The sequence below is a fragment of the Eleutherodactylus coqui genome, chromosome 9, assembly GCF_035609145.1.
Source record: "Eleutherodactylus coqui strain aEleCoq1 chromosome 9, aEleCoq1.hap1, whole genome shotgun sequence".
Lineage (NCBI taxonomy): Eukaryota > Metazoa > Chordata > Amphibia > Anura > Eleutherodactylidae > Eleutherodactylus > Eleutherodactylus coqui.
The window spans coordinates 101,914,680-102,058,858 of NC_089845.1; the positions used below are offsets into that span (position 1 = coordinate 101,914,680).

A 144,179-nucleotide genomic window follows, 5' to 3' on the forward strand; every position below is an offset into this window, starting at 1 on the left:
CCCCTACTCGGAAAGTATTGAATTATATTTTATGCATTAGTGTTGTGTGCATAGTAAAAAGTATGTGTACAAAAGACACATACTGTAATTTTACTAACAGGGTCTCCGACGCTGAGCATGCAGCTTTGTCATAATCAACCTTTGTAATGTTTTACAAAGAGAGAAGTATCACACATGCTGTAGACTTTGAATTGCCGACTTGTTGATTTTGTGGGGGATCCCAGACTATATAACATTTGCATTGTAACAATAAAACAGAAGAGCTTGTAAACATCACTTGAGTGTTTCTCATTTTCTTCTCTGATGCATCATCTATGTATAATTAGGCATACCTGATTGAAAAGTCTATGATACCCATTGAGTATCACCTAAATTAGGTGATTACTTTAACAATTTGGGGGGAGAAGCGGGCATGTGAAATGTTTTAAGTTCTGTCAAGGTCTCTGAACTGTAGACACCAGACAAACACAAAACATTGATGAGTAGGACTTTTGCTCTTACAGTGTTTTTTCTTCTGTCTGCTGTTTTGAGAAAAGGTCCTCTGTTTTTATTTCACTTGCTGAATTATCAATCGGTGTACTTTTGTGTGAATGACTAGGCAATGTCTGGATTAATAAATAATCTTTATTTGTATAGCACCAACTTATTCTGCAGTGCTTTATGTTTGTAGTGTTTGTTATACAAGCGGATCAAAAGATTTTTAAAGTTGTGTATATATAACAGTTCGGTATTTCCCAATGGTGATGTCCTTACAGAATTTGGAAACACAAATTTAAATTCGTGTGTTGTGCCTCTCCTGGCTGCATTAAATTGTGATCTAACATATATCATTCAAGTGGATTATGCACCTTGTTGAAAAGATAGAATAGGTTGCATAAGGAATGTGTTCCCCACCTTCATGAGTTTTGTTGCAGAGATAAGGAAAGTACAGTCTGTTCTCAGTTAACCCTCTGAGTCCTGACATATAGCTCCTAGACAAAAGAATGTAACATGTTGTGAGATTGATCTGTACTGGGCAGATGTACATTGAAACCTTTTGCACAGGCATGAGAATGGCATTTATTCAGTCTAATGGCTACATGATTGTTATGTTAATTGGTAGGTGGAGTCTGGGACTCCACTAATGGGTTAAAACTTCAGGGAAGCACTCCTTAGTGATTCTGGGAATGACAGTTACAGCAGGTCCTGGCTGCAGGACAGAGATGATTCAGTGTAGGTCGTACTTGATAATCTTACCAATTATGGACAGTATAAGAGTGCCAAAAGAGCAAAAAGTAAAAATTAAGCAAATTTGAGAGAGAATGTGGAGACTGGATAGCAAACCACAGAAAGTGTGTCCTGGAGGTTACAAAGAATTTTAATTGAAAAGATATTTTATGTACGATGGCTTGAATTTGTCTGAGACAAGGAGAACGGGTCAGCTTCAGTGGGTATGACCTTGACTCCGCCTCTGTCTTCCACTAATTCCTTCCCAAAATGTGATGAGGCAGCAGAGCTGAACATGTACTAGAGCCGTATTGAGCTAAATGTGGTGTAGGGAAACCAGAGAATGAATTGCTTTGTATAAAAGTCCCTGCTGGGAAAAATGTGACATTATGGTCAGAGGATGTAGAAGTCAGAAAAAAAACCTGTGAATTAAGCTTTTTTTTTGCATGGCATTTCAGAGGAGGGGTTGCCTGTGTGAGATGTGAGATGGCAATCACTGCATTAATTGGTGCATGAGGGAATTATGATGTAATTTTTGTTAAATCAGATCTTGTTATTTTATCATAAATTATGTAGATCTGTTATTTTTGACAATTTGTGTGGGTGAGTGTGAAGGGCTCATGTATCAGTTATATGGTATGTGTATCATTGGACATGGAATGAGAGAGACACAGCCAAACAGCCAGACCACAAGATGTGAAGCTAGGTGATGTTAAAGGGAGGCAGGGAAGATTGAGTACCTGATAGTTTTCCCCCTCTTTAATACAGACCAACCTAGCAGAAAAGAAGTGTATCTCCATTTGAGTGGAATGTATGTGTGTACTGTATATACAATTTGTTGATTGCATAACACAAGTACATGGTATATTCAATATATTGGGTTTTATGTATTTGGATACTATTGAATTATGATGCAAAAACAGTCATGAGACAATTCTGTACTCGACAAGCCTGATAAGTATGTTACACACAGAATCAAACTAATGACAAGAGTTTACTTAAAGTGTATTATATTTTCAATGTGGGTAAATTTTTGGTGACAGAGACCTGCCCAACCAACTTATTAGAGGCAAAAATGTTTACAGCGATACAAGCAACAATTGAGTATACCCAAAATGGTATTAATGTGAATAGCCTCCTAATTAACCACCAGCTAACTACCATTGTTGTTACATATTCTCATAAAAATGTATCTATCTACATGCAACAAGTTCTTCATCGGAACCAAATACTGTGGGCCAAAGACAAAATGAATGTTAGATGATTGCCTGTCACTGTAGTAGATGTTAAAGAGGTTTTGTCATTTAAAAAAAAAAAATCTATATTCACCCATTTCTCCCCAGGCAGACTTCTTACCATATCTTATCCTCACTGATCTCCTCCAGTCCCCTGGGTCTCCTCACCATCCGGATCCTCTTCTTCTTGTTCATTGCATTCTTCTTCCTGCCTGGCAATGTACGCTATGTCCCTGTGATGTAGCGTTCCCTGGCTAGGATGGAATGTTGATCTATTGCGGAGACAGTGCACATGCACAGTCTCAGCAATAGCTCAGCACTCCCTGCTAGCCAGTGAACTATTGATGTAGCATACATTGCTGGGCAGGAAGAAGAATACCTGTGAATGTACGGTTCGTCACAGGAAGCAGAAGAATCTGCCAGTTGGAGGTAAGCTGATCTGGGCGGACTGCAGGAACCAAGAGAAGATTGGCGAGGAGAAGATGAGGTAAGTAGACTGCCTGGGAAGGAATAGGGGAGTATAGATTTTTTTTTTTTATGACAGAACCCCTTTAAAGTCAAACCTGGCATACAGCCTCCCAACATCAGGCAATACCCTTTGAGTGCTGCTCAGGAAGCCAGCATTCATGAGCAGGTCCAGCCCTACCTTACAAAATGAGATCATACGGGGATGTCATTCCCCTTATGACAGTTCATTGTTTCCAGTCAAGACAAACCTTGCCAAGGGCATTCTCAAATCTTTCTTATGGTCCACAATTTACAAGCAGTTGATACTGTCACAATTGGTGCCAAATCTCTATACATTGTTGTCACAGGTACCAGCCAACTCAACCTTCTTCACAGTGGTGGATCTCACAAACACTTTCTCCAGTGCACCCTTACAAGAAGGCTCTCAGTTCTTATTTTACTTCAATGCATTGTTGTCATAATCAACCTTTGTAATGTATTACTTGGAGAGAAGTATCACACGTGCTGTAGACTTTGAATTGTTGACTTATTAATTTTGTGGGGGATGCCAAACTATATAGCATAAAACAACTTAGAAACATCATTTGACTGTTTCCCATTTTCTTCTCCGATGCATTGTCTATATATAATTAGGCATTCCTGATGCTATGATACCCCTTAAATATACCCTAAATTAAGTGATTACTTTAACACCTACACTAATGATCTGTTATTAGAACTGAGGTGAACCACTGTTTCCCTTGAAATGATGGCTTAATAACTGACATCCGATGATCCAGTTGAACTATTCACATCTCAAGAACTTTTAGCTGGTCCAGGAAATGAGTGACAGAGCATTGTTTTCAATAAACTTTGAGAGGACCAAATCGTTAAAATAACTTCTGTTTTAAACAATGAACTCAGAACAGGAGAAATTAACTTGAAAGGATGTTGACTGAAGTTGATTGTAACATGACATTGTCTTGTTTTACTTTAATAGTACCACTTAGAACAATATATGCATGTTTAAATATACATTTTTCTAAGAAGTGATGACACCAAGGCTTCAGAGAGGACCGTCTTTAGTTAAATTCAACTATCTGTCTCTCCTGAAGACCATCCACTTGTTTGTGAGTCAGGTGGAGGAGATCTTCTCTGAAAAGAGGGTTCCATGGATGTACCCCTGCAGTTTGAGCACCACTCCTTAAAGAGTCAATTACTCTGACGTAATTTCACCAGAGATTACTTTGGAGTGATCCTAATGTTAGGATGCAACTCTGAATGCTGTTGGTCATCTTATTAGACAGAGAGGAATATGCGTTTTGTTTAATTTTACATATAATAAAAATATACATAATAGTTAGTGGAAGCGGTGGCAGGAAGATGGGTAGGGATGGCAGATTGCCCATAATCTTTATGGGTCTAGCTCTATAGGTTGTGATATACTACTTTATCTTAGTTGATTTTTCCAAGTGAGGCAAATAGGATGTTTAGTTAGTGAGAGAACACAATTGTATAGATTTATCAAAAGGGCTAAAAATGTGAAAGAATAGGCTGCCATGTTGTCATCAGCAGCCATATTGTCTCTTGTTCTAAGACTACATACTATATATGTCTTTTGCCTGCCTCAGAGTTATATAATTAAATTCCAAAGGTTGAGGTCATTGCCCACTTCTCAGTCTCACATTTCCCGCTTTTTATTACCTGCAGATGTGTAATATAAACATCCGAGGGTCAAAGAAACTAAAATCCTTTGTCTTGAACAGAGCAGAGGTCAAATAGGCCCAAAATTATTCAGATTCTGTGCAAATCTGAACTTTAAAGGGGTTGTCTCGAGGAAGCAGTGAAATTTTTTTTTGCCCAGTCCCCCTAATTAAGCATACATTTCTAAGCCCCCCTGTAAATGACTTTTCTAGCTGGTTTGTACTTACAGTTCCAGCGTTTCAGCAACTTATAAAAAGTTTCCCCAAGATGGCCGCCGGCTCTTTTCCCGTCGCTTGCTGTAGCCCGACGTGCGCGCTCCCGAGACGCTACCAGCTGTCTCCCTGACAACCAGATGCCCCGCAGCTGCCGACCGGACCCCGGGATTGAACGCGGCCGACCAGTCACCCACCGCCAGGCAGCAGGTAACCGGCGCTACGCCCCGGCTTCCCCGCGCTACGCCCCGGCTCCCCCAGCGTTACGCCCCGGCTCCCCCAGCGTTACGCCCCGGCTCCCCCAGCGTTACGCCCCGGCTCCCCCAGCGTTACGCCCCGGCTCCCCCAGCGGTAGGCCCCGGCTCCCCCAGCGGTAGGCCCCGGCTCCCCCAGCGGTAGGCCCCGGCTCCCCAGCGGTAGGCCCCGGGGCCACAGCGGCAGTCAGTCACGCGTCACCCCCGTCAGTCCGTCACCCATCACTTACCTGGGCTGGGCGGCTCCTCGGCACGGCTGGGCGGCTCTGCACCTTCCTCTGAGAGGATGGTAGCAGAATGGCCGCTCCAGCGCGCTCCCGAGAAGATACAGCTTGTCTGCGCATGCACAGAAGAGCTGTAGCGGCGAGCACACTGAAGCGGCTCGTGCTCAGAGCAGAAGACCGGACTGCGCAAGCGCGTCTAAAAAAGCAAGCCGCCAGCGAATTCAGACGGAACCATGCAGACGATGACGCTAGCAACGGAGCAGGTAAGTGAATGACTTCTGTATGGCTCATATTTAATGCACGATGTACATTACAAAGTGCATTAATATGGCCATACAGAAGTGTATAACCCCACTTGATTTCGCGAGACAACCCCTTTAAGTAGAAAGTGGAAAATCAATATGAAGTTAAAATTATTGGTTAAGTTCTAATTATACTATGAAATATTGGGAGGGCATATGCTGAGATCCAGAAGATTTAAAAATGCATGCTTCCTTTTGTCGGATATGAAAAAAAAAGTTTGGTACGGTGTTAGCCAGTAGACTAAAGTGTGATTGCTCACAGTAAGAGAAATCTAGTAATTTGGTGGATATGATACCTTTTTAATGACTGACAAAAATACATGCTGTTAAAACAAGCTTTCGGGTTCTTATCGACCCCTCATCAGGCTAATGAAATGCCATCCAAACTAGTTTCAAACCTGATGAAGGGTCTATAAGAACCCGAGAGCTCGCTATAACATCATGTATTTTTGTTAGCCATTGAAAGGTATCATATTTACATGATCACTTGGTTTGTCCTTTTGTCTGAAACGCGTTTGAGCAATTTTCTCTCTGTGTTGCATAATTAAATGATAAGAGCCAATGTCCTTTGTATCCTGTATATTGCTTTAGCACATTAGATATGATTATTAATTTGAAACAACGACTTCACTGTTATTTATCCACGACAATGTGTATAAGTATATTTCCCAGCCGTTATCAGTTGTAATAAAAATCTCCTTGTTCGTATGTCCGGTGTCTGCTTCATAGCCTGAACTCTGTGTCACACCACCACCCGTGACATAGTCCCAATGCAAAAGAAATGATGGCCATTTATCCTCTTAACATTAAGTATCCAATAGTCAGACTTGGCACATCACTTCACACACCATCAAACCACACAGCGTGCGACTCCTACACTGTTGTACACTGCAGTTTCCACTGGACTTTTTGCGTAGCCTGTCTCTCTCTCCAGGTTTAGCAGACTGGGAGCCACAACTGAGAGACTAATACCTCTTTCTAAAGAGCCTTCTCATTTGAACTATAGCCAACTCCAGTTTAGAAAAAAACCCTTCTCTACCAACCATTCTTCTAAAATCTGGCCCCCTAATGCCTCAAACATACAACTACAGTAGTTTTACTGCCATATATCCTCCCCCTCTGATAAAGGAGACTTCACCACTTGTATCAACCCTCCCTCTGGGGTTGAGACTCCTATCATGGGGTATATCTAGGCTAAGGGTCACCTATATAGTACATATCTCTTTCATAGGCTCTTCAGCCAGATCCTACCTGGTCACCTTCTAGCCACTTGGTATGTGAAGCTCACCCACTGCAGACTCCTCTTCTTCAGGACTTACATCTTCCATACTTTCCTTTCAACATCTAGTTGCACCGTCATAACCAACTTAACTTCGCTGTTAACATCACTGGTCATTTGTGTCAATTTGGCTGTGTGCCATAATACAACTATCTTCATGTGCACCACTCTCTTTTGGGCTCTGACCAATGTTCCTTGTTTTCACCACTTGCATTATGCTCTTTACAATGACTATAATACGTTTACCCTTCGCTAGAGCAACAGCAATATTCTGTTTTGGCTGATTGGCTTTTCTTACCATCTCACTACTGCATTTATTAGAAGGAGGGGCTAGCGGCTTTTGTGGTTCACGCCCATGCTCCGCCTTCATCTCTACTGAAAGCTTATTCTCCTTCAGCATATAGATCATCTCTGTTTCTAGTCTTTTCTGTGTCTTTCAATTTTTCTTTAGATAGACTTAAAATGTCATCCCTGAATACTCTTGTGTCTTCCAATGCTCAATCCTTCATCTGCACCTGCAATTTGCACAGTTTTGTGGATTTTCAATTTAGGCTTCTGTCCTTTTAAACTGCATCACAACAAACTTTGTGTGCCATTTTATGCTAGCATCCAAAAGACCATAATGTGATAACGGGGGATTAGTCACTCACAGGAACAGTTGACACATGGAGTGAATTCACTTCCACATTGAGGTTTCCTTCTGCCAGCTTTATTATGATTCTTTACAGCAAGATTTCACACAGTCACAGTGCAAAACAAATCCTGACCATCTTACTAGACATTAAGAATAACTCTATGCACTAGTCAAGCGTTGTGCCCAAAAATTCACAGACCATCAAACACAAAGAGTGCGTCTCTTACCCTGTGATGCATCTGTCTCTCTCTTTCTTTCTCTCTGTCTTGAGACTGACATCATTTTAATGAGCCCTCTGAGATGAAACGTAATCGGACAGAATGTAGCCTTGAGAATCCGCGTGGAATGCACATTGTAAAGTGTGTGATCAACTGTAATGGAAAACTGAAAACCTAATTTCAAATCCACACTGCAGAGAAAAAGAAGTGTTATTGTGACTTTATCGCAGCGCGATAGCCACAACATGGAAGCGGGTCCAAACTGACATCACGTCCATTTAGCTCATGTGACTGAGGCTTTGGCACATGCACCCTGTTATTTGGCTCTTACTTGTTAACATTCATCTGCTGTTGTAGGGTTTGATTGGTCGGCGGGAATTGTAGTATATATAGTCTGGCCCCTCCTCTCAAGGGCCAGTTATTCCTCGGCATGGTGTTATTCTGGTCCGGCCACATCCTCCTGCTGCCTTCTCAGGCAGATAAGTCCCTGGTGTTTTTACTTGTTTGTTGGTGTTGCATATCTGCTCCCTAGTGCTGTTGTGACTGTAATTATTTACATCTGTCACTTGTCATCCCCTTTTCCATCTATGGACAGTCCAGGTAAACTCCAGAGTCCAGATAGGGGGTCGCCCTTATCAGTGCGATCGTCCCCTTTTTAGGCAGGGTTTTCCTGTATCAGGGTGATAGGGTGAGATTTCCCTTTCCCCATTGTTTAGTTTAGTTATTTAATAGTTTTTTTATTTGAGTTATCAAATACTGTCATTTTATTTTTTTTTAAATTCTTTATTTTAATTTTTACAGATTATATTTGGTTACAGTTTACAAAGTGTGTTCATTGTGTACCGTCATGCAAACATTGTGAATATAACAGTATTAAAGAGTTCGAACGGTTTTTCTTTGTTGTAAGTAAGGAAAAAGCTTAACATATTGCAACATTCCAGGCTTAGTTTTCTTCTGTTCGTCAACTGTGCTTCTTTTCTTTCTATACAGTAGAAACTAGCATATCCCGTTAAACGGACATGACACAAAGGGGGTTGACCGGGGGGACACCTTCGGGGGGTGTGGGGGGGAAATAAGACTCGGTCGTTACGTTGCGCAGGATAAGGCTGTGTAGTCGGGTTTCGCTTCTATCTGCTAGTGGTCCATTAACGAGCGCAAATACTGTCATTTTAGACAACTATTATATCAAGTTGTTTTTGAACAACTGTTACATCAAGGTGTTTTATGTTGTCCAGCTTCACAACACAGGATCCATGTTGGGAAATCTGCACACATATTTGTCCCGTTGAATTGACCTAAATCCGCATGCAGATCTGCGGTTGCTATAAATGCAAATCAGTGGAATAAATCCATGTTAAAGAGGTTGTTCAGTTGTAAACTACTGATGGCCTATCCTATCCTGCAGGGACCCCTATCTATCAGCTCTTCTCTGGGTTGTTGTGCTCGTATACTAAGCTGGTATCTTAACCCTTCAAGGAACAAGCGCTGTATATTTATGGGGCTTGGTCCTGAGCCCTTACAATATAAGTCATGTGGATGAGATTTTAACAAACCTCAGCAATATTGTGTGGGATAAACTTGCAAGGAACAAGACACGCGTTGTGGATTTTAAATCTGCAGCAAGTCAATCAACAACTTCGATTTTATCTCTTCAAATGAGGGGTTAAAATCTGTGTTAACATGCACGATTAACACATATAGTTTAATGTGGACTTTGAAGTAGATCAACTTCAGTATTGCTGCGGAAAATCCACTAAATGTGTATGTCACCCGAGGAGTTCTCCTTCTTCTCTGCAGTTATGCACTAATTTAGTCACATTCGGAGGTTTTCCTGCATGAACTGCGCGTTTCAGGTCCGGCTGTAGCTTTTCTATTGTGTTCAAGCCAGGACTGCGACTGCACGACCTTCATATTGTGTCTCCTCCACCGGTCACCAGAGTTTTGTCATAATTTTACCATTTAATATCCCTACAGGTACCCCTCTGCTTGCAGAAAATGCATCATGGTCCTGATTCTCGAGCCACCTGGCGCTGGGTGATGCCAGGATCAGAGCGTTTTGGTCTGGCTGGTGGCCCGCCATCACCACTTCCCTTCTCTTTTTAACTTTTCATCTTATAAGTTAAATCTCTGCAGCTTCATTCATTTCTCTGCCGTCAGCCCATCCCCCGGGGTCTATATATCAGCGGCATCCGCTGCAATCTCTTCCCTCTCAGCCACTGCTGGAGTGCGATAGGGGCCTCAAGCAAATGATCTTTGGAATATTTGATGTTTGCCGGCAGCCGGAGAGATTTGTTCCTGGATGACGGACGCAATTGCTTATTTATATCCTGATGCAAAAAAAGGAAGCAAAAATGTGAATAAAATGTTTGATACAACAGACTGAGAGGAAGACGTTCATCATGAGGAACTGTGAAGCTTCCACTATGACGAGGGCCTATAAACCACTGCAGATTCTGTGGTCATCATCTGATACCATCCCTCATTTGTTACTGAACCACATTTTATCACATTGTTCATATATGAGAATGTGCCTAAGGCTGCCTGTCCGCCGCGGGATTCTGCCACTCGGGAGCAGTAGCCGGCAGATGGATCTCCGCTGTCAGCCTATCTGACAGATAGGCTGACTGCTGAGAATCGTTCCAAATCGCAGCATGCTGCGATTTGCCGGCCGCAAGCGGGGAATCGTAATGATTCTCCACTCGTGGACAGGGGGGAAGCGCTCTCCATACCAACGCGTGGAACGCAATTGAAACCCGCCCGTGGACAGGCAGCCTAATACAGCCGGTATAGTAACAACTGCCAATAATGGATGAGAAAGAGAGTGACATAGTTTATTCACATCGAGTATACCAACTCTACTAGTTTCCCATTTATGCAAGGATATAACTGCTATAATACTGCTCCTAAGTACAAGAATATAACAACTATAATACTGCCCCCTATGTACAAGAAAATAATTACTATAATACTTCCCCCTATGTGCAAGAATATAACTACTATAATACTGCCTCCTATGTGCAAGAATATAGCTACTATAATATTGCCTCCTATGTACAAAAATACAACTACTATAGAACTGCCAGCTATGCACAAAAATATAACTACTATAATACTGCCCCCTATGTACAAGAATATAACTACTATAATACTGCCCCCTATGTACAAGAATATAACTACTATAATACTTCCCCCTTTGTGCAAGAATGTAACTACTATAATACTGCCCCCCAGTGTACAAGAATATAACCACTATAATACTGCCTCCTATGTGCAAGAATATAGCTACTATAATATTGCCTCCTATGTGCAAGAATATAACTACTATAGAACTGCCCCCTATGTACAAACATATAACTACTATAATACTGCCCCCTATGTACAATAATATAACTTCTATAATACTGCTCCCTATGTACAAGAATATAACTACTATAATACTGCCCCCCAGTGTACAAGAATATAACTACTATAATACTGCCCTTTGTGCAAGAATGTAACTACTATAATACTGCCCTCTATGTACAAGAATATAACTACTATAATACTGCCCTCTATGTACAAGAATATATCTACTATAATACTGCCCCCTATGTGCACGAATATAGCTACTATAACATTGCCTCCTATGTACAAGAATACAACTACTATAGAACTGCCCCCTATGCACAAAAATATAAGTACTATAATACTGCCCCCTATGTACAAGAATGTAACTACTATAATACTGCCCCCTTTGTGCAAGAATGTAACTACTATAATACTGCCCTCTATGTGCAAGAATATAACCACTATAATACTGCCCCCTATGTGCAAGAATATAGCTACTATAATATTGCCTCCTATGTACAAAAATACAACTACTATAGAACTGCCCCATATGCACAAAAATATAACTACTATAATACTGCCCCCTATGTACAAGAATATAACTACTATAATACTGCCCCCTATGTACAAGAATATAACTACTATAATACTGCCCCCTTTGTGCAAGAATGTAACTACTATAATACTGCCCCCCAGTGTACAAGAATATAACCACTATAATACTGCCCCCTATGTGCAAGAATATAGCTACTATAATATTGCCTCCTATGTACAAGAATATAACTACTATAGAACTGCCCCCTATGTACAAACATATAACTACTATAATACTGCCCCCTATGTACAATAATATAACTTCTATAATACTGCTCCCTATGTACAAGAATATAACTACTATAATACTGCCCCCTTTGTGCAAGAATGTAACTACTATAATACTGCCCCCTATGTACAAGAATATAACTACTATAATACTGCCCTCTATGTACAAGAATATATCTACTATAATACTGCCCCCTATGTGCACGAATATAGCTACTATAACATTGCCTCCTATGTACAAGAATACAACTACTATAGAACTGCCCCCTATGCACAAAAATATAAGTACTATAATACTGCCCCCTATGTACAAGAATGTAACTACTATAATACTGCCCCCTTTGTGCAAGAATGTAACTACTATAATACTGCCCTCCATGTGCAAGAATATAACCACTATAATACTGCCCCCTATGTGCAAGAATATAGCTACTATAATATTGCCTCCTATGTACAAGAATATAACTACTATAGAACTGCCCCCTATGTACAAAAATATAACTACTATAATACTGCCCCCTATGTACAATAATATAACTTCTATAATACTGCTCCCTATATACAGGAATAGTACTACTATAATACTGCCTCCTATGTACAAGAATATAACTACTATAATACTGCCCCCTATGTACAAGAATATAACTACTATAATACTGCCCTCTATGTACAAGAATATAGCTACTATAATATTGCCTCCTATGTACAAGAATACAACTACTATAGAACTGCCCCCTATGCACAAAAATATAACTACTATAATACTGCCCCCTATGTACAAGAATATAACTACTATAATACTGCCTTCTATGTACAAGAATATAACTACTATAATACTGCCCCCATGTACATGAATATAACTACTATAACACTGCCTCCTATGTACAAGAATATAACTACTATAATACTGCTCCCTATGTACTGGAATATATCTACTATAATAATGCCCCCTATGTACAAGAATATTACTTTTATAATACTGCCTCCTATGTACAAGAATATAACTACTATATTGCTGCCCCCAATGTACAAGAATATAACTACTATAAGGCCTTAGTCAGACGGGCGTTTTTTCGCGCGATTTGTGGATCGCATGACGGATGCGCATCCGCAAATCGCGTGACCGGTGCCCGAAAATCGCCCGAAAATCTGCTCCTAGCCGCGTTTCATTAGAAATGGGCCGGAGCTGTCCAGCGCATTGCATTCAATGGAGCCGGCAATACAGCCGGCTCCATTGAAAGCAATGCGCTGTGGGCGAGTGTGGGATGAATTGTCGGGAAGGGCTTAAATATATAAGCCCTTCCCTGCAACTCATCCAGAAAAGTGTTAAAATAAAAAAAATATATATACTCACCTGCTCCCGGCAGCCGGAGTTCCGCGCGGCCGGCCTGCAGTGGGTGTGAAGGGGGTGTGAGTCAGACCTGCCCCCTGATTCGCTCAGCGCTGAGCCAATCAGAGGCAGGTCTGACTCACACCCATTCATGAATTCATTCATGAGCCAATCAGAGGCAGGTCTGACTCATACCCATTCATGAATTCAATACAGCCGGCTCCATTGAATTCAATGGGCAAACATCGTTCTTCTCTGCCACAGCTGTTACAGCTGTGGCAGAGAAAAATGATTTGTCTTCTATATGTTCTCAATGGGGTCGGCGCTGCTGCCGCCGGCCCCATTGAGCGCATACAGAGAAGAGAACAGGAATCGCAGATCACAGATAGGTGCGATCTGCGATTTCTGTTCTATAATTTATCGGACGAGCGCATAAAAAGCGCTCATGTGTCCGATACCATTGCAAAGCAATGGTTTTTTTAAAAAAAAAAATCGCCGGACGCATGCGCAAATTGGGCGAAAAAACGCCCGTCTGACTAAGGCCTAATACTGCCCTCTATGTACAAGAATATAACTACTATAATAGTGCCCCCTATGTGCAAGAATACAACTACTGAAATACTGCCCCCTATGTGCAAGAATATAATTATTATAATACTGCCCCCTATGTGCAAGAATATCGCTACTATAATATTGCCTCCTATGTACAAGAATATAACTACTATAATACTGCTCCAATGTACAAGAATATAACTACTATAATACTGTCCCCTATGTACAAGAATGTAACTACTATAATACTGCCCCCTATATGCAAGAATATAACTACTATAATATTGCCTCCTATGTACAAAAATTAACTACTATAATACTACTCCATATGTACAAGCATATAACTACTATAATGCTGCCTTCTATGCACAATAATTTAATTACTTTAATACTGCCTCCTATGTACAAGAATATAACTACTATAATACTGCTCATATGTACTGGAATATATCTACTATAATACTACCTCCTATGTACAAGAATATAACTGCTATAATACTGCTCATATGTACTGGAATATATCTACTATAATAATGCCTCCTATGTACAAAAATATAACTACTATAATACTGCTCATATGTACTGGAATATATCTACTATAATAATGCCTCCTATGTACAAGAATATAACTACTATAATACTGCCCACATGTACACTAATATAACTACTATAATACTGCCCCCAATGTTTAAGAATATAACTACTATAATACTGCTCCTATGTACAAGAATATAACTACTATAATACTGCCCCTTATGTACAAGAATGTACAAGAATATAACTACTATAACACTGCCTCCTATGTACAAGAATATAACTACTATAATACTGCCCTCTATGTACTGGAATATATCTACTATAATAATGCCCCCTATGTACAAGAATATTACTACTATAATACTGCCTGCTATGTACAAGAATATAACTACTATAATACTGCTTCCTATGTACAAGAATATAACTACTATAATACTGCTCCTATGTACAAGAATATAACTACTATAATACTGCCTCCTATGTACAAGAATATAACTACTATAATACTGCCTCCTATGTACAAGAATATAACTACTATAATACTGCTCCTATGTACAAGAATATAACTACTATAATACTGCCTCCTATGTACAAGAATATAACTACTATAATACTGCCTCCTATGTACAAGAATATAACTACTATAATACTGCCCCCTATGTACAAGAATATAACTACTATAATACTGCTCCTATGTACAAGAATATAACTACTATAATACTGCCTCCTATGTACAAGAATATAACTACTATAATATTGCCCCCTATGTACAAGAATATATCTACTATAATATTGCCCCCTATGTACAAGAATATAGCTACTGTAATACTGCCCCCTACGTACAAGAATATTACTGCTATAATACTGCCCCCATGTACAAGAATATTACTACTATAATACTGCCAACCTATGTAAAATGACTTTGTATTTAACCACCAGGGTGATACCATGTATTTTATCCTCATCTTCCGTGGAGATTTGCAGCTCTATTTTTCTTGTCATTATGGTACAATGAAGAGTTAATTCTGAGTATTGCTGGTGATTAGTGACAGGCATCCCTCTGGCAGTGCTGGCTTGTTCCTTGATGCCCTGACATGATCGGTGTCCGGGCCCCCAGCTGATCCTCCTCTTATCAGCAGAGATTGGGCTGTGACAGTTGCATGCTGCCTGTCTCCTTGAGGACTGTCAGGAGCCAACAGAATGAGAAATGAAACTTGTTCATGGCACAAATCAGTCAGCATTGACATCTCGGCGGGCGGCTGAGGGGGTCCGGTCTTATCTGCTGTGTCAGTCCTTTGTCTGATATGAGAATGAATCAATGTGTGTGACATGGCCTGCATGCAGCATCAAGAGACATCCGATGATACCATGTCACCATCATTATCCGGTGACAAGGGCGTAGGATTATATTCTCCCGGCGTTCATGTAAGAACTGTGGTCTCCTCACTGTGTATCAGCTAATGCGCTGTAAATTTTGTAGTGGTGGTGCCTGGTATTGCAGGTCATTCCCATTCACTTCAATAGGATTGAGCTGCAGTTAGGCCATGTTTGAAACAGACCTAAATAAGAGGTTGAACTGATGGCCCATGTGCCATGGTCTCTTCAATCAGCTTATCGGTGGGAGGAATGATGGTCCTGGGGGATTGGTCAGTATCCAAGTCCAGGAAATCCCCTTTAATACTCCACTAATGGGTTTAATAGCGCATGGACCCTAGAAATGAGTACAGTAGGGGCCCACATTCTGTATTTTTAGGTAGATATCTTGTCATTTCAAATGATATAACTATATGCACAAAGTGTGCACACATATACACTTATACTTGATTGTTTATACCAAAAAACTGCCATACAATGCCAGATAATAAGATACTCGCAGAATACTGCCATTCAGTGCAGAAAAATACTGCCACGAAATGCCAAATAAAACTTTAATACGATACCCCAACAATGCCCAACATTCATCCTGTCTAAATGGAGCTTAAGCATCAACCTCTTCCTCCCCTCTCACAGCATCCAGTCTCACATCTCACACACAGGATGAAACCTAGAGACTGTAGCATCACTTTCTTCCTCCCTCACAGCATGGTATCTCCCATACAGGATGAAATTTAGGGTACTATTACATATTTATAAGGACAAGTGCACTTTAAGAAATGTCGCTTTCTTCCATTGATTGCAGAGTGTGACAGGTGACATAGGGCGGCTTCCATCATCTATTCCGAGCCACCTGTAATGTTGGCCTCACGTGATGTGAGTGTGTTAAGCAAAACTTACTTCACCTTTAGTCACCCTTCGGCAGAAATGACGGGCAAATCATTGTGGAACTTCGGTGCCAACTTGATTATGAGCCAATATGATGGTGCACATCATAAGGGCCTATTACATTCCTATGGGGGCGCCGCTTTTCACCAAGGTGCATTCTTCTTAGTACAAGGCTGTGGCTCATCTGAAGTCACCATCCAGCTGTCACCCTGGGAGACAGCATAACAGTCACAAAAATGGAAAAAAAACCTCATGTATAGACATTTCTCTAAACCAGAACTAAACCCAGGGACGCAGCGCCTCCCCTGACACTGGTGCTAGGAGGGATGATGCCAGTCCTGTCGCTCTGGCAGACTGTCATGTAAAGCCTCATTATAATCCCTATCAGGTCCTCCAGGATGAGGGGACTGATGGGTATCGCAGGAAAAGCTATTCTCTGGATACCGGCCAAGGAACAGGCTGATTAATGTCATACTTCTGTCCTGCCTTTAACCCTTTCACTGCCTGTAACCCTCCCACTGCCTGTAATCTTCTCACCACCTGTAACCCTCTCACTGCCTTTAACCCTCTCACTGCCAGTAATCTTTTCACTAGCTGTAATCTCACTGCCTTTAACACTCTCACTGCCTGCAAACTTCTAACAGCATGTAACCCTCTCACTGCCTGTAATCCTCTCACTGCCTGTAATCCTCTCACCGCTTGTAATCCTCTCACTGCCTGTAACCCTCTCACCGCCTGTAACCTTCTCACTGCCTGCAATCCTCTTACTGCCTGTAACCCTCTCACTGCCTGTAACCCCCTCACCGCCTGTAACCCCCTCACCGCCTGTAACCCCCTCACCGCCTGTAATCCCCTCACCGCCTGTAATCCTCTCACCGCCTGTAATCCTCTCACTGCCTGTAACCCTCTTACTGCCTGTAATCCTCTCACCGCCTGTAATCCTCTCACCGCTTGTAATCTACTCACCGCCTGTAATCCTCTCACCGCCTGTAATCCTCTCACCGCCTGTAATCCTCTTGCTGCCTGTAACCCTCTCACCGCCTGTAGTCCTCTCACCGCCTGTAACCCTCTCACCGCCTGTAACCCTCTCACCGCCTGTAACCCTCTCATGCCTGTAATCCTGTCACTGCCTGTAACTCTCTTTCTGCCAGTAATCTTCTCACCTCATGTAACTCTCTCACTGCCAGTAATCTTCTCACCACTTGTAATCTTCTCACTGTCTGTAATCTCCTCACTGCTTTTAACCCTCTCACCACCTGCAAATTTCTCACAGCCTGTAATCATTTTACCACCTGTAACCCGTTCACTGTCTGTAATCCTTTTACAGCCTGTAATCTCACCACCTATAACATCTCACTGCCTTTAACCCTCTCACCATCTGTAAACCTCTCACTGCTTGTAATCTTTTTTCTGCCTGTATTTTCACTGCCTTTAACCATCTCACCGCCTGTTTACACAAGGCGGATTTGCCACAGAAATTCCATGCGGAATTACGCCGCAGCAAATCTGCCTGTGGCTGCTAATCCCTGGATTAGCCAACCACGTGGACGAGATTTGGGATTCCCCAGCCGCAGGATGTCTTTTTTTTCCGTTGTGGCCTCGCTCCTCTCTATGGGAGCGCCAGCTGCAACGGAAAGGCTTGCGGCCAAGCCTCTCCAAAACACGCGGCTAAGTGCCGTGGGTTTTGAAGCTGCGCTTTCCCAGCGGAAATTTCGTGGTTTTTTTTCGCTGCAGCAAAACCGCAAGATTTCTCCCGGGAATACGACGCGTGTGACCCCAGCTGCAATCTTCTCACCGCATGTAACCCTCTCATTGCCAGTAATGTCACTGCTTGTAATCCTCTCACTGCTTGTAATCTCACCGCCTGTAATCCTTTTATCTCCTGTAACTCTCTTACCGTCTGTAACTCTCCACCACCTGTAATCTTCTCACTGCCAGTAAGCCTCTCACTGCCTGTAACCCTCTCACTGCTTGTAATCTCACCTCCTATAACTCTCTCACAGTCTGTAACTCTCACCGTCTGTAACCCTCTCACTGCCTGCAATCTCCTTCACTGCCTGTAACTCTCTCACCACCTGTAATCTTCTCACCACCTGTAACCCTCTCACTGCCTACAAACCTGTTACTGCCTGCAATCTACTCAACGCATTAACCCTCCCACTGCCAGAAATCTTCTCACTGCTTGTAATTTTCTCAACACCTATAACCCTCTCATTGGTAGTAATCTCACTGCTTGTTATTTTTTCACTGCCTGTAACCCTCTCACCACTTGTAATCTTTTCACTGCCTGTAATCGTCTCACCACCTGTAATCTCACTGCCAGTAACCCTCTCACTGCCAGTAATCTTCTCACTGCCTGTAATCCTTTCACTGCCTGTAATCCTTTCACCGCCTGTAATCCTTTCACCACCTGTAATCTCACTGTCTGCAATCTTCTCACTTCCTTTAACGCTCTCACCACCTGTAATCTTCTCATAGCCTGTAACCCTCTCACCGCCATTAACCCTCTTACCGCCTGTAATCCTCTCACCGCCTGAACCCTCTCACCACCTGTAATCCTTTCCCTGCAAGCTTCTTACTGCCTGTAACCTTCTCACTGCTGGTAACCCTCTCACTACCTGTAATCCTTTAACTGCCTGTAATCCTCTCTCTGCTTGTAACTTTCTCATGGTCACCCTTTCAGCTGTAACTTTTCACTGTCTGCCACCCTCTCACTGTCTGTCACCATCTCACCTCACGTTACCCTTTCATTGCCTGTCATTCTTTCACTAACTATACAATCCCACCTCTCTCGCCTGTAGCCTTTGCAGTATCTGTCACTCTCTCACTGCCCATCACCCTATCAACACCTATAATCTTCTTGCTGCCTGTTACCTACTCACTGCCAGTTGGCCACTGCAGATCAGCACTAAACTGGATAACACATAAAACAGGGGAGCTGTGACGTTACGGGTCCATTAGTGCTAGGCCATGACTTGTAGCCAGCATCCCACGGATGGACTGTAGGTGGCTTCCAGTATTGTTACCAAGCAGAACATTGGACAGAGTCCCAGTGTTTAGTGCCCATGTGGCCTGTGGTTCAGTGTCCTAATCCCTGGTGCTTTAAGGTTTATCATCTCAGTCCTCACAACTGGGGGTTCAGTGTTCAAGGCCCTAACCCCAATCCCTGGCAAATCGTGGTTAAGTGTTTTATCGCTGGTGGCCAATGGTTCAGTGTCTTGTTCCTGGTGACTGGTAGTTTGGTGACTGCTTTTGTCCCTGATGGCCTCCATCTCACTGTCACTGAGAAGTTATCAGCTAAGGGGTGGTAGTTACAGAGGTGATCAATATAGGGGTAGTATTTATTGGGGTGATCAGTTTAGGGGTGCTAGTTATGCAATGATCAGTGTACAGGGTGTACTTATTGGGGTTATCACTATCTGGGTTGGAGTAATTGTGGTGATCAGTTTGGGGGTGGTAGCTATCAGTTTAGGGGTGGTATTTATTGGGATGATCAGTTTAGGGGTGGTAGTTATGGAGTTATCAGTGCAAGAGTATAGTTATTGGCATGATCACTATCTGGGTTGTAGTAATTGCGGTGATTCATTTAGGAGTGGTATTTATTGGTGTGATGAGTTTAGGGCTAGTAGAAAGGAAGGTTTTCAGTTTGGAAGTGGTAGTTATAGGGTGATTACTGTCTGGCTTGTAATAATTAGGGTGATCAGTTTAAAGGTGGTAGTTCTTGGGGTGATCAGTGTAATGTTGGTATAGTTCTGGGGGTGAACAGTGTCAGGGGTGATAGTTCTGGGGGTGATCATTGTCAGGCTGATAATTCTTGGGGTGATCAGTGTAATGTTGGTAAATTTCTGGGGTGCTCAGTGTTGGTATAGTTCTGGGGGTGATCAGTGTCATGGTGATAGTTCTTTCGGTGATCAGTGAAATGTTGGTATAGTTCTGGGGGTGATCAGTGTCAGGGTTATAGTTCTGGGGGTGATCAGTGTCAGGGGTGATTAGTTCTGGGAGTGATTCGTGTCAGGGTTATAGTTCTGGGGGTGATTAGCTCTGGGGTGATAGTTCTGGAGGTGATTCACTCTGGGGTTATAGGTCTGGGGGTGATTCGTTCTGGGGTTATAATTCTGGGGGTGATCAGTGTCAGGGTGATAGTTCTAGGGGATGATCAGTGTCAGGGTTATAGTTCTAGGGGTGATCCGTGTCAGGGACTGATAGTTTGGGGAGTGATCAGAGTCAGGGTTATAGTTCTGGGGATGATCAGTGTCAGGGGTGATAGTTCTGGGGGTGATTAGCTCTGGGGTGATAGTTCTGGAGGTGATTCATTCTGGGGTTATAGGTCTGGGGGTGATTCGTTCTGGGGTTATAATTCTGAGGGTGATCAGTGTCAGGGTGATAGTTCTAGGGGATGATCAGTGTCAGGGTTATAGTTCTAGGGGTGATCAGTGTCAGGGACTGATAGTTTGGGGAGTAATCAGAGTCAGGGTTATAGTTCTGGGGATGATCAGTGTCAGGGGTGATAGTTCTGGGGGTGATTAGCTCTGGGGTGATAGTTCTGGAGGTGATTCATTCTGGGGTTATAGGTCTGGGGGTGATTCGTTCTGGGGTTATAATTCTGGGGGTGATCAGTGTCAGGGTGATAGTTCTAGGGGATGATCAGTGTCAGGGTTATAGTTCTAGGGGTGATCAGTGTCAGGGACTGATAGTTTGGGGAGTGATCAGAGTCAGGGTTATAGTTCTGGGGATGATCAGTGTCAGGGGTGATAGTTCTAGGAGTGATCAGTGTTAGGCCTCATGTCCACTAGGAAATTCGGGCCCACGCGGATTCTCCATGCAGAATCCCGTAGCGGGTCCCTCCTTTCCTGCGGACATGAGGCCTGAAAATTGATTTTTCTTACCTGTCCGGACGCAGCGGATCTTCCCTCCGTCGCGGCCGGATCTTCTTTCCTTGGCCCGGCGGATGTTCTCGGCACGCCGGAATTGTGCCGAGTGCATGTGCCATGCACTCTATTTTTTTTGAACTCCTACTCTCCTGCACTCCCACGCCGGAGAGCAGACATTCAGCTGCGGGTGTGCCGCGGATACGGACGGCTTCCATGGAAGCCTGCGAGAGCCGTCTGCGCGGGAGACCCGCAGAAAATGGAGCATGCTACGGGGTGTTTTTCCGCACGTGCAATCCGCACGGCAGGGAAAATTGACATCCGCAGGTATTTACTTACCTGCGGGTGTCCAATGCATCCCTATGGCTGCGGAAAACGCGTGCGGGACACCCACACGGATTTTCTAATTCTATTTGTCCAGTGGACATGAGGCCTAAGGGTTATAGTTCTGGGGGTGATCAGTGTCAGGGTTATAATTCTGGGGGTGATTAGCTCTGGGGTGATTAGTTCTGAGGTGATTAGTGTAAGTGTATAGTTCTAGGGGTGATCAGTGTCAGGGTGATAGTTCTGAGGTGATCAGTGTCAGGGTGATAGTTCTGAGGTGATCAGTGTCAGGGTGATAGTTCTGGGGGTGATTAACTCAGGGGTGATCAGTGTCAGGGTTATAGTTCTGGGGGTGATTAACTCAGGGTTATAGTTCTGGGGGTGATTAGCTCTGGGGTTATAGTTTTGGGGGTGATTAGCTCTGGGGTGATAGTTCTGGGGGTGAATTTCTCTGGGGTTATAGTGCTGAGGTGATCAGTCTCAGGGTGATAGTTCTAGGGGTGATCAGTGTAATGTTGATATATTTCTGGGGTGATCAGTGTCAGGGTAATAGTTCTGGGGGTGATTAACTCAGGGGTGATAGTTCTGGGGGTGACCATTGTCCGATCGGTGGCTCAAGGTGCAGTAGATCACTGTTATGTTCGGCAGGTCTCGGGGTCACCCGGTGTCGGTCCGGGGAGAGCTGAGCCGCAGGTCCCGGAGATGGGTTGTCGGTGAGGCGGCGGCTCCGGTTGGCCGGGCTCCTGTGATGTCACCGCTGTCTCCAGCCGGAGGAGGCGGCTGCGGGCTGAGCTCAGTGCTGGTCCGGGCATGGACGAGGGAGATGCAGGCAGCGGGCGACGACAGCAGACGGTGAGTACCGAGTGGGGACCTCGGTCACCTACTACTCCGCCACGTAACCTGTCCTTACTGCCGGCAGTCACCTCGACAGAGATCCCACTGCACCCCAAAGAGAGAGCCCGGTACCCCCCGCAGTCACCCCGACAGAGAGCCCGATGCACCCTGACAAAGAGCCCGACACACCCGGCAGTCACCTCAACACCCGAAAAAGAGCCCAATACAACCCGACAGTCTCACGGACACTGCAGAGACACCTATTACCTCTTATTACCTACCCCTTATCGGCTTCATATACAATATGTCACTTGTCCCCCTCCCCTTCTCTGCTAGATGTACATACTCCAGTCCCCCCTTTTCTGGTAGATGGACATACTCTTGTCCCCAGTTATCTGATGTACACACACCTGCCCCCCCTTGTCTAGTAGATGTACACACACCTGTCCATTCCTTCTCTGGTAGATGTATGCACCCCCTGTCCCCCCTTCTCTGGTAGATGTATGCACCCCTGTCCCCCCTTCTCTGGTAGATGTACACACTCCTGTCCCCCTCTTCTGGTAGATGTACATATTCTTGTCCCTAGTTCTCTGATAGATAGACACACACTTGTCCTCCGTTCTCTGGTAGATGGACACACTCCAGTCCCCCTTTCTCTGGTAGATGGACACACTCCAGTCCCCCTTTCTCTGGTAGATGGACACACTCCAGTCCCCCTTTCTCTGGTAGATGGACACACTCCAGTCCCCCTTTCTCTGGTAGATGGACACACTCCAGTCCCCCTTTCTCTGGTAGATGGACACACTCCAGACCCCCTTTCTCTGGTAGATGGACACACTCCAGTCCCCCCTTTCTCTGGTCGACGGACACACTCCAGTCCCCCCTTCTCTGGTCGACGGACACACTCCAGTCCCCGCCTTCTCTGGTCGACGGACACACTCCAGTCCCCCTTCTCTGGTCGACGGACACACTCCAGTCCCCCTTCTCTGGTCGACGGACACACTCCAGTCCCCCTTCTCTGGTCGACGGACACACTCCAGTCCCCCTTCTCTGGTCGACGGACACACTCCAGTCCCCCCTTCTCTGGTCGACGGACACACTCCAGTCCCCCTTCTCTGGTCGACGGACACACTCCAGTCCCCCTTCTCTGGTCGACGGACACACTCCAGTCCCCCTTCTCTGGTCGACGGACACACTCCAGTCCCCCTTCTCTGGTCGACGGACACACTCCAGTCCCCCTTCTCTGGTCGACGGACACACTCCAGTCCCCCTTCTCTGGTCGACGGACACACTCCAGTCCCCCTTCTCTGGTCGACGGACACACTCCTGTCCCCCTTTCTCTGGTCGACGGACACACTCCTGTCCCCCCTTCTCTGGTCGATGTACATACCCTTGTACCAATCTGGTAGATGGACACATTTCTGTCCCTTTTTTCTCTGGAACTTGTACACACTCCTGTCTCCTCCTCTGCTAGATGTTCACACTCCTGTCCGCCCTTCTCTGGAACATGTTCAGACTCCTGTCCCCCCTCCCTTTCTGGAACATGTACATACTACTGTCCCCCCTTCTCTGGTATATGTACACATATCTGTCCCCCTTCTTTGGTAGATGTACACACTCCTGCCACCCTTCTCCCCCCATTCTCTGTTAGATGTAGAATCATAGACTGGTAGAGTTGAAATGGACCTCCAGGGTCATCGGGTCCAACCCCCTGCTCAGTGCAGGATTCACTAAATCATCCCAGACAGATATTTTTCTAGTCTCTGCTTGAACCCTTCCATTGAAGATGAAATCTCCACCTCCCGTGGCAACCTGTTCCACTCATTGATCACCCTCACAGTCAGAAAGTATTTTCTAATATCTAATCTGTGTCTCCTCCCTTTCAGTTTCATCCCATTGCTTCTAGTCCTTCCTTGTGCAAATGAGAATAGGGCTGATCCCTCTGCACTGTCACAGCCCTTCAGATATTTGTAGACCGCTATTAAGTCTCCCCTCAGCCTTCTTTTTTGCAAGCTGAACATTCCCAGATCCTTTAACGAACTGTTTCTCATAGGACATGATTTGCAGACCGCTAACCATCTTGGTAACTCTTCTCTGAACTTGCTCCAGTTTGTTGATGTCTTTTTTAGTGGGGTGCCCAGAACTGAACACAGTATTCCAGATGAGGTCAGATTTAGGGCTCCTGTCTAGGGGTGATAGTGCATTGCGTTACTCGCGGCGATAATCCGGCCGCAAGTAACACAGTGCATGCTTTCCATAGAGTTGCTATGGAAAGCGCAGCCCCCTGTCCACGAGTGGAGAATCATAGCGATTCTCCGCTCGCAGGACTCAAATCACGGCATGTCAGTTCTCTCCCCTGCTTCCCGGCGGCGGAATATCACTAGCGATATTCTGCCACGCTCATGGACAGGGGGATCTAAGGAAAAGTAAAGGGGCATAATTACCTCACGTGATCTAGACTCTATGTTTCTCTTAACCCTTTCCAATCCAATTTGTATCCTGGTTTTCCTAGGGGGCTTACTCTTTTTCTGCCGTTATACAACAGTGCTATATGCTGGCTAAAGCCAGTACTGCATGAGGTGACACGTTGGATAGGCTCTGACAGCAGAGAGGCTGGCAATTTACAGTAAGAGAACCCTGACAGACATCTTCCAACATCGGAGCTGTACAGCCTTAAATCATAAAGTCTTCAGATGTCAGATAGTGGACTGGAAAGGGTTAATACATCCCAGAATTGTGTTTGCCTTTTTGGCTGCTGCATCACATTGTTGACTCATGTTCAGTCTATGATCTATTAGTATATCCAAGTCTTTTTCACATGTGCTGCTTAGCCCAATTCCTCCCATTCTGTGGGTGCTTTCTTCATTTTTCTTGCTCAGATGTAGGACTTTGCATTTCTCCTTGTTAAATACCATTCTATCAGTCTCTGCCCACTGTGCAAGCTTTTCTAGATCTTTTTGAATACTCTCTCTCTCTTCCCTAGTGTTAGCTATCCCTCCTAGCTTTGTGTCGTCGGCATATTTGATCAGTTTCCCATCATTTCCCTCCTCCAGATAATTTATAAAAATGTTGAACAACACTGGGCCTAGGACAGAGCCTTGTGGTACCCCATTTGATACATTCTTCCACTTGGATATGCAGCCATTTATGACCACTCTTTGAGTACGATCACTCAGCCAGTTGTGAATCCACGTAATAGTTGCCTTGTCAATCCCATATTTTATCATTTTTTTCAATAAGTATAGTATGAGATACTTTGTCAAATGCTTTACTAAGGTCAAGAAAAACTATATCCACTGCATTTCCCTGATCAACCCAGTCGGTGATTGCGGTTTGTTACAAACTCATGCTGGGTCTAGTTAATTACTCCATTTTCATCCAAGTACTTGCATACATGCTGTTTAATAATTTGTTCAAAGATCTTTCCTGATATAGAAGTCAGGCTCACAGGCCTGTAGTTTCCTGGATTCACCTTCTTCCCTTTTTTGAAGATAGGGACAACATTTGCCCTTTTTCAATCTTTAAGGACTTCTGTTTTCCAGGAATTTTCAAAAATTATGGTGAGTGATTCAGCATTTGGACTTGAGACTTGAATTCATATAAGTTAGTTAAGTGTTCCCTCACCATCTCTCTGCTTACAGATAGCCTGCATTCTTTTATTTACCCAATAGCACAGGAAAGATCAGCTGATGTTCCATCTACTTTCTGAGATAAAACATATACAAAATAGGAATTTAAAAGTTCGGCCTTCTCAATATCATTCTTAACCAATTCACCATTTTCATCTTGTAAGCATCCAATAGCACACTCCTGTCCCCTCCTTCTCTGTTAGATGTGCACACTCCTGTCCCCTCCTTCTCTGTTAGATGTGCACACTCCTGTCCCCTCCTTCTCTATTAGATGTGCACACTCCTGCCCCCTCCTTCTCTGTTAGATGTGCACACTCCTGCCCCCTCCTTCTCTGTTAGATGTGCACACTCCTGCCCCCTCCTTCTCTGTTAGATGTGCACACTCCTGCCCCCTCCTTCTCTGTTAGATATGCACACTCCTGCCCCCTCCTTCTCTGTTAGATGTGCACACTCCTGCCCCCTCCTTCTCTGTTAGATGTGCACACTCCTGCCCCCTCCTTGTCTGTTAGATGTGCACACTCCTGCCCCCTCCTTCTCTGTTAGATGTGCACACTCCTGCCCCCTCCTTCTCTGTTAGATGTGCACACTCCTGCCCCCTCCTTCTCTGTTAGATGTGCACACTCCTGCCCCCTCCTTCTCTGTTAGATGTGCACACTCCTGTCCCCTCCTTCTCTGTTAGATGTACATATTGCTGTCACCCCCTTCCCTGGTGGATTTACAGAAAGGAAGGCGACACCAGTGTGTACATCTACCTCCTCCACACATCCATCGTATATGTACATATTGCTGTCCCCTTTCCTTTCCTGGTAGATGTACATACTGCCGCAACCCCTTCCCTGGTAGATTTACATATTGCTGTCACCCAATTCCCTGGTGGATTTACACACTCTTGTCCCCCCCTTCTCTGGTAGATGGGCGTACTCCTGTCCCTTTTGCTAGTTGATGTATACACTCTTGTTTCCCCCCAACCCCACCGTCCCTGGTAGACGTACATATTCCTGTCCCCCCATCACTGGTAGACTTACATATTACAGTCCGCCCCCTCCCCTTTTCTCTGGTAGGTGTGTACACTCCTGTCCTCCCCTGCTGTTAGATGTATACAGTCCTGTCCCACCCCTTCTCTGATAGATGTATACACTCCTCCTCCCCCTGATAGATGTATGCACTCCTACCCCCCACGTTCTCTGGTAGATGTAAATACTCCTGTCCCCCTTCTCTGGTAGCTGTATACACTCCTGTCTCCCCGATTTCTGGTAGACATATATATTCCTGTCAACCCCTTTTCTCTGGTAGATGTATACACTCCTGTCCCTCCTTCTCTGGTAGATGTATAACTCCTGCACCAACTTTCTATCTCGTAGATGGACAAACCCCTGTTGCCTATTTGTCTCTGGTAGATGAACGCACTCCTATCGCCGCTATGTTTTTGGTAGATGGACGCACTCCTGTCCCCCCTTTTTCTCTGGTAGATGGACGCACTCCTGTCCCCCCTTTTGTCTCTGGTAGATGGACGCACTCCTGTCCCCCCTTTTGTCTCTGGTAGATGGACGCACTCCTGTCCCCCCTTTTGTCTCTGGTAGATGGACGCACTCCTGTCCCCCCTTTTGTCTCTGGTAGATGGACGCACTCCTGTCCCCCCTTTTGTCTCTGGTAGATGGACGCACTCCTGTCCCCCCTTTTGTCTCTGGTAGATGGACGCACTCCTGTCCCCCCTTTTGTCTCTGGTAGATGGACGCACTCCTGTCCCCCCTTTTGTCTCTGGTAGATGGACGCACTCCTGTCCCCCCTTTTGTCTCTGGTAGATGGACGCACTCCTGTCCCCCCTTTTGTCTCTGGTAGATGGACGCACTCCTGTCCCCCCTTTTGTCTCTGGTAGATGGACGCACTCCTGTCCCCCCTTTTGTCTCTGGTAGATGGACGCACTCCTGTCCCCCCTTTTGTCTCTGGTAGATGGACGCACTCCTGTCCCCTTTTTTGTCTCTGGTAGATGGACGCACTCCTGTCCCCCCTTTTGTCTCTGGTAGATGGACGCACTCCTGTCCCCCCTTTTGTCTCTGGTAGATGGACGCACTCCTGTCCCCCCTTGTCTCTGGTAGATGGACGCACTCCTGTCCCCCCTTTGTCTCTGGTAGATGGACGCACTCCTGTCCCCCCTTTGTCTCTGGTAGATGGACTCACTCCAGTTCCCCCCTCCCTTCTGGTAGATGGGCGTACTCCTGTCCCCCCTTCTTTCTGGTAGATGGGCGCACTCATGTCCCCCCCCCCCACCACCACCACCACACACACACTTTTTGGTAGTTGGACACACTGCTGTCCCCTCTTTCTTCTAGATGTCCCCCCTTTCTTCCTGGTAGATGGACACACACCTGTCTCTCTTTATCTATGATGGATGTACACATTCCTGTCTCCCCCCTTTCTCTCCGGTAGATGTACACTCTCCTGTCCCCTCTTTCTTGTACATGTACACTCTGCTGCCCCCCCCCCCCTTCTCTTTGGTATATGTACACACTCCTGTCCCTCCCTTCTCTCTGATAAATGTACATACTTCTGCTCAGGTTCTGTATAAATGGGGTGTGTATACCATTTTCCATCCTTCTTATTTTCTTGCTGCCCTAGTGGTTGGGGTCTTTGCCCCTGTTCTTCCTCTCTGTTCACCATTGCTCTGTCACCTGATCTCCCGATCTGACTTGCGATGGACATTCCTTGGGGTCAGGGGGCTTCCTCAGAGTCCCCGCACAGTTATTAGGGGGTGCCGGCACGCCGGTGTACCCCTGCTCTGTCTTCTGTTGTGGCTAGATGTGTTCACGCTCGGCTGTATGCAGCTTTCCTCCCCAGTGATGTGGTGATTCATCAAACTCCATTAATGCTGCTGCTGTTGTGGCTGTTTGTGCGGAAATTCTGTAAACGTTCTCAGCAATTGTATTAACCCCCGGGGTGCTGGAGAGCTGGCGGAGAAGAGATGTGATCCAAGTATCCATGAGTGTAAACTTCACTCCTGTGTCCTGGATGTGTCATACATAGACCTGGCCAAAATCCAACTAAAGGAACCGGCAGTAAACACTCGTAGTGATAACGTATGTGGCAACACAACGGTCCTAGACGATAGAAATCGGATCCATTGAATGGAACGTTTATCGGATGTGTGACGGGCTTTTGTTACCTATCCTTCCCCAAGGCCATTGCTAAAACCTGTCCTGAACAAGTTGTGTTCGCACAGCTGCTGGAGATGTTACAGTGTGTCAGTGCAGGTAAGTGGTATGAGCCTGAAGTCCAGGCTTTTTACTGCTAATGTATTTAACTTATACACTGTAACAAACCCTCAGCTATATGGGAGGAACTAGGTTAGGACAAGAAAGGGAACACAAAGCCTTTCAGAAAGTTGCAGAACTTTTTGATATACCGTGTTTCCCTAAAAATAAGACCCTTATTTTGGGGGGAGGTCTTATTATACTTAACTAGCAGGCTCGGTCCAGGTCCATCCCACTGCTCTTCGGAGCTCCGATGTGCTTCTTGCAGTCCTCTGCTGCCCACAGAAGATAACTTCCTGGTTTAGGGATTCATAAATCCCGCCTCCAGGAATCGATGGTTCTGATTGGTTTTCAAGTGCTGCTCAGCCAATCAATGCAGCGCTCGATGAACCAATGTGATGGCTGTGACTGTTTTCTTGAATGCTGCATTGATTGGCTGAGCAGTGGTCAAAGAACCAATCAAAGCCATAGAATTGTGGAGGTGGGATTTATGAATTGGCTGAGCCGAGGCACTGATTGGCCAATTCGTTAATCCTACCTCTGGAGAGCAGCGGGAAGGACCTGAATCAAGCCTGCTAGGTAACATATTCCTTTTTTAATGTAATGCAACAAGGGCTTATATTTCAAGCCTCCCTGAAAATCCTGAATAGGGCTTATTTTCAGGTAAAGTCTTATTTTTCTGGGAAACAGGGTAAGATACACTTTTAAGGAGCGTTGTATCAGAGCGCTCTGAGCAGCAGCCGTACATTCATTTTGAGCACTCACGGTCTTCCGGCTTCCTCTCCAATACAGACATCCCCTTTAAGAAGTCTTGCCTATGAGATATGGAAATGATATGGAGGGACCTCACTTCAGAGATCACAATTTTTGGGCTCCTTTAACTGCCTAGGTGGCACTAGCGGTCGTAAGTGCAACATTACTGATTGTTGATGTTTTGCAGCTCCTTCAGGAGTCAGCTGTGACCTTTTTTTTACATATGAAATAATTGCAGTTCCATCAAGATCTCGATTTTCAGTCCTTATGTAATTGAACAACAAGTGTGACATGAAGTGCTGGTGGATCATTGTATATTACTGCTCAGATGAGGAGCTGCATCATTGGGCCCGGTGTCGTTATTCAGCAGAATTAGGACAGATTATTAACAAGTTCTCCTATTACTGCTTTATGTAACGGCGCTGAAAGTGACAAAAACATCAATCGTCAACTTCACCGCTAATTACAGGCAGGAAAGAGTTGTGTAACCAAGAAGGATCTTAAAGGGCAACTCCACTAACTATTTGCAATAACAGGAGGATTGCCAGATTTTGTACCTGCGAAAAATCACAACACTGCATTGCAAGATTGCATCCAGTGATTATCAATGGAGTCACAATACAATGTAAAATGATGAAAACACGACCCTCAAAAAATGTAAAAGTGTTGGATGTGACTTTCTCATCATGGACTACAGGGTAAGTTGCGTAGAAATGTGACTGACCTGTAACCTGCCTATGATTTGGCTACTTTTTAACATCCAAATCACAGCTCTAAAACTCTTGTGCGTAAGCAAAACGTGCAAATGTTCAATTCAGATTTAATAATATTGCATCAAATACTACAACTATTCTAATACTGCTCTCTATGTACAAGAATATTACTTCAATAATACTGCCTTCTATTTACAAGAATATAACTTCTATAATACTGTCCCCTATGTACAAGAATATAACTACTATAATACTGTCCCCTATGTACAAGAATATAACTACTATAATACTGCCCCCTATGTACAAGAATATAACTGCTATAATACTGCCCCCTATGTACAAGAATATAACTGCTATAATACTGCCCCCTATGTACAAGAATATAACTACTATAATACTGCCCCCCTATTACAGGAATATAGCTACTATAATAGTGCCCCCTATGGACAAGATTATAACTACTATAATACTGCCCCCTATGGACAGGAATATACTATAATACTGCCCCCTATGGACAAGAATATAACTACTATAATACTTCCTCCTATGTACAAGAACATAACTACTATAATACTGCCCGCTATGGACAAGAATAAAACTACTATAATACTGCCCGCTATGGACAAGAATAAAACTACTATAATACTGCCCCCTATGGACAAGAATAAAACTACTATAATACTGCTCCCTATGGACAAGAATATAACTACTATAATACTGCCCCCTATGTACAAGAATATAACTACTATAATACTGCCTCCTATGTACAAGAATATAACTACTATAATACTGCCCCCTATGTACAAGAATATAACTACTATAATAATGCCTCCTATGTACAAGAATATAACTACAATAATACTGCCTCCTATGTATAAGAATATAACTACAGTACTATAATACTGCCTCCTATGGAGAAGAATGTAACTATTTTAATACTGCCCCTATGTACAAGAATATAACTACTATCCATAATACTGCCCTCTATGTACAAGAATTTAACTACTATTTATAATGCTGCCCCCTATGTACAAGAATTTAACTACTGTAATACTGCCCCCTATGTACAAGAATATAACTACTTTAATACTGCCCTCTATGTACAAAAATATAATTACTATAATACTGCCCTTTATGTACAAGAATATAACTACTATGTATAATACTGCCCTCATTGTACAAGAATATAACTACTATAATTTTGCCATCTATGTACAAGAATATAACTACTATCTATAATACTGTCCCCTATGGATAAGAATATGACTACTATAATACTGCCTCCTATGTATAAGAATATAACTATAATACTGTCCCCTATGTATAAGAATATAACTACTATCTATAATACTGCCTCCTATGTACAAGAATATAATTACAGTACTATAATACTGCCCCCTATGTACAAGAGTATAACTACTATAATACTATTTCCTATGTACAATATTATAACTACTGTAATACTGCTCCCTATGTACAAAAATATAACTGCTGTCCATAATACTGCCCTCTATGTACAAGAATTAACTACTATCTATAATAGTGCCCCCTCTGTACACAAATTTAACTACTGTAAAACTGCCCCCTATATACAAGAATATAACTACTATAATACTGCCTCCTATGTATCATAATATAACTACAGTACTATAATACTGTCCTCTATGTCCAAAAATATAATTACTAGAATACTGCCCTTTATGTAGAAGAATATAACTACTACGTATAATACCCACCCCATTGAACAAGAATATAACTACTATAATATTGCCCTCTGTACAAGAATATAACTACTATCTATAATACTGCTCTCTATGTACAAGAATGTAACTACTATCTATAATACTGTCCCCTATGGACAAGAATATAACTACTATAATACTGCCCCCTATGGAGAAGAATATAACTAATATAATACTGCCCCCTATGGAAAAGAATTTAACTACTATATTACTGCCCCCCTATGGACAAGAATATAACTACTATAATAATGCCCCCTATGGACAATAATATAACTACTATAATACTGCCCCCTATGGACAATAATATAACTACTATAATACTGCCCCCTATGGACAAGAATATAACTACTATAATACTGCTCCCTATGGACAAGAATATAACTACTATAATACTGCTCCCTATGGACAAGAATATAACTACTATAATACTGCTCCCTATGGACAAGAATATAACTACTATAATACTGCTCCCTATGGACTAGAATATAACTACTATAATACTGCTCCCTATGGACAAGAATATAACTACTATAATACTGCTCCCTATGGACAAGAATATAACTACTATAATACTGCTCCCTATGGACAAGAATATAACTACTATAATACTGCTCCCTATGGACAAGAATATAACTACTATAATACTGCTCCCTATGGACAAGAATATAACTACTATAATACTGCTCCCTATGGACAAGAATATAACTACTATAATACTGCTCCCTATGGACAAGAATATAACTACTATAATACTGCTCCCTATGGACAAGAATATAACTACTGTAATACTGCTCCCTATGGACAAGAATATAACTACTATAATACTGCTCCCTATGGACAAGAATATAACTACTATAATACTGCTCCCTATGGACAAGAATATGACTACTATAATACTGCTCCCTATGGACAAGAATATAACTACTAAAATACTGCCTCCCTATGGACAAGAATATTACTACTATAATACTGCCCCCCCCTATGGACAAGAATATAACTACTATAATACTGGCTCCTATGGACAAGACTATAACTACTACAATACTGCCCCCTATGTACAAGAATATAACTACTATAATACTGCCTCCTATGTACAAGAATATAACTACTATAATACTGCTCCCTATGGACAAGAATATAACTACTAAAATACTGCCTCCCTATGGACAAGAATATAACTACTATAATACTGCCCCCCTATGGACAAGAATATAACTACTATAATACTGCCCCCCTATGGACAAGAATATAACTACTATAATACTGGCTCCTATGGACAAGACTATAACTACTATAATACTGCTCCCTATGGACAAGAATATAACTACTATAATACTGCCCCCTATGTACAAGAATATAACTACTATAATACTGCCTCCTATGTACAAGAATATAACTACTATAATACTGCTCCTATGTACAAGAATATAACTACTATTATACTGCCTCCTATGTACCAGAATATAACTATTATAATACTGTTCTATGTTCATGTATATTACTGCTTCACTGACCTCTTGCTATTTTGCCTCCTCAGGTGGGTGTTTCTCGTCCTAAGAGCTTGCGGTCTGTGTACTGGATGGTGAGAAGTCGCTTCTTCGGTTGTGTCTTGGCTCTGGGCCATCCTGTCTGCGGGGATATAAAGGTCCCATACAACGCTGGTGGGAGGTGAATAATCAGGTTACTCTCCTCCCTGCAGTTGGGATGTGGAACGTCCTGGAATGTTTTTGAGTAGCTGGATAGCTCTGGCAGTGAAACGCATGGTGAGGTGGAGGCGGTGACCATGATTGCACCCTCGTCGTCTCTAGTCTTCACCAGCACTCAAGAAATGGAGAGTAGTCTGAAAAACTATTTGTACAGCCTGCTTGGCTCTGAGGATCTGCTGGGCTGAGGTTCCTACAGGATCAGCGTCTCACAGGAGGTAGGTGGCACAAGACGCCTCACGCCAGATGTCTGCTCTGTATGTTTCTGTGCGGTGTCTCAAAGGCTCTCCCTTGTTGTCTCCATTCATGTCTGTACGTTGTAGTGAATACCCAAGTAACGCTGGTATTAATTAGCGCAGTTCTGTCCTTGCTCCATCTTCTACTGATGGCAACAATGACTGACAGAGAATCATCACTGAGGACCAGCAGCCGATGGAGGAAAGTACAGTTTATTAGATCCGATTGTCCTACCAGAGATACACTGATGTTGTAACTAAATTTCTTTAGCTTCAGAGCTGAAATCAGCAGAACCGTGAGTGCAGCTCTGCAGTATTATATAGGATGTAACTGAGGATCAGTACAGGATAAGTAATATATGTACACAGTGACTCCACCAGCAGAATAGTGAGTGCAGCTCTGGGTTACAATAGAGAATGTAACTGAGGATCAGTACAGGAGACCTGGCAGAGTAGGTAAGTTATTAGGTGAGTATCGCTCCCCTTGCTGCCCTGCCCCTGTGACAGGGGCCCCCTCCTGTGTTACGCTGCCTGCCAGGCTGGTTACTTTGTGCATGCGGCGTGTGTATTTCGGTATGCAGCGTGTGGATTTGCCGCCATGCGGCGTGTGTCTTTGCCACCATGAGGCTGCTTTGCTATGCTAGCCGCCATGCGATGTTTCCTTGACACCATGTAGCGTGTGTATTTTCCGCCATGTGGCGTATCTTTGCTTCTCTCCTCGCCATCCGGCTGCCTTGCTACACTGGCATGTGGCTGCTGCTCATTGCTGCCGCGCAGTTGTTTCTCTGCAGCTGCCACACAGCATTTCTGTGTAGCCCCTATCCAGCAGTTCTGTGTAGCTATTTATGTGTAACCATGCGTGTAATTCATGGGGTCACACGGCTTAGTATATGCCGACATGCAGCATGTATGTTTTTTTGCCGTCCTATAGCCACGATGCAAGCTGTGTTTGCTGCCGGCCGGACCACTTGACTATCCTGGCCGCTGTGCCGAGGCGGCAGGTGTTTTGTGCGTGTAGGTTCCTGTATGGCAGGGGCTTTCAGTGAAAGACGGGGGGCCTGCTGTCCACTCCATGCACAGCTCGTGCTCCCCCCGCCCCCAATGGCTATGTGCCCTATTCCTAGGTGCCACTGCCTTGCATCCTCCCTGTCCAATCAACTTTTTTTCTAGGCTTGCTGACACCTGTAGTACCTCCCATGCTGGAAAGAGCACTTGCAGAGGGATTCTCTGGACTCATTGCTCCCCATGTCTGCTCCGGACCAGGTTGAGCCTACCCTATCGGTAGCTCCCCTGTTGCGCCTCCTACAGTTCCCTGCAGCCAGCCTTAGTGCAGTGTCCTGGTCCAGGATGTCACACGGATGGGGGTCGGCCAAAGCCACATACTGTGTGCGCTCCTACTACAGTACCAGATTACTTCTGGCAGAGAATATCTCGTCTTATGAACAACAATGTTCGAACTAATTGTCAGCATAACTCCGGGCTTACTGAGACCTGTGGTGCCTTCCATATGGAAAGAGTACTTGGCACAGGAATTCTTTGGCTACTCATCTCCCTTTTGAGCTGAAGGCGCTATCGGACGGAATCGGTCACAAGTGGGCTTGGTCTGAATTTGCAAGATTACCTCTCAATTTTTCAGTCGCCCTGGCTCTCTACTGCTACTCCTGACAACACAAGCCACGTTCTTGGGTTTCCAAGGTGGGCTCCTCGCGCTGGTTTTACTTCGCAGCAGTACAGAGTCAGAGTGCCAAGGACATCATATTTTCATGCCTTGTTACGCCACATACTACTCGGACATGGGTGCCTCGTTGGACGCTCCTCGTCGGGAGTTTTTTCTCCCACATTGGTTGGATGGGACTGTTACTCTGGCCCCTTTATGCTCCGTCTCTGAGCATGCTGGATGCCTTGGCATCCAGTAATGCTAGTCGCGTGTAAAGAGCTGATTACGCTGCTTTACACATGCGGCTTCTTATATTTTCCTACCCCCTTGGGTACTGCTCTGGAACGTTCAAAGGTCTTACTCTGTCCACCAATGATATAGATGGAAAACTAGATTTTTGTAGGAGCTTACCGTAAAACCTCTTTCTCGTCTTGTTCATTGGGGGGACACAGCACTCACCCAGTCTGTTATGAGGACTGTAACGTATACTCTTGTTTGGAGGGTCCTCAGTCCAGTCGCACATGGGCTTAGAATGAGTTACAGCTCTTATGTATTGTTATTTATTATTCCATTTAAAAAATCTGAGCTGAATTCAATATGGTGGAGTTCAAAGTGGCCACCCAAAAATGTCTACTCCATCAAAATATGCCACCTCCCTGCCGGCTAATACTTTTACACATTGGAAGTCAATTTTGTCATTATTATACCAGTTAGATCAGTGTGTGCAGACTTTTGCCTCGCCCTGTATTTTGGGGGGATTAACGGGTAGAGATGCAGATCACCTTGTGTCTGGAGTATAGAAAGTTTTTAATGGGGTCATTATGAGTAAGAAAAACATGGCTGCTTTTATTCCAAAAGCAGTGCCACACTTGTCCACAGGCTGTTAATGATATGACGGCTCAGCCATATTCATTTCAGTGGAGCAGAGCTGCAATACCAGATACAACCACTAGCCAGATGTTATTGGAAGGAGGTAGTCATGTTTTTCTCACCCTGTATAACCCCTTTAAGTGATGGTGTTTGTCCACCTGCCAGGGATGAGCTGGAGTAGAATAGATTGCAGCTGATAAGGGGCACCCCCAGTTAGTGTATCGTTTGGTGTGAAGTATTTGAGGATATGACTGGCGCTGCGTGCACTGGTTGTGTCTGCAGGAAGCAGATGACATTTTTCCGCTGCTCGTGGCCTTGCTTCAGCTCGTCATATGAAACAGTAATGCGGCGACATCTGTACTCGCTGAGCTGTGCGATGAGTCGTGCAGGAAAAAAAGATAGTTCATTAGTATCTGAGGAGTCGGTGTCAGACGTAGTGCAAAGTCCTGCTGCAGACATGTCGTCTATGTACCTGAGCAGCAGGGGGTGCTGATTACTGATAGCAGCTATTGGATTAAAACTCACTCATATTCTACCATCTGCCTATTATATGTGTTTCCAGTTATCGGGCTCAGACTGGCCTATAGGGGCACAGGTGAATCCTCTGGTGGTCCCCAGCCCCCATTTACTGCACAAATGGTGCACTGCACTGTATATGGATAGGCAGTATACAGCATCTCAGACAGGTTTTATTTGCATGTACCTGTTCAGTGGGCCACTTGAATGAATTTTACTGATAGACCCTAGGCACCCCAGTCTGACAGTGTGTGCCTGTGCGGAAATCCTTACAAAATATGTTGAATCAGCACTCCAGGGGTTAATTATGAATAAAACAGCACTTTATTCCTCAATGGTAAAAACATAGCTGCAACGTTTCGATCCTACACACACAGGATCTTTGTCAAGCATAAAGCAGCATACCAACCCCCCTAGTTAAAGACCCCCCACATATAACACACAAAACCAATCAAAATTCCAGGGTAGGTTCACACCCATCGCACAAAGGTAGTCATAGGGCCAGGATCATGCAGTGCAGCTGGAGAATAAACATCAACAAACGAGCAGCAAAGACAAAAGATAAAGTTTAAAAAAAAATATATATATATTGTTACTGGGAAACTGACCATAACCCAAACGGACTCAAAAGCGCTACTGCGCATGCGTTAATGACGCAGCTCGGCGGCCATATTGTAGGGAATTAAGCATTGGCCCAAACGAACTCAAAAGGATCACTGAGCATGTGCTTACAGCGCAGCCCAGCGGCCATACTCTGAGAGATTTATATTTGCCCTTACGGGCTCAAAAAAAAACTACTGCGCATGCGCCGATGCCGTAGTGCAGCGGTCATATAGTGGGGAAGTTTACATCCACTCTAATGGGCTAATAGATTAGCATGTCTGGATCGCTCATAACATCTTCTATGCACGCATTACCAGCGAACACAGAATTCATTCAAGCTGAAGCATGGTTGCAACAATGTGTGACTCATTGTATTTTATAATGTACACGTCCAATATGAAATTGAGGCCCATAATGGACAATACTAAGACAAATACATGCATGATTGTATTTGTATATGTCCCCATGCGTATACATCCATAAGATATACATACGCATGTACATATATTGTGTAGTCATCCCAAGGGACATAATCCATTACATTACACACTAGAGATGAGCGAGCACCAAAATGCTCGGGTGCTCGTTACTCGGGACGAAATTTTCGCGATGCTCGAGGGTTCGTTTCGAGTAACGAACCCCATTGAAGTCAATGGGCGACTCGAGCATTTTTGTATATCGCCGATCCTCGCTAAGGTTTCCATTTGTGAAAATCTGGGCAATTCAAGAAAGTGATGGGAACGACACAGAAACGGATAGGGCAGGCGAGGGGCTACATGTTGGGCTGCATCTCAAGTTCCCAGGTCCCACTATTAAGCCACAATAGCGGCAAGAGTGCCCCCCCCCCCCCCTCCCAACAACTTTTACTTCTGAAAAGCCCTCATTAGCATGGCATACCTTAGCTAAGCACCACACTACCTCCAACAAAGCACAATCACTGCCTGCATGACACTCCGCTGCCACTTCTCCTGGGTTACATGCTGCCCAACCCCCCCCCCCCCCCCGCACGACGCAGTGTCCACAGCGCACACCAAAGTGTCCCTGCGCAGCCTTCAGCTGCACTCATGCCACACCACCCTCATGTCTATTTATAAGTGCGTCTGCCATGAGGAGGAACCGCAGGCACACACTGCAGAGGGTTGGCACGGCTAGGCAGCGACCCTCTCTAAAAGGGGCGGGGCGATAGCCCACAATGCTGTACAGAAGCAATGAGAAATATAATCCTGTGCCACCGCCATCAGGAGCTGCACACGTGGGCATAGCAATGGGGAACCTATGTGCCACACACTATTCATTCTGTCAAGGTGTCTGCATGCCCCAGTCAGACCGCGTTTTTTAATAAATAGTCACAGGCAGGTACAACTCCGCAATGGGAATTCCGTGTGCACCCACAGCATGGGTGGCTCCCTGGAACCCACCCGCTGTACATAAATGTATCCCATTGCAGTGCCCTGGACAGCAGAGCTAACGTCAGATGAAATGCAGGTGGGCTTCGGCCCACACTGCATGACCCAGTCAGACTGGGGTTCTTTAGAAGTGGAAACAGATGCATTTACAACTCCCTGTGGACCCACAGCATGGGTGGCTCCCTGGAACCCACCGGCGGTACATAAATATATCCCATTGCAGTGCCCAGCACAGCTGATGTAACGTCAGCTTTAATGCAGGTGGGCAAAAAATTAATTGGATTACACTGTAGGCGAGGGCCCCAAAAAATTGGTGTACCAACAGTACTAATGTACGTCAGAAAAATTGCCCATGCCCAACCAAGAGGGCAGGTGAAACCCATTAATCGCTTTGGTTAATGTGGCTTAATTGGTAACTAGGCCTGGAGGCAGCCCAGTTAAAATAAAAATTGGTTGAGGTGAAAGTTTCAACGCTTTAATGAGCATTGAAACGTATAAAAATTGTTTACAAAAATTATATGACTGAGCCTTGTGGGCCTAAGAAAAATTGCCCGTTCGGCGTGATTTACGTGAGGTTTCAGGAGGAGGAGCAGGAGGAGGAGGATGAATATTATACACAGATTGATGAAGCTAAAAGGTCCCCGTTTTTGATGGGGATAGAGAACGATGCTTCCATCCGCGGGTGCAGCCTACGTATTGCTTAGGTATCGCTGCTGTCCGCTGGTGGAGAAGAGAAGTCTGGGGAAATCCAGGCTTTGTTCATCTTGATGAGTGTAAGCCTGTCGGCACTGTCGGTTGACAGGCGGGTACGCTTATCCGTGATGATTCCTCCAGCCGTACTAAACACCCTCTCTGACAAGACGCTAGCCGCAGGACAAGCAAGCACCTCCAGGGCATACAGCACGAGTTCAGGCCACGTGTCCAGCTTCGACACCCAGTAGTTGTTGGGAGCAGAGGCGTCACGGAGGACGGTCGTGCGATCGGCTACGTACTCCCTCACCATCCTTTTACAGTGCTCCCGCTGACTCAGCCTTGACTGGGGAGCGGTGACACAGTCTTGCTGGGAAGCCAGAAAGCTGTCAAACGCCTTAGAGAGTGTTCCCCTGCCTGTGCTGTACATGCTGCCTGATCTCCGCGCCTCCCCTGCTACCTGGCCCTCGGAACTGCGCCTTCGGCCACTAGCGCTGTCGGATGGGAATTTTACCATCAGTTTGTCCGCCAGGGTCCTGTGGTATAGCATCACTCTCGAACCCCTTTCCTCTTCGGGTATGAAAGTGGAAAGGTTCTCCTTATACCGTGGGTCGAGCAGTGTGTACACCCAGTAATCCCTAGTGGCCAGAATGCGTGTAACGCGAGGGTCACGAGAAAGGCATCCTAACATGAAGTCAGCCATGTGTGCCAGGGTACCTGTACGCAACACATGGCTGTCCTCACTAGGAAGATCACTTTCAGGATCCTCCTCCTCCTCAGGCCATACACGCTGAAAGGATGACAGGTAAGCAGCATGGGTACCCTCAGCAGTGGGCCAAGCTGTCTCTTCCCCCTCCTCCTCATGCTCCTCCACCTCCTCCTCCTCAACACGCTGAGATATAGACAGGAGGGTGCTCTGACTATCCAGCGACATACTGTCTTCCCCCGCCTCCGTTTCTGAGCGCAAAGCGTCTGCCTTTATGCTTTGCAGGGAACTTCTCAAGAGGCATAGCAGAGGAATGGTGACGCTAATGATTGCAGCATCGCCGCTCACCATCTGGGTAGACTCCTCAAAGTTTCCAAGGACCTGGCAGATGTCTGCCAACCAGGCCCACTCTTCTGTAAAGAATTGAGGAGGCTGACTCCCACTGCGCCGCCCATGTTGGAGTTGGTATTCCACTATAGCTCTACGCTGCTCATAGAGCCTGGCCAACATGTGGAGCGTAGAGTTCCACCGTGTGGGCACGTCGCACAGCAGTCGGTGCACTGGCAGATGAAACTGATGTTGCAGGGTGGCAGCGTCTGTGTGGGACTTGCGGAAATGTGCGCAGAGCTGGCGCACCTTTCCGAGCAGGTCTGACAAGCATGGGTAGCTTTTCAGAAAGCGCTGAACCACCAAATTAAAGACGTGGACCAGGCATGGCACGTGCGTGAGGCTGCCGAGCTGCAGAGCCGCCACCAGGTTACGGCCGTTGTCACACACGACCATGCCCGTTTGGAGGCTCAGCGGCGCAAGCCAGCGGTCGGTCTGCTCTGTCAGACCCTGCAGCAGTTCGTGGGCCGTGTGCCTCTTCTCTCCTAAGCTGAGTAGTTTCAGCACGGCCTGCTGACGCTTGCCCACCGCTGTGCTGCCACGACGCGCGACACCGACTGCTGGCGACCTGCTGCTGCTGACACATCTTGATTGCGAGACAGAGGTTGCGTAGGAGGAGGAGTAGGAGTAGGAGGGTAGTTGAGTGGAGGAAGCATACACCGCCGCAGATACCACCACCGAGCTGGGGCCCGCAATTCTGGGGGTGGGTAGGACGTCAGCGGTCCCAGGCTCTGACTCTGTCCCAGCCTCCACTAAATTCACCCAATGTGCCGTCGGGGAGATATAGTGGCCCTGCCCGCCTGTGCTTGTCCACGTGTCCGTTGTTAAGTGGACCTTGCCAGTAACCGCGTTGGTGAGGGCGCGTACAATGTTGCGGGAGACGTGGTCGTGCAGGGCTGGGACGCCACATCGGGAAAAGTAGTGCCGACTGGGAACTGAGTAGGGCGGGGCCGCCGCTGCCATCATACCTTTGAAAGCCTCCGTTTCCACAACCCTATATGGCAGCATCTCCAGGCTGATAAATTTGGCTATGTGCACGTTTAACGCTTGAGCGTGCGGGTGTGTGGCGGCGTACTTGCGCTTGCGCTCCAACACTTGCGCTAGCGACGGCTGGACGGTGCGCTGAGAGACATTGGTGGATGGGGCCGAGCACAGCGGAGGTGAGGGTGTGGGTGCAGGCCAGGAGACGGTAGTGCCTGTGTCCTGAGAGGGGGGTTGGATCTCAGTGGCAGGTTGGGGCACAGGGGGAGAGGCAGCGGTGCAAACCGGAGGTGGTGAACGGCCTTCGTCCCACCTTGTGGGGTGCTTGGCCATCATATGTCTGCGCATGCTGGTGGTGGTGAGGCTGGTGGTGGTGGCTCCCCGGCTGATCTTGGCACGACAAAGGTTGCACACCACTGTTCGTCGGTCGTCTGCACTCTCAGTGAAAAACTGCCAGACCTTTGAGCACCTCGGCCTCTGCAGGGTGGCATGGCGCGAGGGGGCGCTTTGGGAAACAGTTGGTGGATTATTCGGTCTGGCCCTGCCTCTACCCCTGGCCACCGCACTGCCTCTTCCAACCTGCCCTGCTGCTGCACTTGCCTCCCCCTCTGAAGACCTGTCCTCAGTAGGCGTAGCAAACCAGGTGGGGTCAGTCACCTCATCGTCCTGCTGCTTTTCCTCCGAATCCTCTGTGCGCTCCTCTCTCGGACTTACTCCAATTACTACTACCTGAGTGATAGACAACTGTGTCTCATCGTCATCGTCCTCCTCACCCACTGAAAGGTCTTGAGACAGTTGCCGGAAGTACCCAGCATCATCCCCCGGACCCCGGGAACTTTCCAAAGGTTGGGCATCGGTCACGACAAACTCCTCCGGTGGGAGAGGAACCATTGCTGCCCAATCTTGGCAGGGGCCTGAGAACAGTTCCTGGGAGTCTGCCTGCTCCTCAGAAAGTGTCATAGTAATGGAGTGAGGAGGCTGGGAGGAAGGAGGAGCAGCAGCCAGAGGATTCAGAGTTGCAGCAGTGGACGGCGCAGAATTCTGGGTGGTCGATAGATTGCTGGATGCACTTTCTGCCATCCACGACAGGACCTGCTCACACTGCTCATTTTCTAATAAAGGTCTACCGCGTGGACCCATTAATTGTGAGATGTATGTGGGGACGCCAGAAACGTGCCTCTCTCCTAATCCCGCAGCAGTCGGCTGCGATACACCTGGATCAGGAGCTCGGCCTGTGCCCACACCCTGACTTGGGCCTCCGCGTCCTCGCCCGCGTTCACGTCCTCTAGGCCTACCCCTACCCCTCAGCATGCTGTATTACCAGTAATGCAGAAACAGAACGCTGTAATTAAATGTGCTGCTTATTGGCCTGTGGTTGGAGGCTGACTTCGCTTACTTAACGCCGATCATGTAACAGAGACAGCAGATCCAGGAAACAATTTTGCGCAAGCCTGCTGTAACGCTTAGCTGCGTATTAACTAGGACTACTACCCCCAGCAGATAGATACTGTAGGCAGCGTATAATATTATGTATACTCTTTCCCTCTAGCGGGATGACGGCGCTGATGTAACAGAGACAGCAGATCCAGGAAACAATTTTGCGCAAGCCTGCTGTAACGCTTAGCTGCGTATTAATTGGGACTACTACCCCCAGCAGACACGCAGTAAACTGAAGACGGTCACAGGCAGCCCAAATATAGTATTTTTCCCCAATTTTTTGGAAAAAGCCCACTGCCTATATAGCCTGAATATCTCTTTCCCTGCCTCACCAGTACTGGCCCTATATTCTGTACAATGACTGCAGACTGCGGACGCAATGCTCTGCACGCCCGATATACAAAAAAAAAAATTGTGCAACACTGCTAAAAGCAGCCTCAACAGTACTGCACACGGTCAGATGTGGCCCTAAGAAGGACCGTTGGGGTTCTTGAAGCCTAAAATCAATCCTAACACTCTCCCTATAGCAGCTCCGGCACCAGCAGCACTTTCCCTGATCTATGTCAGAATGCATCTGTGGCGAGCCGCGGGAGGGGCCGATTTATATACTCGGGTGACACCTGATCTCGCCAGCCACTCACTGCAGGGGGGTGGTATAGGGCTTGAACGTCGCAGGGGGAAGTTGTAATGCCTTCCCTGTCTTTCTATTGGCCAGAAAAGCGCGCTAACGTCTCAGAGATGAAAGTGAAAGTAACTCGAACATTGCGTGGTACTCGCCTCTAGTAACGAGCATCTCGAACACGCTAATACTCGAACGAGTATCAAGCTCGGACGAGTACGTTCGCTCATCTCTATTACACGCCAAGTTGGTCCTATTGTAATCCCCATAAAAAAAGGGGGGAGAGGGGCACCCAACTTAGATTGCCCAAAAACAGAAGTGTTACACCATAGATGCTGCTCCAAAAGATTTTTTATTGACAATTTTTTGCTCAAAACATGAACTATTTTATTTAAAAGAATAACCAAAATTAGTATAGAAATTATCCAAAGATAGAAAAAAGGTAATCAGCCCGCTGCATGGTACTGGTTCCCTATCACCACCTGTAAGTAAACAAAGACACAAATTGTTAAAATATAAAAACACAAGATTTCATAGTGATCAAATTGACATCCCTTTTTGTTTATCAATATTCTATATACTATATTGTACACGTAGCAAGATGCGTATGTATACGGGAATGATTAGAATCTATATACTATATTATACACGTAATAAGATGCATGTATATATACAGGTATGATTAGAATCGCTATAACATACATAGATTCAAGATGGTTATCAAAAAATAACGGATGGAAACAAATGAGCTAGACTGGACAAGTTATCAGTGGGGAATTGATCAGATCTTATATATACGGTGTGATATTGAATTCCAAATTCAGGCCCTCAGGCGACAAGGAGTTTAATTCATAGATCCATTTAAGTTCGAGGAGTTTTAACTTCCCCTCTCGATCACCCCCCCTAGGGGAATCACGAACTTCGTCTATGATCCGATAGCGGAGCTGACTCACATTATGTCCAGCTTCTTCAAAATGTTTCGATACCGGAGCATCCTTGTTTTTTGTGCGGACCGTGCTTTTATGTTTGGAGATACGCTGGCGTATCTCCATCGTTGTCTCCCCAACGTAAATCAACCCACACGGGCACACAATCATGTAGATTACATGCGTTGAACGACACGAAAAAGAACCCTTAATACGATATCTTCGTCCCGTTCTGGGATGTGTGAACACATCTCCTTTAATCATATTCCCACATGAGGCGCAGCCCATACAGGGGAAGCACCCCCGACTATGGGCATACTGAACATCAGATGTATTGTGAGAAATCACTCTGTTAGTACAGACTATTTTGTCTCGTATGTTAGGTCCTCTTCGGTATGACATGAGGGGAGGCGCCTGGAACTCCTGAATAGTAGGATGACTAATCTTCAGGAGATGCCAGTGTCTTCTCAGAATGTTTGAGATAGATGGACTTACCATGGAGAAGGTAGTGACAAAAGGCATACGGCAACAACCCCTCTTAGATTCCTTAATGGATAATAAATCCCCTCTCGATTTATCTTATACCCTATCTTTATATTCCTGTACCAGCTCGCAAGGGTATCCCCGATTCAGAAATCTGGCCGCATCTCCTCAAGTCTGGTTTCAAAAAATTCATCGTTTGTGATTCTCCTTACACAGAGCATTTGGCTCCATGGAAGGGACCTTATAGTGCCTGGAGGATGGAAACTAGAATATTGTAAGACATTGTTTTTGTCTGTCGGTTTTCGATAGATGTCAGTAATTAGTGTATTATTCTGCCTCAGCCAGGCGGAGGCACACTCCCCTGGCTGTGCGGAGGCACACTCCCCTGGCTGTGCGGAGGCACACTCCCCGGGCTGTGCGGAGGCACACTCCCCTGGCTGTGCGGAGGCACACTCCCCTGGCTGTGCGGAGGCACACTCCGCTGGCTGTGCAAAGAGAAACCTCTCTAAATATGGAGTGTGTGATAGGAAACAACCTCTATGTATATGGAGGGACAGTAACTCCTCACATTGCAGATTGCTTCTATAATCATCTCGTCATGTAGCTTACCATGATTTACTGTTGTACAGGATCCCCCGTAGTACATACAAGGAGATCAGATCTAAATGCTGTCATCACTACAATAGGAGGCTGGACGTTGCATTATACACGACAGTGGAGATTCTCTGATAATGGAAATATGATCCTCATTAATTGCCCTGCACAGCAGAATGACAGCTGTATGTGATTGTGTACATACTGTATAGTCCTACGCCAGGTTCTGGCACCAGCACGTCTTCTCCTCTGGTCATTCGGTGCCCTTCATGGGCGCGTATCTACATTGAACAAGGCAGATTGTGGAATAGGAGAGGCAATCGCAGTTAAGTGGACCAGCCTGGCACGGGGCCACTAGCTCAATACCATATGTCCCTCCGAGGAGAAGACCTGACGTGAGAACTGTTGGCTGAACACCAGAAGACAATAGACTCCTTAACTAGGCCCCACTTCACTAAGTACACGGCTATATTTCCTCACGTCTTAAAAGCCGCCATCCAGGAAACATTAACTTGTACCTGTTAACTGCTCTTAATTACACTGCTGTGCTGGAGGCTGAAGACTTTCACTGCCTGATCCAATAAGGGGTTTGCATGTGATTAGGAGGACAAGGACACATCTGAAATGCGTTCCAAATTCCTCTGTCCTTCTGGATAAGTTATAAGAGTTCAGCCCTAAGGTACAGCTGCTTTTGAAGACATCCAAACTGCTGCTATCGTGCCTTTATCTATATAAACTATGTTGACCAAACTATTGGGACCCCCATCAATCTTGTGCTGTCAGGCGAAGGGGATATGCACATTGGATGTGTGAGATTAGGTATAAAGGAAAGTATCACATAGTTGTATCCCAGTACAGAAACCATCAGGATGCCACCAGGTGTAGAGCTGACAACAGGGTCTGGTGGTGGGATGTCACCTGACTACCAAGCAGTACGGGACATTGCAGAGCTTTTGGACCTTTCAAAACCCACTGTTGCCAATGTTATTCGGAAGTGGAAACCATCTGGTGTGTGTGGTGCAGCCACGTTCAGGAAGACCCCATAAACTGACAGAATGTGGACAATAAAGCCTTATACGAGCTGTGAAGGCATCACACACAAGGTCTGCCAAAGCACTTGCTCAGCAGAACTCAGAGGCCATTGGAACATCCATCAACACTAGAACTATCCATAGGGATTTGCATCTGAAGGGTTACCACGGACGAGCAGCTGCACACAAGCCCAACATCACAGCATTGAATGCACAGAGTCGCCTGCAATGGTGTGCACAATGTCCTACAACACGCAGTGTTGAGGCTTGGTTTGAGGAGCAAAATATCTGCAAAATTCATTGGCCAGCCCAAAATCCAGATCTCAATCCCATCGAGCATCTTTTGGATGAAATAGTAAGCCGTATCCGTGCATGTGCAACATGCCCATCATTCCCCGCATCAAATCTAAAGTTCTTCTCGAGGAATGGAGGTAAATCTCTCCATACATCTATTGGAATTTGATGAAAAGCGGCCTAGGAGGATTAGTGCAGTCATTGAGGCCAAAGGCGGCCCAACACCATAGTGAAAAATGTGAAAAAAATGTAATTTCACCACCTTTTATGTGTGTCCAATACTTTTGTCAATATAGTATATGTGCTGGCGTGATCACCATTTTGACCTTTGACATGCTTGCTTGGTGGAACTGGGTCTGTGCCCTTGACGGATGAGGACATGTATGAGGGTCAGTTGATGGGATTGATCTATAGGGATCTCCTTCCTTATACCTCCCTGGTTCATCTTCTTTTTGTTTGGTGGTACTGGTGCAATATTCACAGGGCACAGATGTGAGGAGGGTGGGGTTGGTTGATCCTTGGTGCTAACCATAACAAGGGGTTGATATGGGGCCCTACTTTCCTGCATCTACTACTTCAGACTGCTGTTTACTTGGTGGTACTTTACTGTGGCCATGTCCTTTGAGGCTGAGGACACATTTAGAGGGTGGGTGCACATCACTGGGGTAGATTTGGATATAGGGCCCTCCTTTCTTTGTGTCCATCGCATTTGGCTTTTTGATTGCTAGTCCTTGGGCAAAGTCCTTGTAGGCTGGAAGCATGTGAGGAGGGTGGGTTGATGTGGCTGCACATCAGTAGGGAAATATGTGCCTCAATTTCCTCATTGTACATGTGTGCTGCAGTCTGCGGTGTGCTTGTTAGTTTTGAGACATTGTCCTTGGAGGCCAGGGATATGTGTGAAGGGTGCATGGACGGTGTCAGTAATGGGTGCACATCGGCGGCGGGATATGCTGTTCTCTCCCCTTAGTGTACATCCCTGCTGCAGTCGGCTTTTTACATGCTAGTCCTGGAGCAGTGTCCTTGAGATCACATTTGACGGGTTTATGGTTAATTGTGGGTGCACATCAGTGTGGGGGTTATGTGGCTGTCATTCCCCAATGTACACACTAAACCACCAAAAGTAATTAGACTTCTGAGCAAGAATTAAAAGTAGTATTTATGTAAATATGTTACTAGTTACTAAGTGCTGTGGAATAAGTTGGCACTATACAAATAAAGATTATTATTATTAGTTAGTGGGGTTCCCTTTGGCCCCTATTGATATTGGATACTCTCTGTGACATTCTTTCTACTAATTTCTGATCTACTTCAGTTGGTATTTCCCTCCATCCACCCTGCAAACATTTGTTGAGTTTTCTCAAAGATGATGGACACTGTTCATATTTTCTCACCTGATATTCCAGTTTGCCCCAAAGATATTCAGTAGGTTTCAAGTCAGGACTTTGTGCAGCCAGTCCAATTGTGGAACATCCATATCCTTCAACCAAGGCGCGTTGTCTTGTTGGAAGTATGGTCGAACATTCCCAGAGTATTACCACATTGTCTGCATCACATTATTGTCTACAATGTCAGGGTACACCTCAATGTTTATGGTTCTTGTCACTACAACCAACAAACCGAGACCATGCCATGTAAAACATCCACAGACCATAACAGAACATCAACCGTACTTAACTGCTGTCCTCCACACCCAGGTACTTCCATCTGATGTGAAGATGGAGTAGTGTGATTCATGACTCTGTAGAATGTTCTTCCATTGCTCAATTGTCCAATGATGATGCTGCTTGCTCCATTGTAGACAGGCCAATGCATTGTGCTTCATGATGGATGACTTATGTTGCGGCATATTCTGTATATTCAATAGCTTGCAGTTCCCATCACAAACTATGGCGGACACCTCCAAGGGTCTGCATCTTATGTAGCATGGTTTAGGACATGTGACACACTAATTAAACTTTTAGTGATAAGGGGGAGAAAATACTTTTGGTAGGATAGTGTTTTGTCTTCTTTTGGCTTCCTTGTAGACGGCCATTGTCCTTGGGGGCACATGTGAAGGATGGATGGGTTGATCTGGTTGCTTGTGGGTGCACATCACTGGCGGGGATATGTGATTCCCCTCCCTTAGTGTACATGCCTGCTGCAGTCTGCTGTAAGATGTCATGCATCGAGGAGACAGAGATCATAGTATGTCTTACAAGACCCATCTTATACCTGCAGATGATGATGATGCTTGATGCCTTCCTGCCTCTTCTCAGCCACAGATAACATCCTGATACTTGACTTGAACCGGAGGCTGAGGTGCGATTTAATTTTACAGCTTTCTGGGCTGAATGTATTGGGTGGACACTGGCACCAGACAAAACGTGGAGATAGAGAAGTAAAAGGGTGATGAAGGCTGTGAAGAAGTAGAATTTGACCTTCAGACACTGGAGAAATCACCCTATTGCATATGCAGCATCTAATCAAATTAGCAGCGCTCCCCAATGTCTCCAATCTGCGCTAAACACCTGCCGCAGTGTCTGAATGGGGCATTTCATCATCAACGCCCTCTCTCCATTATTCCTAGGAGGCACACAGCGCAGTATCTGTGGATGGTCTCTAGTAGGCCTGGAAATGTTGGGGAAGGTGGTGGTGGTGGTGGGGGCTTAAAGCCATTGTGATATGTGTGTAGGTATTGGACTTCAGAGAAGTATTATATTAATATGGGGGTCCAGAGTTTAAGTCATATGGGATTAGGAAGGAGAAAATTGGGTGCATGATTCTGGAGCCTGCTCCCCATAATGAGAGGGGGAGTCCACATAGGTTGTCCACAGACACCATAGGCCCTAAGGTGCTGACATATGTTATGTAATGTATGTCTCCATAGTCCTGGTCAGTCCCAGTAATGTCAGCCATTCCACTAGAGCTTCTATATGTGGCTACAGGCTGGATATATCTTCCAGTATTTTCATTCCAGTTCCTTGTGCTTTATCCTCTCAGCTTCGAAAAACTCGGGGGAACGGAGTTTATATAAAAGACAATGAAGGATTTCTGTGTCCTGCTGCCAGCCGAGATTCACGGCGGGGCGGGTGGAGAAGCATTGTGCGTTTGTGCTTGGCAGGAGCAGCCGGGTGGTTTACGGGCCCCTATATCTTCTCCTGGCAGTTATATCTCACAGATGCAGGAGCCTCTCCGCTCGGCGCTGAAGCTTTACCGCACTTTTATGTAAAACAATATAAGCGCAATCTAATTCTTGCCCAAAGCCAGTTGATTAAGGATCCGTCGGCGTTCGGAGGCAGGAGATAAAACACACGACTGCTTCTCTGTTGTGGAGTCTGAATGGGACACAAAAGAGAACTAGTTATTGAGCGGTGTCTGATTTATCGTAGATGGAAAGAGACCACGTGGGAAATGGGGCGTCCTTAATTCTTGTCACTCCTCCCCCTGGTCTGAAACTTGTCTTTCCGCAAACAACTTTCTATCCCCTGGGAAAGATGGTGGCTGCACCCCTAGACTTGCTTCACATGCCCTGTTAGATACCAGTGGAGAAGAGGAGCTCTTTATAGGACCAGCCTGATCTAGGCTCCTCTCTGTGGCCCCTTACTCCATGGTCACATGATCAGCCTTTGGAATAAAGAATTCACCTTCTTGTAAGATTTACTGCTTGTATCTTTTACCATTTTAGACTCTGTGATTGTGTCTTCCTGCAGACGCTCCACAGGGAAGATCATTACTTATTAGTGACATTGACAGAAGCTGTAATCAGTGGCTTAGCCTGCAACAAATGAGTCTATTAGGAGGGGATGAGATAGGAAGCAGATAAGCGTCGCACCTTGTATAACACTCCATGAACATTAACTCTTCTTACGCTCTGGCATCTTCTGTAGATCACACTAAGTTCTAGTTCTTACTTTGGACAGGTCAGTAACTTGCTGTACTTCTTCATACTATATCTTGGCCATTCATCTTTGACTTTTCCACCATATCTCCACTCCACCTACCGTGAATATATACCCGGCCTTCTGCTCCATATCTGTCTTCTGCTGCACCAAGTCCACCTCCTGTAACATGCCTGATCCTCCATCTCCCCTTTCTACTGACCATGACTTTATAGGACTATAACAGTCTTCTACTGCACTTAGGGTCTTGCATTTCCACTGCCGATTCTTCATGCATCTCATCTCTTGCACCCAAGCCACCCCCTGTACCATGCTTGATCCTTCATATCTCCTCTTTGCTGACTGTCTCCTCATTATGGGTGGCTAGGAACCCGACCTCGTTCCTACTGGGAAAGATCACAATTAGTAACCGGGGTTACCTTAAGTCCTGTTTGTGACCATAATGCCCACATTCCTTCTTCACCGGCGGATAACCTAGATAGAATAAAGTAGTCTACACACAGACGTTCAGTCCTTTCTGTTTACTTAAACTCTTGATGAGTCAACAGAAGAACAATTCTTGTACGGAAACAACTTATACATTATTGAAGAATAATAATATTATTACTGTGGGGTTAATATTGTGACTGTGGGCTACTGTGGGGAAAATACTACTGGGGCTACTGTTGGGGTTAATATTATTACTGAGGGGGTTAATATTACTGTGGCTACTGTTGGGTTAATATTACTGAGGGAGTTAATATTCTTTCTGTGGCTACTCTGGGGTTAATATTACTACTGGGGCCACTGTGGGGTTAATATTATTACTGGGGCCACTGTGGGGTTAATATTACTACTGGGGCTACTACAGGGGATATTATTATTATTATTACTGGGGACACTGCGGGGTCACTATTACTACTAGGGCCACTGTGAGGGTCACTAATACTACTGAGGCCACTGTGAGGGACCTTATTACTACTGAGACCACTGTGGTGGACACTATTACCACTGGAGCCGATATAGAGAACACTATTACTACTGAGGCCACTGTGGGTGACACTATTACCACTGGAGCCGATATAGAAAACACTATTACTACTGAGGCCACTGTGGGTGACACTTACTACTGAGGCTACTTTAGGAGTCACTATTACTACTAAGGCCACTGTGGGAGACATTATTACTACTCAGGCCACTGTGGGAGGTCACTTTTACTACTGAGGCTACTGTGGGGGGTCGCTATTACTAGTGTGGCAACTGAGGTGGGCACTTTTACTACTGAGGCTACTGTGGGGGGGTCACTATTACTACTAAGGCTACTGTGGGGGGGGGGGTCGCTGTTACTACTGAGGCCACTGGGGGGGGGGCACTATTACTACTGAAGCCACTGTGGGGGGTGTCACTATTACTACTGAGGCCACTGGGGGGGGGGTTACTATTATTACTGAGGCCACTGTGAGTGTTACTATAACTATTGAGGCCACTGTGGGGGGTGTCACTATTACTACTGAGGCCACTGTGAGGGTCCCTATTACTAGTGTGGCCACTGAGGTGGGCACTATTACTACTGAGGCCACTGTGGGAGGTCACTATTACTACTGAGGCTACTGTGTGGGGGGTGGGGCATCGCTGTTACTACTGAGGCCACCGGGGGGTCACTATTATTACTGAGGCCACTGTGAGGGGTCACTATTACTAGTGAGGTCACTGTGGGGGTCTCTATTACTAGTGAGGCCACTGTGGGGGTCTCTATTACTAGTGAGGCCACTGTGGGGGTCTCTATTACTAGTTGGGCCACTGTGGGGGACACTATTACTAGTTGGGCCACTGTGGGGGTCATTATTACTAGTGAGGCCACTGGGGGGGGGGTCACTATTACTCGTGAGGCCACTGTGGGGGGGGGGGGATCACTATTACTAGTGAGGCCACTGTGGGGGGGGGGGGGGATCACTATTACTAGTGAGGCCACTGTGTGTGTGTGTGGGTCACTATTACTGGTGTGGCCACTGTGGGGGGGGGCACTCTTACTGGTGTGGCCACTGTGGGGGTCACTATTACTAGTGGGGCCACTGTGGGGGTCACTATTACTAGTGGGGCCACTGTAGGGGTCACTATCACTAGTGAGGCCACTCTGCACATGGCAGCATACCTCAAGGTGACTTAAGGTATGCTTACATGGGGAAAAATACTGCAGAATGTTCACAGCAGAAATTTCTGTGACAAATTCAAAAAACAGTCAAAGTCCGTACTATTTGTACGAATTTTTATTGGAAATCAACCGTGTACCTGCAGCTGATTTCATACTATGCGGCGTTCTCCTCATCTCCTCACCTGCTACGAAGGCTTCCAGCCATCAGCGCTCCCTGGCTTCTGGTTTCCAGCGGCCTAGTTAGGTGTGGTGCTGCTGGTCTGGTGAGGCCACTACAGGCTGCTGGGAACCAGAAGCCGAGGAGTGCTGACAGCGGGAAGCCTTTGGAGGAGCTGAGGGGGAGCGCTGCATAGTATGAAATCAGCTGCGGGTATGCAGCTGATTTCTAGTCAAAATCAGCACCAATGGAACTCCAGTAGGAAAAAAAAACACACAGCTTTCCTCCCTGTCTATTTTGAAGTGGCCCTGTCCTTTTTATAATGATGGAGGTAAAAATCATATGTTGTGATAAGCCCCGCCCCCTGACATGTTGGCACTTTGCTATAAATAAGTGGGTTTTGGGTTGCAGTTTGGGCACTCGGTCTCTAAAAGGTTCGCCATCACTGCCCTATACCATGCTTTACCCTCTATATCTCTTCTCTACTGACCATGACTATATAGTATGCCTCCTCATCCATACCCTCTTCTATTGCATCCACACACCTCCATGTACCTTGGTTGATTCTTCAAACATATTTCATCTCTTGCATCCTGACTATATAGGATCGTCTGCTACCCCAGGCCTTTCCATTTTCAATGGCCAATTCTTCATATATCTCATCTCATGCACACAGGCCATCCCATGTATCATGTCTGAACTGCCATATCTCCACTCTTCTGATCATGACTATATACCTGGTCACCTGCTCCATGCCCCCTCTTTTATGTACCCAGACCACTCCTTGTACCATGCCCGATTCTCCAGATCTCCTCTCTTCTGATTATATACAATAGGATGCCTACTCCTCCATAACTACTATCTGCTGCCTCCAGGCTCCTTAATGGGCCATATCTGATCCTTCATACATATTCATCTCTTGCACCATGACCACCCATGTACCATTCCTTATCTTCTGTATCTCAAATTTCCTCACTATACCTCCTTACTATTTCATATCTGATCCTTCATATATCTCATCTCTTGCATCATGGCCACTCCCTGTACCATGCTTCATCCTCCACATCTCTCTCCTGCTCCTGGTTTATGTCCCTCTTCTGCTGCATCCAGGCTTCTTCATGTACCATGCCTAGTACTCCACGTCTCCTTTTCAATTACCTTGACTATTTATGATGCCAACTCCTCCATATCCCTCTTCTGCTGCATCTAGTGCACCTCCTGTACCATGCCTGATCCTTCACATGTGTTGTTTCTATTCCCCATGTCCATATACCAGTACTATGTCCGATCCTCAATGACTCCCCTCTTCTGACTGTTACATAGACATCCTACTACATACAGCCGCCTGCTCCAGGCCCCTCTTCTACGGTACCCAGACCACCTCCTGTACCATGCCTCATTCTCCATATCTCCTTGCATCTGACTGTATACAGTAGGATGCCTACTCCTCCATAACCACTTTCTGCTGCCCCCAAGCATCTTCATGTGCCATGTCCAATCCTTCATACATCTCATCTCTTGAACCAAGCCCCTCCCTATACCATTCCTGATCCTCAGTATCACCTCTCTTCTCACTATACCGCCTTACTATTTCAGTCCATTTTTGTCTTCTCTCTTTCACCAGATGCCTTCTGTACTAGGCTTCATCTTCTATGTTTTTTGTTTATTACCCTCTGATTCCTTCAGTTCCCCACCCGATCCTCCGCACCTCCATAAGATGCCTCTGTGCACTGATCCTTTTTGTCTCTCTCATCCCTTTTACCGTGTCTACCCCTGTACCATTCGTGATCCTTCATATCTCCTCCATAAGATCTCTGTTTACACCTCAGCTGGTCCTCCATATATCGCATCTCTTGCACCATGTCTACCCTTGTACCCCACCTGATCTTCCATACTTCCATAAGACATCATTGTGCACCTCAGCTGATCCTTCATGTATTTCATCTCTTGCACCATGACCACCGCTGCACCACACCTGATCCTCCATACGATATCTCTGTACACCTCAGCGGATCCTTCATCTACCTCATCTCTTGGTCCTTCTGCTGCTTCATGTATCAGCCCCGACCCTCCAACCTCACCTGTAGCTCCCTGATTCCTTCATGTACCACGTCTAAACCTACACATACCTCCTAACCCCTTCACATCTGCTCCTCCACCATTCCCATACCTGCAGCTTCTCTCCCCTGGCTTTGTCTTCCCTTCCTCATGGTAAGACCCTTCTTTTCCTTCTGGTAGATAATTCTGCTGCTTGTGTAATGTGAAGTTCTGCAACTCTCTAATACCTTGTATTTCATTTCCTGACCATTTTCAAGTTCTCTGCTTGCTGTTAGTAAGTGGAACCATTTACACTGTTGTGGTCCTGATCACACAGCTGAGGGTTTGTTGCAATGTAGAGAGCTAAAGCTATTAGCAGTGCAAATCTCTCTCCTGTTTGGACTCTGATAGCTTTTAGGGCCTGTTCATGTCGCTCTGCGGCTGTCCGTTTCACATACATGGCAGAGAACGCTCCTGATGCACCCTCTGATGGAAGGCTGCAGCGTATCCTACTGTATAGCCATATTATGGGATACATCACTCATAGAGTCTCATTTTATATACGTTTTTTAAAATTTTGTACTGAAAATTGTATTGAATAGCATGGTCTGCCTCTTATGACAGCCTCCACAGACACAGTCTCTGTTCTGGTATCTGACGTTGGTAAAAGATGAGGGCCTTGTCTTAAGAGCTGACACTCTGCCTTGTATTCGCCCTGTAGGGTTAACTGAGAACATTCCTTTCCGTATGATGGCGTCCGGCCTCCTGCTGGTACCGTTGTTTAAGATAACAGCAACACAAGTAAAAGTAATGATATTAGTGTTCCTTGGAATTAAAGGAATCGGCCTAATTTGTGTGTAATTTCCCCCCCGTCGGGGCGGTCGCGGTCATTAAACCAATTTTGCAGATGTGAGGCTTTCATATAGCGGGATAATAATGGCTGCGATTAGAGTGAGAGGCTCTTGTCAAGCAAGATGACGGCGGCAAGCGAGCGTGGAATAAAGCCGTTCTCTGGAGAGGTCTCCTCCGCTGTCAGGAAACATTTACTCCTTGCTCGGGGAACATTACGCTCCGCATCCCTTTAATCCTGTCTCGCCAGCAGCTGTAATTGTATCGTGGCAGCCGGGGGACTGCAGGGAGATGAGACGATATCACAGTGACTGGTGAGCCGGCCATGAGGGTAAGCGAATTCTTACCGCTGGAATTAACCCCCCACCACCACCAACTCCAGCTTATTTATGGAGGTTGTGGGGGCACTTGGTGGGGTCTCCGCTGGTCCACTCCTCTATAAGCCATATTACACTTTGACCTTTCCATGTAGAAGCTTCTGTAGTAAATCACCCCTCTGAACCGCCATAGAGACTGTTTTATCCTATATCCTGCTCACACAGCTGATGGACTCGTTACAATGTATCTCTACTGTCTTGGATGCCAAACTGATTGCTCTTACCTATACTGATATATTGCACCAAGCCCAGCAGCAGGATGAAACCTGGAAGGGTTTCTAGCTTCTAAATGTAAGTCTGGATATTTGTATTCACTGACAGCAAGCAGAGATCATGATAAAGTAAGGAAGAAAAATAGAACATTTGTTAGAAAGTTGCAGAACTTTTCATTTTACAATATTTAAAGTGATATTACCCAGCATACTTCCTTTGTGCTGTTGTTCCCCGGATCCACCAGTTCGTGTGGCCCCCTTTATATTCCAAGATGGTGGCTGGGCTCCTGCCACTACATTGGTAGTCTCAGGCAGTTCATGCTGCTTTAATTGGCCATGTAAACATCAATGGCCAATCAGAGCAGTGTGCAGTGTTTCATGGTATTTTAATATAGCGGAATTTGGCGCAGAGGTTTCTGCACAGATTATGCCTCTAAAACCGCGGCAGAAGCCCGCAGCATATTCGAATGCAGATTTAGTCATGTTGATGGGCATTGACAGGAGGAAATATAAGTGCAGATCCATGGCAAAAAAGCTGCAGAATTCTGTTGCCGTTTTAGAGGCGGAATCCGTGCTGAAAATTCCACCTCTGATTCTGCCGTGTGAACGTACCCGTAGATGGTGGTTTTTGGTAGCAGTATTTGACAAAGAATTCACGCCAATTCCGTGTTAAATTCCACGGCAGATCCGCATCCCATTACTATCGATAGAAATTCGTGCCATCATCTATATTGCGCCATCTTTTCAGCATGCAGATTTGTGTGACATTTCACTTCTTGACTTGGATTTTGTGCGATTTTCTCTCAGTATCTGCATTAGGATTTGCCCACTGAAACGGGCTAAAACCGCCCGGCCATATGTTCGTATAGTCTTGGCAGAAATCCATAGATTTCTGCGGCAGTTTTCAGAGGAGGAATCCACGTTGAGACATCTGTGTCGGATTCCACTGTCTGAACATACCCTTAGACCACGGACGCACTACTGGTTTTCAGTGCACACTGGGTATTCTAAGAATTTGGTGGCCATCTTGGAAGATGGAGGAGGGGTACTGGAACTACTGGGTAAAGTTAGACATATAGCTGATATTACCTTCCTTCTCCGGGACGGGACTGGTCATGAGGGTCAGTTATTGTGCGTCATCGGGGTGGTCAGATACAATCCTCTACGGCCTAGAGGCTCAGGACCATGATGCTTTGCAATAGGCGTCTCTGCCATTGCAGTGGATCTATAGTTGGGGAGGGGAAGTGACTGGTCCCCGGTCATCCGGCTCCTACAGCCCATATGAGGTATTGGTGGAGATGATGGATCTGTCCCTGGTGCTGACATCACATGTTCAGCACCGCGGATAGCTCCCCTCATCCTCTGTGACCACCACAATAGACATGTTCAGCACCGCGGATAGCTCCCCTCATCCTCTGTGACCACCACAATAGACATGTTCAGCACCGCGGATAGCTCCCCTCATCCTCTGTGACCACCACAATAGACATGTTCAGCACCGCGGATAGCTCCCCTCATCCTCTGTGACCACCACAATAGACTTTCTGCGGTTGTCACTTCTCTTTCATCCCCGATACCTGCTAAAGGGAGAGCAGAAGTAATATACTGGCCTAATCCTTCTCACAGCTGAGGGTTTGTTACAATGTATCCAGTGTAGACAATCCTCTGTGAGCTGAACATCCTGGACCACAGATTCAACTTGTAGAGGATTGTCTGCACAGGTACGTAGTAATCCTTCCCACAGATTTCCCTGTCACCAGTGTGTATCCATATGGCCACCATTGCAGGTTCTCTGGGGCGGTCACCCAGCTTTCTTTCTCCTGTTATGTAGCAATGTGCCGATGAACGCAGCAGATTTCACGTTTAGGACTCTGGCAGCGTTGATGGCTGGCATTGATGACGCTTCTGTACATGGCCGCAATGTTCTGCCCCAGTGTCTGTGAGGAGTATATTAATACTATGTATGTGTAATTAATGACATGAGGTCATCCAGTAGGCGGTGACCGCCGCAGCATGCTGAGTAATAATCTGACTTCTATAGGTGACCTCCGCCCTCATCTGGACTTAATGGCGTCTGGCAGCAGCTGCGGGCACCTCCTTACTCATCTGTGATCCCCCTGTATGTTAGCAGTATAGCAGGAGAGGTTGTACTGCATCCCTTATATATTAGTATCATTGTCACTCCAATCACATCCAGAGCTGCAATCACAATTCTGTTGTTACATCATGTCTTATACAGCAGTCACATCCAGAGCTGCAGGGAATATGTGATTTAAATGAATGTTAAGTGCCAGTCAGCCTCCCAGCTTTTATCAGTACAGAGCATTATAAGAGGAGCAGCTGATATTGGTCTCTATAGAAGGGTTTCAGCATTGGAGATATATGTGTAAAGTAGTGATCATGGCGATCTGGGGGATCTTTACACTTCATGTCCACTCATCCGATTGTATAATTACAGTCAGCCTCTGCCTGGACTGAAATTGCTCATAACATGGAGCAATAGATTGTAGTCACTTGCCCTACATTCAGCCTGCACATGGCCTGAAATGGCTGATAACAGTGAGAAGTAGCTTGTGAGGACAGTAATGTTCTTGTTCCTGCAAGAATAGAATTATATGTGGGGGGCAGTGCTGCTGCGTTCAAGAGAGGAGGGATGGCTTTCGGTGCTCAGCAGGGAAGGGAGAGTGCTGCTGCACTTAGGAGAGAAGTGAAGGTGCTGCAGTACATGGTGTTCCATGCCCAGGAGAGAAGGGAGGATGCTGCTGCTGCACTCAGGAGAGGAGGGAGGGTGCTGCAGGTAAGGGACGAATGGTGCTCTATGCTCAAGGGAGCTGGAAGAATGCTGATGGGCTCAAAAGAGAGAGGAGAGGCTATCTGGTTCAGGAGAGGTGTTACTGCACTAAGGAAATGAGAGAGGGGGGTTGCACGCGACAAGGGATGGTGTTCTGTGCTCAGGAGAAGAGGAAATGTGTTATCACACTGAGAAGAGGGTTCTGTAGAATAAGAGGGAGGGTGCTGCTGCACTCAGGAGACAGAGAGGGTGCTGCAGGTGAGGAGGGATGGTGTTCTGTGTGCAGAAGAGGAGTGAACGTGTATTGCAGGTAGGGGTAAGGATGGTTCCATATGCACAGGAGAGGAGGGAGGGTGCCGCCATGCTCAGAAGTGTGGGGGAGGGTGCTGCTGCACTCAGGACAGGAGAGAGGGTGCTGCAGGTGAGGAGGGTTGGTGTTCTCTGTGCTGGAGAGGAGTGAAGGTACTGCAGGTAGAGGAAGGATGATTCTCTATGCACAGGAGAGGAGGGAGGGTGCTGCCGAGCTCAGAAGTGTGGGGAGGACGCTGCATCTATGATGCTTTTACCCGGACACAGAATTAAAAGCCAAGCCTTTTTCTTAGTTCTCTCTGTTCCAGGAAAAGCTGGGTGACAGCCAATGCAGCCACCAGTACTGCTTCCAGTGCAGTTGTCACCCAGCTTTCCCAGTCTTGGAAGTGTAGTTATGCAGTAGACGTCCCCCTTTGCCTTACAAGACTCCAGGGGAGCGGGCTGACAATCCTCTGTGAGCTAACACAGCAGCAGCACAGATTCAGTGTCCAGGCTGATATGCCTTCCCTACATTGATACATTGTAACATCTCCAGCTACTGTATGAGCCGGACAGGACGAGGTTACAGCAAGCAGAGATCTTGAAAATTATGAGAAAATAAAACATCAGCAGCACTTTCCATTCTTTTATTGATAGTCACATTAATAAGTCCCGTCCTCATTATGGGGGTCAGCATGACCCCTGACTGGCGGTGATGGCTGCGTGTGGGGTCAGGATCTGCGTGACACTCTTTCCCTTAATGAGCGGTTTCTCAGGCCGTGCCTCACGCCTCGTCTTCCGTCGGGTACGTTTGATGAATGTTTAATACGTTGAATGCTCCTTCCTTTAATTACTCCTGCAATAAAAACTCCAGGGACCGGAGAGACGGCGCCGACCGCCACGCCAATTCATAGCCTGCTCCATAGAATAACATAATTAGGAGCCCGCAGCCTGCACCCCGATGGGAGAGATGACTTGCATTAACCCTTCATTACCGCCTTGTGGTATGACTCCTGCACTTACCTGTGCTCGATCCTTTTAATTATAAGCTCTTTGGTTCAGGCTTCCACTATCTCTGCACTTATGGAGGTTGTGAGGTTGTATTTGGCGTCTCTCACATTCGCCGTCATACGGTAACCTCCATAAACTCTGCTCCGGATGCCGTCATTTTGGATTATATTGATGGACTACATGCAATGTAAAAAATGTAATCTTAAAGGGCCGGTGTCCAGTCCTGATGTAAATGAAGCTTAATCATTGGTTGGTGTCAATTCCTTGCCATGGTCAATATCTATTCTTGCTGTTAATGTGACTATTATATGTGGCTGAAAAAGAAATGGTGCTGACTTCCTCCATTCGCAATGATGGTAGCAGATTACATGCTGGTTGAAGGGGAATCGAGGTGTAGACGGAAGGACGATGTGCTGTATGAAATCTCCTGCTCACCGTTTGCTCTTTATCTAATCGTATCACCTACATCAAACAAACAGCTTCCGAAATTTAAATAGCAGGGCTCTGGACCCGGCGGCGCCCTATGGAATTTACCTGTCAAATATTTGTACACGACGACTTCCGCTGCTGCAATCTCATCCACAGACGGGGTCACAGATGATCACTGCCGGAGTCACATGATGGATTCATCATTTATATCCACTCTTCCTTCTTCTCCACTCTGCTATGTAAATACAAGATTATAGTTCTGCTCATCCTGAGACTTCTGGTTCATACCTAGAATGCTAGTGCTGCAGTGAAGACTGACACCCAGGCAGATCAGGAGCGATGGAGTTGTATTGAAACATAATATGATATACTATAATGAAAGCTAAGTATAATACTCCTCCACTCTGACTCTCATCACATTTACACATTCAGTACAGACATATTTTAGGTGGAGTTGCCCTTTAATTACACATTATGACCATAGAGGGGTCATCACACTTACATGTACTCTATTAGGGAATAAAGGGGGTCAACTGTTCAGAACGCTTATTTATTTGCTGGAGGACTCTGCTGTCTGGACACTGTGTAATGCTTCAGTTCTCCTGTGGAGGCGCTGCAGGGTAATTGAACACTTGTTACCAGGTTCCCCCACAGCCTACAGATGGTCACTGAGGTCCCTGTCTTGGGTTCCCCCCAGTTGTGGAGCAGGAAGCAGGTGTTGCGGGTAGTGCGGCGGCTGCAGTAATTATGGATGTGCTAGAGGAGACGGGATTGTGACATAAATAGCACTTGTTTGTCTTTATTTACACGCCGCCGCCATCCGCACTCCCACAAGGCATTTCATTAGAGCTGAAGCCGTTCGGAGTGCGGCGGGCTGTAAATCTGCTTGTAGCTTTACCAGTAAATTACAGGGAACACTGAACACGTATCGACATGTGCTACAGCGAGAGGAGTTCATTCTGTCCGAGAGAAACATCCGCGCCGACTGCAGAAACACTTACCACGCCGAGCGCCACAGAGATGAAGCCATGACTGCTGAGAAGTGCTACCGAACCACCTACTAGTACCCTGAAAAATGAACGCTGTGCCAACCGCGGCCGCTGCTGAACGCAATGTGCTACTCAATATATTGTATGTCCACAGATCCTCCATAACAGCGTCCCCTCTGCAGATCCCCCGTGATGGTGCGTCCTCCGCAGATGCTTCTATAATGGTACATCCTATGCAGATTTCCTCCTTGACAAGACGTCCTCTGCAGCTCTCCCCCCTAACGGTGCGTCTTCCACAGCTCTCCTTTATAATGATGCATCCTCTGTAGCTCACCCCCATAAGGGTGCATCCTCGGCAGATTGTCCCTCATAATGGTATGTCCTTCGCGGATCCAACCCCCTCCCCATAATGGTACATCCTCCGCAGATCCCTGACTTAATGTTGCTTCCTCCGCAGATCTCTTCCCATAACGGTGCGTCCTCTGCAGATTTCCCCCATAACGGTGCGTCCCCTGTAGATCTCCCCTCATGACGGTGCGCCCTCCGCAGATCTCCCCTCATAACGGTGCCTCCTCCGTAGAGCTTCCCTCATAATGGTGCGTCTTCCATAGCTCTCCCTTATAATGATGCATCCTCTGTAGCTCACCCCCATAAGGGTGCATCCTCGGCAGGTTCCCCCCGATAATGGTACGTCCTCCGCGGATCCACCCCCCTTCCCATAATGGTGCATCCTCCGCAGATCCCTGCCCTAATGTTGCTTCCTCCGCAGATCTCTTCCCATAACGGTGCGTCCTCCACAGATTTCCCCTCATAACGGTGCGTCCTCCGTAGATCTCCCCTCATAACGGTGCGTCCTCCGTAGAGCTCCCCTCATAATGGTGCGCCCTCTGCAGATCTCCCCTCATAATTGTGCGTCCTCCGTAGAGCTCCCCTCATATCGATGCGTCCTACGCATATCTTCCCCTTAAAACGGTGTGTTCTCCGCAGATCCCCCCCATAACAGTGCGTCCTACGCAGATCTCCCCCCACAACAGTGTGTCCTCCGCAGATCTCCCCCCACAACAGTGTGTCCTCCGCAGATCTCCCCCCACAACAGTGTGTCCTCTGCAGATCTCCCCCCACAACAGTGTGTCCTCCGCAGATCTCCCCTCATAACACTTTATCCTCTACAGATCTCCGCTCATAACGGTTTATCCTCTGCAGATCTCCCCCATAACGGTGCGTCCTCCGCAGATCCCCCCCCCCATAGTGGTGCGTGCTCCACAGATCTCCCCCTCATAACAGTGCATCTTCCGCTGATTCCCCCTTCCCCATGGCAGTGCCCCCTCTGCAGATCCCCCTTCCCCATGGCAGTGCCCCCTCTGCAGATCCCACTTCCCCATGGCATTGGCCCCTCTGCAGATCCCACTTCCCCATGGCAGTGCCCCCTCTGCAGATCCCACTTCCCCATGGCAGTGCCCCCTCCGCAGATCCCCCTTCCCCATGGCAGTGCCCCCTCTGCAGATCCCCCTCCCCCATGGCAGTGTGCCCTTCGCTGATCCCCCTTCCCCATAGCATTGCGCCCTCCGCAGATCCCCTTCCCCATGGCAGTGTGTCCTCCCCAGATCCTTACATACATTTTTTCCCCCTGCAGATTATTCACCTTTTATAACCCCTTATGTCCCCCCCAATTCCCCTGCTCTTATCACCTTTGCCATCTCTTGTGTTCCCCTTCCTCTCTCCCATCTTGTCTCCTTTCTCCCCCGTTTCCTTGTGTCCCATGCAGTAGATGTGATTTCTGTGGTGTAGGGTTCCCAGCACAGTCATTGCAGGATACATGGCTACAGAGTGGCGCATCCTGCCAATTAGAGGAAAACGAACCGCCGCCGTCTCCTACACAGGAACACAGTGGGTGGAAATTACATCTAATAACGAGAACTGGAAATGGCCTCCACAAAGCAGAAGGGCAATATGGCCACTATCACTGTTCCTGCTGTGGGTCGTCACCCACTTTTCCCAGAGCCCCGAATGGCAGTTCTTCCATTATAGTAGATATAGTCTTGTCCATGAGGGTGTGTGTGTGTGTGGGGGGGGGTGAAGAGTGTTATAGTAATTATAGTCTTAGACATATATGGGGCAGTATTATAGTAGTTATATTCTTGTACATAGGGGGCAGTATTATAGTAGTTATATTGTACATAGGAGCAGTATTAGGCTGGGTTCACACAAACTGGAATCCCCGCGAAAATCTTGCGGTTTGGCCGCAGCGAAAAACCGCGGGAGAAGAGCTGCTTCAAAACCCGCGGCACTTAACCGCGGGTTTTGAAGCGGCCTGACTGCTCGCTCTTCCGCTGCGGCCGGCGCTCCCATAGAGGAGGACGCGGCCGCAGCGTAAGGAGAAAAAAAATGAACATGCTGCGGCCGGCGAATCCGCGCCACAGCGCTGGCTTTGCCGCGGCAGATCTGCCGTCCCGTGTGGATGAGAGTTCTGAAAAATCTCGTCCACATGGCAGGCCAATCCAGGGATTAGCGGCCGCAGGCGGATTTGCTGTGGCGATACTCCAGACGGAATTTCCGCAGCGAATCCGCCCAGTGTGAACCCAGCCTTATAGTAATTATAGTCTTAGACATAGAGGACAGTATTGTAGTAGTTATATTCTTGTACATAGGAGGCAGTATAATAGTAGTTATATTCTTGTACATAGGGGGCAGTATTATAGTAGTTATATTCTTGTACATAGGAGGCATTATTATAGTAGTTATATTATTGTACATAGGGGGCAGTATTATAGTAGTTATATTCTTGTACATAGGGGGCAGTATTATAGTAGTTATATTCTTGTACATATGAGGCAGTATTATAGTAGATATATTCTTGTACATATGAGGCAGTATTATAGTAGATAAATTCTTGTACATATGAGGCAGTATTATAGTAGATATATTCTTGTACATATGAGGCAGTATTATAGTAGTTATATTCTTACACATATGAGGCAGTTTTAGGGCTCCTTCCCACGGACAGAAATCCGCTGCGTTGCCCGCAGCTATTAGGTTCTGTTGAACCTAATAGCTCAAAGCTCATGGTGCAGAATTCCACCACGGAATTCCGCACCGTGAATTCACCCGTCCTCACCTGCGGCATGCTCTATTTGTCGCTGGTGTACGCGCGGACGCCGTCCGTCACGCTATCTTTCGCTGTAGCACAGCGGAAGATAGCGTGAAACCGCTTCCCCGCCTACCACCGCCGCGTCATGTGACGCTGTGGGCGTGTCATGTGATGTGGCCGGCGTGGGAAGCCGGATCCGCAGGTAAGTATTGGGGTCTCTGGGGGCCGCCGTGACGGGCTCCACCGCGGAATTCCGCGGCGGAGCCCGTCACGGCCGTGTGCAGCCTGCCTTATAGTAGTTATATTCTTGTACATAAGGGGCAGTATTATAGTAGATATAGTCTTGTACATAGGGGTCAGTATTATAGTAGTTATATTCTTGTACATAAGGGGCAGTATTATAGTAGATATATTCTTGTACATAAGGGGCAGTATTATAGTAGATATAGTCTTGTACATAGGGGTCAGTATTATAGTAGTTATATTCTTGTACATAAGGGGCAGTATTATAGTAGTTATATTCTTGTACATAGGGGTCAGTATTATAGTAGTTATATTCTTGTACATAGGGGGCAGTATTATAGTAGTTATATTCTTGTACATAGGGGTCAGTATTATAGATAGTAATTATACGGTTTATACGTAGCCGTATTATAATACTTTTCTCCCTTCTCTAAGAGCAGTATCTTCCAGCAGAACAGAGTATGTCAGGAGAGGATTGTGCTGATCTGAAGATGATATTCGTGAGGGCTGAGCGGTTTTTAACCTCTGCTGGAACGTATAAAAGCTGCAGAAAATGTAGAGAATATTTTAATACTATTATGTAAAGCTGGTGCCGTATATAACATGAAGGCATTTCTCACCCCACCTCTCCATTTCATAGTCATCACCTCCGATCACTCACGGCTTATCTAATGTATAAAGTTCCCTTATCCCTTCCACTTAAGACTAATTTCTGGAGAGACGCTCATCGCAGCATGCTGGGACTTGTAGTTTTTTCTCAGCTGCTGGAGCGACTCTATATCATGGCATGCTGGGAGTCAGCATGCCCCCTTATTCCTCAGCGTAGCAGGTGGTGATGCAGAATCTGCTGTTCTTCCTTGATATATCTGCTGGGATGATCCGCCTTCCCTCAGAGACGCCCCACAGGGCTCGCTGCTGCCCCCTCCTGCTGCGCAGCGACAAGCGAGGACCCCAATTATCTCAGCACTCCCTGCAAATGCACAGTGCAGATAACAGACAGCAACCAGGGGGGCTCCATTGCTGCCTTCTCGCTCATCTCACATCCTCAGAGCGTTCAACTGTCGGCGAGGATTCACGCGGAGGCCGTGTCTGGAGGTGGAAGAGAAGTCAGCGAGGGAGACGCGCTCCAATAATGTCTGCAGCACTGTGTAATGGCCGAGCAGCTTATCGGAGTATTCCCAGCAGTACAGAGTATTTTAGGAGAGGAGTGTGTCACACAAAAGTATTTGTGCAGCATTTTGTGTGCGCAAAATTTGCATGCATAATATGCAGTGAATGGAACACATTGATTTTAATGGGTTTGTTCACATAAGTCTGGACTTACACGGCTGAAAGCGTAAAACGCCACAGGCTCCCGTGGCGTATTACACCGTTATTACAGCTGTGAACCCAGTTGTGACCTTGCGTACGACCGCGCATGCTGGAGAAATTGTGCTGTGCATGACCACATATTTATGCAGGTGGTCATATTTCCCGCGCTGCTGATTAGCGATGACTCGTATACTCACAGCCTGTATGCAAGGTAATTACATATGGGCTGTGGGTATATACACGACAATAGAGAACAATGGGCTCTATTTCGCATATATACGCTGCCAAATAGAACATGCGTTGTATTTTGCACCTGTGGACTACGAAATTACGACACACTAATGTAAGCGGAACTGCGTAAGGCAATTGCTTGAGAGCTACAGCGTATCACGCGGGCCTTCATAGCCTGTGTGATACGCAATTCCTATATGGTCGTGTGAGCCCAGCCAAAGCCTATTTTTCTAGCACATTTTGTTCGCGAAAATAAAAACGCAGCATGCTCTATTTTCCTGCGCATTTGCACAAGGAAAGGGCGCGCATTGAATGAATTACGCTAAGTGACCATTTCAATGACTGGGAGCATGGTGGATGTTTTTCGTGAAATTTGCAAGCGCAAAATGTATAGTAAAACACGCACAAGTGTGCACAGATATGTAGTGCACGTTGCACAAATGTGTACGGAAATGAGCTTACACCCGGTCTGGGAGTTACATAGTGGAAGGAACCGGGTCCCCAGCAGGACTGAGGATGCCAGGAGACGAGTGCGCCGGGGAGGTTAGACGCCATCGTGGGTGAACATAGTTTCAGCCGTTGCAAGTGCAATGTCTATGAAAGCTGTGTGACAAACAATATGGCCGCCACTAATAGCCCCTTATTCAGGACTCTAGGAAAGCTGGGTGACAACTATGTGGAATCTGTAGCACTCAGATCTGCCAATGTACAGGCGGAAGTTTCAGGCCGGGGACACCGTCGTTAATATCCAGGCAGAGAACAATTAGCTGCCTTTGTGCGTCGGCGGACCTCGCACTTCATTAATTGTCCTTATTGCGCTGCAATTAAATTTTCATCTTCTCGCTTTCACCCAGTGAGCACTAAAACATTGACGTACTTGTTGCCGTAACCCTGGGCCCCCTCCTTGCTCTGCAGTTGTGGCAATTATCGGGTTAACATTGATTTCCAAATATTGCTACATTGTATCAGTCAGTTGTGTTGCTAGGTTATAGTTCTGTTAAGCCCTGCGTCAATCTTGTAAGCAGGAGCCGCTGTACATAGGGCCCCTGAGGCCCCCTATAATCAGGAATTAATAACGCTTCTTGGATATTCCCCACCTGACGCCTCACGGTATAAATATATGTGTATAACCGCCAGATGCCTGCGGACATTTCCATCGTATCCATGATGAGTTGCTAAAGAATCGCAATGCTTTCTCCATCCTCTTATCACATCCATTATTTTTCCGCGCGGTGTAAGTAATGCGACCGGAGTGATATACGAGGATAGAAGATGAGAACGGAGTAATACATTATAATGTCCTGGGAGGTGCGTTCCCTCAGGAGAGAAGACCGAGCGAGCCAGTTTCTCACCTGCTGTGGAGAACAGCAAGAAGAGTATAATGCTAAAATCAGAGCGCCGGAATGTGGATGCGCTAAAAGACTGACTGCAACATGTAGGGGCGCAAGGGCAGCCTGGGACGCGTAGGGGCGCGAGGGCAGCCTGGGACGCGTAGGGGCGCGAGGGCAGCCTGGGACGCGTGGGGGCGCGAGGGCAGCCTGGGACGCGTGGGGGCGCGAGGGCAGCCTGGGACGCGTGGGGGCCCGAGGGCAGCCTGGGACGCGTGGGGGCCCGAGGGCAGCCTGGGACGCGTGGGGGCCCGAGGGCAGCCTGGGACGCGTGGGGGCCCCAGGGCAGCCTGGGGCGCGTGGGGGCCCGAGGGCAGCCTGGGACAGGGGGAGGGGCGTAATTACAGTCTGAGACGCGGAGGGGCGCAAGGACAGCCTGGGATGCGGAGGGGCATAATTACAGTCTGGGACGCGGAGGCGTCGAGGGGGTGCAAGGACAGTCTGGGACGAGAGGGAGTGCAAGGACAGTCTGGTACGAGAGGGAGTGCAAGAACAGTCTGGGACGAGAGGGAGTGCAAGAACAGTCTGGGACAGGGGGAGGGGTGTAAGGACAGTCTGGGACAGGGGGAGGAGCGTAATTACAGTCTGGGACGCGGAGGAGTGCAATTACAGTCTGGGACTTTCACTATTTCAATCATTAGATAGATTAAATTAGTGTTTTGTAAAAAAAAAAACATAAACCTAACAGAATGGAAGCAAACTGAAAGTTTTCCTTTTTTAAACCCACTGAGAATCAATTGGGAAAAAAAAGTAAACTCTTAATTCCGTTTCTCTGCTACAAAAACGGAATGGAGATAAAAGGCACTAACACAGGTGTGATTGAGCTACTCTCAAATTCGCAAGTAAATACTGGCTCTGATAGCAGACGGCCATCTTCATGCGTTTACCGGCTCCTACTTGGCTCATTGATATAATGAGCACGTGCGACAGGCGGACAGGAAAGAAGACTGAATGTTTCTGTTTTATTCACGGAGGCTAAAAACTTCGGAAATCAATGAGAGCGGATAATGGCCCATTAGTAAAATGGCCGCGTTAGTCTCAGTCCAGTGAATCCAGATGTCGCTCAGCAAGAGGAGAAAATGCTACCCCTCCCCCATCCAGGAGTCTACAGCTGACTCCTAGATTACTAACTGATATACCCGGCTTCGCAAGAGTTAATTTGATACATGTTGTTTTTACGTGTTGTTCGCACAGAAAATTTTATGAAGTCCAGGTTACTTTAGAGGGACCGAGGAATAAAAAATGTATTAGATTAGATTATATGTTAGATTCTTCTCAGGCTGCATGTACTGATGTCCATTTGCAGAATGTGCCACCCCACTCGCCTCACTTAGGACCTAAAGAATGCTTGTGCCAAATTTTACGCTTGTATGACACTGGGAAGTAACATTACAAAAGGATGCACTTACTTTTGCAATTAGCATTGAATAATCGAGTTATAACCCCATTACTTTTCTTAATTATGACCTAAAGAATACTCCTGCCAAATTTTATGCTTGTACAACACCGGGAAGTTACATTACATAGGGGTGCACTTACTTTTGCAGTTAGCATTGAATAATCGATTTGTGACCCCTTTACTTTTCCTATTTAGGACCTAAAAAATGCTTGTGCCAAATTTCATGTTTGTACGACACTGGGAAGTTAGAGAATTAAATTAGGTACATTACACAGGGGTGCCAATACTTTTGCACTGCACATTGAATAACCGAGCTGCGACCCTTTCACTTTTCCTATTTAGGACCTAAAGAATGATCGTGCCAAATTTCATACTTGTACGACACCAGGAAGTTAGAGAATTAGCAGCGAGTCAGTCAGTCAGAGAGTGGGTCAGTGAGGGCTTTTACCTTTGGGGTTCTTACCCATTTGCGTTTTTTAATGCTGCAATACCGCTGCATTTTTAAAAATGTGATTGTCAATGGGACTTTCTAATGTTAAAAACACCGCACAAAAACGGCAAAGCACAAAATTGCGATGCGTTTTTAACATTAGAAAGTCCCATTGACAATCGCATTAAAAAAACGCAACGGTATTGCAGCGTTAAAAATCGCAAGTGAGTGAGAGCTGTTATATTTATATTTATATATATATATAATGTGTGTGTAGATATATGTGTAGTCATAATGTCTATAGAACATTCTACAGTACTTCTACACCCCCCAACACACACAGTATGCAATAACCAATATCTATCTATTTATCAATATCTCTATGGCCCCCTGCACACTGCAGAGTCGGCGCAGTACAAATTATTCCGTGTCGTTGCTAGGCTAAAACATGGATTCCATGACTCCAATGGAAGCTGTCCGTGCGGAATCCGCGCTGGAATAGAACATGCTGCGATTTTCCCTCCGCGAGCCGAATTGATTTTCGCTCATGACCATAGAAAAGCAATTTTCCCTATCATATTTATGGACAGCATTTGCTGCGGAATCCGGAGGCGTTCGCCTGCTCCGCATTCCGCAATGCAAATACGCCCGTGTGCATTCGGCCTAAAGCACCAGTTCAAGCAGCAGAAAAACAGCCCCACACAATAAGAGGGTGTGAACACTTACGCAACAACAATATTTTAGTTTTTAGATTTTTATTTCCCCCCCTAAATGATTTCAGTGGGTTTTGCAGTGGAAGCGTACAGATAACGGGGCAGACTAGGCGGAAAATGATTCATCTTCGCTGGATTTTGTAACATGCCATAACCTGGCATTTTCACGGGGTGTGCAGACTTTTTCTATCCACTGTATCTGTCTGTCTCCCGGAGTATCTGGTGGGATTAGGCGGTAATACAGGAGGTGCTCAGGGGGCGGAATGATCAGATGTTGTAGTGAAACAGGAAATGTCAGAGGGGCGTCTGGTGCAAGGAAAGCTCTTCAGTGAATTGTCCTGGAGGAATCTGTGTCAGCGTGCTGCCATATTTTTCACGCTCTAATAACTCCATCCAGTTTATTTTTCTATTTTGGAAGCATCCAGGGGAAGCAGGGTGAGCGGGGGAGGGGAGGGGGTGTCAGGATGCCCTGAAGAAGTCTTCATCCACAGCCAGGCTGCTTGCTTGGAGGAGACGTCACCTCCCGCTCCATCCATTATTCATCATCACAAAGGTAAATAGGAAGTCACCTCGGGGGCTCTTTTACATGGGGGGATCATTGTTCATATTCTCGCCGGATCGCAAGAATCTGAAGATCATCGCTCCGTGTAAATGGCGGCAGCGACTGAATGACGAGTGATAATTTGTTCACTTATTGTTCGTCTTTCAGTTTTTGCAGGCATAAAAGCTGAATGACGGATCGGCCCGTCTAAACAGGTAGTCCTCTATGAAGGACTGCCTGTTTACTGTGAATGGGGGCGGCGGGCCAGAATGATCCTTGACTCGCTCCATCTCCATTCTCTGAGTGATGATGGTTGCTGGGATGACCAATTGTCCTGTGTAATAGACCCCTAAGATGTGTGCATGTCCACCTGCACTCCAGAGCTGCGCTCTCCGGGGCTTGTTGTCAGCAGTAATGGATGAATGGCTGTTACTGTAGTATAAGATGTATAGATCTCATGTCTAATCATGGTATTATATGAGTGATGTCACCAGGGGGCAGGGCTGTGACTACCTCTCAGGCATAATATAGAGCAGGGGCGTCAAACTCATTTTCACCAAGGGCCACATCAGCCTTATGGGTGCCTTCAAAGGGCCGATTGTAAATGTAAGACAGTATAGTAATACTGACCCCCAGTAATAATAGGGTCTCTATAGTAGGCCCAGTAGTAAGTGACCCCCATAGTGACCCCAGTAGTGACAGGGACCTCCATAGTGGCCCCAGTAGTAACAGTGACCCCCATAGTGACCCCAGTGATGATAGTGGCCCCAGTAGTAAGTGACTCTAGTAATAAGAGTGACCCCCATAGTGGACCCAGTTATAACAATTATTCCCATATAGTGGACCCAGTAGTGATAGTGACCTCCATAGTGGCCCTAGTGGTAACAGTGAGCCCAGTAATAATAGTGACCCCAGTAGTAAGTGACCACAGTAATCAGAGTGGCTCCAATAATAAGAGTGGTTTCCATAGTTGCCCCAGTAATAATAGTGCTCCCCATAGTAAGCCCAGTAATAAGTTACCCCAGTAGTATTAGTGTCCCCATAGTAGTCCCAGTAGTAAGTGACTCCAGTAATCAGAGTGGCTCCAATAAGACTGACCCCCATAGTGGCCCCAGTAGTCATAGGGACCCCTCATAGTGACCCCAGTAGTAATAGTGACCCCAATTGTGACACAAGTAGTAACAGTGACCCTCATAGTCGCCCCAGTAGTAACAGTGTCAACCATAATGGCCCATGTAGTAATAGTGAGCCTCTCCCCTCAGCATCTGTGCGGCGTATAGGACGTATATTTTAAGTGTACGGTAACCTACAGCCATTTCTATACGTTTTGCATTGATTGCAATGTTAAAATAAATAAATAAAATTACATTTTCAGATGGTTTTTTTGTAGGACAGAAAACCATAGTAGGTTATGTTTTTAAATCCCACAAAAAAGTACAGAAACGTCTGTGTAGTTTAACTATGTTTATACCATTCTAGCCTCTGGATCTGTGAAATGCTATGCTTTCCGCCGTTTTTTAGACAAAAAAGTGTGTGTTTCACGGACGGCCCCTTATGTGATCACAATATGGAGGAGAGAGGGATGTACAACGCCTAAACCAAGAAGTGGGTGACCCAAAATATTACCCTAAAGGGACAAAAGTCAGCTGGGAGTGATTGTTCGCAGAGCTCACTTCTCCACTATCTAGGAGCGCGGCAAAACTGCGAGAGGAAACCGACTCCGTGTCGGCACCGTCCGACGGGAATTGTGGGTGATATATTATATAGATGATCTTCCCAATTTGAACCATAACCCTTTTAATCACACTCAGATACATAAATTTGATATCAATGGAAACAGAAACTCAAAAATGTTTTCCCCCTCAGCGGTGTCATGGAGCCTGTAGTCAAGTTCCTGCCGTATACGTTGTAGTGGATCACAACTGACGGATGCAATGGCTTCTGGGATGCTGCAGATCATGGTGGGTGGTGAGGGGGGCATATGTAGACGCTAACACTCCCCAAGGTGTAAGGTTCGGTGAACGTGGAGGCCAAGGAAGTTGTTCACTGCATGGCTAGTCCAGCTGTTGTATAGTCGCCGCTCACTTCCGCCTTCATTGTGATGTTGTGGGGGCGCCCTGTCCTGTTGGAAGATGGAACCTGGGATCTCCTGTCCCCGCTCCGGCAGCAGCCATATCTGTAGCCTCCAAGTACGAAATCCCGAGGATTGTTTCTTCATGGAAGGAATGGCCGTACACTTTCCTACAGGTTATAGCACAAAACACATTCACCTGGGGGCGGGAGGGGGGACATAGACGGGGTTTCCGCTCCCTCAGATTCTGACATTACGTTTGTTGTCTGACAGGTAGAAGGCGGCTTCATCACTAAACACTGAAGACTCCATGAAACAATCCATCTCCATTAGGGTCTGCATGCTCTCGCATAAAGAATGTCGCCCCGCTTTGTCGTCTGGTTTCAGGGCTGGTAACAATCAGTAGGGATAACATCACAAACATTTGCGCAGAATCTTCCACACAGTCGGCGGCGGGCAGCCAATTCTCTACTCTTGACGGATTTCTGACAACTTCGTGTGAATCTTGCACAGACGCGCTCCGCTGTCTCCACGCTTACTGGTGGAAATGAAAGCTGCGCTGTAATTGGTTGCTATGGGCAACCAAAATGTCCTACTGTTAGACAGTTTGGCTAAGTGAAATTGTTTAAGTTTCTTTTTCCATTGATATCAAATTTCTGTATCTGAGGTCATTACCCTCTTAACGCCACAGGACGTATGTTTATGCCATACTGGTACTCAAGGCAACAGGATTTAAACTTACGTCCTATGAATGGCGCAGGCTCAGAAGCTGTGCCTGTGCCATCTACAGCTGGAGTGGGCAGTGACTAACAGCTGGAGCTCGATCATTCACAGCCAGTGAATGACATCACTGAATGGCTGTGATTGGTTCATAGAGTGCCGAATCTGATTGGCTCATGATCCAATCACAGCACTCACTTGCTGGAGGCGGGGTATTCAAAACCCTGTTACCAGGAAGAGAATTCTGTCAGCACGTAGGACACAGCAGCCTGCCACAACGCTGGAGACCAGTGCGTGGGATCGGGATGCTGCCGGTTAGCTAAGTATAAGACAACCCATAAAATAAGATACTGTGCCTCTTTTGGGGTAAAATTAATATGACAGTGTCTTATTATCAGGGAAACATGGTGCAGAAAAAATGGTGCAAATAAAAACTACAGCTCACCATGAAAAAAAACAAGCCCTCATGTAGCTTTTGAAATGTGGAGACGAAAATCCCCCAAGATCTTTGTGTCTTTATGGCCAAAATAGGGCGCGTCACTAAGGGGGTAAAAGTGACTTTTGAGTTTTTCAAATTGGGAAAATTTGTAAGGTGTTGTTAGATCAGTGATGTCATCACCAGGGGGCGGGGCGGTGACCTACCAGATGTGACGTAGAGGCTTCTGTAATACACGGACAGCTGTTACAATCTCTGTGTGTATTTTGGGGGGGGGGGGGTTATAGATTTCATTTCTGTTGGCCGTGTTTTAAATATAAATACATTTTTTTTTACCCCACTCAGTTTTTCTGCGTTGGTTCTGCTCGCCGTCATGTGGGTAATTATGCGGGCGTTCTGCAGGGTCATCTTAATTGCTTTTCCTGGGTGGATTTTCTTCAGCTTGTAATGAAATATAATGAGCGTTTTTATGGAGTTGACAGGAATCGTCCGTCCTTCCGCTGCTAACAGAATTAACAAATGAATTACTGATTGTGCTGCGGTTGGCGGCGGCGGCGGCGCGGTTAATCCTCCTCATTAGTTCCCGGCAACATTCACTATAACTGGAAATCTTCCTATTCTACGAGTTTAAACAACTTCTAGCAAGTTTTATTAGAGGATGCGGAAATCTGCAGCCCCCTTCACACGAGCGCAGGTGTGTTTGAACACGCATGAGCATAGCATTTTTGCGGAACACACTATGCTTTTTTGTGTGCGAATCAGCGTATTTTACTAGACCTGATCCTAACTGTGCAGCGCCTGTTGATCAGAACGATTCCTGACATCCTCCTCTGACCTCTTCTGAGGATAAGTTTTCCGTCCACAGGATCCCCTGGATGCTTTCCTCGATCACGCCATTCTCTGTATACTCTCTAAACTGCCGCACGACAACCCTCCACAAGATTGGAAGTGACATCCTGGCCTCTGTAAGGCTGGCAGCACACGACTGGACTGGATTCTGCTGGGGAGCCCGCAGCAGAATCCAACCCTGTGCCTGGACGGCGTCCGTGTGTACCTGTATTTAATCTGTATGCGGATAGTCCGGTCGGCTTGCCGTCAGACATGCGCGGCACTTGTTTTTTTCCTATATCCCTGCTTTTCCTGCGACGTCACTAGGCAATGTCAATTACAGAAGGGCCGCCAGTCGGATTAAAATCAATCCATGCAAAAATAGAACATGCTGCCTTTTTTTTTTCTGCAAGCAGAAATCGCAATGACCGATTGTGGGAGCGGACATGCGAATGTTCTATTTTTACTAATGGATGCGGAGTGCCATGGATCGTCTGCGTGGGCGATGATTACGAATTCTACAATCCAAATCCGGCCGTGTGCAAGCGATGGCCAGGCCAGGGTGGAATTCGCTCAGATCAGGAAATTTGTAAAATTTGTATTCAATTTACATTTCATGGGCCGTTGAGTTGATGTTTTCGGGGATTTGAGGTTAATACTCAGTAAACATCTTGACATATCGGCGTCTTCAGCTGAATCTGGCAGGGAACGTCTCTTCTCGCTTGTTCATCTTGCTCCTGGCACACAGCACACACCAATCAGAAACTGGGCCAAGAGGCTCTACCCTGCCAACCAGGCCTAGGGGCGTCCGCCGTCTGGCATCCCACATTGATCTTTGTGTGGAGCCAAGATTTAACCACTACATCTTCACTACATGAGAAATAAAGGAACATGGAGGATGCAGAATTGTTATTGGAAATGACGAATGCGCTCTATCCTGTACAGTATACCGCATATGGCATCATGTAAACCGGGCATCATTAGTAACGGAGGACTGAATCCTGGTAAGCTAATCGTCTTACTGCTAAAACTGTGAGCAATCAGCTGTAATCTATGGAAGAACCTGCCACTAGGTATTCGACTCTGCTACAGTGCCTCCGCAGGAGAAACTGAGTATTACATGGTGTCCACCAAAATCAATGTGGATCTTCCAGTGATAGAAAGATTCTCTACTGCAGCTGATAGATGAGGGTCCTGAATGGGGGTCCCCTTCTATTAATGGGGCACTCCAAAATAGATTTATTTAACTTAAAAAGCTCCTTTAAAAGGGATAAGGAGAAAGAAAGGGGGTGGAGCGAATCCAAAGAAATGTGAAAGGCTGGACTCCCAGGTATATGACCAGGATTTAAACAGCCTTGAGGAGGGTTACTGGGTGTGCAGAAGACAAAGCTGGTATCTTGGCACAACTCTCCAATGACAGTCGTGAGACAATAGCATGAAATATCCAACTTCTCTTTTATTTAACCCCTTAAGGACATGGCCTATTTTGGGCTTAACACGCAATGATTTTTGGCAAATTTTCATCTTCATTTTTCAAAAGCCATAACGTTTTTATTTTTCTGGCGACGCGGCCATATAAGGCTTGTTTTTTGTGTGGCGAACTGTATTTTTTATTGGTACCATTTTTGGGTACATAGACTATATTGTATGATAGCAGGGGAAGAAAACACATCGATTCTGCCATAGTCTTTTAATTTTTTTATTTTTACAGCGTTACTCATGCAGCATAAATGATACAATACTTTTGTTTTGCGGGTCGGTATGAATACAATGATAGCAAAATTCTTATTTTCTTTAGGTTTTTCCACTTTTACACAATAAAACCCCTTTTTTTTGGAAATTGTTATTTTTTTCTAAATTGCTGCATTCAAATCCTATAACTTTTTTATTTTTCCATGGATGGAGGTCTGTGATGGCTTATTTTTTTCAAGGTGAGCTGTAGTTTTTATTTGTACCATTTTGGGGTACATACAGTGTTTTTGATCACTTTTAAGGCTTATTCAGACGTCCGTATATTGGCCAGGTTTTCACGCTCGGCCGATATACGCTGTCCCTCTCTGTAGGAGGAAGGGGCAGGCCGGGAGCAGTGCACTGAGCTGCTGTCCTCTCTCTGCCCCTCACCACTGTTCCCTCAGTTTTTCTTTTTACGCTTCTTGCTGTGCAGGATAAAGAGCATGTTCAATTTATTGTACGCGTCGTTACGGATACGACGATACCAAATATATGGGATTTTAATTTAAAAGTAAAAAATGTTATGCTAATATGGGAAGAAGTACAAAAAAGGTTTGGTTTTTTTTACATAATTTTTTTCTTACACTATTTGTGTCCCTGTACAATCACACCTATGATCACTATGATAAAGCATTGCAGGACTCCTGTCCTGCAATGCCTTATCGCTTGTTATAGCAGTCATAGGCAATGGCAATGCAGGACGCCTGTATCTGGTGTCCTGTTGCCATGGCAACCCGTTGGGCTCTCCGCGATTTCATTGCGAGCGTCTGATGATGTCACAGAGGGAGCGCGTTCCCTCTGTGAACCCTTTATATACCGCGGTCTACATCGCGGCAGGGAAGGGGTTAACAGTGGGGATCGCTGTCCCGATGCACCCCCACTGTTGCAGTGGGAGGCTGGCTATCGGTGACAGCCGACTCCCGGATAGTGTGGTATCTCTCCTGACCTCGCGGTATCTTCAGGACGTAAGTGTACGTCCTGTTGTGTTAAGTACCCCCCTGCTAGGATGTATATTTACGTGGCAGGAAGGGTTTAATGAATTAAAAGCCAGCAAAAGATACGCATTTTGAGGTGAAGCTCTTCATTAATCATGCTAGGAGAAACATCACTCTTTGCACTGCAGATGTATGGACCCAAAAGTGCTGTTGACACCAGGAGTGCAGAAGACCGGGGCTGTGAATCGAGGAGAAATTCATAAGGAGTTGTCCAGTTGTAAACTATTGGTGGCGTATCCTCAGGGTAGATCATCGGTAGTAGATGGGTGGGGATCTGTCACCAATCAGGTGTTAACTGGGCAGCTGCGATCATGCATTGCGTATGATTTCTGCAGAAGGCAGACAGGTTCGTTAATATTGCGGTGATCAGACTTGATATTGCAGGCCATTCATTTCAGTAAGAACTTTGCCTGCAATACCAAGCTTGTCAGCCGCAGTGGTAACGGAGCTGTCTGCTTCCTGCAAAAATCAGCCCAGTGCATGAGCGCAAAGGCCCAGAGAAAACCTAATTGGTGGAGGTCCCTGGTGACAGAACCCCACCAATCTACTACTGATGACCTGGCTCTAGGATACACCTTGTATAATTTACAACAGGACAACCCCTTTAACTAGTGTGCGGTTCTGATGGCTGCAATGTGGTCAAGAGGAGGTTGGTCTCACCAGGGGTCAGGTTCTGGCAAAACACTGCAGGAGACTCCTCACAGGGGCTGAAGGAGCTGCAGAGATCTCCACACTGTGACTGCTGGCTATCTGTCTTAGGCCGCTTTCCCATCTGCATTGGAACGTCTGTCTGGAGGTTCCGTCGCAGATCCGCCTGAATATATTCTTCTATACAAGAGCTGGGCTAGCTGGGCAGAACTTATTATAGTCAATGGGGTCCTCTCGGCGCTGTTCTATCGAGGCGTTCGTGAACGACAACAGCCGCGCTGTATGTGACCAAATAAAATTGTCAAAACAGCTGCATGTTTCGTGTGTTAGTAAAATGGCGTCAAATGTTGTGGTGACCACCATAATGCAGATGTACTGCATAGTGACATGGACTCATCCCTATGCTGTATGTGTTTTATGGAGCTTTACGTATCACTAACGACTTTTCTATAACACGCTCATTTATGATTTCACCAGATTACAGTAAATGGCGCAAGTTAAGGGCCATTTAGACACAATGATTATCGCTTAAGATTCATTATAATGATCAGAAGTGAGTTTTGCTTTTAAAGACGGACGTTTTGACCTAACGAAAATCATTGGAGAATGGACGTAGCGGCCGGCGTTTCAGTTGTCAGATTGTCATTGTGTAGCGCTGGCGTTAAATGATAATTGAGCGATAGTTTGTTTGAAAGGCTGTGCATTTACTGAGGGGAAAAAAGAGCTTCTTTGTATCGGCTCGTAAAAATCGTGGCTGCGCTTATCTGGTCTTTAAAAAAACCTGTCTTGTTTAGCAGCGACAGAAAGAAACGAGATGTCTTTAATATAAAAGTAAAGAAAGATGCCCATTATAGGCGATCTATGTTCGGGAATTGCAAAAGAGTTATATGAAAAAAACTAGGTGGTACAAACAATAGTATTTTTGTCGTTGGAATGTAAAGAATCTCCAGCCCAGAAATCTGCGCGAGCCTAAATAGAAATAATCCGTGAATCCGAGACTCCAGCACGTGCGTCTAAAATGACGGATTAATTTTTAAATGCTCTTGGTTGCTGCTTGCAGGGTACGTCACAACGGCACGGCCAATGGTTGAGCACTAGGTGGGCATGTTAAAATAGAAGCTTTGTCCCCCTGACAGCCAATCGCTCTGCCTTTAGCCGGTTGAATCTACGCCCCGTTAACAATTAAACACTCCCCTCCAATCGCTGAACGAATGTCATTTAAACCAAGCGAACTGCCGAACGATGGCTTATAAGTGGACTGAAAGATAACGATGAAGGTAACAAAAAATGCCCGTTGGCGCACATTTACACAGAACGATTATCGCTCAAAAGACGGCTTTTGAGCGAATCTTAAGCAATAATCGTCCTGTCTAAATTGGCCTTTACGTTGTGAAACGCATCTAATAAAGTATTATAGTAGTTATATTCTTGTACATAGGGGGCAGTATTATAGTAGTTATATTCTTGTACATAGGGGACAGTATTATAGCAGTTATATTCTTGTACATAGGAGAGCGGTATTATAGTAGTTATATTCTTGTACATAGGGAGCAGTATTATAGTAGTTATATTCTTGTACATAGGAGGCAGTATAATAGTAGTTATATTCTTGTACATAGGGGGCAGTATTATAGTAGTTATATTCTTGTACATAGGGGCAGTATTATAGTAGTTATATTCTTATACATAGGAGGCAGTATTATAGTAGTTATATTCTTGTACATAGGGGGCAGTATTATAGTAGTTGTACATAGGGGGCAGTATTATAGTAGTTATATTCTTGTACATAGGATGCAGTATTATAGTAGTTATATTCTTGTACATAAGGGGCAGTATTATAGTAGTTATATTCTTGTACATAGGAGCAGTATTATAGCAGTTATATTCTTGTGCATAGGGGGCAGTATTATAGTAGCTATATTCTTGTACATAAGGGGCAGTATTATAGTAGCTATATTCTTGTACATAAGGGGCAGTATTATAGTAGTTATATTCTTGTACATAGGGGGCAGTATTATAGTAGTTATATTCTTGTACATAGGGGGCAGTATTATAGTAGTTATATTCTTGTACATAGGGGCAGTATTATAGTAGTTATATTCTTGTACATAGGGGGCAGTATTATAGTAGTTATATTCTTGTACATAGGGGGCAGTATTATAGTAGTTATATTCTTGTACATAGTGGGCAGTACTATAGTAGTTATATTTTTGTACATAGGGGGCAGTACTATAGTAGTTATATTTTTGTACATAGGGGGCAGCATTATAGTAGTTATATTCTTGCACATAGGGGGCAGTATTATAGTAGTTATATTCTTGCACATAGGGGCAATATTAGTCTTGCATTTATTTCAATGACAGATAACTGCACAACAATCACAACCCAGTTATACGGAGGTAAGTTCTTTTACAGATGGAATGTTCTACAGTTGTCGCTGTGACATTAACATTTAACAGAATAAAAATATTTCTTTGCTTATAAAATTTCACGCTGTATTTCCTCCATTTATTACTGTAATTTGACATTCAGAATTTCTTTTTCGGTCGTTTTGCCGTCTAATTCTTTATAAAACTGTAAAATCTTCTGATGTGTTCTCTTTGTTCTGCGTCTTGTTCTCAGATTAGTACGGTGCATTTGCAGGGTATGTTTGGTCTCTTGCATGGGTGAAAACACTTCAGCTTCTGATCTTGTCTGGCCACAAGTCTTGTCTCTCTTGCTTTTCCTATTTTTTCCCCCTGTTTTTCACCTTTTGAGTAATTGGCCATTTTTACATTCATTACTCTTTGTGCTTATGCACTGGTGCACTGTGGGTTGTCAGTTGCATTGTCGAGGTTACGTCTCTTCTCCCGTAGCTGTGACCTCGGTTTGCAGAAGCTGTAAATCAAGAAATATTGAATCAATGATTTAATAACCGTGGAATGAATTCAATTATAAATTTAACATTTTGTGGTTTGTTAAAAAAAATAAATAAAATCTCCCGGAATTGGCGCTGATCACATTCAAGCTGTATCTACAGTTCTTCTCCCAGAGACAGCAGTGGGAATGGTATGTCAACATCAGAAGTGAGGTCCCATTTATTGTTCTGCGGCTTCCTCTCGTCAGCGTACATCCCTGTCACCATTTTCTGTTTTTGCTGCTTTTGTGCTTCGAGTAAATAACTTCTCGTTATGGGATTATTGACTATAACTCAGGATTGTTCTTCTCTCTCGACAGCCGCAGTAAGATGGCATCATCAGATTGTTCGCTCATCGTTATTGCCATTTTGCTCCCGACATTCCTGAGCCGTCATGCTGAAGCGTGCCCAGTGGAGTGCCGCTGTTACAGTATGACCGTGGAGTGTGGGTCCAAGGGTCTGAAGAGCATTCCTGCCAATATCCATCCCTCCACTCAGGTGCGTTATTCTCTCACCTCCTATCATTCCTTATATATTTATCTACATTGCCGTTACCCAGATCTGTGACTGAGTCAGACCGTAACAGGACCGGGCGGGTCTCATGCCGATTCACAGGTCATCACACTCAGGAAGTCCGACCACTTATGCTCAATGCTCGAACGTACTTTTATTTCAGGCAACCACGCTGAACGCTTAGCTCCTTAGTGACCGCCAATACGCCTTTTTACGGCCGTCACTAATGGGCTTTAAGCCTAAATGTTCATCTTTTTAAGGCGATGGCTTGACTGACTACTGACAGCGAGGCTCCTGCTCTAATAGCCAGGAATGGAGAAACCTCAGATCCTGCCAATTTAACCCTTTTCATGCCACAATCATTATCAACTGCAGCATGTACGTAGATGACAGATGGAGGGGGCTCCTCCTGTCATCCATTAACACAACACAGTGTGATTGCAAGGTACCCAGTGGGTTCCCATGGCAGCCAGAGGCCTGACAAGGGCCTCTATGTCTGCCATGTAACTCAGCCTATTTGACCGGGCCTCTAGCTGATGTCATAGGCTTAGTAGAATGCACTGCACAAGTAATGCAGTGTATTATACTAGCAATCGAATGATCGCAGCTTCAAGTCTTCTTCAGGGACGAAGAATAGCATCAAAAAAAGTTTAATTGAAAAGTTTAATTTAAAAAAAAAAAATTCCCCCCCCCACACCAAAAAATGTTTTAAAATGGATAAAATACGAAACCTTAAAAAAATGAAAAAATGCAATGCAACTATGAAAATTGTTTGGTCCAAAAAAAACAAACTCTGCTAGTCATTTAGGGGTTAATAGACAGACTGTTCTTTCCAGCTATGCAGTTTACAAATCATGATCGTGGCGGTGGTGCTTTCGGCTGCTGGGTTCACTTGGGCCTCTTGTTAACACGTAGTATTCTCTTCCCTGGCGCTGTGTGCTCGCTCGTTCTCTATTATTCATACTCTCTAACTAGAAGTGGACGCTGCTCCCTGCCGTTACGAGCTGACACTCTTAAGGGGAAACCCACTATATCAATGGACCTTTTGCAGTCTGCAGTGTGTCTTGCAACCACCCCACTGTGCACCACACACACACCTGTATATATAAGGTAAAGTCTGGACACACCTGTTTAATTGGGGTAATAATGAGAAAATTTATTTCCAATGTGTGAAAGTATTAATTGGGAGGGAGGCTGAATTTTTTGGTGAAGGAGACATTTTCTGCTATTTTGAATTCAGCTCAGGTTTTTCAAATGGGAAAGTGGTTATGTGATATATCAGTCTTGGCTGGAATTCACTCAGAAACACTATTGAAGTGTCAGTTTTGCCCTATCTTAAGGCCCCCTGTCCACGGCGATGGGGGAGTAGCGCTGTCAGGTCTCCGAGGTGAGCCTATCTGATAGATAGGCTCACCCCGGAGAATCGAGGCAAGCCGCGATTTAAATCCCGCGAGCGGAGACTTGCTATGATTCTCCTCTCATGGATGCTGGTGCTGCGCTTTCCATAGCAACGCTATAGAGAGCTTTACACAGCGTGAGCCGCCAGCGATTTATCGCCGGCGGATCATCGCTCGTGGACAGGCAGCCTTACTTGTTTAGGAGTGAAGTGAGGGTAAAGTTTCACAAAGTGCTTCATGTTCAATGTGTCCACCATTATGCCGGATGTACATGGTAAATGTTTAATCTGGTCTTCATGAACTCACTGAAGAGCTGCAGGTGATACGTCTTCACACCACTATAGGATTCACAGTTTCAAGTGAACCATATAGCATATTTTTTCCACATACACAAAGGACTTTAAAATGGTCCTAGGGATAAAAGTCCAAAGGCGTTAAGTTCAGGGACCTTGGTGGCCATTCTACTGGACTCTATAACCAATCTGATGCCCAAAGATTTGCACATTCAGCCATCTGCGTACAACCACAGCAAACCGCGGAAGGTCCACCATCCTGTTGAAAGTAACGTGGGAACTCCCTGTTCTTATTGAGCACAGATGGAAATATGGTGTTCTGTAACATCTCGAGGAACCTCTCACCGTTAAGTGATCCGACAATAAAAAAGCCCTGGATGTCAGACGCAATTTACCAAATTTCCCTCGCTTAACTTCTAAACAAGTAAATACTGGGCAAAACCAACATTTCTAGTGTGTTTCTGAGTAGGTTCTGGGTCATTCCGTGTCAGTTCAACCAACGCTCCCAGTCGACCATCGCAGATTTCAATGAAACTTTGCACAAAGATAGACCCTGACCCTAAACTAAGCCAGAATATTAGGCTTCAAAGTGCTTTGGTTTACGAGCTACAGGTCTTAATCTAGGGGGTTGTCATGTGATTACAGCACGCAACCTGAAAAAAGTGGCGATTTCAATCCATTGCCAAGCCAGTTCCAATGACTCTAGAGCAATGAAACTTCACACACTAGGAGAACTTTTGGTGCTGAATCCAGCTAAGCTACTCAGACTGCCACTCTTATCATCATTCTGCCACCATTGCATGTCAAAGTAGCTGAAAAATTCTATCGCGCAAAATAACTCATATTTTAAGCAGTAATAACTCATAATCAATGCAATCCAACTCAGCTATGAATTTATCAATGTGTACTCCATAGAGATGTTTCTCATTATTCACATTATGGACCCAAAAGGATGCATAGCTCTTAAGATACAATGCTAGCCTTAGATAATCTTAGTATCCAATATGGATAGAGTGCTAAATAAATTCTCTTCCAAATAGAACAAAAATGAAAAAAATAAAAATGGAGTACATTCCGATTTTCGCCTTTGAAAAAGGGAAAAATTAGCAAAAAAGTGTTTTTTGCCATTTTTGACTGATTGTATCTTAAGAGCTATGCATCCTTTTGGGTCCATAATGTGAATAATGAGAAACATTTCTATGGAGTACACATTGATAAATTCAGAGCTGAGTTGGATTGCATTGATTATGAGTTATTACTGCTTAAAATATGAGTTTTATTTTGTGCGATAGAATTTGTCAGCTACTTTGACATGCAATGGTGGCAGAATGATGATAAGAGTGGCAGTCTGAGTAGCTTAGCTGGATTCAGCACCAAAAGTTCTCCTAGTGTGTGAAGTTTCATTGCTCTAGAGTCATTGGAACTGGCTTGGCAATGGATTGAAATCACCACTTTTTTCAGGTTGCTCGCTGTAATCACATGACAACCCCCTAGATAAAGACCTGTAGCTCGTGAACCAAAGCACTTTGAAGCCTAATATTCTGGCTTAGTTTAGGGTCAGGGTCTATCTTTGTGCAAAGTTTCATTGAAATCTGAGATGGTCGACCGGGAGCGTTGGTTGAACTGACACGGAATGACCCTTCTATCCAAGATTGATATATCATATGACCCCCTTCACATTTGAAAAACCTGAGCTGAATTCGATACGGTGGAGTTGAAAATGGCCGTGGAAAACGTCTCTTCTACCAAAAGATGTAGCCTCCTTGCCAATAATACTGTCACACATTGGAAGCCAATTTTTTTCATTATTATACGAATTAAACAGGTATGTCCTTACAGCGTAATTAGGCTACTCTAATGCCCTTTTACGTAGCTACTGCCACTATGGCGTTCCTACTGTAAAATTCTGGCTATACTTCACCGGTCTACAAGTACTACTGCCTTACAATGCTATTTTATCCATTTTGCACACGTAGACACACACGGATAAAATGTATGCTGATGGTTAATAAGTCTTTGGACACCATGAACATAGTTTTGGGACGAATGCTAACATTTAAAATATGAGGATATTTCTCACTAAAAGATATTACTGTATTTTAGTAAACGCCTACATTCCCGAATGTAACCTCCTAAAAGTAAGCATAGAGGCAACAGCAGTGATCAATTCGCATCCTGTTTTGTGTCGTCTACCGAATGCTTACACATAGTCCTGTTTCTAGTGTTCTATCAGAACCATAGCAACTTGCACTCAGCTATAGAAAGGTGAGATACGACTATTTAGTAACAGGGAGTCAAGGTAATTATTGTTAGTATTGGTATTTTGTCATTAGGAAGCAACGTGGTCATAAGGATTTGCAGTTGGGGAATCATAGAAGATGGCTCCTTGGCAACTGTGGACTTTGAGGGATGAGGGCCATAATCGAAGATGTTTTTTTCCATTTGTGAAATTACCTCAAAACCGAGTATCCCCAGATCCACGACTACGTACACCATCAAGGGTTTTCATAAAATTGGGACCAACAAAGATCAACCACAAAGAGGGAGGTTAGAGAGGCCTACGAAAGCAGAAGACAAGTCCATCGTGCTGCTCTCCAAGAGAAGTAGACTACAAACTGCTCCTGAAACTCCAGTAAACTTTAGCTTGGGCCATGACAAGCCGCTATCTGTGGAAACTATCAAGAGGAGACTTAGATCAGCTAGCCTCTTCAGTAGAGGGGTTGTGTGGAAACTACTTCTTATGGTTGGTTTTAGATGACTTATTGTAAGATGTCCATAAGAAGGATCCGTGTTACAGATGATATTACTATCGTATGTCATCGCTCCTTTATAAGTGTTTACCTCCGTATTGTTTTACCTTTCTATCCAGCAAATACTCATCCGTATTTGCACAATAGAAAATAATAGCAATACGGAGGCAAAAATGCAAAAAAAAGCTCATGCTACGTTTTTTATAAAACTGTTGTGAAAAATATGGCCATGAGAATAGTTACATATTTTTATATTTGATCCATATTACGATCCCCAAAATATGAGCAAACTATGGAGCTAAAATATCTTGGTCTAAAACCAGCCTAAGGGCTTATTAGTTAACACGAGCAATATTCTGGCATGACTTTTGTGCGATGCGAAGTGCACAAAACTCATGCGAATATGAAATCCGTTCTTTTGAATGGATCAATTCATATCGGCGATTCTTCCCCCCCCCCCACGCAGCTTTGCTGCTGAGATGTGCATGCGAATGCAGCGTTTCCTATTGAAACCAATGGAAACCACTTGCAATCCTTTGATGCGCGTGAGAATCGCAATTTCACAGAAGTGAAAAAAACTAGTTGGAAAACGTAATATTGGGCCTGGTTTTTTGGCCTATTATCAAGCTGACCCGTGTAAATGTAGCCTAAGTCAGTAGGTAAAGAAAAAAGCCTGCAGTGGGCGCAGAAACACAAGAATTGGACCCTAGAAGATTTTAAAAAAGTGTTGCAGAAGAATGAGTCTAGGCAAAGAAAAAATATACGTATGACACTCAGCGAATGAAATGATGATGCCAACTGCATCACACCAACTGTCAAGCATGTTGGAGGGTCCATAATGATTTGGGGGGCATTTTCCAATGGTTGGTTGATTGCACTACAAAGAATCAATGAAAGTCTTGAACACAAAGAATACCACAAAATCCTTGTTCACCACGTAGTCCCTGCGTGATAAAACTGATCAGCTGGGGATTCATTAAGGCCCATTTACACGCAAAGCTAATCTTTCAAATGACTGACAGATTGAAATATTTTGGAATTTATTTGCATAAAGTGTTAATGGCCATTAACACTTTATCATCTTCATCTGCATGTAAAAGGGCCTCCAGGAGCTGTTTGTAGAGCCCAGCATGTGATCACATGCCCAGCTGTGCAAACAGCTGTGTTATTCTGCTTGTGGTTACCAGCAAATTACAATGTTATCTCTGTATCTGAATGATGTAGTTTAAGTTCACCTTAACCCTTTGTAATCTAATTTTGGATTCAGGGTTTCCTAGGGGGCTTTCTCTTTCTGCCATTATACAATGGCACCATCTGCTGGCTAGAGCTAGTACTGCGGTATGGGACATGCTGGAGAGGCCCCTGACAACAGAGCTGCCAGCAATATACAGTAAGAATAGCCTGCCGGACGTCTTCCGACATCGGAGCTGTACAGCCTTTAATCAGAATGTCTTCAGACGTCAGACAGTGGATTGGAAAGGGTTAAAATCATCGTTCAAACGAAAAGTGCTCAATGCCTGCGTTTACATGTAACAATTATCGCTCATTTTCGGTTGTTTGAACGAATTTTGAGCGATAATCATTACGTGTAAATGGGCCTTTATGAAGCAATATAATAATCACTCAAAGAACACTTCAAAGCTTTACAAGAACTTCTTGTTGAAGACGAGGTACCCTGAGGGCTCATGTCCAAAAGCGGATTTAATTTGCAGAACCTGCGTGGGAGATCCACAAATTAAGCCCCCCATAGGGATCCATGGGTGTTCGCAAATCAATTTAAGCATGCAGATCTTTTGGTCCAGAAAACAAATCGCAGCATGCTTCATTCTTCTGCGGATCCCGCAGGGACGGCTTCTATTGAAGTCAATGGAAGCTGTCTGATCCGCAGCACACCCACAGCTGACACTGCAGAAGTGCCACGGGAAAGCAGGAGATTTGGAGAAAAAAAAAAAAAGTACTGCGCATGTCCAACGGCGAGCTGTGAGAACTATGCGCAGCACAGCGAACCCAGAAGTGGAGGGATCCCCGCGGATGCGGAAATGCAGGTAAATAGGGATCACGGGCAGGGCTGGATTCCCTACATGGAATCCAACCTGTCTTTGAACATGAAGCCTGAAAGTAATAGAATGGCCACCACAATTGCCTGATCTAAACCAAGTCCAACCTCTGCGAGAGGACCTCAACAATAAAGTGACATTTTACAAAATCGAGTCAATAGGATGCCGAGAGGAGTCAAAAGTGTTCGATATGCAGAAGGTGGTTTCTTTGATGAAAAGAAAGTTTGACTTTTTCCAATCGTAAAGGTCTTGAATGGCGATGCTTGTGTTTTGTTTCTATGAATAAATAGAATATCCAAGTTCTTCGTGAATGTTTTCGCCCATAAATCTTAACTGTTTATGGCGTCCAAAGACTTCTGAATGGCAGTAGCATAACTGGGAGGTCATTTCCATATTTTCTAGCATTTTCAGTTGAAGAGTTGGAGTATATTGCTGTCCTTCTCTGGTATCACTAATATTTGATTAGTTTCTCAAGTCATAATTTGCAATGTAATAGGGGTAGAGATGAGCAAGCATGCTCAGATAAGGCAGTTACTCGAGCAGGCATCGCTCTTCTCGAGTAACTGCATTCTTGTACGAGCAGAGATCTCCCCCCCCCGCTCACCCCTGCCGCCCCCCGAGCCTGCTCGGACAAGAATTCGAGAAGAGCGATGCTCGAGTAACTGCCTTATTCGAGCGTGCTCGCTCATCTCTAAATGGCGGTCATTTCCTGTAACATGTTGGGGGTTATGATGCTGGCTGGTTGTATCGGACATAGTTCATGCAATTTTCATAAATCTATGGCCCTTGTCCTAACTTGAAAGCAGTCCCTCATTTTACCAACATAAATTGCTCATAAACATGGCGCTGATCATGCAGGGATTGCATTGGTAAATCTCCCCCACCGTATATCGGCATGCACAGAACGTTAAGGTATTAGAACCACATCACAAAAGTTTAGGAATTCACAATGTTGCCTGATCTCCGTGTCCCTCATCTCTAATCTCAGTTCTTCCTCTACGTGAGGAAGAATTGTGAGTGATCTGCCTAATGGATGCACAGATGTGGACGGAATACCGTGGAGACGCCACAAGATGGGAAATCTCAAGTAATATAATCTATATTGAGTTAGTAGTTAAATCTAGAGACGACGATAATTCATTCTTACAGCACCAACATGTTCTGGAAATGTTTGTCTAAGCATCCGACGGGAAGGTGGACCCACAGCTGCAGCGAGCGCAGTAGTCAGTCTGGTAAATCGTAAGGCCTCTTTCACAGGGTGACAGCGATATCGCTGCTATGTACACACCATTTTCTTGGGAAAAATGTAGCATCGCGTTGCTGTTAGCCGTGACTTTATAGTGAGAAAGTTAATAGGACTTTCTAATGTTAAAATCGCAAAAATCGCAAAAACAAGCGGCTCCATAGGGAAACATGGGCTACAAAACATAGCAAATCACAGCTGTATAGAGCATACCGCGATTTTGAAGTCTCGCAATGTTGCAGGCTACAAAACATCGCTCGTGGTGAAGAACCCATGTAAAGTATGGGCTTCACACACGTGTTTTGTAGCGCTATCGCATTGCTGACGCTTTTTCAATTCCTGGCCTGAAGAGATGAAGAAGAATAGTGCTGGAGACCGGGAGGAAGCTGCAGCAGAGCTGGGCAGCACTTCTAGGTGATGTATACTTTTTTCCCCCCTGCAGCTAGGGCTTATTTTTTGGTGTAGGGCTTATATTTTTAGCCCACCCCACCCTTTCCCCCCAAGAAATCCTTGCAAGTTTGTAGCGCTAGAAAAATTGCGGTATTCGCACGAGAAATTGCAGCGATATCGCACGGACCGGTGATGCGATATCGCTGCGATTTTCTCTCAGTGATGTCGTGTCGCCCGTGTGAAGCAGGTTTAAGGTTAACAGCGACGCAATGCTACATTTTTCCCAAGAAAAAAGTATCATTGACACTACAAAATCATCTGTACATAGCAGCGATATCGCTAGTGTCTGTGTGAAAGAGGCCTAAATGTTAGTAAGTTACTACAGAAGGAGAGTAATTACATGTTATCTGGACTCCGTGGACCTGGCCACGGGCACCCTGGTGACCCATACTGTTCAGATCATGAGGTTGGCATGGTGGATTGAGCTGAGAGTAGATGTTGGTCAATATGGTTGGGGTTGTTGGAGGCACATGGTCCCGGCTGACAGGATCCTGTACCACTTTCTTTCTGAGACTGAGGTTGGAGAAAGCATTATCCATTAATGATGTTCAGCGGCGGAGAAGCATCATCCATTAATAATGTGTTCTAGGTGGAGGTGGTCGATGAGGATGATGAAATGTGAAGGGCGCATGGTAGCATGATAGAGAGTATCTGGAGGGTTGTAAGTGTTGACATGAAGCCGGATCACACATGTGTAGGGTTTTCTTTTCTCTCCTTAGACCGTGTTCCTGCAGGATAATGTCATCTCTCAGATCCAGCAGCAGGATCTGTCTTCGTTATCAGGCCTCCAGTATTTGTACATCCAGAATAATACAATCTCTGGCCTGGAACCCGGAGCTTTCAAAGCTCAGCAGCATCTGGTGGAACTCGCTCTCAACGGGAACCGCATCCATCTCATCAACAGTAGCATCTTCAAAGGACTGGAGCACCTGAAGGTCCTGTATCTGGCAGGAAACCAGATCACCAGATTGCTGGCATACACCTTCTCGGACCTGCAGGTAGAGCAGCAACTCTGACAGTGGTTCACTTAGACTGGAGGACTATAAGGGATGTGTTAGCTGTAGCACTGGAATTTAAAAGGGTTTTCTGGGACATAACTTTTTTTAAGGTGGTTTAAAATGAAGAAAAATTGAATACTCGCCTCTGCTGGCGGCTCCTCATTCAGGGCTGCAGCCTATGTGTCTACCACACGTTCATGGCCGCTGAAACCTGTGAGTGGCTGAGCGGTTAAGTGGACAACGAATGGCATGTGACCGCCCGCCACTCTTCCAAGTTTCATGTGGTGGGCATCAGGGCTGCAGTGCTGGACGGGGAACCACCGGAAGAGGTGAGCATTCCATTCTTCTTCATCACAATCCCATTTAACTTTTTTTTTATGTCACGGAAAACTCCTTTAAAGCTGTTAGTAAGGGGCACAGTTAGGTGGGGGTGCACAATCCCTCTTGTTATGTCATTTCGCCAATCTTGGCCCAGGAGCAGCATGTTTGTTACTGTTTAAGAATAAGGAATCTGCTCAATGAGAAGACCCAGTTGAACATATAGCAATGCCACGTCCTGTGTCTAAAGAGTTCATGAGATCCACCAGTGCCACAGACCCATTTATATTGTAATAACTATTTAGGGCAGACCACACTGGAGATAAACATTGGCCAAATTCACCTATACTGGCAAGACCGGCCCAATTGTATGGGGTGGGACCGATTATCTCAACCATATGGTGGACTTCAACGTGCGCAAGGCTTTGCTCTCATAAGAGGATACGCCATCGCTAAAGGGGTCTGATAGCAGCTTGTCCAAGCATGCATATGTACGGAGAGTTTGGGAGGACTAGCTTTCTGTTTGTCCGACATCTAATTTAGATTTATTGATATGGTCTCTATAATCACCAACTACTGAGGTCAGCGCTGGTCGGTTTGTTCTTTACAAAGGCCAAATCAGACTATTAGATTCTGCATGATTGTTTGTCCTCCTTAGAGTTTTATCACTGGCGGCAGCACATCCCGTTTACACAGGAAGATATACCACCACCAACAGTGGGTATTTTTCGTCTCGTATGTAAGATGCAATCACCCAATGAATGGATTATTTGCTCATTTGTTGGGTGACTGGTGGCACCTTCACTCAACCCGACGATCAGGACAATATACTTGTACAATCATTAGGCTATATAAAGGACCCTTAAAAGGAAGCAATCACGTCCCCACAGCACCATAAATTAAAAGGGTGACCTCTGCAATGAAAATCCACAGCAGAAATTAACACGCTGCGGATTTAAAGGCTATGTACCAACCTACTGATCGTGGGGGTCTCACTGTTGAGAACGAGGGGCCTGTGTCTTTCTTACTGTGAAGAGTAGACCGCATGGAGTGCTGGTCGTGCAAGTACGCTGATGCTCCATTCACTTTCAATGGGACCGCGGAGATACCTGAGCACTCGTGGCTATTTCCATCAGCCGCAGTGAAATGGAGTTGTGGCCACACAAGCAACCCTGCAATGACAGGCAAAGATGACACCGGACCCCCATTCTCGAGATCAGTGGTGAGACCCTCACCAATCAGCAGATAGGAAATAACTCATGCTTCCGGTACAACTTTTTTAAGAATCTGCACTTTGGTTCAATTTCTGAGCAAAAAACATTGCATTGTGTGAGATTTGTGCAAATCCCCCACCCAGTACAGAAAGTCCACAACATTTCTGGCATGTGTGGACATACCGTAATAGTGTACTGTGCCAGGGGTCACGGGCATTGAGGGTATACACCCCGGAACCCACCATACAAAGCGATAAGTTTAGGAGATGGGCCATTTTCCACCTGAACTATCCTGGTGATAACCATCAATTTGTTTTTTTTTACTGTTTTCAGAGACTTCAAGAGTTGCATTTGCAGGAGAACGACATTGAGACCCTCCAGGAGCAGGCCTTCTCCGGACTGTCCTCGCTCGCTCTGCTCGACCTCAGTAAGAACAACCTGCGCACCATAAGTCGTGCCGCGCTCCGGCCGCTGATCAGCCTGCAGGTGCTACGACTGACAGGTACGACGTGACCCTGCAGCGCAGTAAACTTATCCAATGTCCAGTTCTTGTTCACACGCCTCAGCTTTGGTCCAGTCTTTGCTCTGTTTTCGTCACAACCAGGAGGGGATCTGAAGAAGGGGACGTCCTTCTACTTTTTAACATGCTCTGGATCCATGCTCGTTTGCGCTAAGAAATTAAAAAAAAAACCTGAATTTATCACACGGCCGTGCGTGGTACTTGAGTTCAGCTCTTTATGTGAATGGTGCTTAGCTACAGCCTGAAGCACAGTCGTACGTTCAGATGAATCGCTGTGTTTAGATGAGGGGCTCAATGGTCATCGTAAAGATTGGTTTATTGCTAACCTATTGCAAGAAATGTAAAGATTAGTAACCACGTGGAAGACCCCTCTATTACTATGTACCTACAAATACATGTCTCTTCTCCATATCTTACAACCCTCGCACGAACAATACGCATACGGGACGATCTCTCAGCGCACAAATAGATTTATGTATTTATCTGTAAGATTACCCTCATATGAAGGTCAGATTGAGGTGATGATATAGTTAAAACATGCGCACCGAATGGCCACTTTATTAGAGACCCCTCTAGTAGCGCGTTGGACCTCCTTTGGCCGCCAGTAGCACAGTGATTTTGTTGTGGCGTCCATCCATAGGTAACAGAGAACCCAAGGTGTGCCAAGAAAACCTTCCCCACAGCATTACTGCACCAGAAGGGGTTATCGATTCATGCTACTTGCACCAAATTCTGGCCTTCCATTAGCATGGTGCAACAGAAATCTAGATCAATCTGACCAGGTGATGTTTTTCCGCTGCTCAGTGATAACATTTTTGCGCTCCTTTGCCCCCCAGAACTCGCCTTTTTGTTTCCCCTAGACATAATGGCGCTGGAAGTGGTTTGCTATTACAGCCTATCCATGCTAAGGAATGGCAAGTTGTACATTTGGATATAGTTGAGACACCAGCATTGTTTTTGGCTGCTTTTGACTGTGCAGCGCCTCTTGGTCAGAATGATTAATAACATCCTCCTTTGACCCCTTTGAGTGACGAGGTGTTACATCTACAGAATCCCCCTCTCACTGGATGTTTTCCCCAATAACATCATTCTTGGTATACTCTCCATGAGAAATCCCCACACGGTTGGCAGTGAAATCCCAGCCCCAGCTAGTCTAGCACCAATGACCAGGCCTCGTTGGAAGTTACTCATATTGCTGCATTTTTCCATGTAATGTGGATTCATATTGAAACTGATTCATGGAAAATTTGCCCACGTGATTTAATGCTGCCCTCCCGGGTCACCAGTATAATTTCTGTACAGGGAGGTGCTAATCGTGAAAGGAGCCAGTGAACATACATTACACACACAGCATGACCTTTGTCCTTTTTCCCCATCTACTGAATGCCTGTCATAAAATATCTTGCCTTCATCTTTATTTTTTTTCCCCAGAAAACCCTTGGCGATGTGATTGCGCCCTCCATTGGCTCCGGGCGTGGATGAAAGAAGAAGGTAAACGTCTTCTAACATCTTTCGATAAGAAACTCATCTGCTCTGAACCACCGAGATTGTCCCACCAGAGTTTGCTGGACATCTCCAGTAACAGCCTCATCTGCATCCCTCCCGTTGTCCTCGTAGACCCCATGGAACTAACAGCTCGTTTAGGGGATGAACTTCGGGTCTCCTGTCGAGCTACAGGTTATCCTCAGCCACTGGTTACTTGGAGGAAAGTTGCCCACGCTCGCACAAGTCAACTCAAAGGTAACATGAAGTCCACCAGCAGCAGAATCTTTGAGTTGAGTGAGAGGAGCGTGGGGGAGCAGTTTGACTCCGATGCGGGAAGCGGGATGCTTTTACTGAATAATATCACCATGTCTCATGCTGGGAAGTATGAATGCGTGGCTTCTAACCCTGGGGGAACAGCCAAGGTTTTGTTTCATTTGACTGTCAACCTGTCCAACCAGCAGTCCCGCTCATACACGTCTGTGGATATCAGCCAGGAGCCTTTGTATGACATGGAGAGCATGGAGTTCACTGCACTTAGCATGGCCACTCAGACAGCCATCGCCATTGGCATCTCCTTGCTGGCCTTGACCGCCATGCTTCTGATTGTCATGATCTACAGAAAGCACCACAAGAGAAAAAAGTCAAAAAAAGAGGAGAACATCCTGTACGTCAATGACTATTCCGACGGGCCGACTACTTTTGCCCAACTGGAAGAGTACAGGGATGAACGTGGACACGAGATGTTTGTCATAGACAGAAACAAGGCTCATTTTCCGACGTATAAGGACCCGGAAGGACTGAGCAGCTTCACCGCTCTAACGGAGCTGACTGATGACCTGCAGGACCAAGGAACTCAAACGCCAGAGGAGGCGGCCGAGCGGCAGATCAATGACATTTTCTTGAACCAGGGCTTTCTGTTCCAGCAGCAGATTGCTTATGAAATACACTGTTAAAGAACAATCTAGTTTGATGTGCTAAAGGTCTTAGTTGTGACGTGCAACGATAGGGGTTGGGGGGAGGGATTGGAATAAGGAAAAACTGCTGCAAATTTTACTACTGCTTCTATTTTATACAGAACAATAATCGCACGGCTCCACGGGGGCCCTACAACCAGGACCTCGTTTTCTGTTCCTCTTCTTTATAGCTGGTAGAGACGTTTCATTGCCGCCTTGGTTGGCGGAGCAGAGGTGATGTGTGGAGTTTAGCAGACCCGACAGCCTTCTTGAGAAGTTCTTGATTCTTACGTCTGTCAAACAAATCTGCCCCCCACTTGCCCGGCTGTCACTGGTAGCATTTTAATTTTGCTGTCTGACATCTTCAAGATACGACGAGCCGGGATGGTGAAGTGGGTTCACTGAGCTCTGCGGAGCTGCTGTCATCACACTTCTTCACACGGAAGGCTTGTAATGTCTCTCGTCAATGAAGCAGCAGGCAGAGATCTGAGTGTTAACAGCTCCTGACTGATAGGAGATGCGCGCCACACGTACTGCGCTGGCAGATGACAAATCCTCCTCCTGTCACTTCACAACATCAGATTTTTCTTGCATTTGAAATATTCTGGTTGATGAGAAGCTCCCGGGCCTGTGAGCGATCCTGCAAGATAAGGGTCTCACCGCTAAAAAGAAAAGTCCTGCAGTGGTTCTACGCGGCTCAGCCGGATGACGAGCGCCGATCGACAAGATCAGTGCTTGTTTACATGGCCATCACATGAGCTGATTGAGACTGCAGGGGGGATAAAGGATTGTCCAGCCGCCCATATATTATCAGCGTTGGCACTAGCACATCCCGTTCACATGCGGAGATGTGCTGCCAGCAACGATAATTTTTGCAGCAGTGCAAAAGATCCGATCCGCTGACAAATGAGTGTTTGTTGGCTGATTGCTGCCCTGTTTACACGTGGCCATGATCAGGTGGACGAAAGAAAAAACTTGTTTCAACCATTTTCAATATCTCTGCTTGCTGTTAGCGAATGGAAAAATTCTCAATGTGGTACACAAACAATATCATGATCTAGTCCTGCTCTCATATTGGAAGGGGTTGTACCAAAAATACTAGTTATCCCCTATCCACAGGATAAGCGGTAACTTGCTGATTGTGGGGAGGTCTCACTGCTGAGACCCCACTGATCTTGAGAATAGGTGTTCCCTGTCCTCCCCACTGTGAACTTACTGAACCCCCACCTAGTGAGGAGGAAACTGCACTCCGTTCACTGTCAGTGGGACTACCTGAGCATCTCCTACTCGCGTATGTCCACAGGGACAACACCGTGACAGGTAGAACAGGACATGGGAGTCCAGGTCTGGAGATTGGCAGTGATCCTGTGGATAGGGGATAACTTGCAATATTGGTTCAACCTCTTTAAGGGATTTGTTACAATGTGTCCAGCCTGGACAATCCTCTAAGCTAAACACCTCAGCACAAATCTCTCTCCTGTTATCACAATGTAGCAAGCTGGAGTCCAGGCTGCTAGCTTCTCAGAGGATTGGCTACAAGCCCTCAGCTCAGAGAAGTGTGGGGTGTATACTAGTTCTAAGGCCGGCTTCACATAGGGGCGGAACGGAATCCGGCTGGGAGTCCAGCCTGCGTACCTGAATTTTTCTATATTGGGGATGACCGTGGTGGCTCGCCGTCAGGCATGTTCAGTACAGCTGGTTCTTTTTAATGCTTGTATTTCCCGTGCCATTGCCTAGCGATGACGCCAGTACCCGTAGACCATATGCAATGCTAATTGCGTACAGGCTGCAGGTCAGACAGCCTCTATTAACTTTAATGGAGGCCATCCGAGCGGAGTCTGTAGCAAAATAGAGCATGCTGCAATTTTTCCTCCGCATGCGTAATACTCAATTCGTATCCGTGACAGCCGAAAAGTGGCTTTATATGCCTTTCAGTGCGTGCATTTTGCTGCGGATCCTCCGTGCAGACGCTAATCATGGATTCTGCAGTAGGAATCTACCTCTGTGAAGCCGGCCTTAAGGCTCAGGATTTTAAATGAGAATGTTTTCATTCACTGACAGCAACCAGCTTTTAAAGCAGTGGTCTTAGGCTGCATTCGGACGGCTGAGTGCGAGTTGCATCAGACAGCACACACACACACAGGCTGTCCAAGGTGCGGAAGAGCAAACCCTGCATGTCCTCCTATCGCCCTGAATCAGACCAGAATAGGATGTGCTGAGATTTTTTTTTTAACAAAGATTTTCAGATAGACCATGGATATGTCATTTAAAAAAAAATAAATTAAAAACTGAAACACTCCATTAATTTAATGGGACCGAATTTACTCAGTTGCAAACTCGGATCCAAAACTCACCTGTTTAAAAAGGGCCTCAAAGGAACCTGTCACGTCCCCGCGGCACCATCATCTACGTTATGGCTGTTAGGGAAGGTGGCAGGGAGCCATGTGATGTATTTTCATACTCGCCCGCTCCTGTGATTTATCTGTGTCGCCCTCTGAGTATGCACACGGGGCTCTGAAAAGAGTCGGATTTTCGTGCTGCGAGGTGACTTCAGCGGGTGACAGCGTGGGATCCAGGCAGTGGTTGCGTATACCAAAAATACATCACGTGGCTCCGTCACCTTCCCTAACAGCACTATAGCTTAGTTTACATGCCCTTTAAAGGAGTTGTCCAGTTGCAACCCATTAGTGGGCCTGCCCGCAAGATGAACTATACATAGTGGATCAGTGGGGGTCCGCCACCCGAGATCCATGCCAATCAGCTGATCTCCGGACTAGTATGGTCATGCACTGAACGGATTTCTGCAGGAAGCAAACAATTCTGTTTGCTAAGAATAGGCCATTAATGGTTTATAACTGGACAACCCCCTTAATATGACCCCCACTAGCACAATATGAGGAGGTGCCCCCCCCCCCCTTTGTACATTAGGTGCTTTTGGGGTCCTACGTGCAGCTATAGCAGCTTATGAGTTACAGTAGATTTCTTGTATAAATGACACCACTTTCTGACATAAATTATATAGAAATCATTTGGGTCGGGGAAGCTCCGCCCCTTTGTCTTGGAAAAACAAAATGCCATGGATAAGCCTAAATTGTAGCAAGTCACAATTTTTGTGCACTGCTCTTTCCAGCTTTTGTGCACCATTTTCTACTTGGTATATTGTCCCCAGAGTCTATCAGTACACGAACCTGCGGCAAATTTGATGTGTATTTTGCTCTTGGATCCATTAGAATGGGGAACAGATTGAGAGCGGATTGCAGTGCAGAATCAGCGCTGAAATCCATGTCAAGTCATCGACGTGTGAATGTTGTCGCAGGGTGTATTCACACCGGCGTGTTTCTCGCGTTATGAGATGCACAAGACTCACACGATAATATAGCCCATTATTAGCAGTGCGACACTTTTCTCTCGCAGCGAAATAGAGAAGTCACGGCATGTCCTATTTTTTGGGCAATATCGCCCATTCTTTTCTTTGGGAGGCTAGGAAAAAAAATTTTTTCAATTGCATCCACACGTAGATGCGATTTTCATGCTTTATTTTTCCTATTGAAAAAATTTGCAAGAACTCTTTGAACAGAAGGAGAACCTTAGTGCTCGGAGAATATCATCCGTCGAATCCTCCCATTTATCCGTGGACCATCATCCCCGTATCACGTGCCCTTCTAGGGATGCTCTGCGTTCCTTGCCTTTGTCTTGTGACTCCGTCCTCAAATACAGGTTGTATTACGGCAGCGTCTGGTCTGCACTGATGTGATCTGTTAATAACACTGCATTTCACCATTATATAAAGGGTTAAGTGCGGTTATGTAACCATAAGAGCAGTCGATAATAATCAAAGCATTACCGCATTCATAGCCGAGCTGTTGTCATGGAAACAGAGTCCTATTATTACATGATCCTATATATATGAGAGCAATGCTATATCTGAAGCTGCGGTCTTGCTCATTTATACTAGGTATAACACAAAGGGTTAAGTCTACCGCCGGAAATTCTGATAATGAATGCGGCTCCAGACTAAGGCCGCCTGCGCACGAACGGGTCGGAATCCGCAAGCGGATCTTGGGTGCGGAAGACCTGCGATTCATCGCAGAAATTTAACTTCGATTGTTTGCGGACGATCGCGGATGCAAACGTTTTTCCGCACGGATGTACGCAGATTCACAGCGTATCATCCGCATAGAAAAAAGATCGCAAGCAGGTGATTACATCAAAAAGTTGCTGAACCCCCTGGAAAAACCCTTCTTTAGGCCTCATGCACACGGGTGGATTTTTGATGCAGAGTCCGTGTTCCGTAACAATAACCCTCCATAGCACGCTATGTAAAAGTGATTTTTCATGCACACGAGCGGAAACCAATTGCGGTTTCCGTTCGTGGATGAAAAATTGCTCTATTTTCCTGCAGTTCTCGCACGGACGGCTTCCATTGAAGTCAATGTAAGCCATCCGACCTGCAGCCCATCTGCAATGTCATTTGTGGACGGGCTGCGGATTCCACGGGAAAAGCAAGGGTTTAAAGAAAAAATGTGTAGTGCGCATGTCTGACAGTGAGTCGGGCGGACCATCCACAGAACAGACAAGCCAGAAGACGACAGAACTGCGCAGATGCTGGCGATGATGCTGACAGTTTCGCAGGGTCACCCGCCGTGTTCAGGGCCGGATTCCGTGCGGGACACTGCAGCCGGAATCTGGACCTGCAGTGTGCAGGAGGCCATACAAAAGGTTAATGCCCAGACGACATTCTCTTGTGCTTTTGTGGTGGTGAAGGCTTAGAAGCGCCTTCAGAACGGCATACTGCCCTCTTAGTTGGGAGAGCATCTGCCCACATCCGATCCCCGGCTACTGCCTGGACAACGGGGTGTTCTTCGCGGTAACAAATCTGTCCTGCACTGTCTTTTCCCCGCATTCCTGCTTCCTTTTATTCATTTTGTTATGTGGTCTCTTAGCAACCTGCGAACTATCCGCCTACAAATCTGCGCCCATCCGCAATTTAATTGCGGATGCACTGCAATTCAAACACTCCTATAGAGATCAATGGAGCCCGTCCGCGCGAAACTAGAGCATGCTGCAATTTTTTTTCTGCTTGAAGATGCGGAAGGTAATGCCTTCCAATGCGTGAATATTACAGCGGATCTACCGAATGGGTGCCGATCGCGAATTCCGCAATTCAAATCCGTTCGTGTAAAGGCAGCCTAGGAGTATATTCACTCGGACAAATGGTGGTGTGACAGAGAGTCTAACTGCACTGCGCCAGGTCAGCATGCACAAACGTGCAGTTGTGGTGTGATGTGGTGACGCTAGGGTGCTTTACACAGCACCATTATGGCTTTGTGAATATATCCCACGGGGCACATTTTTCAATAGCGTTGAAAGAAAAACATGTTTGAAAGGGAGAGCAAATCACTTAATGGCTACAAGTTTTATCCTGAGTCTATACTATAAACCAGAGCTGCATTCATTGCTTCAGAGCTGATATCACGAAGCATACCATGCTTATCATTGTTGGCATTCTGGAGAATGTCACCCCCCCCCCCCCCCCCGCAGGCTCTTATCTACTTTCAGTTCCTTTGTTCTCCCACGTGAAACAGTGCTATCAGCATTACCCTTGGAGAACTCCTGATAAGGCTGAACGATGATTTTTAGGTTAGCCTGAATTTAATGATCAGCTAACAGTGCATGAAAAGTGCATGATGGACACGTGTTTAGACGCAACGATGATTGCTTAAACGATGTTTATTTTAACGATTTTTTTGACGATCATCGTACCGTGTAAACGGGCCTTAAAGGGGTTGTCTCGTGAAATCAAGTGGGGTTCAGCACTTCTGTATGGCCATATTAATGCACTTTGTAATGTACATTGTGCATTAATTATGAGCCATACAGAAGTTATTCACTTACCTGCTCCGTTGCTAGCGTCCCCGTCGCCATGGATCCGTCTAAATTCGCTGTCTTCTGGCGTTTTTAGACGCGCTTGCGCAGTCCGGTCTTCTCCCTGGTGAATGGGGCCGCTCGTGCCGGAGAGCTGGTCCTCGTAGCTCCGCCCCGTCACGTGTGCCGATTTCAGCCAATCAGGAGGCTGGAATCAGCAATGCACCGCACAGAGCCCACGGTGCACCATGGGAGAAGACCCGCGGTGCATCGTGGGTGAAGATCCCGGCGGCCATCTTGGTAAAGGAAGAAAGAAGTCGCCGCAGCGCGGGGATTCGGGTAAGTAATAAACTTTTTTTTTTTTTTTAACCCATCCCTTGGGTTTGTCTCGCGCCGAACGGGGGGGCCTATTGAATAAAAAAAAAACCCGTTTCGGCGTGAGACAACCCCTTTAAGTAATGTATGCACACAGTGACTCCACCAGCAGAATAGTAAGTGCAGCTCCAGGGCATAATATAGGATACTGCATCTCAGGATCAGTACAGTGTGTATAATACAGGCTGTAACCGAGGATCTGGAGTTTATAAAAAGATTCAATTGTTGATGTCATTACTTTTATATGTATACTGTACAATCATGGTCATACCCTTTAACAGTTCTTTTGATGTCATTGTCCCAAAAGGACATTCTAGTCATAGAATCGTAGATTTGAAAGGGACCTCCAGGGTCATCGAGTCCTTATAAACACTCTATAGGGTTATGTAGGTCAGAAGAGCCATACAATGAGGAGTGGGTAGAGAAAGAGTAGAAGGAACGCACGATCCCTGAGGGCAGCGGAGACGTATAGTCACAAAGGGCAGAAGGGCTCACAGTCAGGAAGGACAGAGGAGGTGCAGAGCCACGGGAGGCCAGAGGGGGCGCAGAGCCACGGGAGGCCAGAGGGGGGCGCAGAGCCACGGGAGGCCAGAGGGGGGCGCAGAGCCACGGGAGGCCAGAGGGGGGCGCAGAGCCACGGGAGGCCAGAGGGGGGCGCAGAGCCACGGGAGGCCAGAGGGGGGCGCAGAGCCACGGGAGGCCAGAGGGGGGCGCAGAGCCACGGGAGGCCAGAGGGGGGCGCAGAGCCACGGGAGGCCAGAGGGGGGCGCAGAGCCACGGGAGGCCAGAGGGGGGCGCAGAGCCATGGGAGGCCAGAGGGGGGCGCACAGTCATTCTCTTTGTGGAAAACAATTTGTTACTTCAATGTTTTATTTGGGAAATAAAGTTTGCAATGACTTTTGTATGTAAAGAATCCTCCGTTTCCTCCTTTCTTTCTTCTCTGATACAAACATCCTATAAATTCAGAGTAATTCAATAGACGTCTCCCTACCCGGAGGACAACCCGTCTATACAGCCTGAGGGTAAATGCACACGGGCGATTAGAATGTTACATCTGAGATTCTCGGGGCAAATTGCATCGGACAACATAGACATCCCTTCCGTGCGCTGAACACCGCACATTGACCTGTGCTATTCTCCAAAAAGCGGGCAAGAATAGGACATGCTGCGATTTATTTTTTTTTACTTGGACTATTTGTCAAAAGGAATGAAAAAAAAGCTTGCATGCGAACAGCCACGCAGATGAATGGTGCCATTTACATCCGATTTCTAAACCCTTTTCGGTTGGAAAATCAGTCGTAAGACACGTCCGTGTGCTTTTATCCTAGGGGTATATTCACATGAACTATTTTTGCAGCCCAATTTTTGGACCGAAATTAGATGGAAATATAGTACATTATAGTACATAGATTTATTCACACCTGCAATGTTTTAATCGGACGAACAGTCCAAGCAAAAACACCTTAGCTGCGTGTCCTAGTGTTGCAATTTTCAAAAGCAAAATCATCCAGTCAAGTTTTTGGGTACGATTAAAGAAATTGCACTTGTTTGATATGATTGCAATCAGTTTTATTGTATGTAACCATGGTTACCAGAAAAAGAAGTATGCAAAATCCTTAAAAACATCAATGTTTGAGTGACTCCTGTTTGCTGTGTATTCGGGCGCACTGCGACGATCCCCAGCCAGCCCTCCTTTCTCTGGAACGACTAAAGCAGAGGAGTGATGGCTGATGAGTAGTTCGTGGGACGGCTGTCGGGCGCTTCTGTGCTCAACAGTCGTCCTGTGTGAAGGGCCCTTAACCCTTCATTCCCATAGCGTGATGCACAACACTGTGGGAATTCCGGCTTGGGATTTGTCACATGTGCGAGCATTGATACTGAACCCCAGAATGGAAACATTTACTGTCACTAGTCAAATGAACACCATCACTGTTTGCTGTCAGTGAACTGAAATGTCTCAACCTAATAAGTCTGACAGTTAATCACAAATGTATCTAATTTAGAGAATTGGTGAAGAGCAAACTTTTTAGAAGTTTGGTTCGGCTAGTGCATGGGCAAAAATTCAGTTTGGTCTGACTTAGTTCGAACCGCAACTTCACTGATACACTTCTAAGAGCCATAAAATCCCTGTAGGATACTCTTAGGTCACCTAGGAGTGCATCCAAGTAGAGATGAGCGAGCACACTCAGATAAAGCAGTTACTCAAGTGAGCATGGCTTTTCTCAAGTAACCACTTAGTGGTCCGAGCAGGCTCAGGGGGGGGGGGGCGTGAGATAGATCTCTCTCTACCCCCGCTAACACTCGCTGCTCCCCCGAGCCTGCTCGGACCAATAAGCAGTTACTCGAGAAGAGCGATGCTCGCTTGAGTAACTGCTTTACTTTTTAAAAAGAGAACAATTAAAAGAAATTTTAGGCGTTTCGGTAAGACAAATGCCCGAGGTTCGTGTTTGCACTGAACTTTTAGCAATGTTCCTACCAATACTGGGTTCAACTCTTTGCGTTTGCTCCATACTATAGATAGTCTTCTGTAAGAGACGTAGGCTGGGTTCCACACTGCTACATTGTATCAGTGCAGGGAAAACCTAGACTAATCTATACGACAAATGTAGCAAAAGCAAACAAAATCCTTGTCAAGCGGAAACTAAAGTGATGTTAAGACTAATGAGAGAGAACGAATGATTCCATTCGAGGGTTCAGTCTAAATACTGTCGTCGGCACCTTTGGCACTGATAAGAGTCCCACAGCGAAGGCAAAAACACTGAGAATGAAGCTTAAAGGGGTTGTCCCGCGGCAGCAAGTGGGTCTATACACTTCTGTATGGCCATATTAATGCACTTTGTAATATACATTGTGCATTAATTATGAGCCATACAGAAGTTATAAAAAGTTTTATACTTACCTGCTCCGTTGCTAGCGTCCTCGTCTCCATGGTGCCGACTAATTTTCGCCCTCCGATGGCCAAATTAGCCGCGCTTGCGCAGTCCAGGTCTTCTCCTGTTCTCTATGGGGCTCCGTGTAGCTCCGTGTAGCTCCGCCCCGTCACGTGCCGATTCCAGCCAATCAGGAGGCTGGAATCGGCAGTGGACCGCACAGAAGAGCTGCGGTCCACGGAGGCAGAGGATCCCGGCGGCCATCTTCACAGGTAAGTATAGAAGTCACCGGAGCGCGGGGATTAAGGTAAGCGCTCCGGTGAGCTTTCTGTACGTCCCTGCATCGGGGTTGTCTCGCGCCGAACGGGGGGGGGGGGTTGAAAAAAAAAAAAACCCGTTTCGGCGCGGGACAACCCCTTTAAGATGAAGACCCCACGAGTAATCACAAATGTAGCTATTATAGGATCATTACATTCACTGATGACCTGTACCACCAATGTGAGAAAGTAATTGCACCCCAAGCCTAATAACTGGTTGAGCCATTTGGGGCAGTAACAACTGCAATCTAATATTTGAGGTGGAGTGGAGGAATTTTGCAGAACTGTTGTAACTCGTCTACATTGCAGGGATTCTGATCCTGTTAAAGGTATCGCTACAGCATCTCAATGGGATTCAAGTCAAGACTTGGAGTCGGCCACTCCAAAAAGTTTCTTTTGCACCATTCAGAAGTGGACTTGCTTGTGCGCCTCAGATCTTATTGTCCAGCTGCGTAACCCAAGTCCGCTTGTGCTTTAGGCCAGGAACTGACTTGCTCTCTCAGGACTTTTTTTGATAGCAAAATTCATGGTTCCATCAGTGATGACAAGTCATCCAGGTCCTGCCCCAACCACCGCCATGTCTGTTTGTATGATGGCCTTATTGTAAAATATGCCAGATAAAACGGGGCCCATGTTTTCCAAAAAGTTCCACATTTAACTTGTCAGTTCATATTTTCCCAAAAGTTTGGGGGGTTAACTAGAATATTATTTGGTAAATACAAGCTGAGGTCTATAGAAAGTGCCACACACCTCTATATGGTAATCTTTAGCTGCCAGAAGGAACACAAAACTAGCAAAGACAGCCAAGGAGGAACAGCGGACGTGTGCGCACCCCTTGATCAGCGAGGGTCTCCACATTGAGACACCCACTGATCAATACTTTTGACATGTTAGAGACATGTCAAAAGTTAGTTGAAAGTGCAGCTACTCTTTAAAAGCACTTTCACAGTCAGAAATATTTAACTGAGACAAATATGCAAAAATTTGGAAAAAAAAAAAACTTAGGAAGGGGGCATATACATTTTTCACAGCACTGTATACTAGAAGGTAGCAGGGATTCTCATTATGAACAAAGCCAGGACCAGCCATTTCCGAGTGGTTTCTCACTTTCCCCCCTGCGGATGTCATGTCCCTCTGAAGTGACTGTAATTGCAGGGAGGTGTGCGGTGTATACAGGATGATTTCAATGTTATGTGAATGTCGCCGGCGCACGCCGCCCCCCCTTCTTCCTCCTCCAGCAGAGCCGCCTTTGATCTCCAATAACGATAACACTTAGCTAATGTACCGACCGATCAGACAGCATTTAGCTTAAAAGCGGATCTCCATCAGTGCATCAAACACGCCGTAAAATCTGCTTTCTAAAACCGCGCGATGACTTATCCTGCAGATGAGACGCTGAATTAAGTAACGTGGCACAATTCTCTCTAGATCTCCCCCGACATGAAAGCTCTCAGGCACTAACTCACAATTAAGCTGAAGAGCATTAGGCTCTAGGAGGCCCCGCTGTGTCAGGCTTTCTGGATAATGCTGCACTGATAATCTGCCGAATGTGAGCGCAGCTCCGGCTGACTGCAGAAGGATGAAGTGATGGAACGCCGGCCTCCTGCTGCAAGGCTGCGGGGCAGAGGAATTGTGGAGAAGATTAGGAAAAAAAATGTGTGCATTAAAAGAGTTGTGCCAAGTTATAAAGTAGGGAATAACTTTATGATCTGTGGGAGTTCGATCGCTGGGATGCCCACCAATCCCGGGAACGGGGGTCCACTAAGTGAATGGAGCTGCTGCTGCATTCACTTCACTGACAGCGCCGTCATTGAAGTGAAAGGAGCAGTGGTGCATCTGTGTGGCCTCCGCTCCACTCACTTTTGGACCAAGCAGACCCCTATTCTTGGGATCAGTGGAGGTCCCAGCAGTCAGACCCCACTAATCATAAAAATATTCCCTATTCTGTAGATAGGGGATAAGTTAATAATTTACTATGATTCACTGCCTCTTCTAAAATCCTCTGTGCTCCCGGGAACCCCGCTCCTTCCAGAATATCTCCCCCCAGCTAGGACTTATCTGCAGTCACTGGGTAAACAGTAGATCAAAACACCCATCAGCCACAATGCTAAAACCACCTATAGAATATTGTATAGGTCACCTTTTTGCAACCAAAACAGCTGTGAGCCATCAAGGTCTGGACTCCTCAAGACCTCCGAAGATGTCCTATGGTAGCTTTGCTGTGGGATGGGACCAGATGGGCTAGGCTTTGCTTCTCATGTGCATCAATAAGCCTTGGCCACCAATTACCATAGCCGGATCACCCCTTGGATTATTTCTGGTGGGTACTAACCACTACATACTGGAAACACCCCATGACACCGTCCGTTGTTGAGATGCTCTGAGCTAATCATCTACACATCACAGTTTGGCCCTTCTCAACGTCACTCAGATCCATAAAGGGTTTTTCTGGGCAAATACTATTGATGATCTTCCCTTTTTTTTGCCCCCAATGACATATCTACATGTGGAATTGTTTTCCGCAGGATGTGTTGTATTTTTCATTGGTACCATTTAATGTACCATATGATGCATTGAAACATTTTTAAAAATTGCTAAGTGAGGTGAAATGGAAAAGAAGTTGAATTGCCCCTCTTTACGGGGTTGGGAGGATTTACAGGTTCACGTTGCAGTAAAAGTGACATGTTATCTTTATTCTGTGGGTCAGTACGATCACAGCAGTGCTAAATTCATAGTTTATGTAGTACTACTAAAAATATATATTTTTGAACTGCTTTGTGTCGCCATCATTTGACCCCCGTGCCTTTTTTATTTTTTTGTTGATGGCGCTGCATGAGGGCTTGTCTTTTTGCAGGGCGACCTGCAGTTTTTATTGATAGCATTTTGGAGTACATATGACTTTTTGATAGGTTTTTATTAGATTTGAAGACAGGGTGATAGTGATGAGCGAGCATACTTGCTAAGGGCAATTGCTCGAGCGAGCATTGCCCTTAGCAAGTAACTGCCCGCTCGAGAGAAAAGGTTCGGCTGCCGGCGGCGGGCAGGGAGCGGATCTCTCGCTCCCTCTCTCTCCCCCCCTCCCAGCTTCCCCTGCTCACTGACACAACTCACCTGTCACCCGCCGACGGCAGCCGAACCTTTTCTCTCGAGCGGGCAAGTACTCGCTAAAGGCAATGCTCGCTCGAGCAATTGCCCTTAGCGAGTATGCTCGCTCATCTCTACAGGGTGATCAAAAAAGTGTATTCACCATACGGCATTAATAATGTAATATTTTAATATACTGAACCTTTACGATTGCAGCAATGCCAATTTTTACTCTTTTTTTTTTTTGTTCCATTCTTGATGCGACAACTGGGGAAAGAACCTTTTTTTAAACTTTAAATATTTTTTGTAGTAATTCAAAATTATTTTTACCTTTTTTTAGTCCCTGTAAGGGACTTGAAATTGCACTTATACATTATGATGCAATACTATAGTATTGCATTACACTGTATTTTAACAGGCTCCCTATTACGCATGTGCCACAGGCATATTTTAATATGTAAACAATCATGGCAGCCCTGAGGGCCTTCAGAAGGACCCAAGATGCTATTATATCTGGACTGCACCACCACAATCTTATCGCGAAGGTAGGGGGTGTGATAGAAGACATTTAAATCCCCATCCAGAATATTTAAAAGCCCTGTCAAAACTAACAGTGGCATTTAAAGGGCTAACAGCGACGATCAGTGTTGGCTGTTCAAGATGGGTGATGGCCTCCAAGCCAGCTCCAAATACAGCATATGCGGTTGTTGTCTATAAACATCTTAGGTGCACAGAGTCTGTGTGTTAGAAAGAGGGTTACCACTGGGGGCACCGGTGTCCGGTCAGTGCCGGCTGCTCGTCCTGGTGTGGCTGGGACCCGGGCTGGCGTCCCTGTCCGGGGTTCTCCCACTCTCGCGGTTGGTTGTGGCTTCGCGTCCGTCACCCTGTGCAGGCACGCCGACCGGCTGGTCACCCGCATTCTTAGACCTGACATTAGTGTTACAACCTCTGCTTGTTTCTGACTCTGCTCCTGCCTTATCTCCTTGTACCTCGATCATGTTTTTTGGTTTGATCTTGGCTTGCTCTGACTCTGCTTCTGTTTCTCCCTCCGATACCTTCGCTCGTGACCATTGGTTTTGACCCGGCCTGTTTTCTGACTATTCTCTGGTTTGCGCATCGGTTCCTGGTCGGCTCATGGTTCCCACCTGTCGGCCTCCCAGTTCCTCCTTCCTGGGGTCGCTAACACTAGTGCAGCGTAGGGTCCGTCGCCCAGTTTTCGCCCTGGGGCTTAGCCCAGGGGGGTAAGTAAGTAGGTAGGGACTCGGGAGAGGGTTAGCTTGGGAACCCCAGTCCATTTGCCCTGGCCAGCCCCAACACTGTGCAGTTAGGACGTATATAGTCGTATGACTGAAGTCAAGGGGTTAAACAAGGTAAAAGGACCCTCACACTTGACATTTTTCGCACTTCCAACACATCAACTTCAAGAGCTGACAGTTCACTTCCTGCCTAATATAGCCCACCCCTGAGACACGCCATTGTCACCAAATAATTCATTATTTAATTCACCTGGTATTTATGTTATGGCTGATCGGTATATATAGATGTTGCATGCTCAGCAGAACTCAGACAGGCTGCGGCATAATGCTACACTTTTCGCAGTCTCCTGCTAGACATATGGTGCCCGAAAGCTCTTCTGCAAAGAAGCTTAACAGGATAAACTTCTAGTGTTCAGTTAACTAGGCAACCAAATAATCGATTCTCTAGAGTCTCCCACCGTCACGTCTACATTTCTCGCGGAAGCTGCAGACAATCTTGTAGCTGGATCTGCCTAATGTGTTAAAAAAAAAACATCAGTGACACGAAGCAGGATGACCCCAAGTTGTCTACATCAAGTTCTGCCCCATCTATATGGTGCAGCCGGAGCTCCATCAGAGCAGGATGTCTGCCAGTCTTCCTCCATTCACGGCTGCTGGCCTCTTCTGCTGCTGGAACCTCACTGCAGATGTTTCTGCCACCTGGACCGGCTCTGAAGGTTCTTCTTCCGTTCCTTACCAATGTGCTCAGTTCACGGTAAACTCTATAGAGACTCTTGTCTGTGGAAGTCCAAGGAGATCCGCAGATTAGGAGATCCTCAAATCTCCCACCATCATTCCCTATTCTGGGCCTTGGTCTGACTGCCTGGATCCTACCTGCAGCTTCTATGCATTCTGTGTCGTACATGCGATTGGCTGATTAGATTTCAGTATTAGCGAGGAGGTGGTCAGGTGATCAAATGAGGCGACTACTCAATTGTAGGATTCCCTTATAATCTGCCTGTTGTCTTGAGTACTCCTCTGTCGATACTTCCTGCGCCGCTACTTCTCTCTAGGAATCTGATCTCTTATCTGGCAATCACAGCCGCGTCCTCTCCACCTCTGTCTCCTTCATCCCATTGATGCTGATGCTCGAAGTCTCACTTGAGAGAAGAGGCGTCGTGTGAGGCATCTGCCCAGAAATGTAAGAGGATGATTTACATGGTGATAGAACAGGAGGCAGAGATGAGAGCGCAGCTCTTAAGGTATCACTCTGTCAGAGCAGAATGTTATCCATTTTATGCAGAAAGCTGAAATTCTGTGCGCCATACTTTATACACTGTCCTACCAAAAGTAGTATTTATATCCATATGTTAATACTTAGTGGGGCTCCTTTGGCACTAATGACATTGGATACTCTCTGTGGCATACTTTCTACTAACTTCCGATACGCTTCAGCTGGTATTTCCCTCCATTCATCCTGCAAATGTTTAGCAAGTTCTCTCAAAGAAAACAGACACCATTTATATTTCCTCACCCAATGTTGTAGTTTGTCCTAAAGATGTTCAGGTGGGTTCAGGTGGGGACTCTGTGCAGTTGGTCGATCGTGGAACATCCACATCATCAAACCAGCATTAAACAGTGTTGGATTAGTGACAAGGCGCATTGTCTTGTTGGAAGTATGGACAACCATTCCCAGAGTATTACCACATTGTCAGCAGCACATTATCATCTACACCTCTGTGTTCATGGTTCTTGCCGCTACAACCAACACAGTGAGAGAATGCCATGTAAAACATCCTCAGACTAAAACAGACCCTCCGCTATACTTACAGTAACTGTTGGCACAACACACTCAAGCAGGCGGCGTTCCCCAGGCTCCTCCACTCCCAAGTACCTCCATCTGATGTGAAGATGGAGTAGTGGGATTCGCCACTCCATAGAATGTTCTTTCGTTGCTCAATTATCCCATGACGATGCTTCTTGCACCATTGTAGACGGGCCGATGCATCGCGCTTCGTGATGGACGACTTGTGGGCAGCAGCATAACCCGTATATACAATAGCATGCATTATACATCACAAACTATGGCTGACACCTCCAAGGGTCTGCATCTTATGTAGCATGATTTGGGACATGTGACAAACTAATAAGACACAATCCATTCAACTGATAGGGGTGTCCAATACTTTTGATAGGACAGTGTACTTATTTAGCATGTACACCACCCATTCGGGGAGTGCAGGGGTTACCAATCATTTCAGAAAAATATCTGGGAAACGGTGAGAAACAGATATGATGCAAATGTACATTATCAAAAGGGAGCCCAGTATATTCATACTCCGAGTGCCGTATATATAAAGCTTACAGGCAGCAGGACGTTACAGGTCAGGTGTTCGCTCTGCAGGTATTGCTGACCTCACATGACATGTCGTCACGGACTACAGATCCTATAGTATGATTACAGGTGATGCTCTGCTGCAAGAAGAAACCAGATGTGGCATTTGTCAATTGTCGGAGAGTTTCTGTTAAAGTTTTCAGAGGGTGCAGTAAGTATTGAAGGCGATGTCTCAATGTTTGTGCCACAGGTCAGTGCACAGAGGAGTGCAGAGGTTAGTAATCATTTTGGATAAAAAAGAAAAATTTGGGAAGCCGGCGAGAACCGGGTATGTTCGATATGTAAATCATGAAAAACAAGTGCAGTATATTCATGCCCTGAGCTACATATAAACAAAGCTTCCATTAGCAGAACATTATGTTGGGTGGTCACTCTGCAGGTATTGCTGACCTCACATGACGATGGGTCATTACGGTCTGAACGTACTGTAGTACGACTGTTGCAAGAAGAAAACCAAAATGTGGCACTTATGAATTGTCAGAGAGCCCTCTGAAAACTTTAACAGCTGCAGTAAGGACTGAAGGCAAAGTCTCACTGTCCGGGGCAACAAGTGAGTAGCAGGGACGGAGTCTGGTAGTTTATTTAGAGTTAACTATGATGCGGGACATTACAGCATAGGAGAAGGGGAGAAAGGAAGCAAGAAAGGGAGGAACACTGAGATAACACGAAGGTACAACACCTTATAATGTGGATCCGGGGACCCCTCGGATGTTCTGTAGGGGGTGGTGAGGGTCTTTCTACTATATGGTGTCAAAAGCTGGATTCTCCTTTTTTTTGGCCAACCTTTGCTCTCTGCTGTCAGCCATTTTGGAATGGAAAATAGCTGACTGTAGGACAGGGAAATAAAACCTATTGCTTCCTGGTATCAGCCAATTCTGGTGATCCGCAACAGGACTAAAAACCCTGAAAAATGTACAGAAATGAAGGCACGTGTGAACGGGCGGTTTCCGAACTCACCTTTAGAAACGTGTGTGGGCGGAGCCAAGGTTCCTGGGAAAGCGAGAACTTAAAGGGGTTTTCCCATTGAAGAGGTTTATTCCCTATTCACAGGATATGGGGTAAATGTCTAATCACTGGGGGTCCGACAGCTGGGTATCCAAGAGGGCTGGAGATCGGCAAATCAAATGCGGTGCCATTTGGGGCATTTCAATGGGATGAAGAGATCGTCCATCTCCATCCGTCCCACAGAAGTGAATGAAGCAGCAATCGAGCCTGTGCACCACCACTACATTTACCTGGGGTATTCGGGTGCGCCAGTCTCAGGCTATCATTTATCCACTAGGGCATAAATGTCCTTATTGGTAAAACCCCTTTAATGCAATGAAAAATGTAGGAAATTCAGACATGACATCTAACCGAATAACCTTTCCATAATTCACAATCACAGAAGAGTCCAGGCAGCTGAGATAGGAGGAGCTGTTTGCACACTGTAGACCATCATGGACGAGGCGTGAAGGTCACTAGGACTACAGATCAGCGTCTCTATATGGTTAACATACTGGATCAGGGACCCGTAAAACATCTGTGGACTAATTCTACCCGCATGAAAAATCCCTTAAATGTCAAGTTGTCAGTGCGGATTATTGTGAGACGCCGCGCTCTCCATTATCGTACGCCATGTATCCGCCTCGTACAAGGCCGAAGGTCCAATAACTGAATGGATAAGTACGTATGCTGATCATGGTGCCGGGGAGAATGGAGCAGTTGTCCATAACAACCAATCAGAGCCCAGTGCTCATCGTTCTGAGGCCCATCTGACAAGGGATCAGAGGTCTGTGGGCCTTAGGTTACCCTGTGCAGACTAGGGGGGGCTATAGCCCCCACTTCGCTGAGATGCAGCAGTGTGCATTATAGCATTCCTTTATTACATTCACCGATTGTCGCTGACTGCTGTGTTTCTGCAAGACAAATGATCCGTGCAAAAAAGATACAAGAGCGCCACCAAGTGGCTGAAAGGAGGTACTACGGCAGATCAGTTCATAGCTCCTATTCTGGTGAAGAATATAATCTCCTGCTTCCTGGTATCAGCCATTACAGGCTAGGGAAAGATTTGACTGTAGGACAGGTGAATACAATCTATTACTCTCTGTTATCAGCCCTTTGAGTTTAGCAAGAGGCTAGCTTTTTCTTTCACCGCACAAGAATTTGAAATCTGCATGCAAAAAAACCCAACTTTCCACAGCGTGTAGACTATTGCGCAAATTTCCAATAAACTGAATGGGATGCAGATTTGCCGTTAAATCGGCTGCAAAAGTCAGCGGTGTGAACACACCCTAATGCAATCTATTGTTTCCTGCTATCAGCCATCTCAGGTTGAGGAGAGACTGACTGTAGGACAAGTGAATAGCATCCATTGCTCCCTGTTATAATAATTATCAGTCACCTTTAAATTTGCGCGAACAATATGCAGTGAATGGGTCCGTTCCCATGAGCATAATTTGCGCGCGCATCTCGTTCAGGCAAATCAATACACAGCACATTCGATTTTCATGAGTATTGCGCACGAACATAGCACACATTAAACTAATCTACCTTATTCACCAATTGAAATCAATGGAAGCATACTTGCGTGTTTTTTTGCGCATGCAAATACACATGACTTATGCGCGAAAACGAATACAGTAAAATGTGATTGTTCTCAGTAAGAGGAACCAAGTAATCTTGTAGATATGATACCTCTTAATCACTAACAAAAATATATGATGTTACAGCGAGCTTTCAGACCTCTTCATGGTCCTTCCACATAAGATGGCACGAACATGGTGAACTTAATTTGCACTAGATAAATACCAGAGACAGAGGGTAAGAGGGCACAGACATGTTGGGATTAATGGCATTTAGAAAAATAACAGGGAGGGATGACCATAACAGTAAATAATTAGTCCAGTAACAAGGAATGTGAAGTCTCTCCTTCAGACCTGCAAACAAGGAAAATGGAACAATACCTCTGCAGCGCCACCTATTGGATGACAGCATTCCTTCAAATCAATGTATGACTGTTTACCAAATCTGTAAAACAATGATTGGGAATAGTACCCCTTCTGGTTGCTAAATCCCATCCCCTCACCTACTCACCCCCCAGATGTCTCCACACACTCCCTGCGTGCTCTCCTTAAGGACACCCCTCTTGGCCTCCTTCAGACCTTTCATATTCTTCCCTGATGCAAGAACTCTACTGGCTAACAGCGTACCAACCCCCTTTTTTTTAATACAGTAAAACACGCACAGGTAAATGCGCTTATGCCTGTGTGAAGCCGGCCCAAGGCTGTGACCGATGAACGAGCAGAGAGAGCAGGATCGTCCACCAGTACTGTAGGACCACTCAGGAGATTACAGGGTTAAAGGGGTTTTACAGGGAAATACTATTTATGACCTATCCTCTGGATAGGTCAATAGTTGATCGGCTGGCGTCCGTCACTTGGGACTCCGACCGATCAGCTGAGTGGGCATATGCTGCCAGAGCCACAAATACACCGAGGTCAGAGCTGAAACAGTGGACGTCTCCACGCCGACTTCCCATGTAGTGGCCGGCGCTTGTAACTGCAGGCACATGTCTCATTGAAATCAATGGGAGCCATGCTTGCAGTTACAAGCGCCAGCCACTACACGTCATTAATGATACGTCATTAATAGTTTTTTTCCGGGAGAACCACTTTAATTCTGGAGAAAGGCGCTGAGTATAGGGGTAACTATGGGGCAGGGGCTAGGTGTGACCACTGTGGTGCAGAATCTTTGTCCCTACTGTGGGGGCCATTCCTGGCACGACTACGGTGCCCCATAAACGCCCTGCTCCTAGGGTGGCTCATGAGCACAGGACGCAGGATGTGATGCGGTGATTGTGGCGCCATGTAACGGCTGTTCATCAGTCGTCTCAGAGTTACGCAGTAGCGGGCTATACACGCAGGGTATACCACATCTTCCACAGACTGTTACACTGCAACAACCCCTCAGCTGCGGCACACTTTTTCACCGCACATTGTTGCTGTTGCATCACGTGACTTGTAGCATCTGTATCGACACAACGGTGACACCAACCCTTAACGCACATAACCGAGGCAGGAAGCCGGCTATCCCCTACCATGAAGCACCCGGACACCGCTGCCTCAGTCTGCAGAACCTCAGAGGGGCGGCAGGTTCTCACCTAGCTGGTAAAAAATAATGGCAGGGCAGCAGCCCAGCAGGTATCTCACTCTCCAGCCTGCAGGTTTGGCGGCCGCTGCTGAGTCTGTGACCGCTGGTCTCTCCCACAGCATCGTAGTGCACCATCATATGCACAGCGCAGACGCTGGGGAAGATGTCAGGGGCCGCCAAACCTGCAGGCTGGGGAGTGATATGCCTGTTGGGCTGCTGCCGGGTCAGAAGCCAATAGAGGGGACACTATTATTAGTGGGGCGACTATTGGAAGCACTATTACTACTGGAGCCATCATGCAGGACACGTATTACTTGGGCCACTTATGCAGGGTCATTTTTATTACTGGGGCCACTATGGATGGTCACTATTCCTACTGGGGCCATTAAGGGGGTCACTATTACTATTGGGACTAGTAACAGAGTCACTATTACTACTGGCGCCATTAAGAGGGGGTCACTACTACTAGCGGGGCCATTAGGGAACGGAGTCACTATTACTATTGGGGACATTAAGGGGGGTCACTATTACGAGGGGCTCACTATTACTAGTCAGGCAATTAAGGAAGGGGGTCACTATTACTATTGGGGACATTAAGGGTGGGTCACTATTACTACTGGCGCTATTAAGGGGGGTCACTATTACTAGTGGGGCCATTAGGGGTCACTATTACTATTGTGGACATTAAGGGGGGGCACTATTACTAGTGGCACTATTCAGAGGGGGGTCACTATTACTAGTGGGGCCATTCGGGAAGAGGGGTCATTATTACTATTGGGGACATTAAGGGGGGGGGCACTATTACTACTGGCACTATTCAGAGGGGGGGTCACTATTACTAGTGGGGCCATTAGGGAAGAGGGGGTCACTATTACTAGTCGGGCCATTAGGAAAGGGAGTCACTATTACTATTGAGGACATTAAGAGGGGGTCGCTATTACTAGTGGGGCCATTAAGAGGGGTCACTAATACTAGTGGGGCCATTAGGGAAGGGGGGTCACTTATTACAGGGGCCATTAAGAGAGGGTCACTATTACTAGTAGGGCCATTAGGGAAGGGGGGTCACTATTATTACAGGGGCAATTAAGAGGGAGTCACTATTACTAGTAGGGCCATTAGGGAAGGGGGGGGGGGGTCACTATTATTACAGGGGCAATTAAGAGGGAGTCACTATTACTAGTAGGGCCATTAGGGAAGGGGGGGGGGGTCACTATTATTACAGGGGCAATTAAGAGGGAGTCACTATTACTAGTAGGGCCATTAGGGAAGGGGGGGGGGTCACTATTATTACAGGGGCCATTAAGAGGGAGTCACTATTACTAGTAGGGCCATTAGGGAAGGGGGGGGGGGTCACTATTATTACAGGGGCCATTAAGAGGGAGTCACTATTACTAGTAGGGCCATTAGGGAAGGGGGGTGGTTATTACGCTATCACTTCAGACAAGTCTCAATGGCTCCAATATGTGTTGGTATCTTGTGTATTGGCACTTTCACTGCCTGTAAAGTGAGTGTTTTGGGGGGGTTTGCTGGGAGTGTGGAAGACAGCATTTCACGCTTAGCCTCCGGCAGTATAGATGGCTGGAACAGACGAAGGAAGACATCGCCATGTTCACATCATCGTGATGACATCATCCTATATATAATCACCAGCACACCAATAAATCCCGCTGCTACATGGAAACCGTCAACAACCCGCTGACGACAGCGCTCATCTGTGTGCCTATGTGGACAGCTCAGGTGTTATAGGGCACGTTCACCAGAGGTTATTACAGGCTCATGTACCTCTTATATCAGCACACTGGTAACCAACATATATTATATACAAGAGGCTGAAGACTGATCAATGACACTCTCCATCGCGTAGAGCGGCCGTGTATTACCGGCCGTGTATACTCCTTCCACAGGGGACATAACACAGCAGGTTAAGGCATACCAACATGGCGTAAAGTCTACTTCCGGCGGCTTCAGCTGACTTCCGGGAGCAGTAAGATGGCGGCCGTCGCCACTCTGCTGTGTCTGAAGAGAACTCGCGTCCTGCGCTGAATATGGGATCCGTAATTTCACGAAACTTTATTAGAACGCAACAGACGTGCACAGAAGACAACGCTGAGAGCGAACAGGTATACTGTGTGTGTATATATATATATATATATATATGAATGACACTGGGGGAATATAGTAGAGCAGGGTGCCTGTATATACGAGGAGCTGAGTATAGTCAGGGGGTGCATGGATGTATAAGGTGGAGCTTATAGAAGAGGCATGGAGGACTGGAGTATATGCAGAGAGTGTAGGTGTATATAATGAGTGTATAGACGAGTCATGCAGGATTGGAGTGCAGTTGGGGTGTATATATATAATGCCATGGGGTGTATATATATAATGCCATGGGGTGTATATATATAATGCCATGGGGTGTGTATATAATTCATTGGAGTGTATATGTACAAGGAGTCTATAGAAGAATCGGGCATCTATGCGAGGAGCCTAAGGCCAGGCTCAGACGGCCGTAATTCGCTGCGTGCCACCCATGAGAGAGGCGCTCGTGGCACGCAGCAAGTACGTAATGGTGTTGCGTGCATGCTGCGTGCTGCCAATCGCTGCGCACTATCGTGGCGTGTGCGTGTAATACGGGCCAAGATAGAACATGCTGTGATTTTTCTCGCGTGCGCAATTAGTGTGAGTGGCAACATTGTAGCCAGTGGGAGATTGGTGCAGCGCACTACGCATGTAAGACCGTACGCACGTGTGAGGCCAGCCTACAGAAGAGACATGGCGGAGCAGAGTGTGGCCATGGGGTATCTGCGGGGTCAGGACGGTCACACACCAGCGGATAGTTATTGTGGGTTCCCCGAGCGTTCGATCTGCGGTAATACGCAAATTAATCTAATGCATTGGATTGCGTAGTTCCGCTCACATGAGCGGGTCAGAATTCCGGAATCCGCAACATAGAGGCCATTGTGCTTCATGATTGTGGATATAACCGCAGCCCATACGCAACTACATTGTGTACCGCTGCGGGTACCTGTGTCCTTGCTAAGCAACGGTGCGCAAAATGTAAAAAAGCTGTACTGCGCATGACCGCCTGCGTGAGTATGCGGCCGTACGCAGTACATTACGCGCCGTACGCAGGGTCACGGCCCGGCTCACAACTAGAATCCGCTGCGAGCCTCTGCAAGCGAGGTGTGTGAGGAGCGTTGTCGGGGGGGATACACTATCCTGCCAACAGGATCTGGACAGCTGAGCAAGAACCGCGATGGGCGGCCTTCGGTGATCTAACCCATCTATCCAATAGCGTGCAGTACCTGTCCAGACTCGGTGAGGCATGTTAAGGCCATGCTTACACAGCTGATAACAAGTATTTGGGCACAAGTTGCATCTCCCAGTTTGAGCACAATGGGTTATTACAAGGCGCAAGCTCTGTGCATATCCAGCACTATTCCTAGACGTAAAAGTCAGTCCTTTATCGAACATCGCATTAAACGGCCAGTGTGCACAAGATTGAAAAGCGTAGGCTTGCGCCTTTCTGCTAACAACCTTAGCGCCAATGTCCACAGGTGGATCAGAGTGCTGCAGCGGAATCCAACCCGGCTCGCTATTTTCTTCACTGCGCAGGTGTGCGGAAACGCTGGCTGGCGCGTCGCTGAACATGCGCAGTGGAGGGTTTTTTTTGTGTATTAAACTCCTGCTTTCCCACGGAATCTGCGTCCTGTCCGTAATTCAATTGCAGACATCCTGCGGATCGGACGGTTTCCATTGACTTCAATGGAAGCCGTCTGTGCGGGAACTGCACTGAAATGAAGCATGCTGCAATTGGTTTTCTGGACCAAAAGGTTCGCAAAACAAATCCGCCTGCTTTAATTCAGCCGCAGACGCCCATGCTTCCCTACGGGCGGCTTGATATGCGGTCACCCACGCAGATTTTGCAAATCAGATCCGCCGTGGACATTGGGCTTTGATCATAGCACATTATCTACTTGTAAATGTAATCTTTAAATAGCCATAGAAGGATATGACGTAAAATGAGAAAATCGTCCCCTCCCACAACGCGCAGAATCAATAAATATATAACAAATCAGTTTTAGGATTTAACCCTTTCTAATCCAGTGTGTATCCTGGTGTTCCTAGAGGGCTTACTCTTTTTCTGCCGTTATACAACAGCGCTAAATGCTGGCTAAAGCCAGTACTGCATGAGGTGACACGTTGGGTAGGCTCTGACAGCAGAGAGGCTGGCGATATACAGTAAGAGAACCCCGACGGACGTCTTTCAACATCGGAGTTGTACAGCCTTAAATCATAATATCTTTAGACGTCAGACAGTGGATTGGAAAGGGTTAAACCATTTGGAAACTTTGTCTTTCATTTTAGAGACCAGTCCCTTCCTGCAACAGCTCGAGACCTTCTCGATGTCCGTGACCCTTGGGGCTTCTTCACAATGGCGATCACGATATTGCTGCGAGAAAATTACGCCAAAAATCACAATTTTGCTCATGAGATGTCTGAGCGTCAGTGCGGCTTTTTCTTGCACTAACATCGCTGCCACTTGCAAATTTTCTTGCGCTTTTTTCTCGTGATTTCTTACGTTAAAAACGCACTGCATGAAAATCCAAATTCATGTATTGCGATAAAATGGAGGCCCCATAGGGAGTCCTGGGAGATACACGCGGCATGTCCTATCTTTACGGAGTTTTTTTTTTCTTTTCTCAATGCCACATCGCACGAATGAAAACATTGCAAATGGTAATGAAGCCGCTGTAAAGTAGTTGGTTTCATAATTCTGCGTTTTCACTCACTTTCGCAGTTGTGCAAAAATTGCACAATTTTTTTTTGTCGCAAGTGTGATAGCACCCTTAGGCCGGGCTCACACGGCTGTACCGTAAAACGCGTAAAAATCGCAATGTTTTACTTGCATAGGGAATCACACATTGTCACGTTTTTGTTCGCATTTGCCTACACATGTGCAGCGTATTATTTTTTATATTTTTTACTGACAAATACCCGTACACATCCCCATATCTTGGCGTGTATGTAGGTGTAATACGCACCAAGATAGAGCATGTCACGTTCTTTTTTGCACATGCATGTGCGTGCTGTGCGTGAAGCACCGCTGAAAGTAATGTAAGGTATATTACGTGCATAAAAAACACTCATGTGAGGGAGCCCTAAGGCCTCATGTCCACTAGAATAATACAATCCGCGCAGAATCTGCTGCGGATTTCCGCAGCAGATTCCGCGCGGATTTGCTTTAAGTGTTTTTTTTTTTTTTCATGCGGATATCCGCACCTATTGCTATCAATGTGATAGCAATGTGGCCCATCCGCGCGGAATCCGCTGTAAAATGGAGCATTCCGTGTTTTTTCTCCCGCGTGTGAAAAACGCAAATCAATTAAAATGCCATTCGCGGGTGGCCAATGATTCCCTATGGGCAAAATTGAATGCGGAATCCGCAATTCAATTTTGCTAGTGGACATGAGGCCTAAGCTGCCTGCAGGTACACGCCACATAATGAAGATGATAGTCTGTGCAAACTATTAATTATACAATGTAGCGTGAATTACCATTGATAAAAGATTTAATGCTAAAACGCACCAAATTATTATTTGTATGAAATACTTAACTTTTTATAATTTTTTTGCCATAAAGCACATTTCTTGCCACAACAGACATGGAGCAGGCTCTATTATGAGGAGTCACATCGGCTGGAAGACAGCCCGTCTCCAATAGTGCCATCCCTCCTAGCAACATAACTCTTCCCAATCCAAACTCCAAGCGAAGGAATCAGCTTGACATCATAAAGGTAAGTCGTTGCGTATAATATTAGTCACCGTTGAAAAATCCTTCCTGTAGGGCCGACTTCACACCGGCGATAAAATAGCGAGAGTGAAAACGCAGAATTATGAAACCAATGGTTTCCTTCACATTTGCAATGTTTTTACTCATGCGATGTTGCAAGAAAAAAATTTGCGGCATGTGCTATCTGCTATTTTGTATTTATTTTTAACCCTTTCCAATCCACTGTCTGACGTCTAAAGACATTATGATTTAAGGCTGTACAGCTCCGATGTTGGACGACATCTGTCGGGGTTCTCTTACTGTATATTGCCAGCCTCTCTGCTGTTGGAGCCTATCCAACATGTCACCTTATGCAGTACTGGCTTTAGCCAGCAGATAGCGCCGTTGTATACTGACTGAAAAAGAGTAAGCCCCCTAAGAAAACCAGGACACAAATTGGATTGGAAAGGGTTAATAATCTCCCATGTTTCCCTATGGAGCCTCCTTTTTATCGCAACACAAAGCATAAACTTGCGATTTTCCTGCAATACATTTAGCATTAAAAGTCTGATTGACTTCCATGCTTAAAAAAAAATAAAAAAATCAAATCATGGCAAAATCGCGCGAGGCAGCAATGTTTTAGTGAGAAAAAGCAGCGCTGATGCTCAAAAATCGTGGGAAAAAGTTGCAATTTTCTTGCAGTGATATCGCAAGCACCAGTGTGAAGGAGTGGGGAAAAACAATGAATTTCTCCCTCCATACTTTTAGACCGATCTGCAAGTTGTTAACCCTCCGTTTGCCATTCGCAGTCGGCCTTGCTCGGTCAGTATTACCACTTGCATAGCTCCTCTTTCTGAACGTTGAAACAATCAATTGGGATTCAAATCCCTAATGGCCGGCACAAGAACGAGCTCTCTCAGCCCCCACAGGTAAGTTAGCAACAATGTGAGGGGGATGACAACTTGAGGATAAAAGCAGTGTACACTATTGCCTGCAATCGGTTTCCTGAACAATTTAGAAGCGTCGTTATTGCAAGCTGGATCCCCAGATAAGCAAAGATCCAAATAAGTGTGGTTTTACACCTGCACTGGGGGTTACACTTTCCTGCTCAGTTTGGGGAGCAGGAAAGGGAAACCTTCGTGGCCGAAGAGTTCCGTCTGTGGACATAACCGAACAGCATCGGTCAGACCCCATTTATTATAACTGGATCCGCGACTGAACGCCCGGCTGCAGATTCTAGCGCAGATGTCAAACCACCATAAGGAGTTCTATTGTTATGATGATCTAGGGGAAAAACAAATAGTCATTGTTATTAAAGTACTTTTAAAAAATTCATAACTGCCAAACGCACAGAACTCGGTCAATTTTTCTCCCCGTGTAAATATAGCCAAAGCAAAACTAATTATGGCTGACACATCCAAGGCTCTGCATCTTTTGGAGCGTGGTTTAGGACAGTGTTTCTCAACTGCAGTCCTTGGGGGTCCGCAACAGGTCATGTTGTCAGGATATCCTCTAGTAAGGACGCCTGTGCAATGTCTGAGGCGCTGAACATAATTACATCACCGGTGCAATACTGAGGAAATCCTGAAAACATGGCCTGTTGGCGGTCCCTGAGGACTGGAGTTGGGAAACGCTGGTTTAGGATACGCGATGTGCTAATAACACATGATCTATTCTACTGATAGGGGCGACCAAATACTTTTGGTAGGACAGCGTGTATGAGGAGCTGAGGATAGTAAAGGGGTATATACATAAGAGGAGCCTATGGAAGAGCTGAGGATAGTCAGTATATATATATATATTGTGTGTGTGTGTGTGTGTGTGTGTGTATATGTGTATATATATATATATATATATATATATATATATATATATATATATATATATATATATATATATATATATATATATATATATAGAGGAGTTTGACATCGCTGGCCTTTCTCGTGTCCTGGACCCTTTGATTGTCTACATGTTTTATATAAATGTGCTGAGAAATGATCACTTTTTCTGTTTTGTTTCATTTGCAGGAGTGAGCCTAGTGAATTTTGTCTGTTTGCTTCCTGTTATGTAATGTCCTTGAAAGATGTCTCGAGAAAGAAAGCTCTTTCGACAAGATCAGTCTCCAGGGCCAGAAGGTTCCTCAGAATCCAGCAGCTCATCTTCTCAGGACAGTTCTTCCACTTCTTCAAAACTAGGACCAAGAGGTCACAGGATGAAAAGCCAGGCTTATTTCCCGTTCAGCCTCCTTCCTGTTGACTGCCAGCTCCACGTCTTCTCATTCCTCTCCGAAGTAGAGAAGTGCACGGCTGCCATGGTCTGCTCAGATTGGAGTAAACTCATGCGTACGCCGCGACTCTGGAGAGTGGCTGACTTCATGAGGCTTGGGGCTGTGCTCTCTGGCATGGATGGGGTGCTGGTGTCGGTGAGAGAGTTTGAGCGATGGAAGGAGTGGGTGCACCAGTATGCTTACCATCTAACATCCCGTGGAGCCAGTTTATTGGTCCTTCGTGCTAGTTTTGATTTAGGAGACCAGAGGACCAAATGGGCTGACTTCCTTCTCCAGTTTCTCGATAGCGTTCACTGTGGAGACCTTCAGGAGTTGGAGTTGAATTGGACGTTGACCCATCTGGAGCCTCTCGATATTTATCCTCCTGGTAGCATGGCACAGATATGTTTGGCCAAGACAGATCAATTTAACAGCTTCCAGACTCTCTTTGAACGTCTCACCCGGTCATCCCCCAAACTGAGCCGCATGAAACTGCCTTTTGATTGGTCAGAACACTCTGTATCGCTTCTCACACACTTCCAAAATCTCAGCACATTAGAACTGAACTATTTCTGGGTTTTTAAGAGCGTTCGGCCAGAAACCATGCAACAACTTACCAAGTCTCTTCCGAAGCTGAAGACTTTGATCCTTCAGGTTCTGGTTCCTGTGAAGGACTTGGGAGTCTCTTACCCTATGGAGTCTAAGTCTCTAGAGTTTTTAGATGTATCTCAGAGTCGTGGGCTGGTCTTCAGCCACCTGGATTTACCTTCATTGAAAGAATTTAAGATTAAGAAAACAATCAGGGGCATAATATTAAATCGTAGAACCCGGATTGCCCTGCAGACTCGGTGGTCGTGTTTATATGACTTACTTAAAGTGGGCACCCCAAAACTTCAGGTGTTTAACTCGCACACGTTGCTTCCGAATTGGCAGACACAGACATACCTGGAGCTCAGTGAGGTCCTTCTACAGTCCTGTTATTGCATCCAACATACAGACACATGGCTGCTCTGAGGCGGTCCATCCATCGATCAGCACTCCAAAAGTATCCAGTCATCTATCTCAGGAACTCATCATGGGACTAACGTCATTCCAAAATCTTAGTCACATAAACCCAAGGAGAACCATCATATGACACAAAAGCACCAAGATTTTCATTAAACCCTGAGTAGTCAAATTATTTTGAGCAAGGGGTTGACAATCATTCCTAGACCGCCTGCACTCAAAAACTCCCCCATAAATGAAAGTTGAGTGACAACCAATATCTCCATCCTTAAAAATCCAGTTATTGTCACCACCTGTGTTGTGGACAATTCTGCCAAGTTCTGTTGGGTTTTGGGTGCTTTGAGGTAGATCTACCAAGAAGGCATTAGAAACCTAGTACCAGTAGAGGCGGCCATATTGTCAAACAAAAGTAACATTTTTAAAAGCCTGGACAGAAGAGGATTTATTGACTAGATTTTTTTTTTTTTTTTAGGGGGTGAGATGTTCTGATATTTGGGCTCTTGTGATGGATAGTATAGGGGTGTGGTGTGCTGGTAGCGAGTTGACCTCAAAGCTTCCAAACACTCAAGAAGCCTTGGAATGTGGATGTGATGGAACAATATTCCGATTGATGAAACAGCTAGAGAAATTGCCTTCTACCAGTTTTGTGGTGGGTGCCGGGTTCTCTTGACTCCTATCACTAGCCGCTGACATTAGTCCAATCTCGGAAGATATAAACTCCCCCCCCCCCCCCCCCAATTCACTGTGTCGAAGAACTGATCTGACTTTGCTACTTTTAATCCCGTTAAAAAAAAAAAAGTGTGAGCAGAGGTTGTATATGAAGGTTTTTCGTCAAGTCGTAGATGTCTGGTAGTCACTGCACATGACAATGGCACCCAACTTTTTAGCTAGTCTTCTTCCGTTGTCTGATAATGCTTATTATTGGTCTACTGAAAGAGTGCGGCCGTCTCCTGAACGCTTCAGTATTCTGTCCATCGCTGTAGAGCATTGTTTTATCCTTTTCTCCCTTCTCATGTAGTGACTTACAGGGCCTGTAGGACAGGCTTTAAAACAAGGAATGGTGGGGGCTATACAGTAAAATGCATTAAATGAGTGAGGATTAGGGTAGAAGGTATTCGACTGCTTCCATAACTTTCATTAACTTTGAATTTCCCAATTAAAGGGGTCTGCACCATGGTTCTCTGGACCCTAAATTTACTGTTTTATCACTTCTCATAATGATTATAGTGCAGTGGGGAAACCCAAAGCACGTAAAAAGGTGATTATTTCCAAAAATATCCTCTGTCCCTCAGATTTTTTTTTTCATTTTTCTCTGTGGATATAGGAGGACAGGACAAAAGCTTTTATCCCAGGTTCTTGATTGTCTGTTCATAACTTACATATTAAATGTAAATAATGTTTTATTAAAGATTTTGGTGCTCTTATTTCCTGTTATTTAGGCCTCCTGCACACCGGCGCGTCGGACCCCACATGCAGGATTCCCGCAGCGGAGTTCGACCCGGTGCCAGGCCTACTTACCTGTCTGGCGTCTTCTCCTGTGCTGCGAATTCTCTGGGCAGTGCATGCACAGTTGAGAGGACACTGCGCCATCACCATAGCGGTGACGCGGCTCCTGTGGCATGGACGGCTTCCATTGACTTTAATGAAAGCCAGCCATGCATATCTCACGGCAAATTGTAGCACACTGCGATTTTCTGCTTGCGGGAAAGAAATCGCAGTCGATTTCCACTTGTGGTCAGGAAATCGCGTTTTTCCATAGCATGCTATGAGCTGGATTTGCTGCGAAATCCCGCTCTGGTTTTCGCAATGCAAATCCACCCGTGTGCCGGAGGTCTTACAATGCCATGCAAAAGTATTCCCTCCTGTAAAAAAAAAACAAAAAAACAAACAATTTGTCTGCTACAAATGACATGTATCCGGGCAGCCTTGTTACGGTACTCGCAGTTCCTTATTCATTAACCATTTTTATTAAAGTAAAAATGATTCTTGCATAAGTATTCATTCCCTTCAATTTTCTACTTTGTTGAACTGCCCTTTGCAGATATACCTGAACTGTTCAGCAACTTTTCACACTGGGGTGATTTTTATCCATTCTTCCAAGCATGTTTGGTGCAGGATATTGTAAGACCCCTGTAGATACAGGTTCTCGAGTGGACGAAGATCTGGACAGTCACATTCACACTTTGGTATTCTCCTCTTCATTCGTTGCTTTTAACTCGCCCTCTCATATGGGGCCAGTTGTAGTTAGAGTTCTAGATATTGCTAAAGTTCGCTGCAGTCTCATCCTCTGGACTCCTGTTTTCCTTAGGCTAGGGTCACACGGGCCGGAATTCTCTTGGAATGGCCGCATCGAAAATTCCACTCTTCAAAACCCGCGGGTTTTATAGCGGTTTCACTGTTGGCATTCTGCTGTGGCTTTCTCTCATTGAGGGGAGAGAGGCCGTTGTGGAAAAGAGGAAAGAATTGATATGCTGCGGAATCGAATTCCACGCCGCACGTCAGTTTTCGTGCGGTTTGGCCGCAGGGTCTGGGTGAGATTTTTGCAAAATCTCGTCCACTTTGCTGGCTAAACCTAGGATTAGGAGCCGCGGGCGGAGTTGCCGTGCGGACTTTCCGCACAGAAATTCCGTGACAATTCCGCCCCGTGTGAACCCAGCCTTACAAGTCTCCTCCTGAAAATGACTGTTAGGGATGACCTAGTCCAGCTAGTGCTGGTTGATCATGATGCAGCTTGAACCTCCTCATTACTGACCCAGCATCCATCACTGGGATATCTAAAGATTTTGAGGTTTATGTTTTTTTTTGTTTTTTTTTTTAAGAATGCTCTTTAACCCCTTAAGGACTAGACATTTTTAGGGATTTTACCCATGTGGCGGTTTAACTGCCCCATGGTGTCATATAAGACCTCTGGGGGACATTCACATGTTTTTTTAATTTTTTTTATTTGACATTTTACCACTGTAGCTGGGGCATCCATAGGAGCCCCTAGTTACAGGTAAAACATGCCCCTGTAGTGACAATAGTCACTGGGAAAGCTGATTAGGGTCTGCTAGGATCCTGTAGCTCTATTGTGCTAGGGGATCCTGGTAGTCACGTGATCGCCAGCTCGTGTAGTGGAAGAAACACCTCCACTTTCACTCTTTAGTACATAGCACTCATTGAGTGCTATGTACTAAAGAAAGGAGGCAGAAGGGGGTTAAACACTTCTCCCTCCTCCTCTGGGTTATCAGCTGTGACTAACTGCTGACAGCCCAAACTGCTTCTGATTAATTGATTTCAGAAGCAGAGGCTTTAATCCCAGCCGATAGTAAAAATACAGTGGGGGATTAAAGTCCAGGACCAAGTGCTGTAAATTTACTGTGCTTGGTTCATAATGGGTTAAAGTGGTTGTACCAAGATTGCATGTTATCCCCTATCCATAGTGAATAAAATGCTGAAAGCCGGGGGTCTTGCTGCTTAGGCCCCTGCCGATCTCTAGAATGAAGGAAGCAACGGCAGAGCATGCGCGGTCAGCACTCTATTAATTGCAATGGGACTGACTGAAAGCTCTGGTGTCTCTGCTGCCCCATTGAAAATGATTGAAGACTGGGTGCACTTGAGCAACTAGCATTCCATTCAGTCTCCTCCTCACTACGTGGGGTGCTGGAACCCTACACCGAGATGAACTAGGGACCCCTGATCTTAAGATTGGTGGGGGGACCCCCACTGATCATCAAATTACTTCCTATCTTAAGGATAGGGGATAATTTGTAATCTTGGTACAGCCCCTTTAGTCTTCATCCTTAGGCTTTTTCTTTAGATCCGCACAGTTTTTGGGGTATGTTTTACACTTGTTTTCCATTATGTATGCTTGGAGCTTCCAGAATACTTATGAAATCCAGGATTTTTTTCAAATTCTATATATAAAGCCTAGCACATGATGCATCTTCAAACTCACAACTGGCACATAACAAGACTATCTGGAACAGTCTTTGAGTAATTGGTAATCCAGACAAGTGTGGTGATTTATTAGGGGGTTACATACTTTTGTAAGCCATTGTATATAGGACAAATGTTTTCTTCCCATTTTCTTTCTGGGTTGATATTCCTCACTTCATGTCTGGACGCAGGAGCTCACAATCTACCCTCCATATCACACACACAATGTGTCACTCCCATTACACCTGCTCACAAGCCAATCTCCCAATCACACACCCAATGTATCTACCCCCATCATGCCTGATCACAAGAACTCACAATCTAATCTCCCTATCTCATGCACTGAGGCTGCTTAACCTGTTGCTCTGTATTTTAAGTGTAAGAACATGCATACTCCATGTTGTTGTGGCCCCTCGATGAAGCTGGGGCCTCGGCACTGCAATGAACTCCATTCCAGCACTAGCACCGTCCTCACTGTACTGGTAATGTGGCAGTATGGCGGCCAGGAGGGTCATACTTTTTATGGTTATCTGCATTTAAAGTTTTTGTTTTTGTTGTTTTTTTTTCATATATAAATGGTATATTGGAAAGTCCTGCAGCTAAGGGTGGCTTCACAGACGTATTTGCGCGTGCTATACGCAGAGAACAGAATCCATTGATTTCAATGGGATTGTTCTCATTTTCCTTTTTGTGCATTCATTTCTCATGTGAATCTGCTCTATTTTGTGTGCATTTGCTCCCAAAGGGCCCCAGAGCAGTCTATAGGCGTTGTGCAAATGTGCAGGCAATACGCAAGGGGATGCGTGAAGTACAGCGCAAAATTGTTGGGAAAAGAACACAGCTGGACCTCATTAGGCTAAATAGCCTTTTAAATCATGAAGGAGGGGGTCGTGCGGCCATGTGAACAAGCTCTGTGTGCACAAAAAGTACAGTAAAATGCACCAATACGCACGCAGAAATGTCTCATTCGCAGCGCAAATGTGTTGCACTTAGACGCTTGCAATTACACATATGCCGGGGTAATGCCAGCCTTAGTGACAGACTTTACATCACCATTTTCAAGAACTCTGCTTGCGTATGGAATCATTCTTGTTTCCTGCTCGAGACTAAAACCCTGTACAGACATCCTACATCTCACAGCGCAGGGTTTGTTACAATGTACCAGTAGACTGTCCTCTCTGAAGAAAGGCCTATGCCCGTGAACGGATTATCGCTGCAGAATTCGCAGTCAGACACCCGCTGCGAATTCCGCAGCAATGTCCGTCTATAGACATGCCGTGGTAAACCGTTCTCCCATGCCCACGAGTGGAAATCAACTACGATTTTCCGCTCCCAGAGGAGAATCGCGTGGATAACTTCATTGCGGTCAGTGGAAGCCGTCCATTCCGCAATACTTCCGCTGCGAGAATCTGCATCACAGCCAGTGCGTCATGCACTTCGCAGGCACGCCAGCCGAGACACTCGCGGTGAAGGTGGAGAGGTGAGTATGTGGTCTTTTGGGTGGGGGGGAGGGGTGGGCCGTGGGCATGAGGCCTTAATAGAAGCAGCACAAATCTCTCTTGCATTGATAGATTGTTACAATGTATCAGGACAGGTATTATAAGAACAGTAAGGCCTCATGTCCACGGGCAGCTGGGTTTCGTGGGCGGGAGCCCCGCGACGGAATCCCACGCTGCCTGCGGCAAGAGGACATTACTTACCAGTTCGGATGCGTGCAGGTCGTCGGTCTCCTCTATGCATGTGGGCGTGCCTGCCGGACGGCACACCCCCTCGATTGACTTCAATGCTGCTTCAGCGGAAGGCAGTTTTCCTAATTTTAGGGGGAAAATTCCTTCTTGACGCCAATCTGGCAATCAAAATAATCCTCGAATCACCGACGCTTATGAAATAATCCGTAATATTGTAACGCCCAAGAAAAGCTTTCAGGCCCCTTCTGAAAGTCTTTTATCGAATTCACCATCACAACGTCCTCAGGCAGCGAGTTTCAATGGTCAAATCTGAGCGCAGGGCAGGCTAGACAAGGCATGGCAGTGGCCACAAAGACCAGGATCGTTGAATGGTTAGTTACCTTCCTGGCGCTTAAATTCAAACATCGCAGACCGAGTTGACAGATTATGGGGAGGGGTTGATGAGGATCTAGCAGTCAAGGTATACATTGGCACCAATGACAAAGTTAGAGGTAGGTAGGGGGAAAACAATTTCAGGGAACAAGGATGTAAGCTTAGGGCAAGGACCTCCAAAGTAGTATTTTCTGAAATGTACCACACCAGAAAGGCAGTTGGAGATTAGGGAGGTAAACAAGTGGCTCCAGAGTTGGTGTAGGAAGGAGGGCTTTGGGTTCCTGGAGAAGTGGGCCGACTTTACTGTTGGCTATAGGTTCTGCCGTAGGGAAGGGTGGCATCTCAGTGTGGAGGGTGAAGCTGTGCTGAGGGAGAGAATGGCTAGAAGGCTGGAGGAGTGTTTAAACTACAAACTTGAAGGGAGGGTAACCAGAGAGATAGGGGGGGGGAGATCGTGTATACAGTGACCTGGGACTAAGTAATGGGAATGGGGGTGGAGTGGTGAGAGGGGTTAATAAAGTTAGAACTTGAAGTAAAGGGAGACACTTAACTTTTTTTTTTTAATCAAAATTGGGATTATTTAGGTTAGAAAAAATACAGTTGAGAGGCGACTTAATAACTATGTATAAATATATCAGGGGACGATACAGAGATCTCTCCCCTGATCTGTTTATACCCAGGACTTTTAAACAGCCAAAGGGCAGCAGATTAGTGGTGCAAATCAGAGAACAGCCCAGAGGGATGTATTTTTATTCCTTCACAGACAAAGAATGACATTTTGACTACTGTCTGTAGTCTTTGTATACCCAGGACTATGACAGTAGCAAGGGGGCGTCCTCTACATCTAGAGGAAAGAAGGTTTATACATCGACATAGAAGGGGGTTCTTTACTGTAAGAGAAGTGAGACTATGGAACTCTGCCTGCTGCCGTGGGAATGGCAAATTTGATAAGACTTTAAGAGGGGGCTTGTACGCCTTGCTTGGGCAGTACAATATTACATGTCATATCGCTGTTTACTTTAGAAGGGTTGATGATCCAGGGATCATTCCAATGGTCAGATCGCAGTCAGGAAGGAATTTTTTTTCCCTTAAATGGGGAAAATTGGCTTATACCTCATTGTTTTTATTTATTTTTTTTAGGTTCCTCTGGCTCAACATTGGGGGTAATAAGCTGAACTAGATGGACAAATGCCTTTTTTCAGCCTACCAGAATTTGTTACTATGTTTCCATAACTCCTGGCCACAACATTCAGCTGGATCGGGGGAATAGCTTGGCTTGATTGTGCAGACAGGTGCGGGTCCCAGATGTCAAACCACTACCGTCTATCACACTGATGGGAATACCTCTTTAAGGTAGTATGGTTAACACTTGCAGGTTCTTGATGAGCAGCACCAACCTCTGCAGGGCAGTGTGATTCCTCTGGTGTGAGGATTGGTGGGGTCCAGACCACACGAATCCTATTGATCAGTAGCACAGGCCACTGGTTTGTCTGTGGGGCCCAATAGAAATTGTTCTATCTGAAACCAAAGCCCAGTACCATGAATGGTCCTTCTCTTGTCTGCAAGCAGTGACCCTGGAAAACACCCCTAGGATGCTCCACCTGGCCCCAGGGTCTACATCAGGGGTGTCAAACTCATTTTCACCGAGGGCCACATCAGCCTTATGGCTGCCTTCAAAGGGCCGATTCTAATTGTAAGACAGTAAAGTAAAAGTAAACCCCACAGTGGCCCAATTGGTAGTAAGGTCCCCCATAGTGGCCAGTGACGCCCGCCATTCTGCGCGCACAGACGCCCGCCATTCTGCGCGCACAGACGCCCGCCATTCTGCGCGCACAGACGCCCGCCATTCTGCGCGCACAGACGCCCGCCATTCTGCGCATACGCCCGCCATTCTGCGCATGCATACGCCCGCCATTCTGCGCATGCATACGCCCGCCATTCTGCGCATGCATACGCCCGCCATTCTGCGCATACGCCCGCCCGCCATTTTGCCCATACGCCCGCACGCCATTTTGCGCATACACCCGCCCGCCATTTTGCGCATATACGTACAGACACCACACACACATATATATATATATATATATATACACACACACACACACACACATACACAAGGATCCCACCCTGCAGCTGCTCCTCCTCAGCGTCGCTCTTCTTGCTGCAGAGATCATGTTCTCTACAGTCATCTTCCCTCCTCCGCGGCCATTGTCAGTCTGCTATCTGCACTCCTCTATTACTGTCTGCACTAGACAGAACAAGCCGAGAGAAGATCGCCTACTGACAGCAGCATGGAGGAGTGAGGGAACTTACTGCACAGCCGGCGGGCCACAGAAAATGAGGCAGCGGGCCGGATTCGGCCCGCGAGCCTTGTGTTTGACACCTGTGGTCTACATTGTCCATTATGGCCAATTTTTATCTACCGTCTTCAACAGCATTCCCCAACCAGGGTCCCATGGAAGATGATGGTTAGAGTAGATATGGGGTAGTCATGGGGGTCCCTCAGGAATGGGAGTGTTCAGGGGTCCTCATGGTAAGAAGGTTGGAGTAGTGGCCTAGGGCAGTGATGCTCTGTATGCAGACATTGAAAGGAGAACAAACCAGTTATTTCCAGCCTAGCGAGGTGTTTGCACAATTTTAAGGAATGACCCATCCAGCCCTCTATTCTATAGGAAACAGTCAGAATTGTCTGTATGTGGGTTGCCGCTCTCGAAATTCTTTATCGATGATACTGCATACAGTTAAGGCCTCGTCTAGTCTCATAAGTGTCATTTGAAGGGCTTCGGCTTTGATCATTCATTTACTAGTTTAGATGTTTTATAAGCTGCAAATTGAGGCTTATATGTGCTGGTACATCTTTTTTATACTCCAATCACAGTCAAAGCTGCATTCACAATTCTGCTTTTGTATCATGTCTTATGCTCAAGTCATTATTCTGCTGTTACAGCATATATTGTTCTCCAGTCACATCAAAAGTTACATCAAGATCCGCCACAAAACTATGTCCTACTCCATTCCCTCCAGAAGTGCAGTCAAAATTCTGCTTTTACATCCCATCTTTTCCTCCACTCACATCAAAACCCACAATTATATAGTCACTATAGTTCTATAGTGTTATAGTTACAATTCTGCTGTTACATTATATCTTCTACCCCAATCACATCCAAATCCCCCCAGTTACTGTTCAACTGTTACATTATGTCTTACACTCCAGTCACATCCAGAGCTGCATCCATATATGTCTGCTGTTACAGTAAATCTTATTCTAGTGTTACATCCAGAACTGCATCCATATTTCTGCTGCTAGATCATATGTTGTGCTCCAGTTGCATCCAAAGCTGCAGCCATATTTCTGCTGCTACACCATGTGTTATATTTCATTTGTATCCAGAGTTGCAGATATATTTCCACTGCTACGTTATATATACTCGAGTTGCATTCAGAGCTGCAGCCATATTTCTGCTGCTACATGTTATATTCCAGTTGCATCCAGAGCTGCAGCTATATATCTGCTACTACATATTATATACTCCAGTTGCATTCAGAGCTGCAGCCATATTTCTGCTGCTACATCATATGTTCTACTCCATTCATATACAGAGCTGCAGCTATATTTCTACCGCTACAGTATATGTTATACTCCATTCGCATCCACAGCTGCAGCTATATTTCTGCTGCTACGTAATAAATACTCCAGTTGCAGCCAGAGCTGCAGCCATATTTATGTTTACTTTTACAAAAGGATCACATGCAGTTTGTGTAGTTGTTCTGGAAGTTTCTGTGCTTTATTATGCAGAATAAAAACCAGTAATGGGAAAAATGAGAGCGGCCGCCCGTGTGCCTCCCGCACAGGGATTGTAGTTGTATCCACATAAATACACATTCACACTGCAGCTGCGTCCCGGCGGTGACTGATATTTTATGTGCTATTTACTGCAGTATCTTCCAGACGCCAGATAAGGACCGCTGACACGCTCATATATTACCGCCATCTTCTATAAGCTGCTGTCACATTTCTACCTGCACTTCATACATTTATATGGCCTTTTATTATCATCAGAACAGCAGTGTGGGTATAGCATACAGGCAGTGCACCGCTGCCCCTAGTGGTGACTCCTCAGCATGGTCATTTCTGTCTTGAGACAAGATTTATTATGATTGTGTAAGAGCCCTTTTATATGGGATGGAATTGTCCGCAGGATGCGACTTTTGTCGCGTCTAACTGTGGAACATCTTGCAGAATTTCTTGCATTTTTTTCAACAGACTTTAATTGCAGAATTACATCTTCTGTATGTTAGAAATCCGCAACAACACTTCCGCAAGACAACTTCTCGGTCGTGGAATTTAATCTTGGGGTTTTGAAATAAAGATGTGTGGATTTTAATAGGTGCGGGATTTAAGCCCCACAGGGATAACATTATGGACAGCACTTACTAATAATAAGCAACCTGGAAGATCGGAATGCGATTCGCCAATATTGTTTTTTCCATCGCAAGAATTTAAGTACGGTCTTCAACGTGCGTGGCTTACGCCAAACTGCAATAGAAAATAAAATAGAAGGGTGAACATACTGCAGAGGCAGACAGCACAGCTGCTACGGGGGCTCTGGAGTGAGGGGGCCCAGCCCTGCTTGGACCCATTCCCTTTTCTAATCGAAGAACCCCACCCCTGCAAGACCAGGGAGAATGACCCTTGTCTGAAGGAATTTGGGGGTGATACTAAAGACAAACAAGACCCCTTTTCCATGCATGGGGGAGACCAGAAAGGCTCCATTTATTTTCCGCTGTGGCGCCCTCTGTAACCCCTCGTCTAGTGTTGGGTCTCAGTAGATGCCGTCGTCCGGCGATGCTTACATGTCCCGAATGCTGCCAGTTAGGACTCCAGTCTCTCGTATCGGGGCACACAGCAAATAGAAGAAAGGAATAATAATTCTCACTAATGCTAGGGCTACGCGGCGAGTTTGGCTGCGATACAAGTCACATGGTTGGAGATCTGATCACGGTGTAGCCCAATGACCAGACAATCTAAGGGACAGAAAATACCCGTTTGAAGGGGCATATTTTCTGTCCATATTTAGTCTGGGGGGAAAAAAATTGTAGCATGTCCTATATTGGTCCGTAAAACAGACCAAAGTCGCTCATGAAAGTTGAAAGAATGTAAAAATATAAATTAAAAAATGCGATGAAAACGTGCGGTACATGATTATTCACTGCATTTTTTTTCTTTGCCCATGTTGCCACAAGACTGTGGAGAGAAAAAATGAAATCAATTGGAACTTTTTACATTTTTTTTTCCCTGTGTGAAAAATGCAGTGAATACAGATGCAACCGGAGTAATTACGTAATTTAAACCACGTGTCAAACTCAAGGTCCACGGGCCAAATCCAACCCTACACATCCTTTTATGTGGCCTGCGACGAGGCCCGCACACAGAGGGACCAGTTCTCCACACTTGGCCAAAAGGGCAGCATCAGAACAGGGAGCGGGTACCATCTTAGATTCTGAACTTGGCGCTACCTCACAAACACAGGTGGTGGTACAGCTCTGCCAGCCCTACCTGGGCACCCTAGCCCCCTGCCAAGGGAGGAAGCTCGGAGCTAAATAGCTGGAAGTGGAGAAACCCCTTCGTAGTGCAGAGAGCTCCACAGCCATGTAAGGAGTGGTTACATTTAGGGCTCATTCAAACCAACGTATGCAGTTTTGGACTGTGAATTACGCATTTTAATGGAACGAAATACTACGTATTTACTCCGTATTTGTACCTCCTTGCGTTTGTTTTGCGCATATATATGGCGATTTTCAAGTGCGCAAAAAAAGCCGCAAGAAGGTTCAATAGATTTCTCCTGGCTTCATGCATAAATATGCAATGAATACGCATTAATTGTACATAATCACTGCGTATTTATGCGATCCTATTGATTTTGATGCCCAATTTCGGTCTATAATTTGGCCCAAAATTGCGTGTAAAATACACACGTCTTATGGATCACAGTTTTATAGATCTGCTGCTATAGTTCTTGGGTGTGTGGAGTGCCGATACCAGGGGCCTAACTCTAGTGCAGTCGCCGGGGCCTGCAGGTTTAGGGGGCCCGTAAGACTTGTCTCTCCCATAGGAGGAGACCAGTGCTACGAATAAAGCTTCACAGTTGGGCCCCGTTGCAGATTTTGCATTGTGGCCCCGCAGCCTCAAGTTACACCTTTGCCACAGACAGGGCATGTGACTGAATTTGCAGGTGCTGAGCGATAACACAGCAGAACTTCACGCCATTCCCCGATACAGATAACATTCGCAGGGAAACAAATCCAATTTTTTGTTGCATATTTTTGTATAAACAAGTCAATGTAGTAAAACTCTGCAGGACGAATTTACATCCCCGTATGTGTTGTATCCAGTATAAACCTCGCAGCTGTCAGCTGGCGCCCGCCGCCCGGCTAATCCTGCGTGCGCTCATCTCTCATCTCCAGGCGTCTACAATGGAGCCCGGAGTGATAAGATTTAATTATCCACATCTTGTCCAATGTGACATTAATCCCGGTGCTGAATCCTCGGCTCAGGTGCCAGAATGTGACTGGCATCACTAACATGTGCCAACGTGTCACTCAGCGCCAGCTTCTCCGTACACAGCGCAAATCTGCAATATCCTCCCTAGCAGCTGGGAACAGACTTAAAGGCCCAGTGTCCAGTCTCCTCAGCAACGTCCTGAGTGCTCATTCACACGAGCGTAATTTCTGTGTGTATTATACACGGTGAAGGGGGTCAATGTAAGGGGGGGGGGGGGGGGGGGGACAACAGCATGTTCTATTTCACACAAGCGTATTTGCGCTGGCATCTCTGCACATATAACGCGACCAAGCAATAGACTTGATTTCAATAGTTTAATTCAGACTAATGTCTTTTTTCCGCAGAAAATAATAGAGCTAGCTCTGTCTTTCTCGGACATATATTTTAGGGCTCGACCTATCTTTGTCCGTTTTATGCTTCTATGGCAGCCGGAACAACAAAGGGAGAGAGAGTTACCCTGCATACAACACTGGGAGAAGACGACCGTAATCGGGTATTTAAATGTCATTTCGCACATTTCTTCCGATCGTTGCTTGCCATTGCTTCAGCGGTTTTTTTGTTTTTTTTTTACTTTGGTGTCAAAAATTAATTCATGGAAATATACGGTCATCTGAATAAGTCCCTGGAGCGTATTATGAACATAAGAGCCCCATTGTTCTGTGTGTACAATGTGCTGTATATACACAATGTTGCTAAGTGACAGTGGAAAAAATGTAAACTGTGGATAACGGCGCATGTGGAATACACCGTCATGCGCAGCCCAAAATCGCAGTGATACACCGGCTCACATAGCGTTTTACAACATGCTCATGTGAACGAGCCCTTAGGCCTCCCTCACACAGTCATTTGCAGAAACACAGCGTTTTTCAACGCCGCATTTACTACGGTTCCAGCAGCGTTGTCATGTATTTTTAACAACATTTTGGCTGTGTTTTCAGCACAGCTGAAGACGCCAACGATGCTGAAAAGAAGCCCCCAAACAATGCTGCTCACCAGAGTGTCGGGCAGGATGCTGGGCACTTGTCATCACCGACAGAGGATCTTTTGCTAGTGATGGGGCTTGAAGACCCCGCCTCCAGCAAGAGATTGCTCGGATTGGCTGAGCCTGCTGACACTCACAGCCAGCGCTCTTGTACCAATCAGAGCAATCTCTCGCTGGGAGGCGGGGATTTAAATCCCCGTCACGAGCAGTAGACGCTTTGTTGGCTTGACAAGTGACCAGAAGCGTGCCCAGCTCTCCGGAGAACAGCAGCAGGGACCCCGACGGTGCCAGCTAGGAGAGTATATATATATATATATATTTTTTTTTTATATAGCTATAGTGTAGCTAGCACTTGAGCACTTGCGTTTAGCGCTGCCAAAAGCTTAGTACCAAGTTGTGCCACGTTTTCAGCAGGGCTAAAAACATCCAGAGATAGAACATGCATTGCTGCCAAAAGCACAGTGTTGAAGACGCAGCGTTTTGACACTTGTGTGAGCAGCCCCATTGAAATTAATGGGAGTGTGGTACAGAGTTTAGTGCAGAACTGAAAAGGCAGCGCTACATGCTGTACAAAACTGTCTGTGAGGGAGACATCAGGGTACGTTCACAGGTGGCAGAATTCATGCAGATTTTCCACTGCAAAATTGGTGCACCAGAATCCAGCCCTTCAATTGAAATGGTGAAATCTGCAGTAGCTCTACATCAAAAGCTGTACCATATGGTACGAATTTTAATATGGATCAGTACCAAAATCCGCAGTACAAAATACATTGCGGATTTTGCTGCGGCTCCATACTAAAATCCACAGCATGTGAACAAACCCCAAGGGCTCCTTCACATGGCGTATTGGGCCACAAAACCGCAGCAGAAATCCACAGCAATTCTGCCGTGGATCCGCACACGGATACATAGAAAGAAGAGACGTCCCCTTCTCTCGCTGATCCACTCCAAAGCGCATAGTCTGCACATAGCTTTTGCCTATTCACAGGGCTAAATCCATGTGTGGATCCTCAGTACAATAGTTGGGACTTTCTGTCGCGGTTTTACAGTCAGATTCCAGGCAAAAAAAAAAAATAAAAAAATTCAGCAGCGGAATCCACAGTGTGAACATAAATTAATAGACTTTTTATTCCTCGTTAATTTCAAGTTTTCTGCTTGCTGTCAGTGATTGGAAGTGGTCTATCTTCAGGGGCCAAAAACTTGTAAAGACCTCCTACTGCATGCACAGCTGAGGGTTTGTTACAATGTATTGCATGCCACCCAACTATCCTGGATGCAGCGGGACAGTCCTGATTTCATGCACTGTACTGGAAGGAATGCCAGATTTTCTGGAATGGGGCACAGAAGAGGTATCTATGCGTGTGGACATCACAGAGGTGTTACAATTACTTTGTATCATACCATAAGAGCTCAATGACAGTTTGTGCGGCACAGAGGGGCCCCACTAGTGCGTAAGGCCCCATTTACATCTGCACCCGCAGTTCCAATTCACTTCCATTGTTCGGCTCCGTACTCAGAGCTAGACAATGAAAATACCAGATTTGGCACACATTGGACCTGAACGGCACTGAACAGATTCCATCAGCTATAATGGGGTGCTTTCGGCATTTTCCTGGAAAAAAAAACAAACAAAAAAAAACACGCAGCATGCTGCACCATTTGGTCTGGGATTTGGTGCTGGAGGCTGTGAACGGAGCCACCACTGCAGAGGTGAGTGAGGTCTCACAAGAAGGGTGGCACCATTACAATGGGGTGGCACAATGGCAACTAGGTGGAGTTAGAGGCATGGCTTAATTGTAAAAAAAAAAAAAAAAATTTCTTGCCATATGGATTCCTTTGAACGTTGAAAGGTATGGCACCGGTACAGGTAAGAGCTGCCAGCCTTGAGGCAGGGACAGAGGATATTTCTGATACTGTTAGGACTTGTATGTGACTAATACCGCCACAATCCGAGGCAGAACACAACACAGACTCAGGGAGATCAGCCATTTATTTTATTCATCCCCATCAGTGACATTAATCATCATCCGTTACCGAGACACCAAACACCTCCACCTAACACAGGGACAGGTACTCACTGCGTTCGGGGATGACGATGAGACGTAGTGTCCTATCATTCCGTAGCAGCAGTAGCTTTCTTCTGAGACATTATCCACAGTGGCACACCTATGGGGTAAAGGATCGCAGAAATATCACGTTGAGCCTGCACGTCTCAGACCTCCAGTACCTGACTGGGAAGAGGTCTGTGGAGGTGGCAACTGTACATAACGTTACCCATGTTTTGTATGAACGTGGCGTGTCAATAAGGGGGGAAAGGTGTAACACATCTGCCCATGCCTTGCGTCTGGTATTGCACGTTATTTCCATTAAAGTGATTGCAGTTAAGCTGCAGTATCACATACAACCTGTGCACAAGGGTGGCACTGTTACTGGAAGTCAGCAGCCATGGTAGAAAAACAAAGACTGGATGCTGAGGAGCTCAACTCACACTTTACCCCTGGAGTAGTGGGCAAAACTTCCAATTCGGATCTGGGCCCCTAACAAGCGTTCTGCGCAGCAGTCATGACGATTGATGATGTGGATCCTGCTGATCTTGTGCCATTTTTTCAGGTCCACCCTCCACCAGGCAGGATTGTCGTGTCCCGTGTGAGAGCAGGAGCCTGCAGAGTACAATGTATTGCGGTCTCCATTCACTGCGCGTTTCGGATTTCCGCCTGCGTATACCGAGCTCTGACAGACGGCAGCATTCAAAGCGACATTTTGTTCTGAAATAAATGTATTTAGTTAGAATTCTGAGAAACAACAAGACTATCGAAGGAAATCAAAAAGACAGTTCCAGACAATACAGGGGGCACTCAATGCCCAAGGGCCACACAGCACCCGCATGCCTCCTCCAGACAGCAGCTTCAGTGTGAGGAGGTGGAGGCTTGTGCAGCTTGTGTCTGTAAAATTGCAGGGGCCAAGGTTGGCATTAAAACCCCCCGTACCCCGGTGGGTCATGGGCTCTGGCAGATGCCCAGTCAACATCAGTGAGATAATGGACAGTCATCTTACAGCGATGCACCTATAGCGGCTGCTTGAGTGGCTATAGGTGGAACCTCTGCCACGTTAACACCAGTATTATGAAGGGCACATTAGGTGGCAGCCCTTGTACAGATTTTTCATTGAGGTTCCCACCCCTTTGCCAACTTCCCTGACCATGAGCATCCACTCAGGTCAGATGGATGGGCGTGAGCTGTCTGTGGTCACAGCAGGATGACTCGGCCATCTCTACAAAGCCACTTTCACACAAGCGTAATAAGACACATTTCACACCCTCGGCCAAAATATGGGCACAAAAATGTGCCTACATTACACTTGTGAAACTGGCCTATAGAATTGGAGAGGTGGAATCTTATAGCAGTTAGGAAGCTTCAGTCCTGTGCCTGGCTGTCAACCATGCAAGTGACAGTTTGCACTGTTCTGGTGTTCTATTCATGCACCACGAAGTGCTGGATGAACAGGACTATGAGCCCATCATGTAAAGGAAAGTGCTGTAGTAAACAGAGTTGTAGACATATACGAGGGGCTGCTGATAAGTCTTTGGCTTTGTGTTCTTTTTTTGTTTCCATGGTAACGAAGGTTACATCACATGAAAGCCTTATGTGCCTAAGGCCTCCCTCACTCAGGGCGTTTGCAGAAATGCAGCGTTTTTCAACGCTGTGTTACTGCAGATTCCGCCCTGTTTCAGCAGCGCTGGCATACTTTATGCCAGCGTTTTCAGCTCGGCTGAAAACGCAGCCAAGAATGCTGAAAAGAAAAAAAAAAAAAAAAAGTAATACTCACCTGGTCTCTGCCGCTGATCCGGGCTTCCTCGGCACTCCCAAGTCTATTACCGGAGGCCAGGCTTGCCGGCGCTGATTGGCTGTGACAGTCAATGAAGGGCTGTGATTGGGCATCGAGCGTGCCGATAACCAATCACAGCACTCTATTGCTGGAGGCCGGGTTCTCAAACCTGGCCTACGGCAATAGACTTGTGAATGCAGGGGAAGCCCGGATCAGCGGCAGAGACCAGCGGCCGCGACCCGGACTGCAGCGGCTAGGTGAGTATTACTTTCTCTTTTTTCTCTAGCCAGCTGGGGCAGATTTTCGGGGTAGGGCTTCTATTACAAGCCCTCACCTCGAAAATCGGCGAGCGGTTAACGCTGCCAAAAACGCGGCACCAAGTGTTGGCGCGTTTTCAGCAGTGCTAAAACCGCTGCCCATTCATTTCAATGGGCGACGCAGGGCTGAAAACGCCCCAAAATAGAACATGCATCGCTGTCAAAGCGCAGCGTTGGGAGGCGTTGCATTTTCAGCCCTGTGTGAGCAGCCCCATTGAAATGAATGGGAGTGTTGTACAGCGTTTAGCGCTTTCGGCAGCGCTTTCAGCCCTGTGCTAAACGCTGTACTAGGCTCCCATTTATTTCAATGGGGCTGCTCACACAAGGCTGAAAACGCTGCTTTGAAAAGCGCTGCATGTTCTATCTTTGGGCATTTTCAGCTGAGTCTCCCAT

The 144,179-nt window shown here is 45.9% G+C and overlaps 2 protein-coding genes across 4 annotated transcripts; both read left to right on the top strand.

Moving 5' to 3' along the window:
• The first annotated feature begins 22,528 nt into the window (after window positions 1-22,528).
• Window positions 22,529-96,890, top strand: LRRC24 (leucine rich repeat containing 24). The gene is made up of 6 exons (XM_066578224.1): window positions 22,529-22,589; window positions 34,194-34,577; window positions 82,934-83,111; window positions 92,036-92,314; window positions 94,180-94,348; window positions 95,798-96,890. The coding sequence occupies exons 3-6, from the start codon at window positions 82,944-82,946 to the stop codon at window positions 96,802-96,804; spliced, it is 1,623 nt and encodes a 540-aa protein (XP_066434321.1). The 5' UTR covers window positions 22,529-22,589; window positions 34,194-34,577; window positions 82,934-82,943; the 3' UTR covers window positions 96,805-96,890.
• A 22,168-nt stretch (window positions 96,891-119,058) lies between these two features.
• LOC136578285 (uncharacterized) lies at window positions 119,059-126,849 on the top strand. Of its 3 annotated transcripts, none has more exons than XM_066578226.1 (3): window positions 119,059-119,196; window positions 122,720-122,873; window positions 124,879-126,849. In XM_066578226.1, the coding sequence occupies exon 3, from the start codon at window positions 124,935-124,937 to the stop codon at window positions 126,129-126,131; it is 1,197 nt and encodes a 398-aa protein (XP_066434323.1). In that variant the 5' UTR covers window positions 119,059-119,196; window positions 122,720-122,873; window positions 124,879-124,934; the 3' UTR covers window positions 126,132-126,849. The 3 variants fall into 3 exon arrangements, with proteins under 3 accessions (XP_066434323.1, XP_066434324.1, XP_066434325.1); XM_066578227.1 differs by having other exon boundaries at window positions 119,069-119,196; window positions 122,740-122,873; XM_066578228.1 differs by lacking the exon at window positions 122,720-122,873 and having other exon boundaries at window positions 119,069-119,196.
• Window positions 126,850-144,179: the final 17,330 nt, after the last annotated feature.

Excerpts from the sequence above, each read along its gene's own strand:
- LRRC24 (XM_066578224.1), top strand. The coding sequence starts at position 82,944 with ATGGCATCATCAGATTGTTCGCTCATCGTTATTGCCATTTTGCTCCCG. Across the intron at positions 83,112-92,035 it reads ATATCCATCCCTCCACTCAG|ACCGTGTTCCTGCAGGATAA; the intron begins GTGCGTTATTCT and ends TTCTCTCCTTAG. Across the intron at positions 94,349-95,797 it reads GCAGGTGCTACGACTGACAG|AAAACCCTTGGCGATGTGAT; the intron begins GTACGACGTGAC and ends TTTTTTCCCCAG.
- LOC136578285 (XM_066578226.1), top strand. The coding sequence starts at position 124,935 with ATGTCTCGAGAAAGAAAGCTCTTTCGACAAGATCAGTCTCCAGGGCCA.